Source organism: Silene latifolia, chromosome Y, assembly GCF_048544455.1.
Source record: "Silene latifolia isolate original U9 population chromosome Y, ASM4854445v1, whole genome shotgun sequence".
Classification (NCBI taxonomy): Eukaryota; Viridiplantae; Streptophyta; class Magnoliopsida; order Caryophyllales; family Caryophyllaceae; genus Silene; species Silene latifolia.
The window spans coordinates 239125854-239270032 of record NC_133538.1 but is presented as its reverse complement, the minus strand read 5'-3'; the positions used below and the strand labels follow the sequence as shown (position 1 = coordinate 239270032).

Sequence of the window (144179 nt, the reverse complement as noted above, 5' to 3'; positions counted from 1 at the left end):
CCATAGCCAATTGTGCCTTAGTCCATGTATCTTTCATTGGAACAAAGTGAGCTGACTTGGTCAAACGATCCACTATCACCCAAATCATATTGTTACCTTGTTGACTCCTCGGCAAACCCACAATGAAATCCATGGAAATGGATTCCCACTTCCACTCAGACACTTCCAAAGACTGAATCTTACCTTGTGGTCTTCTCTGTTCCCCTTTAACTCTCTGGCATGTCAAACAACGGGACACAAACTCAGCTGTCTCTTTCTTCATCCCAGGCCACCAAAACGTGTTCTTCAAGTCCTTATATAGCTTGTCTCCACCTGGATGAACTGAATATGGTGTGCAATGAGCCTCTGTCATGATTGTCTTTTTCAACTCCTCATCATTAGGCACACACCACCTACCATCAAACCTCAAACTACCATCTGTATGAATGGAAAACCGGGACACTGTCCCTTTCTCTACTCCAGCTCTCCACTCAACTATCTTAGGATCCAAAGCCTGCTTATCCCGAATGTCATCATAAAACTCCATATGTACCGTCATATCACCCATAGCATCTCCTTTCTGCATCATATGAATTCCAAAACTCGCTACCTCCTCCCTCAGCCTCATCAAAGATAGAGCTGTACATAAGGAATGCACACTCTTTCTACTCAAAGCATCAGCAACAACATTGGCCTTCCCTTCATGGTAGATGATTTCCATGTCATAATCTCCAATCAACTCCATCCACCTCCTCTGTCTCATGTTCAACTCCTTCTGCGTGAAGATGTACTTGAGACTCTTGTGATCCGAAAATACCTTAAAGATTGCTCCATAAAGGTAATGCCTCCAAATCTTGAGAGCAAACACCACAAAGACCCAACTCCGGTCATGAGTAGGGTAATTCTCCTCATAAGGCTTCAATCGCCTAGAAGCATAGGCAATTACTTTACCATTCTGCATTAACACACATCCTAGCCCATTCTTCGAAGCGTCTGTATAAACCTCGAAATTCTCGCTCCCTTCAGGTAATGCTAGGACAGGAGCTGTGGTCAAACGCTCCTTTAAGGTTTGGAACGCCTTTTTACAACTCTCATCCCAACGAAACCTGTTCTCTTTCCTCATCAACGCCGTCATCGGTCTAGCTATCTTGGAGAAGTCTTTCACGAACCGTCTGTAATATCCACTAAACCCAAGAAACTCCTCACCTCGGCGACATTCTTCGGTGCTTCCCACTTTGTCACACTTCAATCTTTGCCGGATCCACTACTCCATCTTTAGAGATTACATGCCCCGGAAAAGCAACTTCCTCTAACCGAACTCGCACTTGGACAAATTTTAGCATACAACTCATGATCTCTCAAGGTCTGCAACACGATCCTCAGATGCTCCTCATGCTCCTCCTTAGTCTTGGAATAGACTAAGATATCATCGATAAACACCACTACGAATCGGTCCAAGAACTGTCTGAAGATTCGGTTCATCAAATCCATAAATACTGCCGGTGCATTAGATAACCCAAACGGCATCACCACATACTCATAGTGGCCATACCTCGACGTGAAAGCCGTCTTCGGTATATCCACATCTCTAATCTTCACCGATGGTACCCCGACCTCAAATCAATCTTAGAAAAGATCACACACCACTCAACCGATCAAACAGGTCATCTATTCTTGGCAAAGGATACTTGTTCTTTATCGTCACACGTTCAGCTCCACCGTAATCTATGCACACCTCAAGCTCCCATCTTTCTTCTTCACGAACAGAATGGTGCTCCCAAGGCGATACACTTGGTCTAATGTATCCCTTCTCTATCAAATCATCCAACTGCTTCCTAAGTTCCTCCATCTCCTTAGGACCCATACGGTACGGTGCCTTAGAGATTGGCCCCGTCCCCGGCTTCAACTCTACGGTGAAATCTATCTCCCTCTTCGGTGGCAACCCCGGAATCTCCTCCGGAAAAACATCCGCAAACTCTCCCACCACAGTATCTCATCAACTGGACTCACTATCCGATCATCTCTCACATGGCACAGATCAAAGGACATCCCTTCCTCGATAAGACTTCAAGGTAACAACAGAATCAACTTAACCTTGGGTTTGACTAAAAACCCACGGTAAGACACACTAACACCCTTAGGACCTCTTAGGGACACTTTCTTTTGATGACAGTCTATCTTAGCCTTATACTTTCCTAACCAATCCATCCCAACTATCATTTCAAAGCCATTAAAAGGAAACTCTAACAAGTCTACAGGGAAATCGACTTGCCCCACTATCAAAGACACATCTCTAAATAACTTCCCACATGGTACGACTCACCCGAAGGTATGAAAACTCGCTCACTAATGTACTCATATACTCTCAAACCTAATCGTTTTACATGACTCAAGACACAAACGATCGAGAAGCCCCCGAATCAAATAAAATGAACGTAGGAATACCATTAACAAGGAATGTACCGGTGATAACATGCGCATCCTCCTCACCGCCGTCTTGTCCATCATGAACAACTTGCCACATCGGTCTTCCGCCCACCTCCCGGACAAGATTAGGCCGATGCGGTCGGCTTAGCACCCGACCCTTGATTGTTGTTGTTCGTCGGTGTCTTCGATAAGAATTACCGCCGTTGCGTTGCCTCCACTCGATAGCTCGGCCTCCTCGGTTTGGCCATGATCCACCGTCCGGTCATTGCTCGCGAAGCTCGTGCGTGTCTGCGAAAGATCCGGGTGCACTCGTGCACTCATGCCTCTTGTGGCCTACGCCACCACATCCAAAGCAGGTCACTCCCCAACTATTACTCACACTCCCTCGGCCACGCCCAAAGGAAGTTCCAAAGACTAAATCCGGATCCGGAAGAAAATCCCTTAGATTGATTATGGTTGCCTTTCTTGAAATTAGATTGGCCACCACCCTCACTCTCGACTTCCTCTTCTCTCCTCCCGACCTCTCCCGAGCCATCTCCACTAGCCTCTCGGCTCTCCCGGCCTCTCATATGCTTCCTTTACGTCGGTAAGGACTCCCACGGTAACTTATCCATAATTTTCGCAGCTTAGCCCTCGCTCAAACCTCAAAGCCGATTCTCTTCACTCAAACCCATATCCTCAATATATCTAGATTTCTCATTGAACCGCCTGTAGTACTCGGCCACGACATCTCAAATGACATCTTAAACTTATCAAACTCTTCCCTCAACTTACTCCTCACATGCTCCGATCACGAACTCCTTCCTCACCGCTCTACGAAACTCTCCCAAGGTATTGCGGTGTAAGCCTTGGTTGATGTATATATCCTTAGCGCTCACCTTCACCAATCCCACCACTTGCCTCGCCGCCTCTCTCGGATAAAATGCAGCTGCTCCACTCTCATCTCATCGGACAACGCACCAAATCCAAAGATGTTCTCCATCTCCCTCAACCAACTATCAAGAAAGTTAGGTTCCTCAATCCCCTTGTATTCTTTCGGGTTAAACCTCGCAATGTAGAGACTGATCTTAGAAGGATCAACCTCCCTCTCCTTACTCTTATCTTTTTCCTCATTCACTCTCTTCAAGGTCTCAGTAAGAGCATCCTGGTGCTCTAGCATCTTAACGATATCATCTGGGGTCATAACCTCAGCTCGTGCATACAAGGCATTTCTCTTGGGCGGCATCTTGAAACTATACATATATAAGAAAGGGTAGATATGAACACACGTACTAAACTTCAAAACACGAAAACACGATGCCTAGAACCCACTCGATCGAGTACCCAAACCCACTCGATCGAGTGACGGGTTACTCGATCGAGTGCCCCTATGTACTCGATCGAGTACCCAAACTCCAGAACCAAACAGACCTTCTGATCTCTAACCCACTCGATCGAGTATCTTGGCTACTCGATCGAGTGGCTCTACTCGATCGAGTACCCCGATTACTCGATCGAGTGCCCCAAAACTCGATTCCGCCTCGAAATTGCCAAAAACCTACCCGATCGAGTCAGTCTCACTCGATCAAGTATCACTAATACGTAAAAGCTACCCGCATATTACGTCATATACTAACATGATAACTTTATAAAATCACATTACATCATAACATTCATGCTATTAATTGCCACGTTATAAAACATTCCATCATGCTATCAACAATGTTTATATATATATCATCACCTTCCTTTCATCTCATCAACTTTCAATTTAAACATCCATCCATCATCACATTCCATCACATTGTTACACAAGTTACTAAGCACACACATGACCCAACACATATTTACCCCACGTGACCGGTTCAAAGCTGCAGGCGACCCTCGCGACTTTAGGACGTCTCCCAAGCCTTTGCACTAGCTCCTACAACTTTTACCCCGGGTTCATTTTAATTGACTCCCTATGTTCATTAAGTTCATTGGTTACGGGTTTCAGGATCGTCGCTCTCCGATACCATTTGTAACACCCCCATACTCAAGTGCCTTACCAGACCACTCGGTATGGAGACATCACCATCTCGGTTGCCCGAGGCATGATAATCAAATAGACAAAATAGAAACAACATTTATTATAAGTGCTTTAATGAAAAGTTACAATCCTCAAACCAATCGAAAGTACAATACATTATTCCAACTAATCGTTCTCAAATGAAATGTAAATCAAGACTAAACTACGGCGAAGACTCTATCGTCATGTCGTGGCCATTCCCGACTATCCAAGACCATCTCTATACCTGCTCAATATCTGCTCACCATCCCCGAATGGATCACCGCAGTTTTACAAAACAACACCGGGTCGGACTAATCACACAATCAAAATAGATGATAACAATAAGGCAAACAGACAGGTCACACATACACACAACACCAACTCCCATCATCATCTCAACACCGACGTCCACCGGACCACCGCGCCATGGGGGACCGCAGCCTGTTCCCACCTAAGCCCCGCTCATCGTATTTGAGCGATAACCCCCGTATCATTAATGTGCACATCCCCTTCCGTGGCGGGTTCCACGAAGGGCGGAACTAGGGCGTGAGATCACTCCCGCAAGTGACCCCACTCAGCCGAGAACGCATCTCGAGAACCATCACAACCAATCACAATCACAATCACAATCACAATCACACTCACAATCACAATCAAACAAATAACTACAAAGACATCACCAATATCCCATTATGGGACTAATACGAGTAGGAAATCCTACCGGAAAGCAAACACGCAGACGATCTAAACATTTTGCCTCAAAACGGCTCCTCTACGAATTCTCCTCCTATCACACATAACACATAAAGGCTACCAATTACTTACTTACTCATAAAACCCCCAAACCCTAAATTAGGGTTTGACCAAAACTAGCAAAACATTATAAAAATTATGCTAGAAGCTTACCCTCGACGCAAGGAATCCAACAACACGAAAAACAACGAGAATCGACCGTCCAACTCCGGAATCGTTAAGGATGCGATTAGGAAGAAGAACTGCACGCTCTCTCTTAAACAGTTTTAGGTTTTGGTAAAAGTGTTTTAAAACAAAGACGAATTGGTTTAAATACCCTAATCGCATAATTAACAAAACCCGCGAAAACTCCCCGTAAAACCGGCGACTCGATCGAGTACCCAAGGTACTCGATCGAGTACTCCCTACTCGATCGAGTGCCCGAGCTACTCGATCGAGTGCCCAACAGTCGAAACTATTTTGCTGCGACACTTACCCTTACTCGACAGAGTAAGGGCTACTCTATAGAGTACCCCTAAGACTATAAATACGGAGTATTACATCAATATTGTCTCTACCACCCATTTGGATGTAACAGAGTATAAAAGGAGTTTTTAGATTTTAAACTCGAACGACAAATGTGATTATGACATATGAATAGTCAATACCTGATTACTACTTCATAATTTTATAATCCATTTTCATCTTATATGTAGTTGTTCATCTCAATGGAATTGAAATAACATATGACATGACTCATCATGTTAAGCCTATGAGAAGGCTTTGGTTAGTAGGTTTTATCAACTTCTTGTACCTTACTCAACCTTACTACATACTCGTTTTCCTTTGTAATTTATACATTTGCATTACAAAACTTTCGGAGTACGTGTCTAGATCCAATCTAGACTTAAGCTCTCTAGCCTTAGAATAGCTCCCACTGTTTTCACAGTGTGTGGGATCCATCATCTTGCTCATCTCATGATTGCAAGTGTACTCAATTTCCGTTGTAAGTATCTCTCATTGTTCTTTATTGCCTAGAACAATTCTAGCAAATCTATTACTTAAATAACATAGCCATAATGGTTCCTTAACCATCTTTACGTGTTTTGAATATGGATTTGTCTGAAACCTTTCGCAATCTCAATTGTCATTCGTGTAACACCCTTACACAAATTAGTTAATTGCGTCAAAAACACTTAACTTTCCATCCTTAATGCTTCCTCAACCACTTAAGAATAATTTATATAGCTACTTGGTAACTATTACTTAAATTCGATTTTGAAACAATTCATCATACTCAAAGTATATGAAGTGTTGTACATCATTACTCATTTAATTGATCCGGCAGCGAAAACAAATGGAATCAATCAAATATGTTCAACTCGATTGAACTAATCATGAATCTTATCAACATAAGACTTCTTATTTGATGCCAACATCATGTAGATTTATCTCCATAAATCCGGATATTAAAGATGTATTATAATACTCCATAAGTGTCAAATCATTCCCAATGATCAATATGTCATCCACATATAAGACTAATTAAAAAATTCCGTAACTCCCACTAAACTCCATGTATAAACACAACTTCTCGACTTATCGAGAAAAGTTTTATAACATGATCAAAACATTGATTCCAACTCATTGATGTCCTACTTAAGACACTCTCTTAAGTTCCACATTATCTTAGGATTGCAAGAATCTACAAAACTCAAGACATGTATTGAATACATTCCTTCCATTTGAAGAAGTGGGTTTTAGATTCACTTGCTATATATATATCATCATAATGAAACACAATCCCTAAGAAGATCCAAATAGACTTAAGCATTTCAACTAGTGCAAATCCCTTTGCCACCAATCAAGCTTTGATATCTCTCTTTGATATCCAACAATTCCACTTGGAATTTATTTCGGATTTTCATGGCTCTAAGCCTTGTATTGAGTTGTGACTTAAACACTCTTATTTAAGTCATATGATCATTACTTTCAAGAAGTAACTTGAATCAAACAATTTCTTTGTAAGTTGCAAGCTATTTACTTTCTAAAAGTAACACTAATTCATCATCTTCAACAACTGATGACTTTAACCTCCTAGGTTTTTGAAAAAACAACGTCTTACACAAAATGTCTCATGTAGCCAAGAAAGACCAGTTTCTTGCGACATAACATTCTTTGTGGCTCTTAAATAATTTCTCCCACTCTGTCTTCTAGAAATAAACTTGTATTCTAGAAAGACAGCTTCACGAGCCACAAACCCGTTGTACTCGTGATTATAGTAAGGAAAAATGAGCATTTGTTTCTTTTGAAAACTTACAAACATGGTACCCTACCATTTCATATCTCATTTGATTAGTTTTAGATTTAGTGGAAAACATAATTTAGACAAAATGATAAAATCCCCAAAAGGATCAAGTAACTCAAAGTAACTTGATTAAAGTTCAAACCATATCGAATAGCGTTTGATTTCTTATCCAACCACACATTATCCCATAATGCATGCTAAGAGAGATTAACTTGTGATACTATATCTCATTTCCTTTGGCTTATATCAAAGTCTTCACTTTGATAGTCCCATCACGACTAAATCGTGATTCCTAGAACTCTTTGAACTTCTTCAAACATTTCTCTATTTACCTGATTAAGTGAACACATTAGTGTCAACTTAAATCGTTGGTAAAAGAAAATGATCAACCTATTTTGGATCAATGATTTACAACCTCGATCTCCTTTTCAACCAAAAGCACGAGACATCTTGCTTTGAATACAAGATACGCATATACCATAATATTAACAATCTAATGGTTCCAAGAGTACTCGATAACTCTTTGCGTTCATCATTCCAGAATTTAAGGTTTAATCTTGGGTTACCAATTTGAGTCTTGCATCATCTACATGATATGTCATTCTAGTTTGGTTTAGAATATAATCACCTTGATAATGGGCTAGCCATACATCAAATCATGGTGTATAGGATCACAAAAGTGAAACTTCTTTTGTATCTTAACAAGTTTATATTCTTATTTAGAGTTTATGCGCTTAATAGTCACAATTAAGTACAACTTTAAACCCAAAAACTAGATTGAGTACACAATGACTCTATCTCTCAACATCATTGTTGCTAGTCGTCATATTCTAATCATCCTATGTATCAAATACAATGATGAAAACCAACATCGGTTTCTAATATTGACGAAGTAGTATTAGCAAAATTTATGTCAATCAAATAAACATTTAAAGAAGAAGGTCTCATTAAATGTCCCACAACTAACTTGTTGATTCTTCAATAATTTGGGGTAGTTTCCTTTCTAGCGTCCAACAATTAAGACAATGGAAACTTTATCGGTCGGGAATGATAGGTTTAGTATAGTTATTCTCAATAACGTTACTTTTAACATTACCTTGTATCAATTCCATTCTAATTTTACTTCTTTGAACCTCACCCTTTTATTAACGGTTTAAGAGAATGCTTCCACTCATTTCAATGAGTCTTTGCTAAGAGAAGCAAAATTGAAATTCATGAAGACTACTCTTCATTCTTTTGTTTAGTCTTAAAACTTTCATTGAAGTGGTTGCGGTATTTTGGTCAATTTTGATTTCCAACAAATCTAGTTACCAAAATGATGTAACATTTCAAAGTACTTAACTCAATTAAGCATATGAGAAACAATTCATTGTAAGTAGATATGTTAGTCAAGAATCAAAAACCCTTTTGATCACAAAAAACTTTTATTTATACTCTTCATAAGAGATCCTTACAATGGATAATACGAGGTTTTTAGAAGAAAATTTAAATTTTGTCTTTAGTTACGATGTTTAAATGGAGATTTGAACTAAAATCGAAATGATATCGTATATAAAATTGAGGTAAAGAAATAGAACAATATGATAACGGAATAATGAAAACAAAACATTTATCGTTTTATTAATACTTGTAAATAACAAGTAAAGCATTTACATAGTGACCTCTACCCAACTATGATAAATGATTCTAAGATCCAAATTCATATTAACTTGGGCATCGGTAAAGCCGAATACAACCCTCATCAATATAACTCGGTGGATTAACTCTTTAATCGATTCTACTTTTAGAACTCTTGGTCGATAAAATTACATTAATATTTATCTTTAGCCCGAAACACATCTCGCAACCGTTAAAAAATACTTTCGTTGAGTTCAACCCAAATTTCGAATAAATGTGTCCATGATCCAAATTTACATCAACTTGGGCATCGGTAAAGCCGAATACAACCCTTATCTTTATAAATTCGGTGGGTAGATATTTATCACCCACTTCCCCTACGTAGCAAGGTTTGTACCCCGGTAAGGCCGAGTGCACTCCCTCACGAAATAGGTTTTCATGGTTTCTAATTTTTGGTAAGGCTAAGTCTCAATTGTTTATTTAAGCGAGAGGTCATGTGAATTTATTATCTATCACGTTTTAAGTGAACTAAAGCGGTGAACTACGATAATTATAATTGACACGGTCGATTTACTCGATTTAAAATGTATGTTTAGTTATGGCGATTTAGCGATGCATGCAACATATAAATAAAATGCAAAGCATAAAAATAAAATCCTAGTATGGCCTTCCTAAAATCGTAAATCTAATAAACTATTACAAATTCGGAAACCAACTCCTTTGGTCCCTTGAACTTCAGTCTTGACACGCATTTCAAGGCAATACTTTCTTTGATGGATCGCCTTCTCGAATGGCACCGTCTTCAAGGAACTCCGGAATAATAAAATTACAAAATGAATTACATAATTTCCTATTATACTTTGTAATTAAAAAATGAAAATAAATCTATTAAATTACAAACGGTGATACGGGATCACAATAATTACAACCGAATCGATATTCCCATACATTTCGGATAATATAAATTAAAACTAAGGCCATACTAAGTAAAATTACATAATTCAAAAATTACATAAAATTAAAATATGACAATCATAAATAAAATGTAGCATTATAATATGTATGAGCATGCCAAATTTTATGCTAAATTGCCTTTAAGAGCCAATATCGTATATTAATCGGTGTTTACGGATTTGCGTGATTTAACTTATTAAAATCACAATAATTACATTAATTCATATTTATGTACAAGTTAATTACCCTAACCATGTTAGGACTCAAAATTAGTCTCCAATAACATTTGACAATAATTAATCTTGATTTCTTAATATTGTTCATAAATGGACCCAAAAATACAAAATTTATGCTATAAACCTCAAATTAAATCATAAAAATTTCAAATAATTTCAAATTTTGAAATTTAAACTCATGAACATTCTGGAAAATTACCATGACACTCATAATGTTCAAAACTTAGGTTAAAAATTTTGAAAATTTATCGAGAAAAACAATGTTGCGGTTTATCGGTTTTAACAATTATGACCATAAAAATATGAGAAAAATTATATTCATCAACTTTTTACTTTTAGTTCTGAAATATATGATAAAATGCAACATTTAACGTTTTTCCTTTAGTCATGAAGTATGTTTTAGCATTATTACTAATTATAGTCACTATTAATGTGATTTTTCATCAAAAATTCATAAATCATGCATAAAGACTTCATTATAGCCAAATATTTTACACACATCTTGTACAATTTCATGTGACAACATACTAAATTCTCATGACCAGATTCGAAATATAACTCATATTAATCTATTTACCCATTTAAATGCAATTTTAACTTAAAAAATCCATATTTCGAGCAAAATAACTCATTTTATCATGAAACGTTACAGGCCATCAGTAGATAATATATTTGAAAACATATTCAAAAACCACTGAAAAAATCGAAGTTTAGCTATTTTTCGTCCAAAAATGACATTTTTATCATAAAAATCACATTTTAATGCCAATATTATATAAAATGAACAATAAAATCCATAAATAAACCAAAATGTCCTAAAAATCACTTAGGACCAGAAACTTTTAACATGCAAGGTTATTTTTAGGTTTATCTTCATAAAACCAAATTAATTAGGTATGTATGTTAATCATATAACTCGGAAAAACTATAAACCGATTTGCATGCAAACAACCTAAGGCTCTGATACCACTTGTTGGAAATATTAATCTCATTACATATTCATATATGAAATAATTTATTTAGTCATAAAATAAAAGCTAGATCTTATGAACTAACAATAAACATAATGAAATAAATAATAAAGTGCATAAAAGAGAATTAGGGCAGAAAATAAATAATGCGAAACAAGTAATTTAAGCAATCGAAATAGAGATTATTATTAAGAAGGGAGAAGAAGATTACAATCGTGCGAATCCGGCGTAAAGAACAAACAAACCCAAGCGAAACAATCCCGAAAATAAGGTTACAATGAAGAGGAAAAGTAACGCAGTCTTGTTGTGAAGAATAGATAAAAGCTAAGTAAAGAATAGGTCCTAATGACCTAGCTAAAGCTTGCTTAAATAGGAAAATAACTAATTTTATCAACTTAAAACAACTCACGGGCTAATTAAAGCCCACGCCAACAGATACCACTCGATCGAGTAGAATAAATCCACTCGATCGAGCAAAACACCAGAAAATCTACTCGATCGAGTAGAATAGTTACTCGATCGAGTAACTCTCTTTTCAGCACTTCTGGATCGAGTAATTAACTACTCGATCGATCAACTGAGGCTATAAAAACTGCTCGATCGAGTAATAAAACCACTCGATCGAGTCTTCTTCCTTCAAATCAGCCCACTCTCGTCACCGACTGCCTCGTAAACCGTGCGTTCACGCATTTCAATGCAGTATCTCACTCTGGAAAATCCCGTCTCCTCAAAATGCATGCAAAAAGGACGAAAAATGGTACGATTCTACTACTTTTGCGTTCATTTCTACAAAACGGACAAAACGAACCAAAGTAGCCAATTCGGGGCATAATACTATATAAACAGTACAAAAATGCATAGAAATACGTGCTAAAATAGGCTAAAAAGACTATACAATATGCACGTATCAAAACCCTCTTTTGATGACAATCTATCTTAGCCTTATACTTACCCAACCAGTCCATACCAACTATCATCTCAAAACCCTCCAAAGGAAACTCTAACAAGTCCACTGGTAGGTCAACCTGCCCAACTATCATAGACACAGCTCTATACAACCCCCCACAAGATACAGACTCGCCCGACGGTATAAAAACTTCCTCTTTAACAGACCCATAACCACTCAAACCCAACAGCTTAGCATGACTCGATGATACAAACAACTGTGACACTCCCAAATCAAACAAAACAAAGGTAAAGACTCCATTAACAAGAAAAGTACCCGTGATAACGTGAGCATCATCCTCAGCTGCTTTCTTCTCCATCATGATCAGCTTACCACTGGTCTTCTGCCGACCTCCCTGGACAGTACTAGCTGAGGTAGACGGCTTAGCAGCCGACCCCTGGTTGTTCATCGCCGATTTCTGATATAAATTATCGCCATTGCGGTTAGCCCCACCATTGTTGTTACTCTGACCACCCCGGTTATTCCACGACCCAGCCGACCTGTTACTAGCATAACTCTGAGATGGACCCTGAGAGAAACTCCCCTGTGACGGTCTCTGGAAACCCCCACTCACAGCACTGGTACACTCATGCCTCTTGTGGCCCACACCGCCACAATTAAAACAAGACAAACCCCAACTGCTGCTACCACCACCACGGCCACGCCCATAAGAAGCTCCACCGCTAAACCCCGACCCTAAAGAGTACGCTCTCGCCTGGTTATGGCCGCCCCTCTTATAATTAGACTGACCACCACCTTACTCTCAGCCTTCCTCTTCTCAGAAGCTCTCTCACGGCTCTCCTTGGTCATCTCAACTAACCTCTCAGCCCTCCCAGCACGCACATATACCTCCTTAACATCAGTAAGGACCCCTACCGGCAACTTCTCCATGATCTTAGGTGTCAACCCCTTCTCAAATCTCAAAGCCAAGTTCTCTTGGTTCAGCCCCATATCCTCCGCATACCTAGATTCCTCGTTGAACTTATGATAGTACTCAGCAACGATCATATCAGAAGTTATCTTGAAATCGTCAAACTCCTCTCTCAGCTTACTACGCACATGCTCCGGCACAAACTCTCGCCTTATAGCCCTCTTAAACTCATCCCATGGTATAGCAGGTAACCCCTGTTTCACATACAAGTCCAAAGCACTCACCTTAACCTTGTCCCACCACTCACCAGCTGCTTCTCTCAAGTAGAACGCGGCTTGTTCCACTCGAAGTTTCTCTGGGCAATGAACCAGATTAAGTATGTTCTCCATCTCTCTATGCCAATTATCCAGCAGAATTGGCGCCCTAGTCCCCATGTACTCTTTGGGATTGAACCTCGCTATATGTATACTTATTTTGGAGTGATCTGGCCCCGCCTCTTTATCTTTCCTAACTTTCTTTAAAGCCTCTGTAAGAGCATCTTGGTGCTCCAACATCTTAACAATCTCATCTATACTCATGTTCTCTGCCCTGGCATACAACACTGTTCTCTTTGGCGGCATCTTTGAAACTATATAAGAAAAGGTAAACATGAACATACATCCCATATCTCAAAACACGAAAACGACCTGTACAGCACCTACTCGATCGAGGGCCACAACCCACTCAATCGAGTTGAGGTCACTCGATTGAGTTGCCCACTTACTCGATCGAGTGCCTCGACTCCAGGACCTGACCATAAAGCTCCTAAAAACGTACTCGACCGAGCCAACCTTTCACTCGATCGAGTTAACCTTACTCGATCGAGTGCCCCATCCTACTCGATCGAGTGCCCAAAAACAGACTTCTGTCCAGAAACGGGAAACCACCTACTCGATCGAGTTACACCCACTCGATCGAGTCACGCACCTACTCGATCGAGTGCCCCCCACTCGATCGAGTCATGAAGACTCGTATACTACCCGCATATTCAAACTCACACTTCCAACTATCTATACTTTTATGCAAACAACAAATAAAACATATATATACATATCTCTTTGTATACTCAAACAACATTAACTTCCCTTCCATGTTTCTAATATGCCATGTTATAAATCAACTATCATGCCATTCATATATTCAACCAACAACATATATAATCATATCATCATCTTCCTGCACTACACATCTCCTATCCTCCACATACATGCATCCACCGATTCATACAACACAATACTATATAAATACACAACACAAGATAAACACATAGGGATTCCAACACACACCCCATGGTGACCGGTTCAAAGTTGCAAGGCGATTTCGCGACTTTAGGACGTCTCCCAAGTCTTTGCATTAGCTCCTACAACTCCTACCCGGGTTCATTTTAATTTGACTCCCTAAGTTCATTAGGTTCATTAGTTACAGGTTTCAGGATCGTCTCTCTGATACCACTTTGTGACACCCCCATACTCCATGTGCCTTACCAGGACCACTTAAGGTATGAGAACGCCACCATCTCGGTTACCCGAGGCAATGATAATCAAATATACAATAACAAAATGTACTTAAATGGTATTAAAGTTTCAGTGATACAACCAAACTCCAAAACTGCTAAAAGATATACAAAGGTTCTCATAACTGTCAACTACTAAACAACTAAAGATTGTTCGACACAGCGAAAGACTTCTAAAAAAAGCAACGTGGTGACTCATCCCAGCTAACCCATGTGCATCGTCTCATACCTACTCACCATCCCCGAATGGATCACCACATTTTTTAAAACAATTAACGGGGTCAGTACTGGTTATACAGAACAACAGCTGCAAAGAAACAGTATTACAATCAACTCAATCAGCACAACTCAATCAGCACAACTCCATCTTATCTTCACAATCTGACTACACACTTAAGTGTGTAGTCCTGCCAAAGTACCCATCGCACAAGTACTCCTCGCCGCCTATGGGGGACCGCAGCCGTTCCCACTTAAGCCCTGCTCATTCCATCGAGCGATAAACCTGTGTTCATTAATATGCACATCCCTTCTGTGGCGGGTTCCACAAAAGACGAATCAAGGGCGTGAAGCCACTCCCGTAAGTGACTCCACTCAGCTAGGGATGCACACCGAAGATCACAGACAGTTACACAACCAATCAACAATATACTATCAACAATCACCAAAACTAATCCAACATTATACTTAATAATCAACAATCACAAAAACAATCACCAACACACTATGTAACCAATAATGAGTAGGCAAACCGTACCTGGAATGCAAACACCACAGACGGTCTAGCAGCTAATCAGAATCTCTCCTCGACGAAACCTCCTCCTATAACACGTATACATACAATTACTACCACAATCATACAAATCACCCAAAAAACCCTAATATTACCCAATGAGGGTTTAACCAACCTTAACGAAACATTATGAAAATTATATAAAAAGTTTACCCTCGACACAACGATCACAACGGCGTAAAGAACGAGATGATCCGATACTCCTAGCCTTGGAATTTGTTAACAATGCGAAGAACACGAACTACGTAACTTCTCTTTTTCTCAAAAAGGTTTTTAGAAATATTAACTATAACACCCCCATTTATACAGGAGCCTTTAGCTAGACATTCCCAAATAAATAGGATTTTTACCATCTTGGTTTCCTGAGGCAGTGAATAACAAAGTACAACAAACCAAAGTACTTTAATTAAAACTTAGTGATTACATATCATTACAACTTATTCAATCTAGATATAATATAAAACTTGATACAACTTGCAGCGGAATAAATAAAGTGATTACTAATCTAAGTGATCTCAACAGCAACTACGGTCCAAGTCAAGCTCACGTCTCAATGCTCCCAAGTCAGCTAACTTTAGTACCTGTTAAATCTGCTCCCCATTATGGTTCATCACAGGTGTTCACGAATACAATGTCAACCACGAGGTTGAGTAGGAATAACTAACAATAGTTAATAACAACGACAATATAACTCCGCAACATATGACTTATTAGCACACTTTAGCCGAGCTCTACTCGTTACACTAATCATCCCGCCAATCCCTGGTTAGGGCAGCCTCAACCCGAAGGTGAGTAACCACACACTACATTACCATAAGGTAATGTCTGCCTCAACTCATAGTTGAGTAATATCCACCAGATGGTCTGGAGACCAATCTGGGGCCTGCCTCGAGTAAACACGATAAATATCGTCTGCCAGAATAAATCTGTTAATATTACAACAATACTCCACCACAATAAAAACCATGCTTATGTAAATGCAATGAATAAATATTAACAATCAGCCAGAGTAATCGACCATCACCAACCACCACGATATAGCAAATCAACCACCATAATATAACCAACATACTCCAGGCAACACACTCATGTGAAATACAACAATAACACAGCCAGTTGAGTAGTTATCCTACCTCATAGCAATATAACCCAATAGCAAATCCGAACAATCAATCAAAAGTATTCCACCTCAAAACCGTCACCTAAAACAAATGATGATTTATTCCATATTAACTATTTATACTTTATTTATAATTCAATATTAATTATCATTATTAATCATTATATTTTATTCATAACTTATTATTATTAATTATTACGATATATGAAAACCCGGGTCAACTCAACTTAGAACCCCACACACATGTATTAACTATTTAATTAATTAATTATCCCGACTCAACTAATTAATCAAACCCGGCTCAATTTGAAACCCGAGTCAAAAACTCAATAACACCCTTAGCTAAACATGGTTGAACCCGTGTCAACCACCACGCCAAAACCCGAGTACAACACCCTCTCACGGCCACAATTAACACCAGCCACCACCTCCACCGTAAGATAGCACCACCAGCTCCCCCACCGAACCCAGCCACCTCGCCTCAACACCTCACCCTTACCTCCACCTTCACACAAACTCCTAACAGCACTCCCCTGGCCCGACACAAAACCAACTCTGACACCACATCTACCCAACACCACACCACCTCTGGCCACCACCGTCATCACCACTGACCAACGGTGGTTCCAGGGGTGGTCCCACATACCCTTGATCCGACGACAACCACCACGACATCCACCAAACACCAGCACCCACAAAGACACTCAACCTCCCCCTGTTTTTGCGTTTTACACCTGCCACCGCCATAAACCACCACCTGCTCCTCGTGAGTTAAATTTTTTTAACCTGAACCATATTGAAAATTGCTTCCTTCGTAAAAAAACAAAATAAAAGTAACATAAAACTATCAATATCTACATTTATTATTAAAATTTTATTGAAAGAATATTATTTTTGATAATTTAAAGATGGAGCGCATATACATATTGAAAAATACATTCAAATTTCCGTCTCGAGAAAACACTAGTGTGACAGAAAAGAGAATAATGGAGGAGTACTAACAACTAATACGTCCTTCTTAATTAAGATCCTCAAATTGATGAACAACAACATTCTTCTAATATATATTATAAAAATAATAGACATCATCAATGATCTTCTCTGCAAAGACTAGAGAGATAGCAGGAATAAGCAACTATAACCATGCAAACATCAATATGTAGTTTTTAAAACCGCGGCACCCCATATATTAAACTTTAATGCACACATCATTCACAAATAATAATTGTAACAACAAATTTGCGTTAATCTACAAACAAATAAAGAAAAACACAAAAGATGCAACAAAATAATAATTTTATTTATCAAATGGATTTAGGGTACAATCTACTAATTGTTCTACTGATTCAATTTCCGCAATGAATGAACAGGAGGGTCTTGATTTGAAGACTTGATTCTCCTTGGACGAATTTGACTTGCTTCTCTTCAATTGACGGCGATGAACGCTTGATGTCGAATCAAAGAGTACTTTAGTATTCAAATCTAGAGAAGTAGAAATGAATGTATTTTTCTTTTCTCTTGTTTTCTCTTGGGAGAGATTTTGTAGAGAATGTTTTGTAGAGGGCTTTGGGGTTGTAGTGTATTTTTGTGAAAAATGTGTTAATTTTTGTAATTGTGGTGATTGTGGAGATTCTTTGTGAAATGTGTTGATTACCGAGATTAGTCTCAAATGAGACTAATCACTCTATATAAGACCTTCACCTGTTGCTTTGTTTTCGGACTTCCCCTTGCACACACTGCAACAACTTGCTATTCTTAATCCATTTATATCGTTGACTTGCTCCCTCAACTTGTGCTAACTTTCCTGATTTGTAGTACAATAAATCTCTACGGTTAGCCATGCAGTTATTGACTAAATCTTCCTTAAACACCAATCATTATCCTATATCAAACCATAATGACATAATGGTATGCTCAAGTAAATGGACCACATTTCTTATGCCCATAATGCATGGTGCTCATTTTTCCTTCGAGAAACTTTTGGGCTTATCAACCTTCGTCTTGTGGGCTTGTCAAGCTTGGTCCAATGACTTGTCATTTACGTCTCATACTTTGTCTTAGAAATATAGCACAACCCGTTTTCAAGTGGACCGATTTTATTCCTTAACAAAATGGTCTAAGTACAGACATATTTGTTCAGGTTAAAATCCACCGACCCATTTCTAAGACGATATACTTTCACATGAGTCAATATCTTGACCTTGACCTATTTTTAATACATGAGACATATTTTTATGTCTACAAATTTGCCCCCTCGGGATTGAGTCACGTACACGAATTTGAGTGTTTAAGCGTGAGTCGATCCCGACATTTTACTTGTGGAGTTGAGGTTTATAGCTCTTTCCTAGTCCACCCCCAACGGACTGATAACTGCTCTTTCCTTATTTGCCAAAAATGATGTTGCGCTCCTCTGTTAAACATGTATGTGGCGTCGTTTGATCTTAACCAAGCTAAAAGATAGAATTTGATCCCAATTAAATAAGAATCAAACTAACGGCCGAATGCACTAGTAGTGTTTATAAGTGCATATCAATATCTTTGTCTTCCATCCAATCCCAATTTAATTAAAGATAAACTTTAATATTTGATAGCTTTGGTATTTGATAAGATAAACTTGGCTATTTGAATTATAATACAACTCCATCTTCCCAACTACAATAAAAGCAAATAAACGGGACTTGAAATCATACATTCACCAACAAGCACCAATTCTTTCTGCCAAGTATAAACCGCGTCCCAGCAATCAACATCTTCGTCCGAATACCGAAACCACCGATAATTAACGAGAAGTACAAGCCTGAACCAAGCGTACTCCAGAGACCCGCGACCCAACTCGCCTTGCTCGATAACTTGAAGTTCACCTCGACACTCTCGCCGACGGACGAAACAGAATTCAGTTCTGTAGGTGAGCAGAATTAAAATTTTACTCACCTTTTTTTTTTCAGCATATTTTGACGCCGTAAAATGCACTCTCGTTATCATAGCTGCTTCATCATTGACGTGGACTCAGTGCTCATTATCATATAGGCGCGGTCCTCGGTTCTCAAAGTTCAAAATTCACCCCTCCTGTGGCGTGTGAACTGCGAAATCGGGGTGGTCGCTTAGCTTGACAATGAGATTTACATTGGGTTCTACTCATTGACTGGTCTGGTGCTGCCTTAACGACACCATGCCTCTGGAGTCTGGACTCCCCTCACTTGTGAATTACGGTCGGCCGTCCTGTGCTTCTCCGTCGTTCTCTTTATTTTACTCTTTGATGATGACAATCAAATCACCAACTGGAATGAGAGACAGCCAATTCTGATGTCCCCATTACACGAACTGACAGCCATGCTTCCTTGACGATGATCGACATGAAAGCGAGCCTCCGATATTCTTGCTTGTGACTTACGGACGCCCGCCTGATGCTTCTCAGACTAAAGGTTCACGCCGTCTTCGTCACTATCGGCATTTTATTCATTGACGATTGTAGAGACGCCAATCCATTTATGAAAGGCACAAGGCACCAGCCCCGATGCTTCCCCTTCCGACGATGACGAAACTCGGCAATTGACATAACATTTACAAGCCTGACGCCACCGGAGCATGTTGAACCTATATTCGACGACGAAGAGCCCGCCACTGACCTGATGGCCATACCTGACGGTCGAAACCCGATGGTGTATGGTCAGCGATCTTCGTGGGACCAATTGTCATCTCTGGCATGCGGCTTCGACGACACGGAGTAAGTTAAATTTGGTGCAAATTTCAAGTTAATGTGAACTTGAATTCAAAATTACCCGCGGACACATGAGCCTACTTGAGAACAATGGCTAAATTAATCTGAGATTTTTTTGTTTGATTTTCATTTCAATTTTTTTTTTTTTGAAAGTTGGCTTGTTTGCTTTGCTGGGATCACAGAGCATGCATTTAGATGACAGGGACTTTATAAAGAAAACTTTTGACTTTATGCACTTTATTTGCCTTTTTGATGTCAATGGCACGTTTCCCATTCACACTACAATTTTTTTTTTTTGTTTTTTTTTTTGAAAAATAAATGATTCGGTTTGTCATTTTGTCTTAGGTGGTTCATTTCAAGGCAAGCAAATCCCAAACTACTAGCAAAGAGTACTTGCTAACAGTCAAACGAACATGCCAACAACGGAGTCAAACACGCCATCTTACCCCTGCTGTCCCTTTGCTAAATACTGTTGATATCCACCGAACTTGTACTATTAGCAGCTAGAGGTCGAAGGCTCTTAGCTGGTGCTCCGAGAAAAACACTGTGCCACCGTTTTTCGAAGTTGTGACACTTTCCACTCTGCAGAGATGAAATTTAACAAGCGGCATCTTTCACTTGACTTGACGATGTTTTAAAGAGAGTCGCGATGACTTTAATTCTCCTTTGACGGGATGTTTTCTTCACCTTTGACTGCACGATTTCGGATGCTTGACGTTGACATTTGAGGAGAAGAACGATTTGATGGAGGAGGGTCGCTTGACTTGATCTCCGCAGATGATTTGATGGAGGGTCGTCAGACTTGCTGTCGTTTGATGGTTTGACTCCTTGGTAAAGACGACGATGACACGAGATTTAAAGTGCTTCGATGTTGATCCTTGGAGACGATGCTTTGATCTTCTTTCTTGATGGAACTTAGAAGGATTTGATTTGTAGAGAGAATGAATTATTCTTTCACTTTTGATTTGGATTATTTACACTTTGCGTCACTGTGTGTTGTAATTTCTTTTGTTTTAGAATATTTTTTTGACACTTGTGAGTGTATACTTAAGGATGCCCCCAAGATACGAACGTTGAGTTTTTTTTTTAGTGTGGCTGGACTTGAGCAAGACTCAAGTTGTCTACGTACTCGTAAAAATAAGAAATTATTTCGTGAGATCAATTCAACGTAGTTTCCGCAAAACAAACTGGATTTCGTTTGGGGGTTTGGCCGCACCTAAGCAAAGGAGTTTTACTTAACCTGCCTATGTACCTACAAAGTAATAATACTTCGCAGGATCAAGACAACGTAGTTCATCAAAGGGATTTGTGTTTAGAATTATTAATTTTTTTTTTTTTGGTTTTTTTTTTTTTGATGTGCAGTTTAGGCTCGTGCTCAGGAGCTGGCATGATGATGGATCTCCGGACTATTGCCCCCTCGGGACCTTGTCACGTGCACTTTTTTTTTTATGCGACTTAACGTGGCGGGGTCCCGATCCATTTTGCTTTGACTTTGAAGTCGATGACGAGCGCCCTAACTTTTCTCGAAGGCAGTCCCACTTGGCTTGACTTTGAAGTCGATAATGAGCACTTTAACTTATCGTAAGGATGATCCATCTTTCTTCTAACATAACCCTGTCATTATCTAACTTGGCGGGCGAATTTGTGTTTGACTTGGAAGTCAAGGCGCACCAAAACTTGTCGTAATGGTAATGGTTTTTTTTTTTTGAGGTCACCCTGTCATTATATGACTTAACGGATGACCAGTCGTGAGATTGTTTCTTGATTTTTTTTTCTTGACTTGGAAGTCGATGGCACCTCAACTTGTGCCTAGGTTGATTTCCTTCAAGTCACCAACATCACTTGACACCATCTTCGAGAGTTTTAGGAGTTTCAACAACTTCCATCTCATCATCCGAATCTTGGCACTTTGTGTCGTCACATGTATGGACGAGGCAATATCCCGAACGATTTCCTTTGACTTGACCCCTCTTGTGGATTTGGTAAGATGACGGTACGTCCTTTTATTTTTAGTGACTTACCCGTGGTTATTTCGTCTTCAAGATGACGTTTCATTCGAGAGAGAATTACACTATGAGTATCTTTGCTGATGTCGACTGCAACTTTTGCCGTCGAGGACTTCTTCTGCATTTGTCGACACCTCTTTTTCACCTTTGAGATGCCAAGGCGACTGGAGACTGGTTTCTTTACCTCATTTTTTCCAACGGGAGTGAATACTGACGCATTTGGCCTATGTTGTTGAGAACATGACGCTAATTCCACCCGGAGATCTCTTCCCTTTCTCTCAGCCTGTCGAACACAGAAGAGCGAGGAGTAGAAGCCGATTGACCAAGCCTATCAAAAATAGACCTTTGTGGCAACATTTTTGTATTATCGCCTTCACTTTCCGCGAGATATGCCGCAATATTTTGGGATGAAGCATCCTCGACAACAGCAAAAGACACGATTTTCACCGAAGCTTGGGGGAGGTAGGACTTGGGAAAATAGTCCCATAATGTCGGAATTTGATGTAACTTCGACATCACTTTCTCAGACGATGTCACATTTGGCGGAGACTTCAAGTCGGTTCTCCAATCTTTCTTGTATGACGATCTTCTTACTTTTGGACGAGTCGATGTTCGATGTTGGGAAATTGGCACTTGCCATTTTTGCTTATTTGGTCGTCGCTTAGTCACAAGTGTCCACCCTTCGTCGCCGTCTCGTTGATTTGGAGCGTCGGAACATGATGACATGGCGAATATAGACTCTTCAGGCGTAACAATGATCACCGGCTCTAGAGTTTCGAACTGAATAATTTGTGTACATTCTTTGACTTCAGAATGAAGGTATGGCCTACGGCTTTCAACATCCACTTGTGCGACGATGCAGTTGGACTCAGCAGCATCATCTAGATCCATGAGAATTTTCCCTTCTTCGGCTAACCTCATTATTTTCTCTTTGAGGGTTATGCATTTCTCCAATGGATGACTCACAACCCTATGATATCGACAATACTTGGGATCAGTTGTACGTCCGGCTTCACTTGTTCGTTTAGACTTCGGAAGCTCGATAACTTTCTTTTCCAATAGATCATCTAACATCCCTGCTAAATCGGAATCTGGAAAAGGGTATTTCTTTTGCTCAAGCTCTTTGATAGTCGACCGTGACTTTTCATACGTCGTCACCTTCTTGTCAGTTTTAGGTCGCGCCGTAATTTTCACCGGATTAGAAGCAGAAACTGTCATAACCACATTTGAAGTGCTACTAGACACCTTGTCATTCTTCTTAAACTCTTTCCTTTCCGTTTTTTGTTCGTAATGAGTGAAAAGTTGTCCTCTATGGCTAGCGATGGTAATCTCCATGTCGTGAGCTCAAGTGGATAAGTCCTGGAATGTTATTGGCTTGTTGCCTTGGAGGATGTAGACTAGCTCCAGATTCATTCCCTGGATGCACATTTCAACAGCAGAAGTTTCCGACAAACGATCTTTGCATTCGAGGCTTAACGCGCGCCACCTACTTATATAGTCAATGACGGGTTCGTCCTTCCATTGCTTCGTGTTAGTTAGTTCCAACATGCTTACAATACGCCTTGTACTGTAGAAGCGATTGAGGAACTCTTTCTCCATCTGGTCCCAACTGTCGATCGACTTGGCGCGTAGGTCCGTGTACTAATCAAAGGCGATCCCCTTCATAGATCGGATGAACTGCTTGTCAAGGAGATCTCCCTCAGAGCCTGCGGTCTTACACGTTTCAATGAAATGAGAAATATGTTGCTTGGGATTGCCCTTTCCATAAAACTGTTGAAATTTCGGTGGTTGATAACCTATAGGCATCCTCATGCAGTCAATCCTCTTGCTATAAGGCTTAATGTAACGGTGATTGTCGACGGAGTGGAAGTTTCCATCGAACTGTCTTTTGAAGGCCTCTGCGATCATCTTTTGGACATATTTAGCGGTAAACGACTTACCCTTGTCACAATCATAATCGTTGTCGCTGGCGTCATCACTATCTTCATTGTGAAACGATGAAGCGGGCCGCCTTTCCAACCTCTTCGTCAAGGCGTTGATCCCCCATGTCGCCGCCCTCAATAACCATAACGGGTGCAACCACGGAATACGACTGTTGGCTCAACACCTCCTGATTACATCTTCGCGGTGACGACGGAGACGAACCAGCGCTACTGTGGCTACCATCCTCGGTGAATAGCTGAAACGACGGGCCGTTGTGAATAGTTGTCTTCTCAAAAGCGTCGTACACCTTCTCTCGAAACGATGATGAGACAAATTGAGGCGCATAAACTTGGACGTGAAAAAATGAACCGAACACAAGATGTTCATATGGCCTAGAGCCGCCGGCACCATATGACTCACTGAACGCATTGGCGGTGACATTGGATCTGCGAGGCCTCGTAGGCACGAATGCAGAACGGAGTCTCGCTGCAGCGGAACGGAGGAGGATAAATCTGGTCCTGCGCCTTGTAGAAACACCAATAGGCGATCTGTCAAAAGAGTCACGTAGACGGGTTGAGCTTTCATCGTCAGATCTGGATGTCATCCCCTTCGACATGGCGACGATCTTTCTAGAGGCCATTGAAACAATTATCGTGAAACTTGATTATGCGAAAAAAGAGATGAGTAGTAGAGATGTCCCACCGAGCGTGCCAAATTTATAACAACAAATTTGCGTTAATGTAACACCCGCGAATTTCCCATTTTGACATTTAAAATTTATTAGACCGTTTAATCACTTTAGTAAATATTTTTGAATTATGAAGTTTAATTAATTTTATGTCAAACACGATTCTTATAAAAGTAATATATAAAAGCTCGTTTATATAAAAATACGTATTATTATTAAATTATATTTTTTAAGACATAATTTATATAAGAATATATGTATACGTATTTTTGGTCGGACAATAATAGTGACAGTAATAATGTTAGTTTCCGTCTCAACTTGAAATAAACTCGAGACGTTTTTCCGTCTAGCAATACACCGTCACATTTTCATATGTAAGGTTATTCCTAATCTCGACCAATCAAAATTCAACAACACTCATACACCTACTCACTCACACCCCACATCTATATATTATTATTATATATTATCGTTATCATTATTATATATTATTATTATTAACGTTATTATTTCTTCCTTCTTCTTCCTGCAAACCAAAGCAAGCAGCAGCAACAATAGAACCCGTACACCATTTCCGTCCCATTCAAACTCCGATCCCGCCTTCATTTCTCGACCAAACTCGATGAATTTTATACCATTAGCTTCCTCTTTCCTTCCTCATTCTTTTAAGGTAAGAAAGATACGATTTTGTACGACTTTCGTTTTTGACCAATCTTATAAAGTTTCTGTTTTGCCTCAATCTCTTTCGTTTCCTTGCTCCATGACGAAGGTTTCGAAGACCCTGCGGTAGATTGAAGATTTTGGGACCATTTATTCGAATAATAAGGAACGTTTAAGGTAACGGTGATAGGTTACTCGACAAATGTCGACATCTCGTATTGTTATGTCGTTTTATGTGCTAAGTTCGTGTGTGGAATGTTTAGTTACAGTAAAGTCTCATTCTTTATGAGGTTTGGCTTTATTTTCATCTGAAAATGGTGTCTTAACCGGGTAAGGGTTCAGCTTATTCGTATTCTATTTTTCGTCTTAAAACGACTGAGTTTGGGGCGGCCGTAGGCGTGAGGCAGAGTGCACTCAAGCTGTCTTTGGTGGTCGTGTGAGGGCTTCTCGTGGCCATTTCAGGTTGTTTTGATGTTGATTTTCAAACTGGAAAACACCGCTATTAGGCGGTTTCGTGGTATGTGAGAGGTCGTAATGGCCTAGTTCGGGTCAGCCAAACGGAGTGCTTTTGGATAGAATTTTCGTCATTGGTATATATGGTATTATCGTGTTATTTATGTCTCGTTCCGGTACATGAAATCCGTCTTAACTTGGTCTCGATGGTTTGTGTAACATGGTTTATGCGACTGCCTTTTTGGGGCTATTCACGGGCTGTTTGACAGCCGTGAAATTGGTGGTTACGTGAGCCGTCTTCGGCTGTTTTGAGCTGTGTATGGGGTTGGTGGTGAGGTCGTGTAAGGCTGTTGGTGGGGTCGGGATTTTGGCTGTCCAAATAACTCATGAGTCGTGCTCATAAAATTGTTTGGGCGCTAGTTTGGCTCATTTAAAGTATAGTTAAATAATATATCCGTCTTATTAAATATCGCCCTATCACACATTTAATTTATTGGGCTCAATATACTCTATTTGTTGGTTTGACTATTCCTCTTTTATTGGGCTTGTTATGTTTTGTCTATCGGGCTCACCTTATTTCATCTATTGGATTGGTGTGCTCCTTGTGGTTGGACCTTATTTGATTCATTTATTGGTTTATTCGAGTGGTTTAATTTCCGTCTCGTATCTTATATAACGTAACTCGTTAAATATCGCTCTCTCACATATTTAATTTATTGGGCTCATTTGATCTTTAGTTGGGCTTTCTATGTTGGACTTGATGGATTTCTTATTACTTAATTATTAGGCTCCTTACAGTTTATTTATTGGACTCATAAATGAGTCACTCGGACTTGGTCACATTTTATCCCGTATATTTCATATAACGTAAATTATGCATTATCACTCATTATATTTTATTTAACCGGTATGTTAAATTATAAAATGGAATATTCATTAATATAATACAAGCATGAGATATTTATTATAAGTACTTGTAGAGAGTCATATTCTTAATAATGTCTTGTATTGTTCGGTTGTGAGAGTCTTGGTTCTATCGGACACTAGGGGTGAGCGATAGGCCCTCTAGTTGCGATATGATCGTCGGGAGCGATGTTCTCATCCGTACTTATGGTGATATGCAAGCCATAAGTATGAGGGTGACATTAATAATGTTGTCCCATGTACTTGTTTGTTGTACCTGTTTATTCTATTTAACCGGCATGTATAATTATCAAATGAAATGTTTATTTATATGTTACAAGCATGAAAAGATTATTATAAATAATTACTTGTAAGAGTCATATTCTTGTAGAAATGTCATATTACCATCGTATGCGCTTGATATGCATTTTCGCCCTGCTTGTGCTGTTCTGGCAAGTACGGGTTTGACCTACTTGTGTTGTTCTGGCAAGTAAGGTTTTGGCGTGCTTGTGCTGTTCTGGCAAGTACGGCTTTTGGCCACTTGTGTTGTTATGGCAAGTGAGTCTTATCTTAGTCTTTTCGCCAATTTCATGCTGTTATGGCGATTGGGGTACTCGATCTCCATTAGTAGTCGAGTCTTGGGTGCGTGCTGTGCTGGCGCACGTCTAATCGCGATGTACACCCGAGAATCTGCAGATTTAGACTAGGACTGTATTATTATCGTAGTCCTACCCGGGGAAATTATAGTCTAAGAGTAATAAATGTCTTGCATTATTTGGATGGTTACTTTGGTCATACCTCCTTGAAATATGTGCTTGTGGCTAAGTGGTCGTGTCTTTTTCCGTGTCCTTCTTTTCCATTTATTTATAGTTGCTTATGCCTTACTTGTTTATCCCTTCATTTCTTTTATCCTTGTTGGTTTAAACACGTATGATCCCATGTTTAGTTATGATTCGATTCACTCATGTCTTATTTAATATTATTGTTTGTTTATGTTCTTTGTTATGTTCGTTTCGACATATTGTGGCTGGGAGAACCTTGAGTTACTCCCCACTGACTGTGGCGTTCATGTTTACATGAATGACAGGTGGTGAAGATGCTTACGTGGGGAAGACGTGTGGGCTAGCGAGAACTAAAAACTTTGGCCTTAGTTGCTAGTTTAGAAACCCCTTATATGTTTATTCGTGGGATACCTTTTCCCCGTTTTCTAGACTTGGGTTGTAATAACCTAAATTTGTCCATTGTTGTATTTGTTTCTTTTCGTTAGTGGCACCCGCGTGCTATTCTTTACCAAGTAATTTTAAAAGTTTTTAAAACATCACAAATTTCCACTTTAATTTATTAGTTATATTTTGCGCTTTATCGCGGGGTGTCACAGTTGGTATCAGAGCATATGTTGCTCCCGACGCACACACGTGTACTCCAAATTTATATGTTAACTTGACCTTGAATAATGAATGAGAGATGGGTAGACTTATGGACCTAATGTGGTAGCCTGTAGTGTGTTTTCTCTTTGTTAGGTTCTAACATGTTTGTTGATTGCCATTTTATGATTTTTGTGCCCTTGGATCAATGACTGTAACTTACCAATGTGGTGATCAAGATTTGGTGCCTATTGCTGAGGATTCAAGATTTGTTCTACTTTGAAGGACGGTTCTACTTCGTCGAAGATGTTTCTCATTCTTTGTGTATCTTGCCTTAATCATTATCTCTTGGTGCTTATCCCTCTTCTAAACTTTCTTCTATTTTTCTTAAAAGCTACTCTGGTACTCCTAACTTGTCCTTTGATCCTTGCTAATCTTTCATAACGCCTTTTTATAGTACTCCTTCTTTTGAGGAATGTTGACCTTGGTTAGGGAATTTGACTTTTGAGGAGATTGTTGTGTTTGACCCTTAAACCTGGTTTTGAGAGGATTGATGTTGGAAAGACTTAGGTAGTGTGATGAGACATACTTGATGGTTCTTATACCTAGATCCTTGATAAAGTGAGTATATTTGATTGGTGAATTTTGTGTGTCAAGTGTGAGTTGCATTGGTTACTAAGGTTATAGAACCTGGCGTTATTGTTTACGTTTGGGATACTAGTGCTTAGTACTTGACCTAAGGTGGATGAAATTGAATGGTGGATTTGAAGATATAGGATTGACTAAGTAAGTCGAGTTTTTGATTGGCTTTCGTAATCACTTTGGACATGAGAGTTTGATAATGTAATTGTTACCATGTGACAAATGCTAATTGTGGGATTATTAGTTAGTCTAAGCGAGTGGCCTTGATTACTACTTGAGGTATGGTATGAGAGTGAGACTAAGCTACATTGTTGAGTAATTTTAGCGCTTGTTTTAGTAGCTAGAAAGGATAATGGTATGGTTGACGCCAATTGTTAAGTTAAAGGACATAGTTTCAATTTACGGTGTTAGAATAAAAATATATGAGGTAGTACGGTGTTGTTACAACTAAGACTTCGTTTCTTGGGAACTCAATGGTACGTAAGTTCTAGGATATTTGATTTGAATGGATATACCTTGGGATATCGATGACCATAATGGATTAGTGTTGTGATTTGATATTAGTTGGCTCTTGAGAGTTCTTGAGTTGGAAGAAGACTTTGGGTTGGCATGTTACTACCTTGTTTTGAAATGAGAACCTTGTGGAATATATGAGGAACCTTTTCTGGGAATTTAGAGCTTGGTATTGGGATTTTTGATTGAGGATTTTACTTTTCTGAGGAACCCATGGTTGACACTAGCTGGATATGAATATAGCTTCGTTGGAAACTTTGATCTTGATCTTGTGGAAGTTGTTTGTTGATGTTTGAGGATTTGAAGTTATGAGATCACACTTCTAGTGGAGTACCTTGTTTCGGGGATTAGCTTAGGATGAAGTAGCATAAGTGATTTGAGGAAATCCTTGGGAGTGTTGTGATTATAAGTTTTGTGGTTAGGAAGCTTTCGGAACCGTTTAGGATGTTGTTTGATTTTTGAGTACCTGGCGTTTCCTTGTTGTCTAATCTCCCTTCTTCTTTAACCATAAGCGTTACCGTTCATACCTCCCTTCCTTGCTTCATCTTGCTCCTCCCTTAAGTTTGATGCTAGTGACCTATAAAAACTCTATCTTTGACATCCTTGTTGACCTTACTTTGACTTTGACCCCTGGGAAGTTCATCATAGCTCTTTTTGATTAGTTAAGTTTGAATCCTCTTAGTATACTTGTATCTATGATATCTAAGTTACTTTTCTTTTGCACAATTTCTAAATATTTCAAGCTACCACTTTCGATTCGTTGTTAAAAGTTTATGTTACTTTTGAAAAACCTTACCTATTTAAAGGATTTGAAAATGAAAATCTGATTTATTTTCATATTAGTTCCTTGAGTGTAGACTTCTTTATCATAATTTTAAGTGCTAAACCCGAAATTCCTTTAAATTTTATCCAATTTCTGTTAACTTTGATCTATTTATGATTTCTTTGTCAAAGTATAATGTCATATTTTCAGGAATTTCACTTCCTTTTTAATTTAAAAGTGAAACCTTTATCTCTATTTTGGCTTTTGCAAAAGAAAATTTGAGTGGACTATCCGTTTCTTTTGATTTTGACGTTGATTGGATGATAGAACTCGTTATTGGAGACGTTTGTTAACTTGTTCTACGCTTGTCGGCGTATGATTTTGTTTTAAATCTGTCTTTGACTTGGAAAGTTAGCGTTCTTGTGTGCACGACAAGAGCAATATCATTCCATGAATGAGACTTATACTTTTGAAAACTCTTCATTAATATTTTTGAAGGCATTTTGATTTTTGATTCATACAAATGATTTGCCTTTCGATTTGGCTCTGTCAGAAAATTTTAGTTGAAACTTTTGGAATAATTTTAATTCTTACAAGTGAGTAGCCTTTTAAATGATTGGTTACCAATTCCAAAAGGCTAAGTTTTATTTTTATAACCTTTCTTTTCTACCTTCAAGTTTCGAGGACGAAACTTTTTAAAAGGTGGGGTGATTGTAACGCCCGCGAATTTCCCATTTTGACATTTAAAATTTATTAGACCGTTTAATCACTTTATTAAATATTTTTGAATTATTCAGTTTAATAAATTTTATGTCAAACACGATTCTTATAAAAGTAATATATAAAACCTCGTTTATATAAAAATACGTATTATTATTAAATTATATTTTTTAAGACATAATTTATATAAGAATATATGTATACGTATTTTTGGTCAGACAATAATAGTGACAGCAATAATGTTAGTTTCCGTCTCAAGTTGAAATAAACTCGAGACGTTTTTCGGTCTAGCAATAGACCGTCACATTTTCATATGTAAGGTTATTCCTAATTTCGACCAATCAAAATTCAACAACACTCATACACCTACTCACTCACACCCCACACCCCACATCTATATATTATTATTATATATTATCATTATTATTATTATTATTATTATTATTATTATTATTATTATTATTATTATTATTAACATTATTATTAACATTATTATTGTTGTTGTTTTGTTTTACGCGTCCCCACCCCCGCCTCATTTCTTCCTTCTTCTTCCTGCAAACCAAAGCAAGCAGCAGCAACAATAGAACCCGTACACCATTTTCGTCCCATTCAAATTCCGATCCCGCCTTCATTTCTCGACCAAACTCGATGATTTTTACACCATTAGCTTCCTCTTTCCTTCCTCATTCTTTTAAGGTAAGAAAGTTGCGATCTTGTACGACTTTCGTTTTTGACCCATCTTATAAAGTTTCGGTTTTGCCTCAATCTCTTTCGTTTTCTTGCTCCACGACGAAGGTTTCGAAGACCCTCTGGTAGATTGAAGCTTTTGGGACCATTTATTCGAAGAATAAGAAACGTTTAAGGTAACGGTGATAGGTTACTCGACAAATATCGACATCTCGTATTGTTATGTCGTTTTATGTGCTAAGTTCGTGTGTAGAACGTTTAGTTGCAGTAAAGTCTCATTCTTTATGAGGTTTGGCTTTATTTTCATCTGAAAATGGTGTCTTAACCGGGTAAGGGTTCGGCTTATTCGTATTCTGTTTTTCGTCTTAAAACGACTCGAGTTTGGGGCGGCCTTAGGCGTGAGGCAGAGTGCACTCGTGCTGTCTTTGGGGTGGAAGTTAAGGTGGGTTGAATGGTGGTCGCGTGAGGGCTTCTTGTGGCCATTTCAGGTTGTTTTGATGTTGATTTTCAAACCGGAAAACACCGCAATTAGGCTGTTTCGAGTGGTATGTGGGAGGTCGTAATGGTCTAGTTCGGGTCAGCAAAACGGAGTGCTTTTGGATAGAATTTTGGTCATTGGTGTATATGGGATTTTCGTGTTATTTATTTCTCGTTCCGGTACATGGAATCCGTCTTAAATTGGTCTCGATGGTTTGTGTAACGTGGTTTATGTGACTGCCTTTTTGGGGCTATTCACGGGCTGTTTGACAGCCGTGAAATTGGTGGTAACGTGAGCCGTCTTCGGGTGTTTTGAGCTGTGTATGGGGTTGGTGGTGAGGCCGTGTAAGGCTGTTGGTGGGGTCGGGATTTTGGCTGTCCAAATAACTCCTGAGTCGTGCTCATAAAATTGTTTGGGCGCTAGTTTGGCTCATTTAAAGTATAGTTAACTAATATATCCGTCTCATTAAATATCGCCCTATCACACATTTAATTTATTGGGCTTAATATACTCTAGTTGTTGGGCTGACTATTCCTCTTTTATTGGGCTTGTTATGCATTGTCTACCGGGCTCACCTTATTTTATCTATTGGATTGGTGTGCTCCTTGTGGTTGGACCTTATTTGATTCATTTATTGGTTTATTCGAGTGGTTTAATTTCCGTCTCGTATTTTATATAACGTATCTCATTAAATATCACTCTCTCACATATTTAATTTATTGGGCTCATTTGATCTTGTTGTTGGGCTAACTATGTTGGACTTGATGGATTTCTTATTATTTAATTATTGGGCTCCTTACAGTTTATTTATTGGACTCATAAATGAGTCACTCGGACTTGGTCACATTTTATCCGGTATATTTCATATAACGTAAATTATGCATTATCACTCATTATATTTTATTTAACCAGCATGTTAAATTGAAATACATGCTCGTGGCTAGGTGACCGTGTCGGGTTTCCTTGTCCTTCTTTTCCATTTATTTATTGTTGCTTATGCCTTACTTGGTTATCCCTTCATTTCTTGTATCCTTGTTGGTTTAAATACGTATGATCCCATGTTTCGTTATGATTCGATTTACTCATGTCTTATCTAATATGATTGTTTGTTTATGTTCTTTGTTATGTTCGTTTCGACATATTGTGGCTGGGAGAACCTTGAGTTACTCCCCACTGACTGTGGCGTTCATATTTACATGAATGACAGGTGGTGAAGATGCTTACGTGGGGACGACGTGTGGGCTAGCGAGAACTAAACCCTTGGGCCTTAGTTGCTAATTTAGAAACCTCTTATCTGTTTATTCGTGGGATATCTTTTCCCCGTTTTCTAGACTTGGGTTGTAATAATCTAAATTTGTCCATAGTTGTATTTGTTTATTTTCATTAGTGGCACCCGCGTGCTATTCTTTAACTAGTAATTTTAAAAGTTTTTTAAAATATCACAAATTTCCGCTTTAATTTATTAGTTATATTTTCCGCTTTATCGCGGGGTGTCACAGTTAATCTGCAAACAAATAGAGAAAAACACAAAAGATGCAACAAAATAATAATTTTATTAATCAAAAAGATTTAGGGTACAATCTACTTGTTGTTCTACTAATTCAATTTCCGCATTGAATGAACAGGAGGGTCTTGATTTGAAGACTTGATTCTCCTTGGACGAATTTGACTTGCTTCTCTTCAATTGACGGCGACGAACACTTGATGTCGAATCAAAGAGTAATTTAGGCCTCGTTTGGTTGCCATACGGGAATTAATATCCCATGATTTTACAAAACACGTGAATTGGCCAATTCATGTGAATTGCCCAAAAGTCGTTTGGTTGACATCCTGGAATTAAATTGACACGGGAGTTTCCAATTACCTAGGGAGGGCTAGGTAATTAAACTCCTCCATTATGGAGGAGTTGGGAATTCATGGGAAAAAGAAAATCCCATGATTTGGGGTAACCAAACATCCCTCATTTTTCCAATTCATGGGATTTTCCAATTCACCCATTTTTGAGAGGGCAACCAAACGACACCTTAGTATTCAAATCTAGAGAAGTAGAAATGAATGTATTTTTCTTTTCTCTTGTTTTCTCTTGGGAGAGATTTTGTAGAGAATGTTTTGTAGAAGGGCTTTGAGTTTGAAGTGTATTTTTGTGAAAAATATGTTGATTTTTGTAATTGTGGTGATTGTGTTGATTCTTTGTGAAATGTGTTGATTATCGAGATTAGTCTAAAATGAGACTAATCACTCTATATAAGACCTTCACCTGTTGCTTTGTTTTCGGACTTCCCCCCGCACACACTGCAACAACTTGCGATTCTTAATCCATTTGTATCGTTGACTTGCTCCCTCAACTTCTGCTAACTTCCCTGATTTGTAGTACAATAAATCTCTACGGTTAGCCATGCAGTTATTGACTAAATCTTCCTTAAACACCAATCATTATCCTATATCAAACCATAATGACATAATGGTATGCTCAAGTAAATGGACCACGTTTCTTACGCCCAAAATGCATGGTGCTCATTTTCACTTCGAGAAACTTTTGGGCTTATCAACCTTCGTCTTGTGGGCTTGTCAAGCTTGGTCCAATGACTTGTCATTTACGTCTCATACTTTGTCTTAGAAATATAGCACAACCCGTTTTCAAGTGGACCGGTTTTATTCCTTAACAAAATGGACTAAGTACAGACATGAGTCAACATTTTGACTTTGACCTATTTTTAATACATGAGACATATTTTTATGTCTACAATAATATATATATATATATATATATATATATATATATCAGACAAATATTAACAAAAAAATCCTTTACATATTGAAAATCGAAAGTCGCAATCTTAAAAAATTTAAAAAATTCTGAGTACGTCACAAACTACACGCTAGCAATGGAGCTCTAAAATTAAAGAGCTCATCAAGGCTTACATATCACTTATCAAGTGTCATCAATAATTTGACGAATAAGTTCGCAAAGAGGTGAAGTTACACAAGTATAACTTGTGAAGACGAAATTATTGTTGATATTATGCATTACTGCTTGACTGCTTCATTCCTGTAAAGAAACATTCGTATTAATCAGTAAGGTCAATGGCCACATGTAATTAAAGAAAAAATATAATTCTAGCTATAAGCCTATAATCCATGGTACTACAAATAATAATAATCAATATAATACCCATTTAAATTAAGTACACATTAAAAATCATCAATCAAACGTCAATATTATTTGTTCAAGTAATGTATATATAGTACTCCGTATTTCACATGTCGATGCAAGGTTGTTTGAGGTATAGTATGACTCTCTTTCTCCTTCTTATTATTATATTGATGGCAGGATTAAGTTTCTATTTTTAATAGTAGTTTATTAATATTGGAGTCTGAAAGTCGTTTATAAAATTTGGACTCTCTATAATCGCTCGAAAAATAGCTTCCTTTAATAATAAGATAGATAGATAGATATTGATTGATTGTAAAATTGTAGTAGTTCATTATACTATCGTGTTTTATGCTATTGTTTGGAAACAAGCCTGGCAGGGAAGGAAAAGGAGCGGAACAATTTCTCTTATTTAGATAGCAAAATGAGTTGAAGAGGAGTTGAGGGATCCATTTTTCTCTTGTCTGGATAACAACTTTTGAATAAATTAAACTCGTTAGTTTTGAGAATTAATGATTTTTAAGACAAAAATATGTTATTTTTACAGTAGTAGTCTTATAAAGATAAGATTTCTAATCTTAGAATTTGTAATAAAATAAAATAAGTGAGGCAAATGGCTCTCCTTGATCCTTGGCAAATACTTTATTCACACTATACAATTTCAACACCATCAACCAAAGAAAATTTGAGGGTCTCTACTTCTCCGTCAAATAAACCACACTATAGTTACAGCAATTAAAAAATTACATATGTTTTCCTATAAACTAGTTGGAAAGCCCGTGCGATGCACATGGATCCCAATAGGATTATATGTTAAAATATATACTAAAGTTGATAAAAAAAGTTTAACTATGTTGAATCATTCGTGGTTGGTTTAGTTGATCACCGATGAATTATTAGTGTTTTAACATAAAAGCTTTGTCATTCAATAGTATAATATCAAGTGACATAGTTATAGTATATTGTTACTTTTTTCATTGTTACCGGCACAACTGGTTTTTAATTAAAAAAATGATATGAATGTTATGTAAAACAACAGGTGTCAAGATTATATATTATTATATATATTAAGTATGTTCAGAGAAAATGTTAAATCTCTTATAACATAATTTTTAATTTTACCTGACTATTTTTACAATTAAGAGTATTTGCTCCCTATATACCTTTCGCAAAATCAAATCCAAAATGAATTTCAACAGAATTAGTAATCTCTAAACAACAATAAAAAATATTTGTGATTCTATTAAATAGAATACAGGGGCCAGGGGGCGCTTAGTAGTATCATCTTTGGCATCATCATTTAGTTGTTTATGACATCACTAAAATCATTGGGTTACCAAGTTAGTATTTTATGGCAACGCTGAAAGCGTTGGTTTAAGTTACCATGGTCTAGTAATAGAAAATTTTTAAATTTAACAAAAAGTCAAATCGTGCTGAAAATGGAGCAAACAAAATTTCGGGGGTTGATTTAGATGAGGATCGATTAATCATCAGTTCCAATAACTAAAACGCAACGAAAACGTTGTAGCATTTGGTATTAACTATATCACTTGTATAACATTCATAGATATAGTTGAATTTTAGAGTTATCGTTCTTATTGTTTCACGCACCATCAATTTTTTACCGAAATAGTCTTTGACTATGTATATTTAAGACTACTTATCCTTTGGAGTTTCATGCAAAATATTAAATACGACACCTAATTTTGTAAATTTGTGAAAATTTCTTTGTAAACAATGTTCTTCGTGTGGCCTTAATACCATTGGTCTCTATTATCAATGAGAACCTAAATCCCTCGGATGACAATGTTTTTGATGCTTTTACGTAAAGCTGACCATTACTAAATACAGACTTCGGAACATAAACAAGAGTCCATGACTCTTGTTTATTGTCATGGTGTAGAACGGGTTCAATGTATATTGTCTCCGCTTAAGAACGAAAGGAATCTTTGCATCCGAGGAAGTCATTACTATCCTCGGGTTAAGTACATTTTGCCGACTTTGAAACCTGTAATTATCTTCCCTTCTACAACGAATTTTCCAAGGCGATTTGTAATAAGACAGATCCCCTTACATAATCCTCTTACAGAGTTAATGTTCCTCAATTCTCAACAACATAATCGGCATACCGCACTTGGTCTAAGACTCACCTTGCTTCTTAAACAAATCATTATGAGTTATATTATAAAAAATCATCATGGATACTCCCTTCCCTTCTTAAGCATCTTCCAACTTGTTTTTTAGGGGTCAAACTTTAATAACTTTGACCATTAATATGTCTAAAATCATGGTCAAACTACCCCATTGATGACTGTGTAAAAGCAATACAAACGATCATTGTAAAGAGGATGAACTACATTTAGTCAATTCCTAAAAGTAATGAATTTTACTCCCAAAATATAACCCGACTAAAATACTTTGTCAAATCTCGCAGAACAAAAAAAAAACGACTCCTAAAAGCAAGGATGTCATACGGGGGAGGGGACATGACGGATGTAGACCTTCTCATACCCGTATTTAATAGAAAAATTACATGCCCCTAGTTGTCGCGGGTAAAGTTTTCAAAACCATAACCGCTTCAACTTGTGGTAATCTTAAAATAGTTTCGTTCCATTTAAATGTTATATACTCGTTTATTATATAGTTTTCTTAAATAATATTATTTGTACCCCTGTCTAAATCCCATGGTTGGCATGATTTAAAATTCAGTTTGAACCTAAAACTTTATTTATATCCGCTTCATCCAAGATAAATGCGATATAATTGGACACTTGTTATAGATTTCCTTTTTGATCAAATTTTCTTTTTCTTATTGTAGAGCTAACCATTTTTATTCTTAGATAACATTTATTTTGAACCAATTACTTATTATTCTATTCCTCGTGATGATGGACTATATACATACTCTGCGTTACAAATTTACAATGTCTAATTGCTAATATTTATTCTGAACCAATGACTATTTATTCTATTAATCAATTTATAAATTTTTTTTAAAAAAAAAGAACTTTAGATCAATTCCTAACAATTATATATTTCTTTAATGCAATAGCCAAATGTGCTGATGTGGCATCATAATTTTTTATCTAGAGTTGATGTGGCGGATAAATAAAGCACAACTAAATAAGGAAAAAACAAAGACTAATTGAAACCTGCCTTTAATAAAAAATTATTACTAAATATTATATTCAATCCTTATGTTCAATGATCTTTAATGCGTTATAAATGTCTCATTTTATGATATATTAAAATCTATTTTGAAATACATTTTAGCTGAATGTATAAGACTTATAAATTATGACTACAATTATAATTAAAAGAGGATTTAATATACTTTAAAATCTCTCAAATTTTACCCATATATACATAGAAATCTAAGTAAATATAAAATTTAATTAAAAATATGAGTAAATAGAATTCTACCTAGTATGTAAAACCAATACTAAATTAAAACACAAAGATACATGGTTGAGTAAATACTACATAGTGCACAAGCAAGATTTGTGGTTAAACTAAAACATAATGTGCGTTCTTTTGATTTAATTAATTAATGACCATAACATATGTACAGTCTTGAGTAGGGCTGGGCACCGGTTCAAGACCGTATTGGAAAAATTCATGGACCGAGACCGGACCGGATTACAAAAATTTCGGTCCCACCGGAACTGGACCGGAAAAATTCCGGTACAAGACCGGACCGGACCGGTTGGACCGAAATTAGCCACTTTTTCAAATTCCGGTCCATTGGACCGGATCGGACCGGTTGGACCGGAGTAAAAATACAATTTTAAGAAAAAAAAATGAAAATAACAGTAATTCCGGGCATTCCGGACCAGAAAATACCGGTCCTGGATTTAATTCTGGTCCCGGTCCACTCGATTCGGGTCCAGACCGGTCCATTTTTCCGGTCCGGACCGGATTATGCCCACCCCTACTCTTGAGGCCTTTAATAATTTGTAGTATAAATTATTAACTCTTTCAAACTTAATCTTATTCGAAATCTAGGCTAATGCGTGAGTTTAGAAATGACCAGTAATTCATCATATGAATAATACTATGAGTTGCTCCATTGTTACAAAAAACCTTAAGTTGTCCAAGCTGCCAAATTCTAATTTAGTTCTTTCATTTCTCCACCTAATTATCTCTACATACTTGTAGAGAGTAAATTGATGAAACAAAAATAGTAACATATATAGATCGATGTATTGTTTTATATGCATTGATCACTTGAATGTATATGGAGATATTTACGATTTATATACACACTTCAATGATTATTTAGTGACTATGAATCGTAGTTTATACTCCGTGTAACTACGTAAGATTACATTACATCATATTAACATAACATTTAATCAAATAAATTCATTATTTATCCACCAGCTCCTTAAATTTATTTTAATGCTAGAATACCAACTTCAAATGTATGATACCATAAGTGGGGAAAAAATAAAAATGATAACTTGAACTATTACGAAGTCCATTATTTATTTGATCATTTTAATCTACTTATATTAGGATAATTTTATTAAGATATATTTGATCTACTTATATTAGGATAGTTTTAATAAAATTTGTTTTCAATATTTAGAAATCTACTTTTCTTAGAATAATTTTATTTATTAAATTATTTATTTTATTTATTAAATTTTTTTCGAAATCTACTATTGTTAGGATTTCAATTTATTGAATTTTTTATTTTATTTATCAATTTTTTTTCCGAAATCTACTCTTGTTAGGATTTCTAAAAAAGTTGGACTCTCTAATGTCACTCGAAAAGTTCCTGCTTTATATATGTACTAGTTGGAAAGCCCGTGCGATGCACGGGGCTCCTATTAGGATTAGCTGTAAAAATATATTCTTAAGTTTAAAAAAAAAGTTTAACTATGTAGAATCATTGATGAAAAAAATTCATGGTTGGTATAGTTGATTGATGAATTATTAATGCTTTTACCATAAAATTTTTGCATTCAATAGTACTTATAACATCAAGTGATTTAGTTATAATATGTACTTTGCTTTTTCACCGTCGCAAGCACAACTGGTTTTTAATTCAATAAAAAATGCTCTCTCTGTCAACATGGTGGAGCTCACCAAAATGAATCCTTAATAACGGAGACAGACCTTTATGAGTATTGTAAATTATTTTAACCTACAACAACTATGTAAAACTGAATGATGTTATATAAAACAATAATTATCATAATTATATATAGTGTGTTCAAAGAAAATGTTAAATCTCTAAAACATAATTTTACCTTGATTATATATATTTACAATTAAGAGTATTTTCTCCTTATAAACTTCTCACAACCTCAAATCCAAACTGAATTCCAATAGAATTATTAGTCTCTAAACAACAATAAAAAAATATATGTGATTCTATGGCATAAAATGCACGGGACAACATCATTTATTAGTTTTATGACATCATTTAAAACCGTTGAGTTACCAAGTTAGTATCTTATGGCAACGCTTAAACGTTGGTTTACCTTACCATGGTCTGGTAATAGAAAACTATTAAATTTAACAAAAAGTCAAAGCATGTTGAAAATGAGAGCAAATAAGGAGTTGATTTAGATGAGGAGTGATTAATCATCAGTTTCTCTCACAAAAACGCAACAAAAATGTTGGCATTTGGTATTGACAATATCAGTTGTATACCATCCACAGATATAATTGGATTGTAGAGTTATTATTCTTATAATCTCGCGCGTCATCGGTTTTTAACGGAAATAGTCTTTGACTATTTACAATGAAGACTACTTGTCCATAAAATCTTCATGCAAAATATATAATACGACACATAATTTGATAAATTTGTGAAAACATCTTTGTCAAGAATGTCCTTCGTTTGGCCTTGATACATTTGGTCTCTATCACGATAAGAACCTTAATCCCTTGGATGACGTTGTTCTTGACGCTTCTACGTAAAGGTGGTCATTACTAAAAACTCGTTTCAGCACATAAATTCCAACATGATTAAGTGATTGTCCCTGACTCTTATTTATTGTCTAGCGTAGCATAGCCTCATTGTATATTGTCTTCGCTTAAGAATGAAAGGAATCTTTATATCCGAGGAAGTCATTCCTATGCTCGGTTCATTACCTTTTGCCAACTTTGGCACCCGTAATTATCTTCCTTTCTATTTCGAATTTCCCAAGGCGATTGATAATAAGACAATGTATCTTTAGATAGTCCTCTTACGGAGTTGATGTTCCTCAACAACATAACCGACAAACCACACTTGGTAGAACATACCATTATGAGTTATGTTAAAAAATTCATCATGTATACTCCCTTCCCTTCTTAATAAACATCTTTCCATCAATTGCAAAACGTCGTTGATAACTTTGATTATTAATATGTCAAAAATCATGGTCAAACTAATGTATTGACGACTCTGCAAAAGCAATCCATAGGATTATTGCGAAGAGGATGGCGTACATTTAGTGTGAAATTACTAAAAGATAATGAATTTTGCTCCAAAGTCTAACGGGACAAAATACTCTACCAAGTCTCGAATAATATGAAAAAAAACGACTCCTAAAAGCAAGGATGTTATACGAGCGAAGGGTCAGGATGAATGTAGGCTTTCGCATACCCATATTAATTAGAAAAATTACATGCCCTTAGTTGTCACAAGTATAAATTTTCAAAACCATAGAACAACTTGTGTAGATCTTAAAATAGTTAGTTCTATATAAATGTTATATTCTCGCTTATTCTATAGTTTTCAAATATTTCTGATATTTTATTTACCCAGATCAAGCTAACACCCATTGTTGACATGATTTAAAATTCAGTTTGAGTCTGAAACTTTATTTAAATTCGCTGCATCCAAGACAAAAGAGATATAATTGGACAATTATGATAGATTTTCCTTTTGATCAAAGTTGTTTTTTTCTTATTGTAAAGTTAACAATTTTCTTATATGGAACACTATTTATTTTAAACCAATTGCTTATTTATTCTATTTCTCATGATTATGATATATACGTACTTTGTGGAACAATGTCTCATTGCTAATATTTATTCTGAACCAATAGCTATTTATTTTATTAATCAAGTTTATAAAATTAAAACTGGAACATAAGATTAACTTCTAACAATAGGTTCAAAAGTAAGTAAACAAGGGCCAAAAAAATATCAAAAAGAAATTAATTTGGTATTATGAAGGTCAAGAGATCATGAAATTAAAAATATCATATTTAGGCTCTGTTTCGAAAAAAATAAGCTTAAATTTATCTGAACAAAATTTCATTTTTCTTTTTTTGTTGTAAGTATTTTGTGGATAAATTATTTACCATAATAAGCGAAGATGTGAGAAATAAGCTACCTGTTTTTTTTGTAGTACTTCAATTTATAATATTAAATATGGAGTACTTACTATGTTCTTTTATGTCATATTATCAAAAAAAGCTATCTTTCGGTTAGTTTAAAAAGGAGTTTTTATTTAATCGGTTAACTGATCAGTTTCGAATTTTCAATTATCTTTTAAGCTCGTTTTTTAGGTTTCAGTTAATTTTTATAATGAAATCTGAGATATAGTATATGAATAAGGTGTATTTACATTAATATACCATATAATTAGTTACATAGTATATTTTGAGTATGTAGTACCTACTATTTCGTAATGGTTAGATTACTTGGATATATGCTGATGGTATATATGAAATTTTGTAGTAGATGAAATTAAGTAATACTAGTAATGCGTGAGTCTAGAACCAATCATCAATTCATCATATGAATAACACTTGAGTTGTTTCATTGTTACACAAAAGCTTTGAGTTGTTTAAATCCCCAAATTCTACTTCAGTTTTTCTCGATTTCATTCCCCCGTCTAATGATCTCCACATTCTTATAGAAAGTAAATTAGTTAAACAAAAATAGTAACATATATAGATTAGTGAAATGTTTTATGTATTGATAACTTGAATGTATATGAAGGCATTTATGTTTATGATTTCTTTACACACACTCCAATGATTATTTAGTGATTATATTTTGATGAAATCATAATTTATACTTCGTGTAATTACATAAGATTACATTACATCATCTTAGCATAACACTTTAATAAATAAATTCATCTTTTATTCGCCAACTTCTTGAATTTTAATGCGAGAATACAAACTAAAAATGTATGGGACCATAAGTGGGGAAAGTAAATGTGATAACTTGAACTATTATGAATTTCTATTATCTATTTGATAATTTTAATCCACTTATATTAGGATAATTTTATCAAAATATATTTGATCTACTTATATTAGGATAATTTATTAAAATTTGTTTTAAATACTAAAAAATCTACTTTTATTAGGATAATTTTATTTATTTAGCTTTTTTCGAAATCTACTCTTGTTAGGATTTTTAAAAAAGTTAGACACTCTAATATCGCTTGAAAAGTTTCTACTTTATATATATGTATTGATTGATTGATTTTAGCACTATTGAACTGGTCTATAGATAATCTGCGTTCCCCATACACGTCATAGTTCTCTATCTAAGACCTACAAAGAACTTTTGCTGGATATTGGAAGACTTTCTCTCTCTTCCTTAGAGAGAGCTTTTTCTCTCTTTTCTTGAGAGCACTTTTATCAAAAAATTTGTCCCTTTAATCATTATCATCTATCAAATTCTATTGGATTAATCAATTAAGCTTCTCAATTAAAAAAATAACGCTGCATAATCCTTTATTCTGGGATTGGGGATTGTGGTGGCTAAAGATTTTTTGATCTTCCCTAAAAAACAATCATTTATTGAATCACCCCTGCAAATTCCCATTTCATCTAATTGGGTTCTAGAACCCGATTACGTTGCTTTTAATTACAGCTAATGGCATTATTGCCTATTCCGTGTGGTTCTGGGTTTTGATTCGTAATCATTGGATTTCCTTTAATGCTATTTGTGGGTTTTATGGTTGAAGGCTCGAGGTTGTTCCGACCAATTGGGGTGATCGCCTTTTCTCTGATTGGGTGACGGTTTAACTCCCCAATCTGGTGAGGTTTTTTAGGGTGGTGATTAATGCTATTTAAACCTGCAAAATGGGAAAGTTCAAACCATCAACTTTCATTCACTCTTCTCACTTGAATAAGTGTCCTCTACATTCAAATCGTTTACAATCAGTTTTTAACAAAAAGAAACAAATGGAATTTGAAGGGCAATTTGGTCGATATGGTCAAGGAGGGATAAGGGATGGTGATGCTGGACATCACCTTGAAGGGATGGAAAATAATGAAGATGTCCACCAAAACTTTTATCATCACCAAAACTTCCATCAACCACGACCTAATGCGGAGTTTAACCCAATGAACCCATTGCATGTGAACCTCTGGAGATATCCAAGGTCGGGGGGTTATTAATGTGGATCCGGCTGAACTGGGAGGTCTAGGGATTTCTGGGGTAACTGCTGTCTGGTTTTCTTGGTGGATTACCGGTTGTTTGAGGATGATCTAATTAATGATGTGATTAGGCGTAAATGGGATACAAATGGAGTCATCACAGTTTTTAGAATGGGTGAAATTTATGTTCTGCATTGTGAAGATGTTGATGACCTCGAGGGCCTGCTGACTAGAAGCACAGTGTCCATTGATGGCGCTTTGATGGTTTTGGCACGTTGGTATCCTGACACAGTACCAAGAACGGTTTGTTTCCCGTATGCTGAGGTATGGATTCGTATTTGTGGTCTCCCTTTTGAGTGTCTCAATTTATATGTTGCTCATGTGGCGGGTAAAATGTTAAGTCATCACTATCAAATTGAACCTTTTGGGGTTGTTCCACGAAATGACTACTTGAGGTTGAGAGTCTGTTTGAAGTTAAATGAGCCTCTAATGCCCGGATTTTTCCTGGCTATGGATGGAGGATACCTTCTTTGGGTTCAATTTAAATATGAGGAAATTTATAAATACTGCATTAAATGTGGAAAAATTGGGCATCGGGGGGCTCAGTGTACTGAGAGTCTCATGACAGTAGTTACTAGTATTAATGGCATGATGGATAGGATAGTTGAAAAGGGTTTTATGGTTTTTGAAGCCCATAGTAACCACAAGATGTTCAACATGGACCTAAGGGCACTTCCTACTACTACTCAAACTATTACCTCTAGGGTTCATCTGGGAAATCGTAGGCTGGGAAGTGATAACCAACGAAGAAATGAGAGGGAGATAGTGGTTTTCTTTGACCTGGGCATTACTGCGGGGGGAAGGGTCCTACCTGGTATGAGCTTTGCTGTGACAGCTCAACCTTTTGCTGGTCCAGTTCTCTTCCAGGTGGGACTAGAGGCAGTTCACATGGGAGAGGCAGGAGGAAGAGTTTTTAATGGGGTGGCTGGAGGTGCTGGTCTGGGCAATAATGGTATGGCAGGGAATGTTGGGTCGGGAAATAGAGGTAGGGCTCATACTGGGGATGTTGTGATGGAGGAGGCTGTAAGAAATCAGGGCAATGGCAGTGATCAGGCTGGGATGGGTGCACAGAGGATGGGTGAAGGGAGGGGAGATGGGGCAAATGCGAGAAGGCAAAATGGTGAAAGAAGAGGGGCAGGGGGCTGGATTGAGGAGAATAATGGAAATAATGAGGATGAGTATCATAGTGCAGGGGAAGATTTTGAGGAACCAGGGGGAAATGTGGGGAATTTTGCTGGATTGCAGACTGGAAATGGTATGCAGGCAGGTGCAGGTTCTGGTATGCAGACAGGGACACCACATATTGTGGTGAGAGATGTATATGCTGTTGTTGAGAATCATCAAATGCCAAGGGGGGGGGGGGGACTTGACAGGGATAGAAGGATCCAGGGTGCAATTGCAAGCAGAGTGGAAAGTGATCTAGAATGGGCAAGAGCTCAAGCTGATTTTCGTGGGCTAAACTAGACTTTTGATCCCCCACCAGGTGGGATCCCCATTAGGTACCACTATCCTGATGGGGAGCAGCAGGGTATGGGTGGAGAAATGAATCATGATTATGATGCAAGTTTGGAGGTGTTATCATGATCAGTTCTGACTCTGAAGTGGAAATGGAGAATTTTTCTGATGTTACTGCTCCAAATGCAGTTACTGAAGGAATGAACGATGAGGTTTTAAACTCTGACAATGAGGGACAAGCTAATATTGGAAATTCAATGGCTGTCAACTTGATCTCAGGCACTGATGGTTCAGAGCAGGCCAATGCTGGAATATCAAGTAATGGTGTTTCAGGGCATGTCAATACTGACCTACAACTGAATTGTGAAGAAAGTTATGTCAAGGGGAAGGAGGTGATGTGCACAAAGAGTGTTATGGTAAGGAAACGCAATATCTTATCTATTATTCCTGATGTTATTGTTAGGATGGATTCGGAATTGCAGTTAGGATCTTCATCCTTGCTGCCACTTGATGAAGTTGTGAAGAGGGACCTGGGGGTCAAAGTGAATGACAAGGATCATTAAAACAACAAAGGCAAAGGTCAGGTGATGGAGGCTAATTTCACATCAAGGAAGGGAAATTCTCAAGGCTTCTTCAGTACTCCTCGTTCTGGAATCCCATCTAGGCTCATTGCTATGATGGATGAAGGACGGGCTAATAAATGTATCCCTGATGGATTCATGGGTCTAGCTGATTGCTTTTACAACTCTACAAGTGCTGATGAATTTGCTGAGGTGTCGTCTGAGGCCAGAAAGAGGAAATGCTCCACAATGATTAGTGAAGACTTGGTTCCTGAGGAGGCTGTAAGCTCTTTTGATAGGACAAAAAGGTTATCTGCTTCACTTGGCAAAAAAGAGATGCCATGGGATTAGAAGCTGGAAGGAGAATAAGTTGAAGGCCAATGAAGGTTTTAGAATGAGTGTTAAAGATGTGGAAATGGAAGACTCCTCTGACTCATGAGATGCTGCAACTGAGGAGGGTTTTGCGGAGGTTGAGCCTGATCAATCTCCTCTTTCCCCATGATTGGTCTAATCTGGAATTGTAGGGGTCTTAATAATACGCTCGCCCCTAGAATTCTAAAACTTAGAGCGTTACTAAGTAGTAAGTACTATGAATTTGTTTTCCTTATTGAAACGAAGTGTAATGCGTGTAATCTATACCCTACTTTTAGACCTTTTGGTTTTGCAAATTTTTTGGGTGTTGATGCTGTTGGAAGCTCGGGTGGTTTATGGGTAGGGTGGCGCAAGGAGGCTAGTATGAGCCATGTCTTGTCTTGTAATAATTTGATCGTGCTTTTAGTGAAGAAATGTAATGGTCATTTATGGTATCTCATTTTTTTTATGGTGCACCGTGTGTTCAAATGAGACATGCGGTGTTAGAAGAGCTGGAATCTTGCATTGCAACATTACAACACCCATATATAATAGTGGGAGATTTCAATAAAGTAGAATATGGGATTGATAAACAAAGTAAGTGTACAAGATCTATACAAAGGGCATATGAATATAATCTATGGCGGATTAATAATGAGTTGGTCGACATCCCTTTCAAAGGACCAAGATTCACGTGGTGTAATAATAGAAAAGGGGATAAACGCGTCTATGAAAGAATTGATCGTGCAATGGGGTCCAAGGATTGGTTGAGTATTTTTCCGAATACGGGAATTATACATTATCCGATTCAAATTTCGGACCATGCCCCGATTGAACTTGATCTTCACCTTACACAAAATACAAGTAAGAAACCGTATAAGATTCATGCTTGGGTTTTAGCGGATGAGGAGTGTATGGATATTATAAAGGCTTCATGGATGACTGCCTTTGTAGGAACTCCAGCTTATAGAGTCGCCAGGAAATCGGCTCTGGTGCGTCATAAAGTGAAGAAATGGGCGTTGGATAAGCGCCAAATGTGGAACAAAAAATGGGATGATTTCAATAAGGATTTAGAGAAGGGCATGGATATGGCCATCTTAAATGGTGAGGATGAGGAGTATACACGATGTAATGAGAAAGTTAAGGAATTCTCAAAAGCTGCAGCTATTTTTTGGAGACAACGGGCTAAGTTGAGATGGATAGTAGAAGGGAATACATGCACTAAATTTTTCTTTAACTGGGTTAAAGGAAGGGCGGGAAGGAATTTTATCTTGGGAATTAAGGAGGAGGACGGTAATTGGGTCTTTGACTCAAACCGGTTAAAGCAAATTTTCCAAGCAGATTTTGTGAACCTTTTCAACCCAGTTTGCAGGAATCAAAATGCCAACCACACACTACTAAGGGAGGAACTTTTGAGGGGTTGGGACTCTACTATTAAAAGTGATGATGCTGACTGGCTGCAACGACCTTTCACAGGTATGGAGGTTAGATGTGCAGTTTTTCAGATGGGCCCCATCAAATCACCGGGTCCTGATGGAATACCAGCTTGTTTCTATCAGAAATGCTGGTCCTTTGTCAAAAGGGATGTTACGAAGGCGATCCTTTCTATCCTTAACTCTGGATCAATTCTCAAAGAATTGAACAGAACCTTCATCACCCTTATTCCTAAATGTGATAATCCAGAAGGGGTTAATGACTATAGACCGATTAGTCTTTGTAACGTTCTTATGTGAATTGTATCAAAATGTATCCATAAATAGGCTGGCAAAGGTAATGGGCTATCTTATAGGGGATTTTCAGAATGCTTTCCTCCCAGGAAAACAAATATCAGATAATATCCTACTTGCTCATGAAGCCATGAACAAAGTCAACTCACACAAAAAAGGAAAAAGTGGCCGCTTTGCCTTCAAAGCTGATATGAGGAAGGCGTATGATCGGGTTAACTGGGACTTCCTAAAGGTTGTTTTGCTCAAGGTGGGGTTGCCGCCTAGGCTGGTGGCACTTATTATGAACTGTGTAACAACAGTGTCTTATCAGGTGCTTTTCAATGGTGCTCCCCTCCCATTGTTTCAACCAAAATGTGGCCTGAGATAGGGTGACCCTCTTTCGCCGTACCTGTTTGTGCTGTGCATGGAGGTTTTGTCCAAAAATGTTTTACGGTTACAAAACAATGGCAGACTAAGAGATATTACATTAGCGCAAGCGGAAAGCCAGTTGACGCATCTTTTCTTTGCGGATGATGCGGTCTTTTTCCTACAGGATAAGGATGAGTCTGTGAAGGAATTTCACAAACTATTAGTGGATTATTGTGATGCACCAGGACAAATTATAAATGAGGAAAAATATGGGATTATATTTAGTCCTAGTACGAAGATTAGGAATGCAAGGACCTGTATGAAGATTCTCAAGATAAAAGGAAATAAAGGAATGGGTAAATACATGGGTCTACCCACTGAGGTGCAAGGTTCTAAGAAGACTTTTTTTCAAGGGCTTAATTGATCATGTGATGAAGCGCATTACATCGTGGAACGGAATTTTTCTATCTCCAGCGGGACGGCTTACCCTTATTTCTTCTGTCCTATCAAACCTCTCCAACTACTTTCTATCGGTGTTCAAGGTACCGGTAAGTGTGACTCACAGACTTAACTCTCTTTTGTCACATTTTTGGTGGGCAGGATGTAAATCTGGAAAAACCATCCACTGGTGTAGTCATAAATTCCTTAGTCTCCCGAAATGCGAAGGCGGTTTGGGAATAAGGAACATTGAATGCTTGAATCGCGCTATGCTGGCTAAACATGGATATAGGATTGCCTCAGGGCATGACTCCTATTTCAGCCGTGTATTCAGGAAATTGTTATTGGGCAAAGCCATGCTGGGTGATGAAAGATCTATTAGGAAGCATTCGGGCCTTTCCTGGGGATCAAGAAGTATCCTTCATGTTCTAATTTTAATCCAGGAGCACATGGGATGGAAACCTGGATGTGCGTCAACGTTAAATGTGTGGACTGGTAAATGGGTGGAAGGGGAGTATGGGGAGGCTGGAAATGTTAATCTTAAGGTGAGGGATCTTTTTATTGAAGGAGAGGCGGAAGATGGGGGAAGCTGGAATGAGGACATAGTGCGAGGTTTTTTCTCGGAGGAGACTGCAAGTAAAATCCTGGCAATGCCAGTTAATATGTCACGTAGGGAGGACTCCATCTTTTGGCCGCACAGTAGCACGGGAGAGTATAATGTGAAAAGTGGATATGGAATTGTTTTCACAAATTTTATGGAGTTGCATGGTTCGGAAAAGGATAAATCAAGAGTAGGGTGGGAGGAAAAGGCTTTTGCAGAAGTAAATTATGGAAATTACCGGGACCGGCGACGTGGAAATTATTGTTTTGGAGGATCATTACAGATACGCTCCCGGTGGGAATCAATTTTGAAAAAAGAGCAATCCTGGTTGAGACAGGTTGTAAATTATGTGATAATGAAGGGATGGTGACTGAGACAATGGAACACCTCTTTACAGATTGTGAGATTTCAAAGAGGCTTTGGGCCTGCAATGATTTAGGAATTCGAGTTACAGATGATAGTTTTATAGACATTAGGAAATGGATAATACATTGGGTTAATTACATGAGTAAACTTGAGGAGGCCGATGTTATGTTGGTATGATTTATGGCTACATTTTGGTGCTTATGGTGTGTAAGGAATAAAATTCTCTTCGAAAAGAAAAAATTTCACCCATCTACACTCTTAAGCACATGGGTCCTAGAGGTTCGTAAGGCGGATGAGGCATTGGTCGAAACTAATAAGGAAAGAGAGAAAAGGATTAGGAATATGTCTAAAATGGAGGATGAAAGGGGGAGGTGGCTAAGGGAGAGTAAACCTTTTTATGCAGTTGGTACAAACTACAACTGCGAGTGTATTAGAGTTATGGTTGATGCAGGATGGAAGACGCGGGAGAAGGCAAGCATAGGATGGGTAGCATACACGGAAACGGGTCAAAAAATTGTTGAGAAGTGTATGGCAATTAAGGCGGTGTCAGCCCTTCAAGCGGAAGCTCTAGGACTTCGTGCAGCAGTCCTTTGGGCTAGGGAGGTGAGACAGTGGCATGTGGAAATTTCATCTGACTGTCTATCTGTTGTTGCCTTTTTTGCAGGAATTGAGAAAGCTCATCATCTGACTAGAGGGATCCTTGATGACATCCTAGCTATTAGCAGTTCTTTCCATTGTCTTTCTTTTAGTTATGTTCCAAGTTTGGCAAATAATGTTGCGCATAACCTTGCTTGTAAGGCTATGCCTAGATAGATAGGAATTTTTATCTTTACAACTGTCAAAAAAAAAAAAAATCTAGGCTATAACTTGACTTAAGAAACCGAACTGTACGGCTGTGCCACTGTTTCAGTAACACAAATTTTGCTTTGAGGCGCTGGATAAAACAAAGAGGTTATGAAAAGGCAAAGGAAGCTAGCGAACGCTAGAGCAAGAACTTCATGATAATAGTGGTGCTTCAATGTCTTCAGGTTTGATACTGCACTCACGCTTGGAGGGTGATTCTACTCTCTATACCAAGGCAAAGATCAGCGCAACAACCTGGACATATGCTCTTAGAATCTCAGTGAAATGTAGAAGACATGATGGTAAAACATCTTAATTACCCACCCCACTACCATACCATAAGTGATGACAACATAAGACACTGTTTAAGATGACCTATCACGAAAATTGTGTTGAGAATCGTATTCAATGGTGGCTAACAAATGCAAATATTTTACGAGTCATTTTCTTTTATAACCTCGTATTTCAGTCATACTGTAACAAGTTAGTTGCTCCATTTAGAAATGGAAATAAATACTCCGTAGGAGACAACGGTAAAAAAGAGAAACGATGTGTATACCATGGATAGAGATGCACAAACAATGCTGAAACCTTTGCAGTTGAAGGGGGCATCTTCTGATAAAAACCAGGCTAAATGAAAAGGTAGCAGAGACAAATCAGTATTCATGTAAGATATTCAGGTTAAGAAAAATTGTACTCTATACAAATCTAACATGTCAATGGACTCATAACAAGTGGCGATAATAAGCTTGCTATCGATTGCACCCCTGCTACAAAACCTTGCGCTTTCCCCTGCAAAATGTTGATCACAAACAACATAGTAAGACAATGCTGCAACTAACAGAGGATGGAAAAGAAAACAACTCTACGCTTCAGATTAGCCCATACTGGAACTCGTAATTGATAATTAGTACTCCCTCCAATTTTTAATCAATGCCGTTTTAAATTTTTGAGATAAGCTATCGACATTAGATGGAATCAAAAACATTTTAAAAAGATTACACCATTATACTCATATAAATGAAATACTTTCAATGAAAGAACAGTTCATTTATTTTTCACTTAAATATTGAAAGAGATGAAGTGTCAAAGTATGTGTTTCCATATATAATAGACATATACGAAGAAACAAAAACACTATTTCTGAGAGATTTTCAGAAGATGGCCAATGCAATATGGTAAAAGAACTTCTTGTAGTAACTAGTAAGCTTTCACACACCTGATCAGTAGAGCTTGATCCTTTTGAAATAATGGCGTAAGTCTGACAAACAATTTAAAGAACAATTAAAGAAAACTACAAAAAAATTATAACTAGGCTAGTGTATAGACATCCAAGTACTTATAGAAGGTTTAACAAGAACGTATATGACTCCAAATGAAGCACTCAGGTACGGCACCTGAAATTTATCCGAAATATTGTCAAGGTGAAGAAGGTTTTTCACATCAGTAATTGAGTGTCCAATGGCTATAACAATAATAATGCAAAGACTAGTTCAAGAAGAGAAGTGTGCCTACCCAGCGAGCCCAGGCACACCCATAGAATAATGCCTAAAAGACAACCATAAAGTGAACAAAAAATTAGCTCAATGTGCATGAGCATGTATCAGCATACAAAATGAGCTGAATGAGGAACTTACGTAAGCTATTGATGCGAGCAAGCCCATACTTTAAGATCACCTTCTCTCCAACCAATGGGATAACTAGTGGGAGCAAAAATATCTGGCGGTAAACACAACAAGAAGAAAAAAAATGGCTTAACATTACCTAATATGATTGTATGAAACCATCTACTGGAGGTAAACCAGTAAAAAAAAACAAAAAAATTAGAAAGTAAAAGTTGAAGCAAGATTGGCATCATAGAACATGTCAACACACAACGAAGAAACATACAAAAACCAAGGAAAGCTTTTGAAGTGTGATTAAAGCATATATTTTGTATGTTAAAAATGTTTGTAATCCTGGTACCAAAATATAAGTTCTGGATTAGATTGTTATTACAGGAGGCCTTTTCCTACCCCTATTTCAAAGTCAATGTTCTATGTAAAAACAACATGGATTGACATACAATAAGACCAGGTCAAATACAGAGGAAACAATAAGGGAATGTAGTGACAGACTTACACCAAGCTTTTGACAACTGAAGTGAAATATGCATGAGCTTATCCCTATTTAAAGACATGGACATACCTGAGAAACAATGGAACCTGCTCCAACAACCATCAGTATCTGAGAAAACTGATTTTTATTAAAGCCAAAAGCTGCCTTCAAGTAGTACTGCAGCATCAGAATTCACAAACTTCTCAGTATGTTCACGCAGTTTAACATTATACCATCAAAGTCAGGAAATTAAAAATTTAAAAATGGCCTAATTCTGGTTTCTTATATCAAAACAATAAACATGTAAAACGACAATACGGATTATTGTTTTCTTTTCGTTCTTCATTTGCATTATCATAAAGTATCATTTTAAGGAAACATGTAAACTTTAGATAACATGAAACTGCAAGCATACTGCAATTTGAAAAGTACTCCCATCACCTACATCTATAGAGGAATAACTCTAGGCTATGAATTAGAATTAGTATTAATGAGATGTGGTAAAGTGTCCTTACAAAAGCAAGTTCAAAATTTATTATAGGGACATGGAAGATTAGTACTCTCTTATAAGTACTCTCTAGCTAATGTTCTCTCATTACGGAGTACACTTTATAATGGACACAGAATTTAGAGGGTGAATGCTATATGGTTGTGATTTTTATTGTTATTTATTACCCAAAAAAAAAGGAATCATTGTGATCCATTACAACAGCTCAAAAAGGAAAACTTAATGAATTGATGTGTGGAGCAGTAAATAGTAATGCATGTGTCTTGGATGAATGCAAGTATTTATCTTGATTATACTGTCCGGATCATATAATATGCATATACAAAATCTCTTGACTGATTAATGACAAGTAAGCCTGTATGAAATTTGAAACATATCTCAATTGATCTGTTGAACATTTATCAGTTCAAAAACTGGCACATGAAATGTTTGAGACGGAGTAACAATTTAGTACTCCCTCTACAACATCAACAACATTATCTCAGTAGCGCAAGGGCTCCCAAATCGTGGGATAAGGGAGTTGGATGTACGCAGTCTTATCCTAATGTTGTCCAACAAGGAGATGTTTTTCCCGAATGATCTATCGTGCAGATTGCATCAAATCACTATTTCACAATAAACAATAAAAAGATAGTGCAGTCACTTTAACAGTGAGTCATTTTGTTTTAGTCCACATAATCAAGAACCAACAAATATTAAGCCTTTCGCTTATGGGAAAAGATGATATATTTTAGTACTCTCTCAATTCATTTAAATTCACTACATTATCCTTGGGCAGTGGAAGACACTTACCTGCATTTGCTTTGCCATTGTCACACATATAGTAGATCGTAAAAAGACATCAATACCCTCCCAAAAATAAGTAGGTCCCACTATTCATTCATCTACTTCTAACACTCATGGTATTAAATCAAGGTCGTCACACAAAAAAGTGACCGCTTTGCTAAGATCATTGCAATAGTGGATACCGCAACTATGACCAAAACCAGGAATAGAAGTATGCTCACACTCATCCACTTGGCATACCTTCTCACTTAAATAAAAAAAAAAAAAAAAAAACAACTGCCATATATAAATGTAAAGAACCCAAAAGAATGGGTGAAGTAGCTCCGTAGCTCCTGGTATGTTATACTACTTTTGGTTAATGAATGCATTGCTTTTCATGCATAATAAAGTTGGAATGACCCTTTTTCATATTTTTCTTTCTGAGCAGATTAATATACGGAGTAACTTAATAAGACAGATAGGCAGAAATGCAGATTTAAACTAAAACATACTGAAGAGGAAAATGGTTGTAGAGACGGTGAGAAGTAACAATGGTTTCCGTTCATATTCATCAGCAAGCTGACCCAAAAGTGGAAGTACTACCATCTTAAAGATTCCAACAACCTACGTTTCATAAACAAAATTTAAATTATGTATGGAATAGGCAACTATACAAAATACAAGTCCTACACCAAAACATGATTTAGACTGGGTAACATGAATCATGTATAAAACAATGGCAAAATAAAGAGAGGCGAGAAGACCTTATAAAAAAAAATTGAGGGAGCATGAAGCAATATTTAAAGAGAAAAACATCAACAATAGCTAGTAATAGCAGCAAGTTTAAAAAGGGTAATCGTACCCCACATTCCGACCTTCCGTAGGGTAATGCAATAGCTTCATTACCTTTCTTAACATTTTTGTCCCCTTACATCTTTAATTTCTGTATGGAGAAATTAGGTCAACACCTGTCATAACCACGAGTAGTTTGCAAACTTGCGCCGCCATGAGGAATGTGTTCACTACTTAGTTTTTCTTAAAAGCTAATATTTTTTTTATATAAAAAATGACGAGCTTAATCTATTTAGTACTCCTATAATTTAACTGTGTTACTCCGTAGTTGTTAACATTATTATCAAGGCTCTATGTTTTCAGTATTGCAACAATCGGGCCCTTACTTCCTCCCCTGCTCTGGACGAACACTTGATCATGAGGATATTGCTATATATTTAAACTAAAATGTTGTTTTAGACTTTTCATTTAGTAATAGAAGTACAGTAATAAATACGATAACTTTAAAATACAATAAATTTATATCAGTTCGATGACTATATCATTACTCAATATTAGCTTAAATACATTGCCAAGTAATTATTTATTTTAAAATATGGGTCGGAGAGTGGATACTCCATTTCTCTCATATCGGTGCATCTAATACTCAATAATCAAGATCGTTATCATTAGTAGCTACCATTGTGTGGGCTATCCATTTCCCTCCTCGGTCTATATAGTCCTTCGTAATCTAGATTAGTAGCTATCTTTGCGTGAAAGCAACAAAATATTAGGAAAAATTATCCTAAGTAAAAAGAAAATACATATATTATCCTAACTAAAAGATTGAGGATCCAATGAGAACCACCTTCCCGCGAGAACTTCAAGTTCAGAACTTTGGTGCCAAAGGTACAACAATATTATACTAAAGGTTCGGAAAGCAAAACCTTACTAAAGGTTCATAAAGCAGAACCTTTGTACCAAACCTTTGTTCCTTTGGTACAAAGGGTACTCAGCCGGCAGCAGACAGCTCCACCGAGGGCCTGCTGACCATTTTAGCCTTTAATTTTATGAGATAGTTGAAATGAGTTCTCACGTTTATCATGGAAGGGTGGTTCTCATGGGATCTCACTCTATATAAACGTATCAATACTATATGTATAATCCAGAAACCAAAGGATTTCAATGCAATTAAATAAATCTATACAAATTAACTATAATATATAGTTTTAAGCGATAGCGCTCTGTGATAGACCTGACCAAGGAACTTCAATTTAAATATTATATAGTTTTGGTTGAAGTATAAAGAATATGGTGATTTTCCTTAAAATAAATATGCCCCAGTTATGGTATTAATTAGTATAAAGATATTAATTATTTAACATACACAAATATAATATAAATATGCTATATTTTGCAAACTATTAAAAGGTAAATAAATCAAGCTAGATTTCCCAAGAATATCGATCATATTCCATAATTATTTCGATTTATTTACCTTGGATTTTATTGTTGCATTGCCCAGGCCACAGAGCGGGGAAGGATTCTATTATGGTGGTTGTTGACAGGTTCGGTAAAATGGCACATTTTGTGGCAAGCAAGAAAACTGAGGATGCTGCCAATGTTGCTGAGCTCTACCTGAAGGAGATTGTGAGGCTACATGGAGTTCCAAAAACAATTGTCTCAGGGACACAAAGTTCATGAGCTACCTTTGGAAAACACTGTGGAAGCTCCTAAAAACTAAGCTCTTGTTCATCACATCTCACCACCCTCAAACAGATGGCCACACAGATGGCCAGGCTGCAAGGAGGAGAAACAAGCTGATGCCTAGAGCTGAGGGTCCATTTGCAATCATTGGGAGAATTGGTCCAAATGCCTACAAAGTTTACTTGGTGACTATGGAGTACATGGAACTTTCAATGTGGGTGATCTAAGTCCATATTATGAAGATTCTGAGGGAGAGGAGGTCAAGCCATGTTCAACCAAGGGAGGTTGTAGCAGGGGCCAAGGACCAGGCCAACCTAAGCCACGGCCAAGCCAACTCAGACCATACCCTTGCCAGCAATATTGCCAAACCAACCACTGATCAGTCAACTTTGGGGGCTCAAAACAGTCAATTGACCACCAACCACCAACTCCCACCCTGGACACAGCTGAAAGTTAGGCCAACTAAGTCCAAAAGCATCCTAGGGAACTAGGTCCAACATGAAAAGCATAAAGTAGAGTTTTCTCGTTTGGCTAAATAGGAGGGAGTGTTACCAGAGATTAATGCTTTTGGAAGTAGTCCTCATATAGTTTTGGGTTAATGATTGGTCTCACATGAAAGCTTTTGTGTTGTTTGATATTGGTAGTTGATGTCGATTTTGAGTTGTCGGTTTTCTTGTACCAGGGCTGAATGTGATGGTAATCCTGTCCGGTTCTTTGTCATAATATCAATGCAGAGGTCAGGTAGTGGATGGTTCGAGACATTGTTGAATAATCATACCAATGTTTGCTCCAATGGTGAGATATTCTTTATCATAGACTGAGGAGTTAATATATCCTCCATTATCAAGACTGTTGATAAGGTTTACAATCTGGATTGGTTCAGTAGCTCGTCAAAAAATGAATGCTCAGCAAGCTGTTGGTTTCAAATGGATGTTAAATGAGGTGAATGAGCAAAAGTAGTTTTAGATTTTGGATAGTAAAAAAAACTTGCTTTAAAAACGCAGTTTATACTAAGATTGATGAACCTATACTAGAGAAGGCAATAGGGTAATCATCTTATCACTTTGATCTATAATTTTTAGTACCTACATCTACTTTGTCATTTATCATACTGTTTCGTTACTTTGTGGAACGCAGATCAAATGGCTTTATGTGTGTTTGACTAAAAAAATCATGATAAAAAAACCTTCAAAAAGGAGTTAAGAATGCAAAACTTATTACTAAGATTGTAAAATGCGGGTGAGTAGGCTGTATAAGATATGACGATTTCTTCTGGTTTCCATACTTTTATATTGCCTTATTACGTACTCATTGCCTATTAGTTCATACATGCATGTTTTTCTTTATTATGATGATGTGATTTTTTATATAGCTCTACCATTTGAGAACAGATTATTCGGCATGTTATATCATAGTTCACAAGGGAGGCTGTTCAGGGAGAGATGCATTGCGGATATAAATGATGACAATGATGACAATGATGAGGATGACGACGATGGATACTGGCGAGTAAGTGAGTAACTTCTTATTACTTTCATACAGTCACCATCGTCAACTTTGGTCGATTTTTTAATTTCGCAAATTTGTTGCTGCAAAAATATAGCTTCTGCTTGTGAAATCGGTGTATATATTGGGCCTCCTCAGTCCTCAAACTATGAATGACCTTTTTTTTTCGACATTTCGTCGCATATAAAAACTAGAGCCGTGGCCATTTGAATTCTGTAACATATTTGCACTACTTCTACTACAGTTCGTCGACTCTACAAGAATTCTGCTACACTACGACAGTCAATAAGGTATATGCATATATTGCATGCTGAAATTCTGTTAACACGACATAAAATAATTTTGGGTATTCTCATTGGTACCCTTTCTTATTCGATTTTTTTTAGTTACGCCTCTCCCTTTTCTGAATCCCCAATAATACCCCTTAACTTTTATATTTACTCCTAACTGTAGCCCATTTAATTTTGCCGTCAATTGAATCTATAAGACTCAAGTGGAATAATTAGGATGATAGAGTAGTCACTTAGCATTTTGACCACCGTTACATTACTTTTCTCCACCTTTGTGCACATTTTCCCTCTATTGACGAACTTCGTATTTAAGTTCCCACTACGAATCAGCCCTCTTTAGTCTTTCCCCTCCAACTTTCAGCTATTGATACTTTTAGTTACTTATGACGAAGTCTTAAAAATATGTATGATGTAATGAGAAGCGTTGCTATATTAATGAGAGTTTGGCATAATGAGAACTTGATAGAGAAATTAGCTTTAAACCATATTCTCTTAATTAAAATGTTATTTTGGAGATATAGCACTTGCTCTTTGGTTGCAATTTGTCTTCACCAAAAAGAGTTGGATGCAGCAGGCGTAGCGCGCGGCTTTCCAGCTAGTTAAAAAAGAAAAATTGGTATGGAAGAGAGCTTTCTGAGTTATAGCCCCATCTCTCGGACCTATTAAGACAAGCTTGGCCCTATGCCATCTAGGAAAGCACCCAAACAAATTACTGCGGAATATAGAAAGTAGCAAGAAAGTTTGATTGATGAATATGAAAAAGCTAATAAAAATTAATAGTATCTGTACGCGATCACAAAATCTCATTTACGATAATCAGGAGCGTAACCCAACTTATTCTATGTGATATGGTCCATTTAAATTATACCCAAATGACCATAGGTATTGTAGTTTTAACATTTGAAGTTATCAAGAAGACAATTTCAGCTACCAACTATTTGGTCTAACATTCAAGGAAGGAAGAAGGAGACGTACAGTTTGTTGAAGGCCGTTAAGATAAATAGCCTGGGAGCAAGTAACTTGAGCAGGACAAAGAGCACGTGTAGTAACATCAACAAGAACAGATACCGTCATTTCCTCCGCAATCCAAAGCACACACAATGGCAGCAATAAGCACACCATCGGCCTTAATTCTCTTATACTCTTCAAACTCTCCATTCTTTTACAATCCCAATCAATTCAACAAATATAACTTTTTTAATTTATAATCCAATCTGATACAATTATATTCTTACAAACTAGTATTCCGTTTAATTTGTCGATAAACAAATATAATAGGATGACTGAAGTGGGAATTTCCGTTTCTTTTTTATTTTTTATTTTTTATAATTTTGTTTTGGAGGTTTGGATACAATGGAGATGAATTTATCGAATGATTCATGGAAGTATGAAGAAGAAGATAAAAGGGATGGGAATTGGAGAAGAAAGGATTAAATAAATTAGCATACGCAGGCGCGTGTGGAGTGGGATGGAAAGAGCATTTCTTGTGTGAGGCACGCCCCACGGCCCCAGTTTCTGTTCAAAATCGGGTACCGGCAAGCATTTAGTATAAAACATGATTTCATTTTCCAGGATTCAAAAACTGTATCTGAAACCGGTTACCCAAAAATCGATATTCTGATCACGTTTCAAAATTTTAAATGCATTTTCCAAACCCTCCTTGTCAACTTGTCACTATCAAAGTGTTCATTACCTTTCCCTTCTCCGTGTGGGTCTCCATGGCTAGGAGTGTCGAGCTCCGCACTCCCTTTACTTGGCTTAATCTCATCCATCGCGCTCAAACCCTAAATTCCGTCATGATTGAAAAATCTGTCACTGGGATAATTTTAACTAAGATGAAGTGGGAGGCAACGAAGGTCAAAGGATGGAGATCAGAGGTGTTCACATGGTGGTCGGACATGGTGATAAAGTGATGGCATTTGAGGTGATTGTGATCCGTTCAGAGGTGGACTGGTTGTTACTTGTTGGTAATAAGTTTTGAATGAGTAATTTTGTAGGTACTTGAGGCGAAAGAGATGGTATACGAAAAGCTTGGTAGTACCGAAACGGATACGAACAAGAATACGAAACGGATACGTGATACGATACCCCATAAAATGTAGGATACGGGATTATTTTTTAAATTTAATAAAAAATACGGAATATATTTTATAGTAAAACGGTCAACTTTGTTTTTGTCAATGTATTTTATTTTAAATTTTATATTAAAATTTAAATGATATACCCCTAATAGTCGCTCATTTATCCCTCTTCCATTTTGCACAATAAATACGTAAATAATTTTATACTACACAAAACACTCTGTCCCACTCTACCCCACATGCAAATTAATTTAGACCACAAAAAACTTTCCAAAAAAAGAAAAGAGAGTAGAAAATCCGACTACCGTGAAAAAAGGAAGAGGGAAAAAATAAGCGACTAGAAAGGAGTATTTTATTTTATTTTATTTTATTGGTAAAAAAAGCGGGATTAACCCAAAACAAAAATACAAACTACAAACTACAAACGAAAGTCTAAAACGCATAAAACGGAACATAACAAGGCCAAGAAACGCCTCCTACATTAAGCTGAGCTAAGCAAAATAGATGACCCGACATGTCGGATAACTCGATAACATTCAATTGTTGTGATTGCACGACCCTTGGTTAGTCGACCAATTGGCGCCCGCATTCGCCTCACGATAAATATGGTGCACCTCGACTGTCTATGGAGTATCACGATGGAAGGCCTTGCAAATTTGAATTAGGTGTGAGTGGGGTGTTAGGAGCTATTGCTCCCCTTCCAAAAAAAAAAACTCAGAATCACATTAGAATCGGCTTGGATAATGAGACGGGCAAACTTGCGCTCTGTGGCCACCAACAAACCCCGTCGAAGCGCCATAAGCTCGCCCCTTGTCACAGTAGCAATCCTCAACTTCTCCGCAGACGACAACACCATGTGTCCTGTTGAGTCGCAAAAGATACCTTCCACTCCCGACACACCCGGATTACCCTTAGAAGCTCCATCAATATTAAGAACAATCCAATTATCCAGTGGCGCAGTCCAACGAACATAAATCTCATGGTAGTTACCTTCCTTTTTCTTGATGCAAATATCTGTTACATCCTTTGTATTCATAACTCCCCAAAACCGTTGATTGAGGAATGAGTGCATATTACTCGAAATCGCATCTAACCGTCCAAACACCCTACAATTGCGCCATCTCCATATCCACCACACAATGATTGAAATCATAGACCGCCATGAACGGAGCTCCGCACAATCCTTGGTCGACAGATTCATAGCGAGTCAGTCACGCAGATCCATAATATCAAGGAAATTACGATTTTGAGCAAAGATAAAAAGAGACCAAACCTTTCTTGCAACTCGACAATCATATACATACATAAATATATGTAAATTATTTAAAAATATAATACTCATATTTAACCATATTTAATAGGGTTATTTCATATGAATAATCCATCATATAAGTGGCCTGCTTAATTTACTCCATCCTTAAGTAATTCGAATTTAATCCCCCATATCCCCCTTCCTTCCCAGAACACACTAGAGTGACCGGTAACCTAAACAACAGGTTACCTTATGTTTTTAAGAGTTAAAAAGCACCTTAATTATTTTACAAGAATAATCAAAAGTATGAGTGACCTTCTTATAACACTCCAAACCATATTTAATCTCATAATAATCCGAACTATTACTACTCCTCCTACGGTCACTCCTCTGGCACCGACTCCCTCCACTCCTATCCTTTTTTCTCTTCTTCTCTCAATTCCAGCCTTATCAATGGGCAACCCAACCCTGCAACTAAATCGTCCTAACTTGCATAACAAACTCAAGATGTAAAATCAATTCAAAACAATCAAAACGCGAATCAAAACCAAAATGTCATTATCCGCAGCAACAATGCAACAATAACAGCATCACCCTCTGCGATCACCTCTCCAAAAACTCCCCATCATTAAAGACCCCACCACATCAACCACCACAGCGCCACCACCAAATAGACCAAGACAATAACAACAACAACAACAACAACAACAACAACAACAACAACAACAACAACAACAACAACAGCAACAATCCTTTAGTCACCTTCTCCGAAGACCCAATATTCTCCCTATTCTTATTCCCAACATTCTCATCAACTCAATTCGCATCACATGCACTCTCTTCTTCCCCCGCCGCCTCACCCGCCGAACATGATGGTGATTGGTGGTAAAAAAATGCATGATGGTGATAAGAGGGATTAAAGGATGGAGTAATTTAAGCAGGTCACCCATAGGATGGATTATTCCTATGAAATATTAGTGACCACATCATTTTTTGCCTGTTATAGCATGTCAAAAAAACAAGCAAGTTTGTTCTGGGAAGGAAGGGGGGTAGGAGGAATTAAATTCGGATTACTTAAAGGATGGAGTAATTTAAGCAGGTCACCATAGGATGGATTATTCTTATGAAATAACCCTATTTAATAATAACCCATATTCAATCATATACATAAATAAGTCATGTATTCAAAACATAGCTTAACCATTGTTTAATCATGAAAGTTTTATAAATTAGATCACATGACATCGACATTATACCGAGTTAAAGTGTCCTTGAATGTCTGTCCAAATGATGCGGGAACATTATAAGACACTGAAGGAGAACGATGAGAAGTTGGCATTCACGGATAGCAACACGGTTTCATATGCGCTGCTCTTACATGGGATGCCAGTTACTTGGGCAACAAGTATTCTTAGCTGCCAAAAAATGTGTGATAGCTGGTTGTATGGAGTTGTAATTGTTCTTACTTTCATAATAAATTTAAGGTAGTTGTTGTCTTATTTCCTTAATAATTCCTAATTAGTTTAAGGTAATCTTAGACTATAAATAAGGAGCTTGTAATAAGTTTTACTCATTCAATTCCAAAGTTTATTTTAAGTTTATACGTGTGTGTTCTCATTAATTTGCGAGTTGTAAGATCTTTTATTTCTTTCCTGCGAGATTGAAATAATTTTAATTCATCCTTGCAAGGTTGAATTCCGTGTCTGTAATACCCCGTATTTTCTAGTAGTGCTCTCGTCGTAATACAACTGAGTACTCGACCGAGTGACACTCTACTCGGCCGAGTACGCCGACTGAGTGCCCTCTGAGCAATTTACCAGCTCCTGTTAGTGAGTCACTCGGCCGAGTGGCTGGTGTACTCGACCGAGTGCCACCGAGCACTCGAACGAGTGTACGGGCTCAGTCTTGTTTCCGCGTGTGGGCCTTGTGTGGTATATATGCTCTCCTTTTCATATTTTCCCTCATTTCACAACCCTAAAACATTCCACCATATCTCAAAATCCCCCAAAATCCTATATGACCTTATCCTCTCAAGATTCTCACCATACCCATGAAGATTTGAACTCAAGCTCCATTCCTTTTTCATTTGTTTACATTTGTAAGTAATTATTCTCCCTTTTTCCTTTATTTATTGTTAATAAACCCTAGTTTTTGGGATTTTAATTAGGGTTTTGGTTAATTAGTATTATTAATGTTGTAGGATGTATTTGTGATAGATATTTCATTAATTTTTGTAGGAGGAGACTTCCTAGAGGAATCATTCTAGTGTGCTTGCTTTGATGTGAAGATTTGCAATAGGTAAGGTTTCCCTACTCGGTCTTAGTAATATGGTTGTTTACATTTGTGTTATTTGTCATGAATTACATATTACATGTCACAATTGCACTATAACCTGCTTTGTTGGGAATTTAATGTTAGTTGTACACTAGTATTGTATATTCATCATGTCATGATGTTGGGTAAGTCATATTGGTTTCACCTATTTACTTGAATTGCATTATAACATGAATTTGGAGGATTGTTGGTTATTAAATGGGTTTAATTGGTGAACATGTGCATTTATGTCATATTGTGGTTCATGGTTATGTGGAAAGACATAATTGGTGTTTATTGTATGCATTGGTTACTTGTGGATGTTGGAGGAGATGGTTGGTGGAGTTTTGGTGTGTTGTGTTGGGTTGTTGAGAAGACGTAAGACGGGTCTGGAGACCTGATAAGTGCATAATTTCCATAGTTTTACCCCTTAGATTAGCTCCATTTTACATGTCATTTAGCACTTATCATAGTGTTTTGAGCTAATATTTGTTATTCTAGTTGCAATTGCTTGTTTCCACATGTTTTGTAGGAGTTTAAGCTTTTAGGAGCTAAAATCCAACAAAGATGCAATCTAGAGTGCAAAAGCTAAGCAGGAGCAAGTATTGGGCTAAGTGTATGAAGTTGCATAGGTTTTTGCATGAAGATTTAATGGATTGAAGTAAGAATTACAAATTAAGTCAAATGCAAAGTCAAGCCCAAAATGAAAGTCCAAATTAAGGTGGAAGCTTTGGATGCTAAGGAGCTTTGGATGCTAAGATTAAGAAGCATTATCGGGTGATTAAAGGAGCATTAAAACATAAACATTGGATCCCTCGAGCATTAAAACGAGAATTGAAGCCAAAATGCCCGGATAACCACGCCCCCGACCGGGGCTGGCAACCCCGATCGGGGTTGACCCTCTCTTGCAATTTTACATTATGCCCCTATTTTCTTATAAATAGGGGCCTTAATCCGTCATTAGGGATATCTTTTCTCACGTCTTTCATACTCTATAATAGCCTTAAGCAATATTCTCTCATTAGTTTTCATATTTAGTTTCAATATTGTTAAGCTTTTGTTGATGTTAAACATTTGGTTCTAAGTTAATTCAAGCATTTGGTTCTCTTTGTAATTCAAGTTCTAGTTCCTCATTTCGGTAATTCTTACTCTTGTTTATTTAGTTTACATTTCTTTTTACGTTTTCATAATTACATGGCTAGCATTTCAATTTTACCACATAGTTTAGCCTCATATTTTATGTTTTATCATTTATTTTATATCATTTCTACAATCATGTTTAGCATTTTATTTAACATAGTTTATAGTTTACATTTCGTCATGATTAGCTAAATTCCTTAGTTTTGGGGCGAGGGAAGCCATGCAAAATCAAATATGTAAAATGATAAATTAGGTTGATATAATATTGTCTAATTGTTTTTATCACATGTTTGCACCTCAACGTTTAATCTTTGTTTAAAGGTCTTATTTATTGATTAAGTTTATTAATTCGTTCTAAAAGTCAAGAGGTATGGAATCGGATTAGACTAAGCAAGTATAGTAGGACGACCTAGTCATAAACGAGAGTTTCTCTAGGACCCGGTCTATGGTTGACATTAATATCGTAAGGTGGGTGTCTCTAAGCCTAAACAATTGACAATGTTGTTATTACCGAGCTTAACATGAATGTATATTTACCTTTGCATGTGTGACTCGACTCCCCTAGACTGCTTTTATCATATTGTTTACAATTTTATAATTATTAATCATCAAACCAACCAACAAATCAAACCAAACGAAATCGGCCTTGATAAGAATCTCTCCATAGCATATCATAACGCAATTCCCGTCTCCTTGTGTTCGACCCCTATTACTACATTAATTTGTGTTTAGGGTAATTATCTTTGCATAGGTGTATGATAGCCTATCAAATTTTGGCGCCGTTGCCGGGGAGCACGGTTTTATTGCGTATTGATTTGTCGATTTTTATTTTGTTTTATTTTGTCTTGGGGAACACTTGTTCCTTGAGACCGTTACTTATCATTTTCTAAAAATTATTGTCTTATGCCCAGGTCCTCTCGTAGTGGAGATTTGCTTTCACCGGATTCCGATCCCGAGCAAAACTTTAGGAGAAGACGACGTTTTTGGAAAGAAGTGAAAGAAGCCGCTTCTCCGGTGCAAGTTGAAAGTGCTAGAAAGTCTTACTTAGACGATATAGAAGCCCTTTATGAGGAGGAGGTTTCAAGTTCATCATCTCCACCACCACCACCATCTTCAACCAAAAAGATGGTGAAACTTTCCGATCACTCAAAGCCCACTGCGGCCATGCTTCCGGCCGGTATCACAACTACTCAAATTACCGCGCCGGACCTCGAGATCAAACCGGCTTTCATTAGCCTTGTGGAGAGGAAGAAATTTGGGGGAAGTCCTTTGGAGGATCCCAGTTTGCATGTGCAAATTTTTTGCGATTATTGTCCATGATCCGTCACACGGGCGTCACTCAAGCCCCAAATAAGGGAAATACTTTTCCCTTTGTCTTTGAAGGACAAGGCCAAGCTTTGGATCAATAGCCTTGACCACACCGCTATGGAAATCACCAATTGGGAGACATTGGCTCTTGCTTTCTATCAAAAGTTTTTTCACCGGAGAAAACTCAAACTTTGAGGAGCCAAATCACCGGATTCCGTCAACAAGCTCTTGAGAGCTTATATGAGGCTTGGGAGAAGTACAAATAATTTCAAAGACAATGCCCACATCATGGGCTAGATGATTGGTTTCTAGCTATAACATTCTACAATAGATGTTGTGCCGAGTTCCGAAGGATTCTTGATTCCGTCAACAATGGGCGGTTTGATCAAATTGACACCAATATTGCTCATGCTACGATCGAATCTATGGCGGTCCATGACGCACAATATGTCAATTTCCGAAGTGTGCCACTCAAAGGTAAAGAAGAATCCTCCGACAATCTCGTCTTGTTAGCTCAAATTGCCTTACTCCTACAACAATTGGGGGAACGAGATGCTAGAGATTCCCTTCAACCACTCAATACCGTGTCTTCTACAAGTCAAATCATTGTTTGTGATGGTTGCGGAGGTGCGGGTCATTACACCACTCATTGCCAAGCTACTATTGAAGAGGTAAATGCTTTTCAAGCTCTAAGACAAAGTTCTTATCCACCGGGTACATTTTCAAATACATATAACCCGAATTCAAGATTCCACCCGAATATGTCTTATAGAAGTAATAATGCGCTTAAACCCATCCCCCCCCCCCCCCCCCACCACCACCACAACAAAATGCCTATGTCCCTCAACAACAAAAGTATAATCCTCCACCAGGTTATCAAAACCAACAAAAGCCACCACAACAAAATTACCAAAAAAATCAACCCCCACCACAAAATGTCCAACAAAACAACCAAGGAGGAGGTAAGCTTGAGGGCTTGATAGTACAAATGCAAAAGGAATTGTTGGCTCAAATCCAAAAGAATGAGCAAAATCATAATGCCACAATCAAAATGTTGGAGCAACAAAAGGCTGAACTAGCCTCATCTAGCTCTTCAAGGAAAACGGGTCAATTACCCCCTCAAGGTGAGCAACCACATGCTACCCTTAATGCTATCTCCCTAAGAAGTGGTACGAAATATGATGGACCATCCATGCCCAAGGAAGATGAGGAGGTACTTGTTGAGTTGGAGATTTCTCCAAATGGTAAAGAAAGTGAGGATGTTCGAAAGAAGGTGCACGATCCACTTGTGGTTGAGAAAATCAAAGAAGTGGAGGATGCTCCTCCAAAGATATTGAAACAAAGGTGCCGGAAAAAGTCAAAGTGCCATTCCCACATAGATTGGCAAAGCATCAAAAGAATTCTCAATTCGGTAAGTTCATGGAAGTTGTGAAGAATCTCTAGGTAATCATTCCTTTTACCGTATTAATCACTCAAATTCCATCTTATACTAAGTTCATGAAAGATATTTTAACTAAGAAGAGGACTTTTGACGAAGCTGAAATAATAGCCCTCACCGCCGAGGTGAGTGCTCTTTTGCAAAATAAGTCCCCTCCTAAGTTAAAAGATCCCGATAGCTTTTCTATTCCATGCACAATTGGCACCTATCAAATTGATAAAGTTTTATGTGATTTAGGTGCTAGTGTGAGTGTAATACCTTACTCTATTTGTGCTATGCTTAATATGGGAGTCTTAAAATGTACTAGTATCACATTGCAAATGGCGGATCGTTCTATAAAACGCTCTTTGGGAGTTTTGGAGGATGTTCCCGTGAAGGTTGGTATGTTTTTTTATCCCGGTTGATTTTATTGTTCTTGACATGGCCGAAGATGCCCAAATCCCAATCATTTTAGGAAGACCCTTTTTACATACCGCGGGTGCGATAATTGATGTCAAGAATGGTAAAATTACATTGGAAGTGGGTGACGATAAGTTCACAGATAATTTGAATAGTGCCATGAAGAGTCCCATGATAAAAAAGTCTTGTTATTCTATTGACATTTTGGATGTTGTTGAAATTGTTATAAAAGACTCTACACCTCGATCTTTATCTAAAGATCCCTTGGAGGCACTCTTGCTAATGGAATCTTTTGCAGGTGATGATGAGATTGGAAATGAGGGGATTGATGTTTTGGAGCACAAATTGGATGGAGAAGAGCTATCATTAGAGGAAAGTGTTAGAAATTTAATCTCATTAATTTACATATTCATATATGTGACATTTAATTTAGTCATAAAATTAAAAACTAGATCTTATGAATGCAAACTTAAATAAGAATAGAGAAGAAATCGTCTTTCTTACTATGGAATTTCGGATTAAAGGGCACAAGTAAGATCTCGTTCTTACTTGTTCTTGAGCTTTCCATATATATGGATGAACAAAAATTCAAGCTTAGAATCCCTCCCAAAGATGAATACCCAAGATAACCTCTTAAAAGACTAATATTATTAGAACTAGAATAATATTAATCTTACTAAAAATTGACCCAAAATATTTGTTTTGGTCTCTTGTTATTTCGGTCAAGAGAAAGAATTTTTGGACTTTTTATCACTCTAATTTTTCATAATATGTAGAGAGAATGTGTATAATTTCTTACACTAGAAATTATAATGTAAGTAGTGAATGAATAATTAGAGGGAAAAACCCTCTATTATTCCCTTTGAAAACCGGTGGGGAGGGGTGAAGGAGAGCCAATGCATGGACAAGTTTTTCTACCCAAGAAATCATAGGCATGCATGGCTATATTAGGTTGCAATCATCATGTTTTCCACTTAAAAATAATCAACACAATTTTAACCTAATACTCCCTCCATTTCGACACTTATATAAAATGGGAGGTCCATTTTATATTTGTCATTTGTCAATTGTCACATGTTACTAGTCATGTGAAATTGTCATGTATTTTTAACATATTAAAAATCAACGTATTAATAAAAATACGTCATGTACAAAAATCGACTTAGTAATTCCGAATTACTTGTACCAAAATGGTTTATCAATTATAAATCACAAAGTCTTGTATTTATAATAAATTATTCATTCAGTTTCAATTGTTTCGTAAACAATAATTTTATCTAAGTAATAAAACAATTTGATTACTTAGACCGTATCTTTATTTAATCGAATTACAATAAGACACGTCAATAATACTCACAAAATCGTCCGTCAATTTTAAACAATTTAATTAACCCGTATCGTCATACGATCAATTAAATAATCAATTAAGAGTGTTACCCTTTAGGTATGACCTAAGGGGATCAACTGATCACCACCGTCGCACGACAGTAATGTCAAACTCTAGTCAGCCAATCATTACCGATATGTGTGGACCAGTTGACTGTAAAATATTACATCCCACATGTATTCTTAAAATGAGATTTAAACATGTGATCATCATGATCGACAATTGTGATCGCATTATTGTCGGAGGACACATATTCCAACAATCTCCCACTTGTCCTCGACAAGTGTGCGTCACCAATTCTCTTGTCCTATTACTATCTCCCACTCAATGCAAGGTGTCTTTCAGGTCGTACTTGCAAGTGATCATATCGAGAGTGGTTTCCTCGATCTGGAGAATAACTGATTGACCGGAATTATCTACCATAGATACTTTCCGAGCGTGGCCACGCATTTCCAGTTCATTACTCCTCGAGTGGCCCTGAGATATTGTTATAACCCTGACAAGGGGTGGACAATTCCTATCGCACTTATTCCCTTCGACTAGCCACATCCATCATAACCCAAAATATGCCCATTTGACCCCATTTACGAAGGTCGTAGTAACATAAATCAAAGTTAATATGAAACTGTGCCACCTTAGGCGAACAGTCTTTAGTCAAAAAAATCGACTCACTAGAATACTATAGTAGCTCTCGCCACGACCAGGCTATATAAATTTGCCAGAACTCTATAAGCGGTCATAAGGCCCGATAAAGTGTTCCTAACAGTTTGCCTATGTGATCGACTAGTCATCTCATATGACTCTATGGCATTCGAACTTGCCATCAATCGCATCACACTCTAGTCACTTCGTGACGTCACCTCGTGTAAGTGACTATGGGCGAATACAATGTTAATCTGTGTTCACTTTAACGGGGTTCAATTATCTGTACAACCCGTTTGGATGTAACAAAGTATAAGGTGAGTTAATAATAACTCAAGCGACAAATGTGGACATCATATTCGGGTAGTCAATACAATATTACTACCTTGTGATGTATATAAGTGTGAAAACACTTGTTGATTGCAATAGAAGTTTAACATACCATGTGTCCATGTGTTCATACTTCTTTTATTGCACTTTCCTTTATATTCATGTTATCTCTCATAGCATGAACCTTACCAAGTACACATCTAGGTTCCCAACCTAGGTTTAGGTTCTTTATCTTGAAAGAACTTTCTAGTTGTTTATCACATAACCAACGAATTGTGGTGGATGATATAACTTGCACTGGTCAAGTGTTCTACCAACTCGCAATGCACTAGGTATACGTTTTGTAGGGTCTTGCAATAATTGTCAAGATAATTAGCCTAGCACTTCTCATAAGTCCTAGCATATTAGAAAATACTAATTTTGCGTAACCTCTTACTATAACTTAGTATCCTTCCAACTTCTTATTTCTCTTTAAGCTTAATTAGCTTAGGATCTTCATCAATCCTTACGCGTTTTCGAATTTCAATATGTGCAACTTCTTGTCACATAACAGAGTGTTCTGTCAAACACTAGAATAGCTCATTAATTCTCCTCGAGAATTCATGACGATTCTTCTATGGCTTACCAATGATTCATCATGCTCTTAAGCATATGATTCATTATTGGACATGTGCATGAATATTCTAATGGCGGAAACATTACTAATCTTTAATCATGTGATCAACCATTCTTAGGTTCATTGAATGACCATGACTTCTTATGGTAATTCCATTTTCATCAATATGAATAACCTATGTTTCTCGTTGATTTGATGTGTATATCTCAATACTTATGCAACATTCCATGATGTGGTTGGATTCATCATAGTCCATTTTCATCCAGAATTGAAAACTCAAATACTTCTTTGTGAAAGATATTACTAGCTCGTCATTCTCAATGAGTAATGAATTATAAATTTTACAAGATGATTGGTCTCACTAAATTTCATGTCTTCACATGATAATTTCAATCTCCCACTTAATTCCACATGTTTCGCAATTGACTACTCAATCGAAACATTTCAAGAATTGAAATACATTTTGCTTTGCCAAGTTATTAAGATTAAAACCATATATGTTCCCAACATATCCTTTCAAAATACCTATTTTGAAAAGGTTTCAGTCTTAAACTTTATGGAAAGAGATTTTAATCTCTAACTCATTCATTTTTATAATGATGCGTAGCAATGTCATTATTTAAATGTTAAATTCCACTTAATACACGTCCTTCTCAAAATACCCTTTTTCGGAAGAAAGTTTAAGCATTTCATTTTCATAATGAGGTTAAGTAATGACACTCGCGTGGTTAACAATTAACTTAGCTTTTGTAGATATCAGCATATCTTCCTTTGCAACTTTTAATCATAAATCTCATTTATATTCGAAGATGCAACTCTGTTTCATTTAGGCTCTTAAGTAAATATCAATTATGAAACTCTTGGTCATATGTTGTTCATAAACTAGCCAAATCTCTTGTTAAGACTTTTCTTTAGTCATTTTCTTTCAAAACTTTCTTTTGGTCTCCTCGTGTAGTTATCTTGAGAACATATTCTTTTGATTATTTCACTTGGTCTCTTTTGTCATGTAGATCTCATCTATTCGAGACCATATATCTCATCTATTTATGTATACTATCTATTTAGGTATACAAATAATTCTTTCTTTCGTAGATCTCATTTACTCAAGCATACAAATTATTCTTTGTATTCTTCGTGTCTTCATTTTTCTCCCACTCTATCTTTAGAATAAATACACTAAATATTCAAAGATAGCTTATGAGACACAAATAATGATTTTGAAGTAGAAGGAGGACAATCTCATAGATTGACTAATAGATTTTAAATTTGATGAGTGTACTTGGTAATTGACATTTCTTTAGGAGAGTTCATCAACTCAACATCATTTTATAATTGATCATACACAAACCTTAAGCTTGTGGACATATAATGAATCCCATCATTATAGTTGTATATTGGATCACTTTAAGTAGATGATCATATGTTTCTATGTGCAAGCATATAAAGACGAATTTTTAGAACAAGAAATAAGATAAAAGGGGTGACTTGTGTTGCAAGCCAAGCCACCATAATCCAAAATTCAACCATTGTTTAGAAAGGATCAACCATTTCCAAGTCGAACACGGAAATCAAAATAGTTCTAAAAATTCATAACATTAAAATAAAGACAATAAAAGCTAAGCTTCATCGGTAGCTACTCCTAGCTCCTTCATGATTTCTCAAGCTTGCTTCTCTTTTCCCTTGTATTTGCTTGGAGGAGGCCCTATTTACAATAAAAAGGGGATACATTATCACAACTTTGTATCAAAATACCATAGTTGAATTAGAAACATAAAAGAAAGGATAGTCATTTACCTACTGGAGTGATCTTTCTAGCTTTGATGTCACTAAGATACTTGGAACAATTCCTTTTCCAATGTCTAACACCATTACAATAATGGCATTTGTCAAGAGGACCCTTCTTGGTCTTGGAAGTGCTAGCTTCAAAAGTCTTAGGCTCCGTTTGGCACGACATTTCAGGTAGCTTATTTGACCAAAGTAACTTATTTGACCAAAATTTGAGCTACCTGATTTTTTTGCAAGTGTTTGGCAAGTAGTTTATTTGGTCAAATAAGGTATCTGAAATGAATTGCTACCTCAGGTACCATTTGATAAATCAGGTACCTGAAATGATTTATATTCCATTTTTTACCCCTTTATTCTATAATATTAAATAATTTTCATATACTTTCACGTCATTCTACCAAAATCAGCTACCTTTTCACCTAGTTTGCCAAACACATTTTTATATAATCAGTTACCTTATCAGCTCCTAATTTTCAACTACCTTATCAGTTACCTTTTCAGGTTTCAGATAACTTTTCAGTTTTCAGTTACCTTTTCAGGTTTCAGCTAACTTTTCAGGTAATTTTGCCAAACAGAGCCTTAGCCTTGGTGGACATGGGAGCTTGCCTCTTACCCTTTTTCCCATTCTTTTTGAACTTCCCTTTGCTTTTAGTGCTTATATTAAGCACGTCCTTAGGTGGGTTAACATTCAACCCCATGTCTCTTTCGGCTTGCACAAGTAACTTGTGCAACTCTTCAAGAGACACGTGCTTGTCTTGCATGTTAAAATTCACCCGGAATTGAACATATGCTTTAACTTTGGATAAGGAGTGTAGAATCCTATCTACAATGAGCTCTTTGCGGATTTCAACTTTTTGAATCTTCAAAGTCTCGACTAGCTCCAACAATTTGAGCACGTGAGGGCTAAACTTTTGGCTCTCCTTAAAATCGAGATCAAAGAATGCCGAGGCCGCCTCATATTGGACGATCCTTGGAGCTTGCGAAAACATTGTCACAAGTTTGGAATAGATTTCATAAGCGGTTCCCATTTTAAAGGCTCTCCTTTGGAGATCCGCCTCCATAGCAAAAATCAACACATTTTTCATAGCGGCGGACTCTTTGTGGTAAGCCTCATATGCTTCCCTAGTGGCGGCACTCGACCTAGCATTAGGTTCGGGTGGAGAGGCCTCGGTGAGGTAACGAAGCTTGTCATCACCTTGGGCGGCTAATTTGAGTTGGGCATCCCAATCGGAAAAATTTGACCCATTCTTTTCAAGTTTACAACGATCCATGAAGGATCGGAGCCATGAAACATTAGTGAGAGGTGCGGCTTTGGTGTTTGGTGCGGCCATTTGTTATGAGAAATAAAGGTGGTCTACAAAACAAAATAGAAGGAATAAAACATTTGTCGTTTTCAAAATAATAATAACACTCGTAAATTTTTTATTTAAACAAGTTTTATTGCATTTATCTAGTGACCTCTACCCAACTTTGATAAATGATTCCAAGACCCAAATTCATATTAACTTAGGCATCGGTAAAGCCGAATACAACCCTCATCAATATAACTCGGTGGATTAACTTTTTAATAGATTCTACTCTTAGAACTCTTGATCGATAAATTTACATTAATATTTATCTTTAGCCCGAAACACATCCGGCAACCGCCGAGAATACTTTCGTTGAGTTCAACCCAAATTTCGAATAAATGTGTCCATGATCCAAATTTACATCAACTTGGGCATCGGTAAAGCCGAATACAACCCTTATCTTTATAAATTCGGTGGGTAGACATTTATCACCCACTTCCCCTACGTAGCAAGGTTTGTACCGCGGTAAGGCCGAGTGCACTCCCTCACGAAATAGGTTTTCATGGTTTCTACTTTTTGGTAAGGCTAAGTCTCAATTGTTTATTTTAGCGAGAGGTCATGTCAATTTATTATCTATCACGTTTTAAGTGAACTAAAGCGGTGAACTACGATAATTGTAATTGACACGGTCGATAAAATCGATTTAAATGATAATGCATGTTTTAGTTATGGCGATTTAGCAATGCATGCAACATATAAATAAAATGCAAAGCATAAATAAAATCCTAGTATGGTCTTCCTAAAATAGTAAATCTAATAAACTATTACAAATTCGGAAACCAACTCCTTTGGTCCCTTGAACTTCGGTCTTGGCACGCATTTCAAGACAACATTTTCTTTGATGGATCGCCTTCTCGAGTGGCACCGTCTTCAAGGAACTCCGGAATAAATAAATTACATAATAAATTACATAATTTCCTATTATACATTTGTAATTAAAAATAAAAATAAATCTATTAAATTACAAAACGGTGATACGAGATCACAATAAATTACAACCGAATCGATATTTCCATACATTTCGGGTAATATCAATTAAAACTAAGGTCATACTAAGTAAAATTACATAATTCAAAAATTACATAAAATTAAAATATGACAATCATAAATAAAATATAGCATTATAATATGTATGAACATGCCCAATTTTATGCTAAATCGCCTTTAAGGAGCCAATATCGTATATTAATCGGTTTTTACGGATTTGCGTGATTTAACCTTTTAAAAATCACAATAATTACATAAATTCATATTTATGTACAAGGTAATTACCCTAACCAACTTATGACTCAAAATTAGTCTCCACTAACATTTGACAATAATTAACCTAGATTTCTTAATATTGTTCATGAATAGACCTAAAATACAAAATTATGCCATAAACTTCAAATTAAATCATAAAAATTTCAAATAATTTCAAAATTTGAAATTTAAACTCATGAACATTCTGGAAAAATACCATGACACTCATAATGTTCAAAACTTAGGTTAAAAATTTCGAAAAATTATCGAGAAAAACAATGTTGCGGTTTGTCGATTGTAACAATTATCACCATAAAAATATGAGAAAAATTATTTTTATCAACTTTTCACTTTTAGATCTGAATTATATGATAAAATGAAACATGTGACGTTTTTCCTTAAGTCATGAAGTATGTTTTAGCATTATTACTAATTTTAGTCACTATTTATGTGATTTTTTTTATCAAAAATTCATAAATCATGCATAAAGACTTTATTATAGCCAAATACTTTACATACATATTGTAAAATTGCATGTGACAACATACTAAATTTCCATGACCATATTCGAAATATAACTCATATTAACCTATTTACCCATTTAAATACGATTTTAACTTGAAAAATCCATATTTCGAGCAAAACAACTCATTTTATTATGAAAATTTTCAGGTCATCAGAAGATAATATATGTGAAAACATATCCAAAAACCACTGAAAAAATCAAAGTTTAGCTATTTTTAGTTCAAAAATGACATTTTTATCATAAAAATCACATTTTAATGCCATTATTATATAAAATGTACAATAAAATCCATAAATAAACCAAAATATCCTAAAACTCACTTAGGACCAGAAACTTTTAACATGCAAGGTTATTTTTAGGTTTATCTTCATAAAACCAAATTAATTAGTTTGTATGTTAATCATATAACTCGGAAAAACTATAAACCGATTTGCATGCAAACAACCTAAGGCTCATGATACCACTTGTTAGAAATTTAATGTCATTAGTTTACATATTCATATATGTGACATTTAATTTAGTCATAAAATTAAAAACTAGATCTTATGCATGCAAACTTAAATAAGAATAGAGAAGAAATCGTCTTTCTTACTATGGAATTTCGGATTAAAGGGCACAAGTAAGATCTCCTTCTTACTTGTTCTTGAGCTTTCCTTATATGGATGAACAAAGATTCAAACTTAGAATCCCTCCCAAAGATGAATACCCAAGATAACCTTTTAAAAGGCTAATATTATTAGAACTAGAATAATATTAATCTTACTAAAAATTGACCCAAAATATTTGTGGAGGACACAAGCTCCAACAAACTCCCACTTGTCCTCACAAGTGTATGTGCGATAACCGATTCTCATATCCTAAAATTTCTCCCACTCAATGTAAAACAATTTGCAAATCTGTATTCACAAAGGTCGTATTTTACAAGCGATCATCATCAAGAGTGGTCTCCCCGACTAGAGAGTAACTTAACTGATAAATGAATCAACATTCGAGCATGGCCATGCATTTCAGTTACAACTCCTCGAGTGGCCCTGAGAAATAACTATACCTGATAAGGGTTGGATATTTTCCTCAACTCGAATCCTGCTGATGTAAGCACAGTATGAAATGACCCAGAAAAAATCTACTTAGCCTCCGATTCACGGCACCGTGAGAAAGAAACCAAAGTCACCCAAAAACTGCCTTAATCTCAAGAGACAATCGATAATCAAAAGAATCGACTCTAGGAACACAATGGATGTCCTATCCACGACCTGGCACCGAATGTTTTTAAACATTTACGACTCCATTACGTTGTCACAAAAAGTTGTCCTACGAGGTATCATTATAATCTCGCATCTGTGATCGATCAGTCAACCGTTTGACTTATGGCTCGTTGAACCCACCATCAATCGACTGCACAATATAATAGCCGGAGTTATCAGCTCACATTGGCGATTACGGACCAAAACAAATATAATGTAATTCATTCACTTTGTGGCGTTCAATGTTGTCGATAAATCCACATGAAAAACAAAATATTATAATAAAACGATGAAGTTATAAATAGTATATGAAAAAGATAATGTATCAAATCCATAATCAAGTACTACAACTCAGGAACACGTTTAATTACCATGGAAATAACGTGCCCTACATGCTTATCATAATTCAACGGTTTAGTGAGAGGATCCGCGATGTTATCATCCGTCGTAATCTTGTCTATCACTATCTCCTCTTGCTCCACGTAATCACGGATCAGGTGAGCTTTCCGATGTACATGTCTAGATTTGTTGCTAGACTTTGGCTCCTTAGCCTGGAAGATGACACCTCTATTGTCACAATAGATGGTGATCGGGTCATTCGAACTCGGAACTATCGAAAGTCTTTGTAAGAATTGACGCATCCATATCGCTTCCTTTGCTGCCTCCGAAGTGGCATAGTACTCGGATTCAGTAGTAGAATTTGCTACAACACTCTGTTTGGAACTCTTCCAGCTGACCGCAGCATCATTAAGAGTGAAGACAAACCCGGACTGAGATTTTGAGTCATCTCGATCCGTTTGGAAGCTAGCATCTGCGTAACCGATTGCGCATAGCTTAGTATCGCCTCCATAAGTCAATACCCAATCCTTAATCCTCCGTAGGTACTTAAGGATGTTTTTAACAGCTATCCAGTGTGTTTCACCTGGAGTCTTTTGGTACCGACTCGTCATACTCAATGCATATGACGTCTGGACATGTGCATATCATGGCATACATGAGCGATCCTATTGCAGATGCATAAGGAACACGACTCATGCGCTCAATCCCTTCAGGCATCGTGGGTGACTGAGACTTGCTCAACTACATCCCAGTCGTCATTGGAAGGTTCCCCTTCTTGGAGTTGGTCATGCTGAACTTCTCAAGAATCTTATTCAAATAAGACTCCTGACTAAGTGATAACGTCCGTCGTGATCTATCTCGGTAGAAACGGATTCTCAAAATGCGTTGTGCCTCACCCATATCTTTCATCTGGAAATGGTTCTTCAACCATTCTTTAACCGAAGATAGGAGAGGAATGTCGTTCCCAATCAAGAGTATGTCATCGACATACAATATCAAGAAAACAATCTTGCTCCCACTCGACTTGATATATAAGAAAGGTTCCTCGACCGATCGAGTGAAACCATGCTCTTTTATCACCTGGTCGAAACGATGATTCCAACTCCGAGAAGCTTGCTTAAATCCATAAATAGAACGCTTAAGCTTGCATACTTTCTTAGGATGTTCAGGATCTATGAAACCTTCGGGTTGCACCATGTACAACTCTTCCTTCAAATAACCGTTTAAGAAGGCGGTTTTCACATCCATTTGCCAAATTTCATAATCATGAAACACGGCTATCGCTAAGATTATCCGAATGGAACGTAGCATGACTACAGGTGCAAAAATCTCATCATAATGCAATCCGTGCACTTGAGTGAAACCTTTTGCCACAAGTCATGCCTTATAGGTATCTGGTTGCGCGTCTACAGAACACTTTATTTTGTAAAGCCATTTGCACTGCAGAGGTTTTACCTTATTAGGTAAATCAACTAGATCCCATACGTTATTCTCGTACATGGAGTCCATCTCGGATTGCATGGCTTCGAGCCATAGCTTTGAGTCGGAACAAGTCATAGCACCTTAATAGGTAACGGGTTCATTACTCTCTAGGAGTAAAACGTCATTCTCCTCGACCATACAAATGTATCTGTCCGGAGGATGAGAGACTCTACCCGACCTCCTAGGTTCCTCAGGAATATTAACCGTATCATTAGTTGGAGGAACAACTTCCTCCATTCGTTCCTCGGTTGTTGGTTCTGGAATCTTTGACAGCTCGAAGGTTCTATTACTTGTCTTGTTCTCGAGAAATTCTTTCTCTAAGAACGTCGCACTAGCCGCAACAAAAACTCGATGTTCAGTAGGCGAATAGAAGTAATGACCAAATGTTCGTTTTGGATAACCTATAAAGTATGTCTTGACCGATCGCGGGCCGAGCTTATCCTCGTGTCTCCACTTGACATAAGCCTCGCAGCCCCAAACCCGAATAAAGGACAAGTTAGGGACCGTTCCCTTCCACATTTCATATGGAGTCTTGTCGACAGCTTTAGACGGACTTCGGTTAAGTATAAGAGCAGCTGACAAAAGAGGAAAACCCCATAACGAATCAGGCACTACGGTGTGACTCATCATGGATCAAACCATATCAAGTAAGGTTTGATTTCTCCGTTCAGACACACCATTCAATTGAGGTGTTCCAGGTGGAGTTAACTGTAAAACGATTCCACAGTCTTTCAGGTCTTGATCAAACTCATTTGAAAGATATTCACCACCCCGATCTGAACGGAGTACTTTAACCTTTCTACCCAGTTGGTTTTGTACCCTGTTCTGGTATTCCTTGAATTTCTCAAAGGACTCACTTTTATGCTTCATTAAGTAGACATATCCGTATCTACTCAAATCGTCCGTGAAAGTGATAAAATATCTATAGCCATCTCTAGCGGTAATTGACATAGGTCCACAAACATCAGTATGTATGAGTCCTAATAGGTCACTAGCATGCATTCTAACACCTTTGAAGGAAATTTGAGTCATCTTGCCAATAAGACATGATTCACACGTGCCATATGTAGAAAAATCGAATGCGGGAGTAGTCCCATTATCGACAAGTTTCTTCACGCGTTTCTCATTTTTGTGTCCCATTCGACAATGCCATAGATAGGTTTGATCTTTGTCACCAACCTTTATTTTCTTATTATTAACGTGTAATACTTCTGTGGTTTGGTCTAAGATATAAATTCCATTCATGGAAACTGCTTTGCCATAACTCATTTCATTGAAAGAGAAAATACAACTATTATCCTTTATTGAAAATGCAAAACCGTCTTTAGCAAGTACGGAAACAGAAATAATGTTCTTAGACAAACTGGGTACATAGTAACAGTTATTTAAAAATAACTCAAAACCACTAGGGAGTTGGATTACATATGTTCCCTTCGAGACAGCAGCAACTCGTGCTCCATTCCCGACACGCAGGTCCACATCACCTTTTTCGAGAGGTATGATGTTCTTTAGGCCCTGCAAATGATTACACAGATGAGAACCACAACCAGTATGTAGTACCCAAGTTCCGAAACTTGCATGGTTAATCTCAATCATATGAATATAAGATGACATACCAACAGGAGCGACGCGGCCTGCTTTGATGTCCTCACGGTAGACGGGACAGTTCCTCCTCCAATGTCCAGTCTTGTAACAATGGTGGCACTCTATGTCACCGCCCTTGCTCTTTGCCTTGCCCTGTGAGCCACTAGTCTCACCAGGCGCACTTTTACCATTTCCTGGCTTCTTAAACTTTGGCTTACCTACAGCTAGGTCACCATGAGCCTTGCCCTTTACCTTTGAACTTGTTTGAAATCATGAGAACATCCTGCTTCATGCTCCCACTCAATTTCATATCCTTCTCGGTCTGTACGAGAAGGGAGTGTATCTCATGAGGACTCTTTTTCAAGTCATTCATGTAGTAGTTCGCCCTGAAAAGGGCAAAACCATCGTGAAGAGAATGAAGCATTCGGTCAATGACAATGTTCTCACTGATTTTATAATTCAGTGCCTCCAGCTTTTCGACATTCTCAATCATGTGAAGAATGTGTGGGCTAACCGGTTGGCCCTTCTGGAGTTTCGCATCAAAGAAGCGACAGGTATGCTCATATGTAACGATTCTCGGTGCTTTTGAGAACTCGTTAGTGAGGGTGGTGAAAATCTTGTTTGCACCTTGGGCAATGAAGCGTCTCTGCAAATTGGTTTCCATTGCAAAGATGAGTACGTTCTTTATCGCACCCGCTTCCATAACGAAGTCACTATAAGCGAGTGACTCGTTGACTCCTGCATTGGGGCCTGGGTTGACCGGTATTGGCTCAGTTAAGTACTTGAGCTTACCGTCGGCAATGGCAAGATTCCGTAGTGCCGCCTCCCGATCCGCAAAAGTTGGACCCGTCATTTTTCGGCGTGTGAACCGATTCATCTCGGTCCATAAAAATTTTAAGCCAGGACGCGCGATCAAGTGTGGCACTAGGCATTGGGATTGCGTTATTTCCAGCCATTTCGTTGTAACAGTATTATGAAAATAAACGTGTTCTACACTGTGAGAAGAAGAATAAAAATAATAAGCATGTGCATTGTTTATATTTTTAAGTCTAATGAACTACTGTCATAACGCGAAGACTCAAAACATTTATACAATTGACCTCCCTCAAGAATTATATAAATGATCCCAAGACTCAATTCTCTGTAAATTGATAAGCTAACCTTTTAGCTAATTCTACCGTTAGAATTCTTGGTCGATAAATTTCTGTAAATTCTATCTTTAGTCCATCATAATCACGAGAAACTCTTCGGACTATGATGTTGAGGTCAACTAAGTCAACACAACTACTTACCCAACGTAGAAGGGGTCATATTATGCCTACCGACGAAGAAGGGATTCATAGTTGTTTGCCCTTATAAAGACTAATCTCAATTTCCGTTTTTTAGAAGAAGATCCCATCAACTTTATTTTAATTCATTTTAAGTGAACTAATATCTAGCATGCGAGAATGAATAAACTAAGGTGATGGCTTAAAGGCAGTGACATCTGCATGTCCATGAAAACTAACATACAACCTATATGAGTCAATTTTCATGCATTTTAGTAGTAGGTGGTTTGGTTTTAGGCGGAATATGATGCATAAACTAACATGTGAATGAAAAGCAATAAGAATAAAAACGTAAAGACAGTAAAAGTCCTAGTATGGCCTATCCTATCAAAATGAACAATAAATACAAGTTTGGAATCCATCCTTGGACCCGAGAAGCTTGTCTTGATGTTCCATATTGATCCATGTAGCGGGAGTGAGCTCCAATCTCCATCTTTAGTCTTCTTTTGAAAATTACAATAAATAAAATTTACATAATAAACCTATTTATTACATTCTAATTTCAAAAACCAAAAACTAAAGAAAAAATAGGAGATTCGAGATCTCATAATTACATAAAAAATCATGTTTCCTTCATTACGAAAACATAATTTGACTAAGGCCACACTAAGTATTACAAATTACAAAAAAAAATACGTAAATTAAATTCATTCAATCGATTCATTCAACAAAATTAAAAAATGCATCAACTAAAATAAATTAAACATACGTGACACAATTCCTTAATTATGTTGATTAATTTATCCAAACCACCTATTTAAATCAAATTAAATGACAATTCCTCAATTAATCACATTAATTTCAATCTTAATTCATATTAAACTTGTAATATAAATTCAATCCGTCAAAATTTTAAACTGCTTTAAAATAATTCGGTATCTCTTAATTGTGAACCGTTTCACAATAACTAATTGGCCAAAAACAAAACAAAATAAAAATAAAAAATTCTTCCTTTTGGGTCTCGGCAAAAAGAAAAACAGATTTTTTTTTTTTTTTTTTAAAACCCAGCTCACGGTTGGAATAAAAAAACAGCGCAATTTTTTTTATTATTTTTTTTAATAATTCGGCAATTAGGCTAAAAAAAACAAGAAAAAACCTTCCCTTTTTTTTTTCTTTTTCGGCATTTCAGAAAAAAAACAAAAAAAACATTTTTTTTTCTTTCTCACGGCAAACCCTAAAAAAAAATGAGCCGTCAAATTTTTCTTCTTTTGCGGCAAAAATCCCTAACACAAAAAAATTCGATGAAGAAAAATGTTTACAGTTGCTAATAGAACATGATTTAGCAAATAAATTAATAAACATGATTAATCGTATATGCTAAAAACTATATAGCAAAAACAAGTTCTTGTATCATCGACATGACGATTATATTTGCATTTTAACTTAACCTGCATTAAATCAAAATCTACCAATTCTTCATATGATAATTTTAACTGATTAAAACAATGATATGAAAAACGAAATTGGAAATAAATCATCAAACAAAAGAAAAAAAACAAAAAATAGGTCGAAATAAAAAAAAAAATTCTCTCGGCAAAAAAAATTTAGCCGAAAACCCTAATTATTTTTCGAAATTCCTATGTTGTTTACATACAATTTTATGGAAATCATCAAAATTAAAATTCGTAACCTGTCTCTGATACCACTTGTGTCAAATAATCTGTATACTTCCCTTATTATTAAGGATTATAACGAATTTTATGATGACGATCACTAGTCATAAAAAAAAAATACAGAAACAAAAAAAGAGGATTCAGAAATAACCTTCGGTCCTAGCAAATACGGCCTAAGAACAATATCGAAGTAGATATTCGCCTATCAGTTGCACCTAAGACGATATGAGATATGCCCTATTGATTATGCTAGAATCGATCTAAAATATTCTGTAACATTTAGGTTTTTGTGTTTTTTTCTGATGAGAAGAGGCAAGAGAATGAGTAGAAAAAAATTAGGTCAGAATGATAATCTCCCTCTCCCCCTATAAACCGTGTATAAGGAGTTAATTAGGGTAGATTATCTTCTTTTAATTTTCGGCCCATTTGACCGAAATAAGGAGTATATTTCCTTATTTTCGGTTAATCCAAAAATGTTTAAAATGTGTTAAATTGTCATCTAGTGAGGATTGAACCCATGAACTCTTGGTTTGTGTACCCTCACTATTACCACTATGACACATTCATCTTGTTGATATTAAATATAACCGATGACATTAATTACGAATTAATAGATTAATTCGTCCAAGCTAACATTACATACATTTAATTAAATATAACTTATTATATTCAATTTACGAATTGACAGCTAATTCGTTTCAACTAATATTATTTAATCTTCATTAAATAATTGTCTCATCAACACATTGACTAACTGTTTAGTCATATTAGGCATCAATGTGATCAAATTTCTATAACCACATCTCTCAAACACATCCTATAGGTGTGACCTTTAGGGACCAGTTGATCACCGCCATCTGTATGATAATAACGTCAAACTTTCTAGCTACCCAACCGTTATTAGGTAAACGTTAATCAACTGATTAAAATACGAAGTATACCCTTGTGAACCTGTAAGAGATTTACAAATGAATAATTAGAGGGAAAAACCCTCTATTATTCCCTTTAAAAACCGGTGGGGAGGGGTGGAGGAGAGCCAATGCATAGGCAAGTTTTTCTACCCAAGAAATCATAGGCATGCATGGCTATATTAGGTTGCAATCATCATGTTTTCCACTTAAAAATAATCAACACAATTTTAACCTAATACTCCCTCCATTTCGGCACTTATATAAAATGAGAGGTCATTTTATATTTGGCATTTGTCAATTGTCACATGTTACTAGTCATGTGAAATGTCATGTATTTTTAACATATTAAAAATCAACGTATTAATAAAAATACGTCATGTACAAAAATCAACTTAGTAATTCATAATTACTTGTACCAAAATGGTTTATCAATTATAAATCACAACGTCTTGTATTTATAATAAATTATTCATTCAGTTTCAATTGTTTCGTAAACAATAATTTTATCTAAGTAATAAAACAATTTGATTACTTATTGATTACTTATACCGTATCTTTATTTAATCGAATTACAATAAGACACGTCAATAATACTCACAAAATCGTCCGTCAATTTTAAGCAATTTAATTAACCCGTATCGTCATACGATCAATTAAATAATCAATTAAGAGTGTTACCCTTTAGGTATGATCTAAGGGTATCAACTGATCACCACCGTCGCACGACACTAATGTCAAACTCTAGTCAGCCAATCATTACCGATATGTGTGGACTAGTTGACTGTAAAATATTACATCCCACATGTATTCTTAAAATGAGATTTAAACATGTGATCATCATGATCGACAGTTGTGATCGCATTATTGTCGGAAGACACATATTCCAACAGAAAGCCCACACTTTATAGGTTTGGTTGCTACACCTCAAGATCTTGAGGTACAAAAACCCGAACTTAAGCCCCTCCCCTCCAATTTGAGGTATGCTTTTCTAGATGATGAGGAAATGTGTCCGGTAATTTTTAGTGCTAAATTGAATGAGAGTCAATTGTCTAAATTGCTTGATGTCTTAAGGTCTCACAAGAAAGCCATTGGATACAAACTTGATGATTTAAAGGGCATAAGCCCCGAATTTTGCATGCATAGAATTATTCTTGAGGGAGATCATAAACCATGTGTCCAAGATCAAAGACGACTAAATCCTAACATGCAAGAAGTGGTAAAAAAGGAAGTCCTTAAATTGTTGGATGCGGGAATTATTTATGCAACTTCCGATTATTTATGCAATTTTATTCATAACTTATTATTATTAATTATTACGATATACGAAAACCCGGGTCAACTCAATTTAGAACCCGACACACATGCATTAACTATTAAATTAATTAATTATCCCGACTCAACTAATTAATCAAACCCGACTCAATTCGAAACCCGAGTCAAAAACCCAATAACACCCTTAGCTAAACATGGTTGAACCCGTGTCAACCACCACGCCAAAACCCGAGTACAACACCCTCTCACAGCCACCATTAACACTAGCCACCACCTCCACCGTGAGCTAGCACCACCAGCTCCCCCACCGAACCCAGCCACCTCGCCTCAACACCACACCCTTACCCCCACCTTCACACGAACTCCTAACAACACTCCCTGACCCGACACAAAACCAACTCCGACACCACATCTACCCAACACCACACCACCTCTAGCCACCAACGTCATCACCACTGACCAACAGTGGTTCCAGGGGTGGTCCCACATACCCTTGACCCGACGACAACCACCACGGCATCCACCAAACACCAGCACCCACAAAGACACTCGACCTCCCCCTGTTTTCGCGTTTTACACCTGCCACCGCCATAAACCACAACCTGCTCGTCGTGGGTTAAATTTTTTTAACCTGGACCATATTGAAAATTGCTTCCTTCGTAAAAAACAAAATAAAAGTAACATAAAACTATCAATATCTACATTTATAATTAAAATTTTATTGAAAGAATATTATTTTCGATAATTTAAAGAGGAAGCGCATATACATATTGAAAAATACATTCAAATTTCCGTCTCGAGAAAACACTAGTGTGACAAAGAAGAGAATAATGGAGGGGTACTAACAACTAACACGTCCTTTTTAATTAAGATCCTCAAATTGATGAACAACAACATTCTTCTAATATATATTAGAAAAATAATAGACATCATCAATGATCTTCTTTGCAAAGACTAGAGAGATAGCAGGAATAAGCATGTATAACCATGCAAACATCAATATGTAGTTTTTAAAACAGCGGCTCCACATATATGAAACTTTAATGCACACATCATTCACAAATAATAATATATATATCAGACAAATATTAACAAAAAAATCCTTTACATATTGAAAATCGAAAGTCGCAATCTTTAAAAATTTAAAAAATTCTTGAGTACGTCACAAACTACACGCTAGCAATGGAGCTCTAAAATTAAAGAGCTCATCAAGGCTTACATATCACTTATGAAGTGCCATCAATAATTTGACGAATACTTTCACAAAGGGGTGAAGTTGCACAAGTATAACTCGTGAAGACGAAATTATTGTGGATATTATGCATTACTTCTTGACTGCTTCATTCCTATAAAGAAACATACGTATTAATCAGTAAGGTCAATGGCCACATGTAATTAAAGAAAAAATATAATTCTAAATATAAGCCTATAATCCATGGTACTACAAATAATAATAATCAATATAATACCCATTTGAATTAAGTACACATTAAAAATCATCAATCAAACGTCAATATTATTTGTTCAAGTAATGTATATATAGTACTCCGAATTTCACATGTCGATGCAAGGTTGTTTGAGGTATAGTATGACTCTCTTTCTCCTTCTTGTTATTATATTGATGGCTGGATTAAGTTTCTATTTTTAATAGTAGTTTATTAATTTTGGAGACTGAAAGTTGTTTATAAAATTTGGACTCTCTATAATCGCTCGAAAAATAGCTTCCTTTAATAATAAGATAAATAGATAGATATTGATTGATTTTAAAATTGTAGTAGTTCATTATACTATCGTGTTTTATGCTATTGTTTGGAAACAGGCCTGGCAGGGAGGGAAAAGGAGCGGAACAATTTCTCTTATTTGGATAGCAAAATGAGTTGAAGAGGAGTTGAGGGATCCATTTTTCTCTTGTCTGGATAACAACTTTTGAATAAATTAAACTCGTTAGTTTTGCGAATTAATGATTTCTAAGACAAAATTATGTTATTTTTACAGTAGTAGTCTTATAAAGATAAGATTTCTTATCTTAGAATTTGTAAAAAAATAAAATAAAATAAAATAAGTGTGGCAAATGGCTCTTCTTGATCCTTGGCAAATACTTTATTCACACTATACAATTTCAACACCATCAACCAAAGAACTTTTGCTGGATATGATTTGCCTTACACCTCTAGGCTATAACTTGGGTTAAGAAACCGAATTATACGGCTGTGCCACTGTTTCAGTAACAGAAATTTTGCTTTGAGGAGCTGGATAAAACAAAGAGGTTATGAAAAGGCAAAGTGTTGGGTTCCTTTGATTGATGATAACATGCTCATTTGATGTGTGCTTTCTTAGTTTACCTTTTCAGGATCTATGGTTAAATCAAGCTTGGATTAAGAAGTGTTGAGTTGTTGATCATCCTATTGTATTGAGTCCTAGGCGTCATCTAATGTACAAGCTAGAAAGTAAAGTATTTTAGAGAATAGAAACAGTCAAGACCACTGTTACTTTCACAAGTAACAACAGCCTGGACTGTTGCCTCAATTCGTAACACTTGAACACTTTCTTATCTTTCAAAAGTCATTTACGTGTCTTACATTTTGAAAGATAACTTTCAGATTTTTATAAGGATTTGGCCTTTTAGAAAAAAGTGGTTTGAATAATTATCATTTCAAATTATTTCCCCATTGTGCAAATTTGACCCTTTGGTCTTTCATAAAACAAGAAATGCTTTTTGCCATTTTTGTGAAAGCTTGTCATCATGTGACTTATTTTCCCTTATTTGTTTTCTGAAATTGCATGATCTCTTTTGGATAATTTCAAACACTCTTTCTCTCTTTTGCCTTTTGAATAAGAACCTTCTTTGGTGCAAGTTTGGGAAGTTGTTGAGACTCATCACATGTGATGGTCTTTGACCCTCAAAACCCTAACAAGTCCCTTGCTCATCCTCTCTATAAAAGGCGTACCTCTTCCTCTCATTTCTTCAAGACTTTTCTGAGATTTAATCTAAGTTTGCAAATTGTTTTTCAAAGCTTAAAAACCGAGTCATAACTTTGCAAAGCTTTTAAAAGTCTTCAAGTGTTACAATCATGGCTACTGTTACTTTAATATACTAGACTCTCTCACTTATGAATTGTTGATCTTGTAAAGTTGTCCACCTCAATTCTTTTTAAGAATAAGTTATTGGAAGCATGATCCTTATAACATTGTTAGTGTGTGTGTGTAGAGTTTAGGACAGAGTAGTCTTCAACTCTTTGGCAACCGGAGTAGGTTGCGAGTTGGCTTGTTCTAAGAACGGAGTAGTTCTTGAACTTGTGTCACAACCGGAGTAGGTTGTTGTCTTTTTATTGTACGGGTTTTAGTAATCGGAGTAGATCACTAAAATAATTCAATAAAAAGTAGATTGGACGTAGGCACTTGAGTTCTTGCCGAACCATTTCAAAAATCTCGTGTTTGATCTTCTTTGTTTTATTCCGCTGCTCTTTATTTTGTTTGTTTTGTTTTGCTTAACTTTCGAAGTAACAGTTCCTCATACTGTCACATTTGGTCTGCAGTCTGTACTCCATAAACTGAGACAAATAGCTACAGTCAGAACAGTTGTTACTTTCATACTTCAGCAAACACTCATTTTAATACTCGTTTAATCTTGCAATATTATTCGAAGTATACTCTCATCTCTTTCGTTCCTACAACTCACTTTAAATTGATAAAGTTGAAGTTAATTTTTTTAAATAGTACCTAATTCACCCCCTCCCCCTCTTAGGTACTTGAATCCATAAACTCAACAATTGGTATCAGAGCCTCGTGCTCTTGATCGAGGCTAATCGCCTTAGAGTTTGATTCGTGGGTAATGGATTCCGAGAAACACTCCAAGATCCCGGTCATTACCGGTTCGAATTTTGGATGGTGAAAACTCTAAATGGAACATTACATCAAAAGCATAGACTATCAATGTTGGAACATCATCCAAAATGGACCTCCTGTTATTGAGGAAACTGATATCTTAAACGGTTTCACCAAAACGAAAGAGAAAAGAAATTACAATGAAAACGACTTCAAACTTGCCGAAAAGAACTCCAAAGCAATGTTGATTCTTCAACATTGTGTTGGTGAGGGGGAAGTTAGTCGAATATCTGGATGTCCTACGGCAAAATCTATTTGGGATTCCCTTGTACTTGCCTATGAAGGGACGTCCCAAGTAAGAAAACACCGTGTTGACCTTCTCATGCAACAATATGAGATGTTTAGAATGTCAAAGGACGAGTCCGTAAATAGTTTCTCTTCACGTTTTTCTTGTATTATTAATGAGCTTAAAAGTCTAGGAAGGAATTTCGAGTCCGAGGACATCATTCGAAAAATCTTTCGTAGTCTAACCTCTAAGTGGCAACCCAAAGTCACCGCCATAGAGGAAGCTAAAGACTTGTCAACCCTATCTCTTCATGAACTAATGGGATCACTAATGGCTCACGAGTTTAATCTCGATAAGCATTCTAGTGAGTCCTCAAAGGGAAAGAGTCTCGCCCTCACATCCTCTCCAAGTGATGGAGAAGATGAGGAGGAAGACGAGTTTGCTATGTTCACAAGGAATCTAGCCGGGTTAGTCAATGGTCAAGGAAACAAAAGGTTCACTAATAATTACTCGAAAAAATGCTTTCCTAAGAAACGACCTAACTCCACCGTGGGATGCTTTAAATGTGGTGATAAAACTCACCAAGTTAAACAATGTCCCAAGTGGGATGATATCAAATCAAAGGAAAGAAGAGAAAAGGTTAAAAAGGACTATAAACATAGAGTCATGAGTGCTATTTGGGGAATGTCCGACTCCGAGGAAGATGAGGAACTAGAGGCTAAAATGTGTCTTGAAAATCATCTTAAAGAAAAAGTCTAAAAAACCTCAAAAAATGAACACTTAAGATGCCTCATGGCTAATCCCGATGATTCCGAATCCGATTCCGACAACAAGGTAAACCATCTAAAGGCCAAGGCTAGAACTTACTCCCGATGATTCCGAATCCGATTCCGACAACGAGGTAAACCAACTTTTTGATAAGTGTCGGTTTCAAAATGATAAGCTTGAGGTAATGCAAAATGAGATTGAAGAAATTGCTCAAGAGAACTTTAATCTTAAAAATGAACTAAAGGCCACAGACAGCGTCACTGTCACCTCTGAGGCTTATGATGGAGTTAAAAGAGTCAACAAGTTAAACAAACATTTGACTAAAGAACTAGAGCGTCTTAGAATGACCCACACGGACGTCTCTGACCTTGAAAATGTCAACACTACCTTGGTAATGCAAGTTTCCTCACTAACCAAGGAACGTGATGATCTTTTGAAGGACAAAGATGCTCTCGAAAATGAAGTCTATTACATCGTGGTTGAGATTGTAGACCTAAGAGAAACAGTGTCTGGGACTGTTGCTTCTGACAAACATTTAGACAAATCCAATGAGAAAATTAAATGTTTAGTCAATGAAAACAAGTGTCTAAAAGGTGAGGTAGTTAGTCTTAAGAAAGATATAGAAGTTCTTCATGAGAGGCTTACTTTTCTTCAAAAAGGTATGCCCGAATATAGCACTTCTAGATCTACTCCTCATCATAGATCCGATGAATTCGTTGATCTAAACAAACGTCTTGATTAGATGACGTCTAAATATGAAGAGTCCAAAGAAAGAATCATGTATCTCGTGTCTAAACTCAACAACCACACCCATGACTTCATAGTTGAGAAAAGGTTGTCTTTAGAAAGTGTAAACAATGATGAACTCAAGAGGGAAAAACAAAAGAATTTGCATCTCCTCTCAAGAGTCAATGACTTGACCAATGAACTTGTAAAATCCAAAGACATCACCGAGAAATGGGAAGGAAGTCAAACCATGTTAAACTTTCTCACAAGTCAAACCGAGAGATGTAACAAAGTTGCTGGTTTGGGCTTCAAATGGAACGGTCAGATTGACTGTTGCATCCAGAGGCCTAAAACTGATTTTAGAAAAAGGAAATACGTGGGTCTTCCCAAGTACATTATTTGCAACTATTGTGGAAAGAATGGTCATATTTTCAATGGTTGTAGAAAAAGATTTGAGGACATTAACAAGAACATCAAAGTAATAAAGCAAATATGAATTAGGAAAGACACCGTAAGATATGTTGATCACAAAAGGGGACCCAAGTTTGTTTGGGTTCCTAAACTTAAAATCTAATCTTGTGTAGGGCTTGGTGAGAGGCAGCCGCAATTGGTACTTGGATAGCGGATGCTCTCGTCACATGGCGGGTGATAGAAGCCAATTCTTCTCACTTAAAGAATACAATGGTGGCACGGTAAGGTTTGGTGACAACAAGAAAGGTGAAGTAATTGGTATTGGAAAAGTTGGTAAGTCACCATTACTTTGTGTCGACAACGTGCGGCTTATCAAAGGTTTGAAACATTATCTCCTTAGTATTTCTCAACTTTGTGATAAGGGTAATATTGTAGAATTTAGTGCTAATGTGTGTCGAATAATTGATGCCACTACTAATGAACTAATACTCGAAGGAAGACGTGTACTTAACTAATTTGAAAACTCTATCCGGTCATACCATGTCTTGCATGAGTGTCATGAACAATGATCCTTGGTTATGGCATAAAAGGTTTGGTCATGTTAGTACTAAAACTCTTAATACCCTTAAAAGACTCGACTTAGTTGAAGGTATTCCCAACATGAAGTTTGATTTTGATAAAGTATGTGATGAATGTGCTAAAGGCAAACATGTTAGAAGTTCCTTTAAATCCAAAAGAATTGTGAGTACATCTCAACCTTTACAACTTCTACATATCAACTTGTGTGGACCAATGAGAACTAGAAGTAGAGGTGCTAGTCGTTATGTGTGTGCCATTGTTGATGATTACTCTAGGTTTGTTTGGGCACTCTTCTTAAGCTCTAAGGATGAGGCATTTGATGAGTTTCTAATTTGGTTAAGAAAGATTCAAAACAAACTTGATTTAAAACTTGTTTCAATAAGAACCGATCATGGAACCGAATTCGAAAACTCATCATTTGGTGCTTATTGTGATGACAATGGTGTAGACCATAACTTCTCGGCTCCTAGAACCCCACAACAAAATGGTGTGGTTGAAAAGATGAATAGGACCCTTGAAGGTATGGCTAGAACAATGTTATTATGTAGTAAGTTGCCTAAGAACTTTTGGGCCGAAGCGGTAAGTACCGCTTGCTACATTCATAATCGTGTCATGATAAGGAGTATATTGAATAAAACTCCCTATGAATTGCTACGTGGAAGAAAACCCAATATTTCATATTTTAGATGTTTTGGAAGCAAATATTTTGTTCATAACAATGGTAAAAACAACTTGGGTAAGTTCGATCCACGTAGTGATGAAGGAGTATTTATTGGCTACTCCGATCATAGCAAGGCCTATAAAGTTTACAATAAACAAACCATGTTAATTGAAGAAAGCATCCATGTCATTTTTGATGAATCTAGTGTGCTTGGACAGGTACAATACGTGGAAGATGATGATGATGATGACGATGAGTTTGAGATTGGTCATGTTCGAAAGGACTTCGTGTTCGAGGATGAAGAAGCTCCCAACGCTGACTCGCAATGCAGACACGGGACTCACCTTCAAAGGAAATCAGCGAGTTAGGGGAACACGTAGCACACTGCCATCTTGTTTCTTCTCTGGATGCAACAGACCCAACGACTGTTGCCTCTACCTCCAGAACAGAATCAACCCAAAACAGTGATGATGAAGATCACTCCAAGCAAAAAGAAACAGTCACTATGACTGATGCTGTTGAGGGGGAACAAGAAACCGTTGTTCCAAAGAAGTGGAAACATCAAAGCTCTCATCCACTCTCCAATCTCACAAGCGAACTCAACTCGGGAATTCGAACAAGATCATCCCTCAACAATCTCGCTCATCTCAACGAATATTGTGCCCACAATGCCTTTCTTTCTCAAATTGAACCCTCAAATATAACAGTCACTTTGACTAATGCAGACTGGTTGCTTGCTATGCAAGAAGAACTCAATCAATTAAAAAGAAACGAGGTATGGCACTTAGTCCCTAGACCGCCTAATCGTACCGTCATTGGTACTAGGTGGGTCTTTCGCAATAAGCTTGATGACTCAGGAGAAATTGTAAGGAACAAGGCTAGGCTAGTGGTGCAAGGTTATAACCAATAAGAGGGTATTGACTACGATGAAACCTATGCACCGGTAGCTAGACTTGAGGCCATACGATTACTTATAGCTTTTGCGGCTAACAAAGGCATTAAACTCTTCCAAATGGATATTAAAACCGCTTTCTTAAATGGATATTTGGAAGAAGATGTCTTTGTAGAGCAACCACCGGGTTTTGAGAACAATGATTTGCCTAACCATGTTTTCAAATTAGACAAAGCTCTTTATGGTTTAAAACAGGCACCTAGGTGTTGGTATGATAGATTGTCTAAATTTCTTATTGAAAATGGTTTTAAAAGAGGCTCCGTTGACAAAACATTGTTCTTAAAGTCACAGTCAGACGAACTGTTGGTTGTACAAGTATATGTTGATGACATTATATTTGGTGCAACAAATGAACTCCTTTACTTATATTTTTCGGAACTAATGAAATCGGATTTTGAAATGAGCATGATGGGTGAGCTAGGATTTTTCCCTGGGCTCCAAATTAAACAATCAAAGGATGGAATCATGATTCATCAACAAAAGTACATTAAGGAAATGCTTAAGAAATTTGGGATGACAAATGGTAGGTCACACGATACACCTATGGTAGCCGGGTCCAAATTGGACAAAGATGAAATCGGTAAGAATGTTAGTGAAAAGGTGTATAGATGTAATACCCCACGGTAATTGAAGAGGTCCAGTGATAGGCTTAAATGACTAGTGCTTAAAGGGATTGGAAGTACTACTCATATCAACAAAGTGCACTTTCTTTTATTGTCATCCATGCGAAAGAACTCCAAAGTTAAGCGTGCTTGACTGGGAGTAGTCTTAGGATAGGTGACCTCCTGGGAATATTTCCGGGATGCACATGAGTGAGGACAAAATGCGCTGTAAAGGACCCGTGTTGATCTGTGGGCCATGTACACAGCCTGGTGAGCTATCATAAGTAACCGCTCCCGACCCGGTTTGGGCCGGGGTGTTACAAGTGGTATCAGAGCAATCCTGCGACCGTGTGGTGATCGGAGGCAGTTGTTATACGCTCCTGGAGGCAGTGGTTATACGCTCCATTGTGATCACACACCTAGCGGGGGAGGATTCTGGGTTAGCGGTTATGCTCCCAGGCGCAACGAGGACGTTGCGTTCTTCAAGTGGGGGTGACTGTAATACCCCACGGTAATTGAAGAGGTCCAGTGATAGGCTTAAATGACTAGTGCTTAAAGTGCACTTTCTTTTATGGTCATCCATGCGAAAGAACTCCAAAGTTAAGCGTGCTTGACGGGGAGTAGTCTTAGGATGGGTGACCTCCTGGGAAGGTTTCCGGGATGCACATGAGTGAGGACAAAATGCGCTGTAAAGGACCCGTGTTGATTTGTGGGCCATGTACACAGCTGGTTTGGGCCGGGGTGTTACAATAGAGGTATGATAGGTTCACTTCTCTACTTGACCGCAAGTCGTCCCGACATTCTCTTTAGCGTTTGTTTATGTGCTAGGTTCCAAGCAAATCCGAATGAATCCCATTTTAAAGCCTTTAAACGAATTCTTCGGTATTTGATTGGAACACAAAATCTCTACTTATGGTATCCCTTACATTGTCCTTTTGATCTCATAGGATTTTCGGATGCGGACTATGCGGGGTGCACGGTTGATAGAAAGAGCACCTCCAGAATTGCAACATTCTTGGGTCCTTGTTTGATTTCTTGGGGCTCAAATAAACAAAACACGGTAGCTATTTCAATGGCCGAAAGCGAGTATGTTAGTGCCGCACATTGTTGTTCTCAATTACTTTGGGTAAGATAACAACTCTTGGATTTTGGTATTATTTTTGACTCCGTTCCCATAATGTGTGATAATACGAGTGCAATAAATATTTCCAAAAATCCTATTCAACACTCTAAAACCAAACACATTGATATTCGTCATCATTTCATTCGTGATCATGTAGAGAAAGGACATGTTAGACTTATCTTTTGCAAAACCAAAAATCAAATTGCCGACATTTTCACTAAGCCACTTGCAAGAGAACATTTTGAGAAATTTAGACTAGAAATTGGGTTAATTAATTGCTTGTGATTTTTAGTGTGAGTTTTGCTAATTTCCTTAATTGATTAAACTAAAATGGACATATGTTATTAAGTGTTCTAAGTGCATTCTCATTTTTAAACCAAAAGTTGACACCGTATTTGTGAGTCGATAATCACTCAACCTCATATCTAAATTTACGTTTATATTATGCTATCTTGCCTTTTATTTCGAGTGATTAATTTAATTAAATTGGGCCAACTACCCTTACTTCCCTCATTTAATGTTTGGGCCATTTTCTATCCCTAACCCCCCGTCCAAACTCCCTCAACCCACAAAACCTTCACCTTCACCTTCCACTCCCTCCATCTCACCTACCCATTTAACTCTCCTTTTACCCACCATGGTCAAAACGTCCTTCAATACCACAATACCCATCAAAACCGTGAAAATGACTACCCCATCCGTCACATCTGACCCACCACCTACCTCTCAAACCATGCCATCTCAAAAATATTCCTATGCCTTTCCTCGTCAACAAAACCCATCACCTACCCCTAACCCAGAACCCGTAAACCCTCATCCAACACCTCTTGCCACTATTCCACCAACCACAGTCCCATCTGACGACGTTCCAATCTCCACCATGGTTGGCCGTCGAACCCGAGGAGGTCGCAAAAAGAGTACAGCGGACCCCAGCTCCTCCATCGAAACTGTGAATGTGGATGTTGATGAAAGTGAAGAAACTCCGGTTAGTACAACTGAGAATCCGTCTATGTCTGCCGATCCCACTCTGACTCCGTCAAAGAAAATAAATAAAAGAAAGGATAAAGCTTCTTCATCGCAATTACCCCCTATTTTCGAAAGTGTCGAAAAAAGTGACATTGAAACCCCCACAATCAATCATCCTGTTGAACCGTCTCTTGAGCCTCCTTCCAAAAAATCAAAACCGTCAAAGAAAAAATTGGTATACCTCTCTCCTTCTGATTCCGTATCCCTGATTTCCAAATGGGATATGGCTAGTGTTTGGCAACAACTCGAAAACCTGGATCTCCCTACCTCCATCTACAAAAATTGTGAAAAATTGATGAATCCCAAAGCCATTCACTCCCCTCGAGTTTATCATCAGTCTTGGTACGAATCTCCTGCTTTTCATCCCGTCCGAGATATGATTGCTGCTCAAGGTTGGGAAAACCTTCTGGAAATTCGTGAACCTGTGTTTGTAAGTGAAGTGGTTCAGTTTTTCGCGACTGTGCATGTGGAAAAGTCCGGTGATTTCCTCACGGCTAAGGTAAATGGTAAACCCCTTAAACTCCTTCAATCTGATTTTTTCAATGCTCTCAAAATTCCACCCGGAGGTTATGACAATCTCCCAGCCGAGTCTTGGGTTCCCTTACCATATGCATCTCCTTTATCAGTCGCAAAAGTCGTGTTTCCCAAAGCTGTAACTTGTGGACCCGTGAGTAACACCACCATACCCCCTTCCCTTCGCCTTATTTTCAACATTATGTGTCGCTCCATTTACCCTTCGGGTGATCAGGGCAAATTATCCATAGCTCAACAATACCTTATCTATCACATAGCCACTCACAAAAAGGTCAATTTAATTGGGCTCATGTTCAAACGCTTTGCCCTCATCTCGGCTTAACTCCGAAAACCCTCAAAAAGTGTCCTTCATCTTCCCTATGGTATGTGGTTGTCGGTGGTGCTTAAGGCACAAGGAGTCCTTATTAGCTCGAGTGTAGGATCTTTGGATATGTGTGACACAATGACTGATGGGAAAATGGGAAAAATGTTGATTAAGGTTGAAAATGATGAACTTATTTAGGTGAAAATTAAAACGGATCCGGAGGGTGGGTCTACTAGGCATGTTGGTACGGGTAGTTTGAGTGAAGTGTTTCAAGCTAATGCGGATTTGAGTGCTTGGTTGAAGCAAGATGAGCTTCAAAAAGATGCGGCTATCTTGGCTCTTGCCTCCACCGTGGACTTAATTCGTGGAGAAGTGGATATCATTTCCACTCTTGTCTCAACCAAGGAGCACGGTGACAATGGTGTAGCTGACCCGTTGGATGAAGATCCCTTGGGTGACGAGTCGGATGGTGACCAAGCCTCTTCCACATAACCAAACCCCCCTTCCCATATTATCCTTGCTTTTGTCTCACCTTGTTACGCCCTTTTCAAACTTTTTTCACTCTTAATATTTTGCTTGGTGGTGTATGTTAAACTCCTTTTAGCCGTGGTGAACTATGGTTAGACTATGTTAAACCGTATGTTTGAGTTGACCTTGTTATCTTGTCACGTTTATATGTGTCTTTTTATGTTTTCTTATGTGTGTTTAATCTTGAATGCTTTTGACATCCATGCCCTTTTTGATGATGTCAAGAGGGGGAAAAGGTAAACTCATGCTCTTAATCTCTTTGCACATTGGTTAACTCATAACTAGGCCTAACCTTCACAACTTTTACTCTTGTTTTGGGGCAATGTAAACTTGTCATGTTAAGTATGATCTATGTTCTTGCTCTATAAGGTAATATAGTCCCTTCCCTCATATGATCTTGCTTATTTAAAAATCTTTAATTAAGGTGTTTGTTTACATTGCTTACATTCGTTTTAGGGCTTGTCATCATCAAAGGGGGAATTTGTTGGGTTCCTTTGATTGATGATAACATGCCCATTTGATGTGTGCTTTCTTAGTTTACCTTTTCAGAATCTATGGTTAAATCAAGCTTGGATTAAGAAGTGTTGAGTTGTTGATCATCCTATTGTATTGAGTCCTAGGCGTCATCTAATATACAAGTTAGAAAGTAAAGTATTTTAGTGTAATAGAAACAGTCAAGACCACTGTTACTTTCACAAGTAACAACAGCCTGGACTGTTGCCTCAATTCGTAACACTTGAACACTTTCTTATCTTTCAAAAGTCATTTACGTGTCTTACATTTTGAAAGATAACTTTCAGATTTTTAATTACAAGGATTTGACCTTTTAGAAAAAAGTCAATAATTATCATTTCAAATTATTTCCCCATTGTGCAAATTTGACCCTTTGGTCTTTCATAAAACAAGAAATGCTTTTTGCCATTTTTGTGAAAGCTTGTCATCATGTGATTTATTTTCCCTTAGTTGTTTTCTGAAATTGCATGATCTCTTTTGGATAATTTCAAACACTCTTTCTCTCTTTTGCCTTTTGAATAAGAACCTTCTTTGGTGCAAGTTTGGAAAGTTGTTGAGACTCATCACATGTGATGGTCTTTGACCCTCAAAACCCTAACAACTCCCTTGCTCATCCTCTCTATAAAAGGCGTGCCTCTTCCTCTCATTTCTTCAAGACTTTTCTGAGATTTAATCTAAGTTTGCAAATTGTTTTTCAAAACTTAAAAACCGAGTCATAACTTTGCAAAGCTTTTAAAAGTCTTTAAGTGTTACAATCATGGCTACTGTTACTTTAATATACTAGACTCTCTCACTTATGAATTGTTGATCTTGTAAAGTTGTCCACCTTAATTCTTTTTAAGAATAAGTTAGTGGAAGCTTGATCCTTATAACATTCTTAGTGTGTGTGTAGAGTTTAGGACGGAGTAGTCTTCAACTCTTTGGCAACCGGAGTAGGTTGCGAGTTGGCTTGTTCTAATAACGGAGTAGTTCTTGAACTTGTGTCACAACCGGAGTAGGTTGTTGTCTTTTTATTGTACGGGTTTTAGTAATCGGAGTAGATCACTAAAATAATTCAATAAAAAGTAGATTGGACGTAGGCACTTGAGTTCTTGCCGAACCAATTCAAAAATCTCGTGTTTGATCTTCTTTGTTTTATTCCGCTGCTCTTTATTTTGTTTGTTTTGTTTTGCATAACTTTCGAAGTAACAGTTCCTCATACTGTAACATTTGGTCTGCAGTCTGTACTCCATAAACTGAGACAAATAGCTACAGTCAAAACAGTTGTTACTTTCATACTTCAGCAAACACTCATTTTAATACTCGTTTAATCTTGCAATATTATTCGAAGTATACTCTCATCTCTTTCGTTCCTACAACTCACTTTAAATTGATAAAGTTGAAGTTAAATTTTTTAAATAGTACCTAATTCACCCCCTCCCCCTCTTAGGTACTTGAATCCATAAACTCAACACAAAGGAAGCTAGCGAACGCTGGAGCAAGAACTTCAAGATAATAGTGGTGCTTCAATGTCTTCAGGTTTGGTACTACACTCACCCTTGGAGGGTGATTCTACTCTCAATACCAAGGCAAAGATCAGCGCAACAACCTGGACATATGCTCTTAGAATCTCAGTGAAATGTAGAAGACATGATGATAAAACATCTTAATTACCCACCCCACTACCATACCATAAGTGATGACAACATAAGACACTGTTTAAGATGACCTATCACGAACATTGTGTTGAGAATCGTATTCAATGGTGGCTAACAAATGCAAATATTTTACGAGTCATTTTCTTTTATAACCTCGTATTTCAGTCATACTGTAACAAGTTAGTTTCTCCATTTAGAAATGGAAATAAATACTCCGTAGGAGACAACGGTAAAGAAGAGAAACGATGTGTATACCATGGATAAAGATGCACAAACAATGCTAAAACCTTTGCAGTTGAAGGGGGCATCTTCTGATAAAAACCAGGCTAAATGAAAAGGTAGCAGAGACAAATCAGTATTCATGTAAGATATTCAGGTTAAGAAAAATTGTACTCTATACAAATCTAACATGTCAATGGACTCATAACAAGTGGCGATAATAAGTTTGCTATCGATTGCACCCTTGCTACAAAACCTTGCGCTTTCCCCTGCAAAAGGTTGATCACAAACAACATAGTAAGACAATACTGCAACTAACAGAGGATGGAAAAGAAAACAACTCTACGCTTCAGATTAGCCAATACTGGAACTCGTAATTGATAATTAGTACTCCCTCCAATTTTTAATCAATGCCGTTTTATATTTTTGAGATAAGCTATCGACATTAGATGGAATCAAAAACATTTTAAAAAGATTACATCATTATGCTCATATAAATGAAATACTTTCTATGAAAGAACAATTCATTTATTTTTCACTTAAATATTGAAAGAGATGAAGTGTGAAAGTATGTGTTTCCATATATAATAGACATATACGAAGAAACAAAAACACTATTTCTGAAAGATTTTCAGAAGATGGCCTGTGCAATATGGTAAAAGAACTTCTTGTAGTAACTAGTAAGCTTTCACACACCTGATCAGTAGAGATTGATCCTTTTGAAATAATGGCGTAAGTCTGACAAACAATTTAAAGAAAAATTAAAGAAAACTACAAAAAAATTATAACTAGGCTAGTGTATAGACATCCAAGTACTTACAGAAGGTTTAACAAGAACGTATATGACTCCAAATGAAGCACTCGGGTACGGCACCTGAAATTTAGCCGAAATATTGTCAAGGTGAAGAAGGTTTTTCACATCAGTAATTGAGTGTCCAATGGCTATAACAATAATAATGCAAAGACTAGTTCAAGAAGAGAAGTGTGCCTACCCAGCGAGCCCAGGCAAACCCATAGAATAATGCCTGAAAGACAACCATAAAGTGAACAAAAAATTAGCTCAATGTGCCCTGAGCATGTATCAGCATACATAATGAGCTGAATGAGGAACTTACGTAAGCTATTGATGCGAGCAAGCCCATACTTAAGATCACCTTCTCTCCAACCAATGGGATAACTAGCGGGAGCAAAAATATCTGGCGGTAAACAAAACAAGAAGAAGAAAAATGGCTTAACATTACCTAATATAATTGTATGAAACCATCTACTGGAGGTAAACCAGTAAAAAAAACAAAAAATTTAGAAAGTAAAAGTTGAAGCAAGATTGGCATCATAGAACATGTCAAGACACAACGAAGAAACATACAAAAACCGAGGAAAGCTTTTGAAGTGTGATTAAAGCATATATTTTGTATGTTAAAAATATTTGTAATCCTGGTACCAAAATATAAGTTCTGGATTAGATTGTTATTACAGGAGGCCTTTTCCTACCCCTATTTCAAAGTCAATGTTCTATGTAAAAACAACATGGATTAACATACAATAAGACCAGGTCAAATACAGAGGAAACAATAAGGGAATGTAGTGACAGACTTACACCAAGCTTTTGACAACTGAAGTGAAATATGCATGAGCTTATCCCTATTTAAAGACATGGACATACTTGAGAAACAATGGAACCTGCTCCAACAACCATCAGTATCTCAGAAAACTGATTTTTATTAAAGCCAAAAGCTGCCTTCAAGTAGTACTGCAGCATCAGAATTCACAAACTTCTCAGTATGTTCACGCAGTTTAACATTATACCATCAAAGTCAGGAAATTAAAAATTTAAAAATGGCCTAATTCTGGTTTCTTATATCAAAACAATAAACATGTAAAACGACAATACAGATTATTGTTTTCTTTTCGTTCTTCATTTGCATTATCATAAAGTATCATTTTAAGGAAACATGTAAACTTTAGATAACATGAAACTGCAAGCATACTGCAATTTGAAAAGTACTCCCATCACCTACATCTATAGAGGAATAACTCTAGGCTATGAATTAGAATTAGTATTAATGAGATGTGGTAAAGTGTCCTTACAAAAGCAAGTTCAAAAATTATTATAGGGACATGGAAGATTAGTACTCTCTTATTAGTACTCTCTAGCTAATGTTCTCTCATTATGGAGTACACTTTATAATGGACACAGAATTTAGAAGGTGAATGTTACATGGTTGTGATTTTTAGGGTTATTTATTACCCAAAAAAGGAATCAGTGTGATCCATTACAACAGCTCAAAAAGGAAAACTTAATGAATTGATGTGTGGAGCAGTAAATAGTAATGCATGTGTCTTGGATGAATACAAGTATTTATCTTGATTATTCCCTCTCTCCCAACCAATAGTTTACATATTTCATTTTAGTTCGTTCCACACAATAGTTTACTAAGGCATGTTTTGAGTGGTGAAGACTCTGGAGAGTGAGTGTGAGGCTCCTTGTCCCATTTCCACGGGCTTACATAAAAAATCTATCTAAAACCAAAAGTAAACTGCCGTCTAGGACTGGAGGGGTAAGATTTCGAACATAGACTCACTAGAATGACTATCAGAACATGCTGAACATAGTAGATCAACATTTTCATACCAGTAAAACACTCGTAATGCCAGACATTCCCAAATCGTAAAAGAAGGAAACCAGAGAAATTCCCAAGAGTGTTGGACTGTTGAGCAAACAGAACGCTGATAGTCATCTGAATATCCAAAGTAAGGTACAAAGATTTTTAACAGAAAATAGGGAAAAGATATCAGAAATACCAATTATTTATAAGCAAGATATCCCAATGAGAAGACAGCATAAAGCCTAGTACAAACAAAAAGAAGAAAATTGGTTTGTGTGCAAGTTATTTGACCTGCTAATGACAACAGTACCAGCATATTTCATAGAGTTGTATCTCTCAGCAATAACTCCCTGAAGCTTGGATATTGGTGATAACTGCATTTGATTCCTCTGTTTTCTCTTGACAGTCTCAGGTAGAAAGAAATGCATATAAAACCGGGCAAAAGAACAAAAGAGCAATTGACACCTGAGAATATTTTAAAAGGAGTACCTTTCGTCATGAAAATCATTAAAAAAAAAATTCTGAAGGTGGAAAGATGAAGTTAAAACACGAGAAGAGACCTGTTATCCAACTAAATGCTGTAGCCCTTCTAGAATCCTCGACAACATCGGCCTACAGAGGCAAAAAAGGTGTTTCTATATATTTATACATGCAAGAATTTTGAAAGACCAGATATTTTAGGCATGAGGCATGACTTACAGCATTGGCAACGACAATGTAGAAAATACTCCCCTGGCTTATGATGTAGGACACTGTCCGGATCATATAATATGCATATACAAAATCTCTTGACTGATTAATGACAAGTAAGCCTGTATGAAATTTGAAACATATCTCAATTGATCTGTAGAACATTTATCAGTTCAAAAACTGACACATGAAATGTTTGAGACGGAGTAACAATTTAGTACTCCCTCTACAACATCAACAACATTATCTCAGTACCGCAAGGGCTCCCAAATCGCGAGATAAGGGAGTTGGATGTACGCAGTCTTATCCCAATGTTGTCCAACATGGAGAGGTTTTTTCCGAATGATCTATCGTGCAGATTGCATCAAATCACTATTTCACAATAAACAATAAAAAGATAGTGCAGTCACTTTAACAGTGAGTCATTTTGTTTTAGTCCACATAATCAAGAACCAAAAAATATTAGGCCTTTTGCGTATGGGAAAAGATGATATATTTTAGTACTCTCTTAATTCATTTAAATTCACTACATTATCCTTGGGCAGTGGAAGACACTTACCTGCATGTGCTTTGCCATTGTCACACATATATTAGATCGTAAAAAGACATCAATACCCTCCCAAAAATAAGTAGGTCCCACTATTCATTAATCTACTTCTAACACTCATGGTATTAAATCAAGGTCGTCACACAAAAAAGTGACCGCTTTGCTAAGATCATTACAACAGTGGATACCGCAACTATGACCAAAACCAGGAATAGAAGTATGCTCACACTCATCCACTTGGCATACCTTCTCACTTTAAAAAAAAATAAAAACTGCCATATATAAATGTAAAGAACCCAAAAGAATAGGTGAAGTAGCTCCGTAGCTCCTGGTATGTTATACTGCTTTTGGTTAATGAATGCATTGCTTTTCATGCATAATAAAGTTGGAATGACCTTTTTCATATTTTTCTTTCTGAGCAGATTAATATACGGAGTAACTTAATAAGACAGATAGGCAGAAATGCAGATTTAATCTAAAACATACTGAAGGGGAAAATGGTTGAAGAGACGGTGAGAAGTAACAATGGTTTTTGTCCATATTCATCAGCAAGCTGACCCAAAAGTGGAAGTACTACCATTTTAAAGATTCCAACAACCTACGTTTCAAAAACAAAATTTAAATTATGTATGGAATAGGCAACTATACAAAATACAAGTCCTACACCAAAACATGATTTAGACTAGGTAACATGAATCGTGTATAAAAGAATGGCAAAATAAAGAGAGGCCAGAAGACCCTATAAAAAAATTGAGGGAGCATGAAGCAATATTTAAAGAGAAAAACATCAACAATAGCTAGTAATAGCAGCAAGTTTAAAAAGGGTAATCGTATCCCACCTTCCGACCTTCCGTAGGGTAATGCAATAGCTTAATTACCTTTATTAATACTTTTGTCCCCTTACAGCTTTAATTTCTGTATGGAGAAATTAGGTCAACACCTGTCATAACCACGAGTAGTTTGCAAACTTGCACCACCTTGAGGAATGTGTTCACTACTTAGTTTTTCTTAAAAGTTAATAGTTTTTTTATATAAAAAATGGCGAGCTTAATCTATTTAGTACTCCTATAATTTAACTGTGTTACTCCAGTTGTTAACATTATTATCAAGGCTCTATGTTTTCAGTATTGCAACAATCGGGCCCTTACTCCCTCCCCTGCTCTGGACGGACACTTGATCATGAGGATATTGCTATATGTTTAAACTAAAATGTTGTTTTAGAATTTTCATTTAGTAATAGAAGTACATTAATAAATACAATAACTTTAAAATATAATAAATTTATATCAGTTCGATGACTCTATCATTACTCAATATAAGCTTAAATACATTGCCAAGTAATTATTTATTTTAAAATATGGGTCGGAGAGTGGATACTTCATTTCTCTCATATCGATGCATCTAATACTCAATAATCAAGATCGTTATTATCATTAGTAGCTACCATTGTGTGGGCTATCCATTTCCCTCCTCGGTCTATATAGTCCTACGTAATCTAGATTAGTAGCTATCTTTGCGTGAAAGCAACAAAATATTAGGAAAAATTATCCTAAGTAAAAAGAAAATACATATATTATCCTAACTAAAAGATTGAGGATCCAATGAGAACCACCTTCCGCGAGAACTTCAAGTTCAGAACTTTGGTGCCAAAGGTACAACAATATTATACTAAAGGTTCGGAAAGCAAAACTTTACTAAAGGTTCAGAAAGCATAACCTTTGTACCAAACCTTTGTTCCTTTGATACAAAGGGTACTCACGTGACAGACTCCACCGAGGGCCTGCTGACCATTTTAGCCTTTAATTTTATGAGATGGTTGAAATGAGTTCTCACGTTTATCATGGAAGGGTGGTTCTCATGGGATCTCACTCTATATAAACGTATCAATACTATATGTATAATCCAGAAACCAAAGGATTTCAATGCAATTAAATAAATCTATACAAATTAACTATAATATATAGCTTTAAGCGATAGCGCTCTGTGATAGACCTGACCAAGGGACTTTAATTTAAAATGTAAAATGATAACTTAGGTTGATATAATATTGTCTATTTGTTTCTATCACATGTTTGCACCTCAACGTTTAATCTTTGTTTAAAGGCCTTATTCATTGATTAAGTTTGTTAATTCGTTCTAAAAGTCAAGAGGTATGGAATGGGATTAGACTAAACATGTGTAGTAGGACGACCTAGTCATAAACGAGAGTTTCTCTAGGACCCGGTGTATGGTTGACACTAATATCGTAAGGTGGGTGTCTCTAAGTCTAAACAATTGACAGTGTTGTTATTACCGAGCTTAACATGAGCATATATTTACCTTTGCATGTGTGACTCGACTCCCCTAGACTCCTTTTATCATATTGTTTACAATTTTGTAATTATTAATCATCAAACCAACCAACAAATCAAACCAAACGAAATCGACCTTGATAAGAATCTCTCCATAGCATATCATAACGCAATTCCCGTCTCCTTGTGTTCGACCCCTATTACTACATTAATTTGTGTTTAGGGTAATTATCTTTGCATCGGTGTATGATAGCCTATCAAATTTTGGCGCCGTTGCCAGGGAGCACGGTTTTATTGCGTATTGATTTGTCGATTTTTATTTTGTTTTATTTTGTCTTGAGGAACACTTGTTCCTTGATACCGCTACTTATCATTTTCTAGAAATTATTGTCTTATGTCCAGGTCCTTTCGTAGTGGAGATTTGCTTTCACCGGATTCCGATCCCGAGAAAACCTTTAGGAGAAGACGGCGTTTTTGGAAAGAAGTGAAAGAAGCCGCTTCTCCCGTGCAAGTTGAAAGTGCAAGAAAGTCTTACTTAGACGATCTAGAAGCCATTTAAGAGGACGAGGTTTCAAGTTCATCATCTCCACCACCACCACCATCTTCAACCAAAAAGATGGTGAAACTTTCCGATCACTCAAAGCCCACCGTGGCCATGCTTCCGGCCGGTATCACAACTACTCAAATAACCGCGCCGGACTTCGAGATCAAACCGGCTTTCATTAGCCTTGTGGAGAGGAAGCAATTTGGGGGCAGTCCTTTGGAGGATCCCAGTTTGCATGTGCAAAATTTATGCGATTATTGCTCCATGATCCGTCAAACGGGCGTCACTCAAGCCCAAATAAGGCAAATAATTTTCCCTTTTTCTTTGAAGGACCAGGCCAAGCTTTGGATCAATAGCCTTGACCGCACCGCCATGGAAATCACCAATTGGGAGACATTGGCTCTTGCTTTCTATCAAAAGTTTTTTCCACCGGAGAAAACTCAAACTTTGAGGAGCCAAATCACCTGATTCCGTCAACAAGCTCTTGAGAGCTTATATGAGGCTTGGGAGAAGTACAATGAATTTCAAAGACAATGCCCACATCATGGGCTATATGATTGGTTTCTAGCTATAACATTCTACAATAGATGTTGTGCCGAGTCCCGAAGGATTCTTGATTCCGTCAACAATGGGCGGTTTGATCAAATTGACACCGATATTGCTCATGCCACGAACGAATCTATGGCGGTCCATGACGCACAATATGTCAATTCCCGAAGTGTGCCACTAAAAGGTAAAGAAGAATCCTCCGACAATATCGTCTTGTTAGCTCAAATTGCCTTACTCCAACAACAATTGGCGGAACAAGATGCTAGAGATTCCCTTCAACAACTCAATGCCGTGTCTTCTACAAGTCAAATCATTTTTTGTGATGGTTGCGAAGGTGAGGGTCATTACACCACTCATTGCCAAGCTACTATTAAAGAGGTAAATGCTTTTCAAGCTCTAAGACAAAGTTCTTATCCACCGGGTACATTTTCAAATACATATAACCCGAATTCAAGATTCCACCCGAATATGTCTTATAGAAGTAATAATGTGCTTAAAACCCCCCCCCCCCCCTCCTCCCCTCCCCCCCACACACACACAACAAAATGCCTATGTCCCTCAACAACAAAAGTATAATCCTCCACCAGGTTATCAAAACCAACAAAGGCCACCACAACAAAATTACCAACAAAATCAACCCCCACCACAAAATGGCCAACAAAATAACCAAGGAGGAGGTAAGCTTGAGGGCTTGATAGTACAAATACAAAAGGAATTGTTGGCTCAAATCCAAAAGAATGAGCAAACTCATAATGCCACAATCAAAATGTTGGAGCAACAAATGGCTCAACTAGCCTCATCTAGCTCTTCAAGGAAAACGGGTCAATTACCCCCTCAAGGTGAGCAACCACATGCTACCCTTAATGCTATCTCCCTAATAAGTGGTACGAAATATGATGGACCATCCATGCCCAAGGAAGATGAGGAGGTACTTGTTGAGTTGGAGATTTCTCCAAATGGTAAAGAAAGTGAGGATGTTCCAAAGAAGGTGGACGATCCACTTGTGGTTGAGAAAATCAAAGATGTGGAGGATTCTCCGCCAAATAAAGATGTTGAAACAAAGGTGCCGGAAAATTTCAAAGTGCCATTCCCTCATAGATTGGCAAAGAATCAAAAGAATTCTCAATTCGGTAAGTTCATGGAAGTTGTGAAGAATCTCCAGGTAACCATTACTTTTACCGAATTAATCACTCAAATTCCATTTAATACTAAGTTCATGAAAGACATTTTAACTAAGAAGAGGACTTTTGACGAAGTTGAAACAATAGCCCTCACCGCCGAGGTGAGTGCTCTTTTGCAAAATAAGTCCCGTCCTAAGTTAAAAGATCCCGATAGCTTTTCTATTCCATGCACAATTGGCACCTATCAAATTGATAAAGCTCTATGTGGTTTAGGTGCTAGTGTGACTGTAATATTTGTGCTAAGCTTAATATGGGAGTCTTAAAATGTACTAGTGTCACATTGCAAATGACGGATCGTTCTATAAAACGCCCTTTGGGAGTTTTGGAGGATGTTCCCATGAAGGTTGGTAAGTTTTTTTATCCCGGTTGATTTTATTGTTCTTGACATGGCCGAAGATGCCCAAATCCCAATCATTTTGGGAAGACCCTTTTTACATACCACGGGTGCGGTAATTGATGTCAAGAATGGTAAAATTACATTGGAAGTGGGTGACGATAAAGTCACATATAATTTGAATAGTGCCATAAAGAGTCCCATGATAAAAGAGTCTTGTTATTCTATTAACATTTTGGATGTTGTTGACATTGTTATAGAAGACTCTACACCTCGATCTTTATCTAAAGATCCCTTGGAGGCAATCTTGCTATTGGAATCTTTTGCAGGTGATGATGAGATTGGAAATGAGGGGATTGATGTTTTGGAGCACGAATTGGATGGAGAAGAGCTATTATTAGAGGAAAGCTCACACTTTATAGGTTTGGTTGCTACACCTCAAGATCTTGAGGAACAAAAACCCGAACTTAAGCCCCTCCCCTCCAATTTGAGGTATACTTTTCTAGATGATGAGGAAATGTGTCCGGTAATTTTTAGTGCTAAATTGAATGAGAGTCAATTGTCTAAATTGCTTGATGTCTTAAGGTCTCACAAGAAAGCCATTGGATATAAACTTGATGATTTAAAGGGCATAAGCCCCGAATTTTGCATGCATAGAATTAATCTTGAAGAAGATCATAAACCATGTGTCCAAGGTCAAAGACGACTAAATCCTAACATGCAAGAAGTAGTCAAAAAGGAAGTGCTTAAATTGTTGGATGCGGGAATTATTTATGCAATTTCCGATTCTAAATGGGTGAGTCCGGTCCAAGTGGTTCCTAAGAAAGGGGGAACCACCGTAGTAAAAATTGATAAAAATGAACTAATTCCATCTAGAATTATGATGGGTTGGAGAATGTGTATTGACTATAGGAGGCTAAATTTAGCCACCAAGAAAGACCACTATCCATTGCCTTTTATTGACCAAATATTGGAGCGGTTGGCATGTCACAAGTATTTTTGCTATCTAGATGGTTATTCCGGGTTCTTTCAACTACCCATTCACCCGGATGACCATGAGAAGACCACATTTACATGTCCCTATGGTACTTTTGCTTACCGTAGAATGCCTTTCAGTCTTTGTAATGCGCCCGCCACTTTCCAACGTTGCATGATAAGCATCTTTTCTGACTTTATCGAGTCTATCATGGAGGTGTTTATGGATGATTTTAGTGTCTATAGTTCTTCTTTTGATGCATGTTTGGCTAACTTGTCTAAAGTGTTGAAGCGTTGTGAAGAGGTTGACTTGGTGTTGAATTGGGAAAAGTGCCACTTCATTGTGAATGAAGGAGTGGGGCTTGGTCATATTTTCTCGGAAAGAAGAGTGTAAGGAGTTTCTTAGGCCATGCGGGTTTCTACCGCCGTTTTATTAAAGACTTTTCTAAGATTGCAAAACCCCTTATAGGGCTTCTTTTAAAAGATGCTCCCTTTGTGTTTACTAACAATTGTCTTGAGTCTTTTAATAGGATCTAGAAGGCTTTGATTTCCTCACCTATCATCCAATCACCGGATTGTAACTTGCCATTCGAGCTCATGTGTGATGCAAGTGACTATGCGGTAGGTGCCGTGCTAGGATAAAGAAAGGAAAAGCTTCTCCATGCTATATACTATGCTAGAAAAACCTTGGATGCGGTTCAAATCAACTATGCCACCACGGAGAAAGAGCTACTTGCCATTGTCTATGCCTTAGATAAATTCCGTTCTTACTTGATCAGTTTAAAAGTCATTGTTCATACCGATCATGCCGCACTAAAGCACCTCCTAGCCAAAAAAGAAGCTAAGCCAAGGTTGATAAGATGGATCTTGATCTTGCAAGAATTTGATCTTCAGATTAAAGACAAGAAGAGGGCCGAAAATGTTGTTGCCGACCACCTATCCCGTTTGAAGGTCAATGATGGAGGTATTGAGTTACCTATCGATGATTCCTTCGTTGATGATGTTTTGATGATGTTGGAGGCCAATACTCCTTGGTATGCCCACATAGCCAACTATCTAGTTGGAAGGGAGTTGCCACCTAACCTTTCATATCAACAAAGGAAGAAGCTCTTACATGATGCCAAGTTCTTCCTATGGGACGATCCAAATTTGTTCAAACATTGCTCTGTCGGTCTATTCTGGAGATGTATCCCACATTGGGATGTGAAAGGGGTGCTAGAAGGATGCCGTTCTTCTCCTTATGGTGGTCATCATGGACCATCTAAGACCGTTGCAAAGGTGTTGCAATCCGGCTTCTATTGGCCAACTATGTTCCAAGATGCTAAAAATATCGTGATGGCTTGCGATGCTTGCCAAAGGATGGGTTCTATATCAAGGAGGCATGAGGTTCCTCTAAATGGTATCTTGGAAGTTGAGGTATTCGATGTTTGGGGGATTGATTATCAAGGACCGTTTCCTTCATCAAAAGGGAATCAGTATATTTTGGTTGTCGTTGATTATGTCTCTAAATGGGTAGAGGCAATTGCTACTCCAACAAATGATGCCCGTGCCGTGATCAACTTATTCAAGAAGATTATATTTCCAAGGTTTGGTGTTCCAAGAGCGGTCATTAGTGGGATCGTGGTACTCATTTTGGTGAGAAACAACTTGATGCCTTATTGGAGAAATATGGAGTCTATCATAGAAGAGGCTTGGCTTACCATCCACAAAGTAGTGGCCAAGTGGAGGTTTCTAACCATGAGATCAAGTCAATACTTGAGAAAGTTGTTGCCAAGTCGTAAAAGGGTTGGAGTATGAAACTCGATGATACCTTTTGGGCCTACCGTACTGCATATACGACACCTATTGGTACCTCACCATATAGGTTGGTCTATGGAAAGGCATGTCATCTTCCCGTTGAGATGGAACAAAAAGCTTATTTGGCAGTTAAAGAGCTTAATATTGATCCAAAGTTGAGTGGAGAAAAGCGGTTGTCGCAACTAAATGAGCTTGATGAATTCCGCTTACAAGCTTATGAGAGCTCCTGTCTCTACAAGGAGAAAACAAAGAGATGGCATGACAAGAAGATATTGAACAAGGAATTTCAAATCGGTGATAAGGTGTTGCTATTCAACTCCCGTTACAAGCTATTTCCGGGAAAGTTACAATCACGGTGGTCCGGTACATATACCGTCACAAATGTCAACAAGTTCGGTTCCGTTGAAGTGATGACCACCAAGGGCGAAAAATTCAAAGCAAATGGCCATCGTTTGAAGATCTACCATGAGAATGTGATCGTTGGTGTGATAGAGGAAGTGACCGTTCAACCTCTACTGAAGAAAGCTTAAACCGACTCAAGCTTTTACGTCGTGCGGGACGTTAAACCAACGCTTCTTGGGAGGCAGCCCAAGCTTTTTAATTGCTTTTATTTATTTCTTGTTTTTAATTTTCCGCAATTTACTGTTTTTTGTAGATTAGAAATAAAATACTCGACTTGACGATGTTTTTTTTTTGTGATTTATAGGTGAAAATGAAGAAAAGGAGATTTAGAGGAAAAAATAGTACGCTTCCCCATGCAAGAACCCCGTCCGGGGACGTACTTTTCGAAAAACGGGACGGAATTAATAAAATAAGGAAGCAAAGGCAAAAAGGCGATGGACTGGTCAACCCCGATCGGGGTTGCCAGCCCTGATCGGGGACGTGATTCTCTACTTGGCTGGCAGCTTTTTAGACGGGTAAAAAAAAAAGAATTTTTTTTTATCATTCTTCCCAGCATACGATTGTACCATTCCTCTCCTATCTCCCTCAATTCTTCACTATTTTTCACTAAAATCACTAGGAAACATCTATTTCTTCATCTTTTTGCAAGATTCATTCATCCATTAACATCATCAAGTAAGTTTCTCTTCCTTTTCTCTTTAATTTCAATCAATTTCATCAAGTTTATGAAACCCTAACTCAAATTGGGGGAAATTGATTTCTTATTTGTGCTAGAAATTGATTATATAATGTTCTATTCATGTTTATAGTATGAACTAGTTCACTAATTCGTTCTATTATGTCTATTTGGATTGATTTTTGTTTGCCTTAAGATGAATTTTTGTCTTAAATTTCAGAAAAATGGCACCAAGAAGACCTCCTACCCAAGGTGCTTCTAAGAGGAGAAGGAACGATGCGAAATCCTCCCGGGCTGCAGAGGATGTGCAAATGGAAGAGGTCCTGGAATGGCAAGATCCGGATTTTCCCGGAGTGATATTCAATTGTAAAAAGCAATATGACAATTGGGTCATTCTAAGGAGCAAAGGTATGAAACCGACTAAATTCATTAACCATGTTTCTTTGAACAATATTGGAATTGATAACAATTTTAAGGCATTATTTAAGAACCTTGATATGAAACATTGTTATACAATGGATTATAAGACCTTTCCCGAACTCACCCTTGAGTTCTTCAGCTCTTTTGAGTTTCATAGGTCGAAGAAACCCGGTTTTTTACTTTTTGTGACTTTCCGATTGTTTAATGAGGACCATAGAATGGACCAAGCGGACTTCGCTAATATTTTCCAATTGCCCCATAAAGACATACCTACCGAATCACCAGACTCTTATGACCCGATTTTGACATGGAATGCCATTTCTCACTTCCCTTTTCAAAGTTGGGACCATTGCCCTCACCAATACATACACTACCCCGACATTCGGGTTTGGGAAAGGTTTATGGGATGGACCTTTTTTGGGATAAATGAGCCTCACTCGGTGAGGTGGAGATTTTGGGTGCCTTCTTAAATGTTAATGGTGAAGATAATTGGGGGATCAACATTCCCTACCACTTTGCGGTCCACTTGACCAAACAATGTAACCCAAAGAATAATTGTATTGTCTTAAGAGGTTTGGTTATAAAAATTGCTCACCACTTGTGTAGATTCAACCAAGAAAACACCAACTTGAGACCATTGCTTATGTCTAGGGAAAAAGGGGTTGGGCTAGATTATGAGTATTTTCTTTCTTGCAATTGATTTAGGGATGCTCACCCTAACATGGTTTAGAAAATCGGTAGGCAAGACTCCATTAGTCTACCCGAAGAGAAGAAATAAATTAGGGCCTTAGTTTACACTAAGCCCTATCATGGGAGTGCCCCTTTTACTAGACCTACTTACCACTTGCCTCTTCGAGGTGAGACACGTACCACCATTGAGCGGCGTGAGGGAGGTCAACCCTCTCAAGCACGCCATTCCACCTCCAGTATTCATTCATTTTCTAGTCTAGAAATGATGGATATGATGCGGGACATAAGCTTAGGCTTGCATTACATCCCATATATTGATCATTTTACTAGGCAAGGAGTAATCCAACCCGCGGGGCCACACCCTTCATTTTATACTTATCCCCCGGGTGGATTTCCTCCTCCTTCTCCCCCTCCTAACAATGATGCATGTACTTTTACTACATATGCTCCTGGTCCGGATTTTTGTGGTTCAGATTATGGTGTTGAGGCATTACATGAAGGATATGGAGGGTGTGGTGGCTATAGTGGTTATAGTAGCTATGGTGATGGTCTTGGTAGTGGCCAAAACATTGTTGAGTATGTCACTCCTCTCCAAGAGGATGACTCTAGTGAAAGTGGTCAACATGGTGAAGCATCCGGAAGTGGAAGTAGTAAGAAAAAGAAAGGAAGGAAGGGTTTCAACTTTTGGCCTTTTTCTTTGATGGATGATTAAGAAGTCCCCCTTATACATACTTGCTTGGGGGCAGGTGATACGTGCATTTTATATAGTCTTTTTAGCCTACTTTTGCACGTATTTCCATGTACTTTTGTACCTTTTTATATTGCATTATGCCCCAAAATGGCTACTTTGGTTCGTTTGGTCTGTTTTATAGGAATGAACCTAAAAGTAGTGGAATCGTACCCCTTTCGTCCAGTTTTTCATGCATTTTGAGGAGACGGGAACTTTAGAGCGAGATACTGCATTAGGATGCGTGAAGGAATGGTCAATGAAGCAGTCGGCAACGAGTTGAAGCTGTTTTGAAGGAAGAACGCTCGATCGAAGGCTTTTCTTGGTCGATCGAGTGGTTTCACATGCTGCGGAGGTCGATTGAGTACTTTATTGTACTCGATCGAAATGCTGGAAATCAAGTTTACTCGATCGAGTAATATTTCTTCTCGATCGAGTGGTTTACTTGATGAAGTCCTCGATCGAGTTGTCTCAAACCACTCGATCGAGAGGTTTTGACTCTTAACGGGCTTTAATTAGTCCGTGTTGCTTATTTAGTTAATGGACTTAGTTTTTCTATTTATGCTTTCAATAATTAGGTTTTAATTACGTTTTTACACTGTTGAATACTTGGTGTTACGCCACTTCTCTTCTCTTAATCTTTCCCTAAAACTTTTCACTGTAACTTGGCTTTTGGGATTATTTTGCTCGGATCTTGTGTTCTTTACGTCGGAATTCTTGCTATTGTAATCTTTTCCTCCCTTTTAATCTTAATCTTTCATTTATTACTTTAATCTCTTGTTTTTCTTGTCATTAATTTCTGCCCTAATTTTATTTATGCGATTTTATTATTATTATTTCATCATGTTTATTATTAGTTATTTCATTATTATTAATCTTGACAACATTAATAGTATGAGTAGCTAATTTCATTCATGTTGGGATTAGGGGATCTATGGTAGAAATGTGACGATATAGCGAATAGTCTAGATGACTTATTTGTGAGAATTTGTACCCGTGGCAATTTAGTTATAATACCAACTTAGTTGAGTGCAGGCTTTTAAGTTACCCTTTAATCTGGTTAAATTGATTCCTGGATCGGAAGATTGGACTAAATAGACCTTCTATGAACACTAGACTACCCTAATGAGGACGGAAGTTAAGTTAGTGGAAATCTAGGATAGAAAGTGAACCGGAAGGACCTTTCAACATCCGTCTCACAGTAAATTATCTAGACTATTTGCAGTTGAGTCATTAGACTACCGTAGTGAACTGAAGTCCCGTCATGTTCTCTTTATTGATCACTCTTATTACATTTTCTGCCTTTTTATTGCTCTTTCTTTACTACTCTTTCCTTTAAGCCTTATTAGTTTAGAAAACCAAAATTCAAACCCCCATTTGTCACCAAATAGATAAACCTTTAACAGATATCTTGCCTCCCTGTGGAGATCGACCCGACTTACCTAACTATATTAGTTAGTGCCAGTTGGTTATTTTTGGTAGGTATACGACTAGCTTGTCAAATTTTAGCGCCGTTGCCGGGGAGGCAATAGCCCTATCTGTTCTTGTTTTCGTTTATTTTTATCCGTCTTAGGGAATTTTTATTCCTTGAGACAGTTCTCATTTATCTTTTTCAGTGTTGTGTATGCCCAGGTCGAACAGATCGGAGTTAGTTTTAGCTGATTCTGCGCCGGAGAGATTGTTTAGGCATAGACTCCGTCTACAAATAGAACTTCGAAAGGATGACTTGAGTACTTTAGAGCCCGAGATACAGCATTTTCTATTTGCATAAGATCAATCTTTAGTAGAAGATAATCTCATTTCTGCCGACCAACCAGTAAAGATGCCGAATATTGCAAGTCATTCGGAGCCTACAGCATCCTCTATTCCTAAAGGTTTTAATCTCCAGACTGAGGACGGCAACACCTTTGATATCCGTCCGTTCTACATTAATCTGGTGGAGAGAAACTTGTTTAGGGGTGTGGCGGGTGAAGACCCAAGGAAGCATATGGAGGTCTTTATTGATTACTTCTCTACTATTCCCGATACAAAGGGAGTAACTCAAGACAAGATTAAGGAGGTGCTCTTTCCTTTTTCTCTGACTGACTCATCCCGTGAGTGGTTGACCTATTTGGACCGTGCAGCTGGTGGTATCACCAACTGGGAAACTCTCGCACTTGCTTTCTATAAAAGATATTTCCCTCTACATGGCACTAATCAGCTGAGGGCAAAGATTACTAGTTTCAAGCAGGCACCTGATGAGACTTTCTATGAAGCTTGGTGTCGGTTCAAGAGGTTGGTGAGGTCTCTTCCTCACCATGGTTTTGATCCGTGGTTTCTATCCCATCAAATCTACAATAGGTTGTACGATGACCATAGAGCTATACTTGACGCCTCATCCAACGGAAGATTTCAAAAGAATACCGATGATGACAAGGGATAGGCCATTATCGAAGAGATGGCAACCCATTGTGTTGAATATGGGAACCCAAGGGATGGTATTCGAATAGTCCATTCAGTTGACAAGGTAGTTGTGGCTCAGCTGGAAGCCATGAATGCTAGGTTTGATAAATTTGAGCTGCAAAATGCTGGGGAGCCACAGACGGTTCATTTGTTGACTAGACAGGAAACTATCATTTGTGAGAGATGTGGAGAAGATGACGGCCATACTGCTATTGACTGTCTTACTGAGAAAGAACATGTCCTTGCTTTTCAACAATACAGGCAAGGAGGGGGTTCTTATTACAACAATCATGGGGCAGTCCATCCCAATTTGAGGTGGACAAGTCAAAATGTGCTAAATCCCACTCTTCCACCACAGCAGCAGCAACCATATATCTCTCTCCTCATAAGGTTCAACAAGGCTTTCAAAAGCCTCCTTCCTTTCCTCCTCCCAATCAAGGTGCATCATCTTCAGGTGGGGTAAGTGAGCTAGGTGAGCTTAAGTCGATGTTGCAGTCGTTGACAAAGCAATGGCAATTAAGTGACCAACAGAAATATGCATCCATCAAGTCACTTGAAACACAAGTCGCTCAGTTAGCCGCGAACCAGTCCACAAGGAAACAGGTCATTTACCGTCCCAAGCTAATAAGAATCCACATGAGACGGTGAATTTGATTAATTTGAGGAGCGGTCCTTCTTATGAAGGACCAAAATTATCTGATAACAGGAGTATATCAGACCCGAGGAAGGCTAACGATGCTGATGAACAATTTACTGTTGCTGAAAACGACCTGACCACGAAGAAGATACTCGATCGAGTGATTTCTGGGGGTCGATCGAGTGGAAATTTTACTGTTGTTGAAAACGACCTGCAGAAAGGACTCGATTGAGTGGAAATTTTACTCGATCGAGTGAACAGGATAAAGAAGAGGTCGATCGAGAGGTGCAAACCGCTCGATCGAGTGATAATGCTGAGGAAATTGTTCGATCAAGTGGTAATTTTGCTCGATCGAACACTGCTGATATTGGAGTCCTCGATTGAGAGCCTGCTAGTGCTAGATCGAGTGATATTTCACCTCGAAGGACTCGATCGAGAGGCAAAAAGTCTCGATCGAGTGATAAGGAGCTTGACCCAGCTGATACGTTGGAAGAGAGAAACAAAGGGCTCGAGATACCTATTACGGTGCCCTTCCCGAGGCGATTACAGAACACGAAGGCCAATCAACAGTTCGAGCTCCTAAAAAGCTTACAGGTCACTGTTCCATTCGCCGAGTTGCTGATACAGGTACCCTCTTATTTAAAATTTATGAAAGAAATGTTATCACGTAAGAGGCATATTAATGAGCATGAGATGGTAGCTTTGACCGAGGTAGGGACTGCCCTAGTTCAAAATAAGTTACCTCCTAAACAGTCAGACCCGGGTAGTTTTTCAATTCCGTGTCATTTAGGTACCCATTTAATTGATAACGTGCTATGCAATCTCGGTGCTAGCGTGAGCGTCTTGCCTCTGTCTCTTGCTAAGAGACTTGGTTTGACTAAATTTAATTGCACGAACATGACTGTACAGATAGCCGACCGTAGCATATCACGGCCGTTAGGTGTCATAGAGGACATACCTATTAAAATCGGGAGATTCTTTATTCCCGTTGACTTTGTAGTGCTTGACATACCCGAGGACACTCATACCCCTATTATTTTAGGGAGACCATTTTTATTCACTGTTCATGCCGTGATAGATGTCGCGGGTAAGACACTAACATTTCAGGTAGGAGACGAGGAATTAATTTTCCATCAGTCTAAGTCTCGTAGGGCTCCCATGCAAGCTCAACCTTGCAATGCCCTCTCCTCTACCGACCCTCATATTGATACTCCAGATGAAAATTTGGAATTTTGTGCTGCTATTCTAACCCCTCCTCCTCAGATTGAGAGCAAAAAGGAGGAGAATTATTCTATTTTCCTTGCTGCAGGTACAGATGAAAAAGATGCAGGAGCTGTTAAGGTTTGTTGTACAATTAAAATCAATCAAATTGGGGATGACAACGTCAAAGCGAGTGAGAAATAAAAAGGGACGAGAAAGATTCGTGCGTACGTGGACGTCAACTATTCTCCTCCTACTGGTTCAAACTCAAGCTCGTGGAGAATGAAGAGGACGGTTAATGATGCTGAAGGGACGTCCTCCAGTCAGAAGCCCTCCGAGGGGCTACTGAATTGTCTTGAGAAGTGAGCGGGGAATGCCCCGTGTAACAATTTGTAAAAACTAATTTTAAATTTCCGTTGAATTTCTTTATTGCATTTATATGGACTATTAGAATTTAGACATTTTTAGCGTAGTTAGTAAGACTATAGACTGTTACTTTTTGTATTTGGTATATTGGGATATGCTTGCGAGTGTTTTTATGCAGGTTTAGGGAGATATTACGCAAATTGGATGACTCACATGAGGAAAAGCACTCGATCGAGTACTTTTTGTACTCGATCGAGAGGATATTGCAGGAAAAGGGGTCGATCGAAGGCTTTGAAGTTGCTCGATCGAATTGGATAAATAAGGGAGTTCTCGATCGAGTAGACTTCTACTCGATCGAGTAAATTGAAGCTGAAACTCCTCGATCGAGTTATTTCAAATCACTCGATCGAGTGAAAAGGATTTTTACACGCAGGAAGTGTCTACTAAACTCTCTTCTTTTTCATTATTTCATTCATTTTGATACGTGCATTTTATATAGTCCTTTTAGGCCTTTTTATGGACGTATTTCTATGCTATTATCGTAGTTTTATGCTACGAAATGCACCGAATATGTTACTTCTGTTTTCTTTGCCTTATTTGCAGGAATGGATCAGAAAGTAGTGAAATCAAGCGTTTTACCGTCCGTTTTGTATGCATTTGGAGGAAGAGTGAATTTGGAGCGGAAATGTAGCTGTCTTGGGATGCGTGAAGCCACTTCGGGAGCTAAAAAGACAAGTCGAAGCTGAAACTAACGAAGTTATGAGCTGCTGAAGTCAAAGTGAATCGATCGAGTGGTTTACTGGTCGATCGAATGACTTTGGATGGATGAAGACCTCGATCGAACACTTTCCTTAGTCGATCGAATAGTTGCTTTTAGAGGTTTACTCGATCGAGTACTATTACTGGTCGATCGAGTGGTTTGAGCTCAGTTTTGCTCGATCGAGTGGTTACAAATCACCCGATCGAGTGGAATTGCTATTGGGCTCGAGCTTTTACTTTAAATAAGACGACGACAAACACATTCAGAGCACCGAAACAGTTCTTGGACTTCGTTCCTTGATACTTTTACTTTACTCTTTCTCTGTAAACATTCCTTTCTCTTTTTTCCCGGATCTACTGTAACTTTCTTTCTTTCCCTTTTCTCCTTTATTTATGTTTATGTTTATTTCTCTCTTTATTCCTGTTCTTTCCTTTATCATGTCTAGCTAATTTCTCCCTGCTAGGATTAGGGGAGTCAATGAACGAATGTTAGTTCCTAATTAGTTTGCAGATGGTCGTTGTTGTTTTTATCTATGTTGTTAATCGCTGCTTTAATTGTATCTTGCTGATTGAATCGATGCAATTAGCCTTTGTAATTTTGGTAAGCCTTGACCTAGACTGGAAGGTTGGAAGGGGTGAGACCTGCAGTGAACAATAGAATGCTTTAGTGAGGGCAGAAGCTAAGCTAATAGTAATTTAGGGCGAATTGAGACCGGAAGGAGATATTCATTGCCCCTTAGACTAACACATCGACCAATCTGTTACCTTAACTGCGATTGACTGACGTTCATTGATGACCCGACATCCTAGTTTTCTCTCTCTCTATTTACTTTCTCTTATTCCTTTTTATTCCCATTAGTTTAGTTAAAAACAATTCAAAACCCCATTAGTGACCGTAGACAGACCGAATAGACAAGTAGATAGTGACCGCCTCCCTGTGGAGATCGACCCTACTTACCGCTGACTTCTGTTAGTAGTATCTAGTTATTTATTTTTGGTACTGAAACGATGGTATCAAATTTTGGCGCCGTTGCCGGGGAGGCAACTACTTTATTTGCTTGTTTATTTTTGTCTGTCTTTAGCCTCAAGGGATTTTTCTCTTGAGGCCGTTCTCATCTTTTTCTTTAGTGCTGTTTTGATATGTTCTACAGGTCCTACCTAGACAGTTCTAGGTAAAAGATCGTCAAAGGGAAGGCTTGAGTACCTTTGACCTTCCACCTATGTTCAATCCTATGGCGCAACAGGTGGTTTACTGTGGGAGATGTGGTGCTGCTAGGCACAATGCAGCTATTTGCATGGCAGAGAACGACGAGGTCCACGCGTTCAAGCACCGTAGACAGGCTAACCATTCCGCTGTAGTTGTGCCGCCACATATACCTTATCAACGAGGCTATCAAAATCCTCCGTTCGTCTAGCCAACACGATAACAAGCTCCTCCTCCTGATAGACAGAAAGAATAGATTGCGGAGCTGAAATCTTTGATCAAGACACATGCATTCAAAAACCAAGAGTATGATAGACATACGTACGCTCAAATCGATGAGCTTGAGTCTCAAATAGCTCTGCTAGCCGCTGAGACGACCTTTAGGCACGCGGAGAGTAGTCTTTCCTAGGGAGGACCCGAGTTGCCTATCGTTGCTGATAGTTTATATGACTCGGAGTACGAAGATCTATCAGAAAATGAAGCGAGTTATGAAGATTTATGCGATGCACTGCAAAGATCACTCGATCGAGCTAGTAATAGTGCTCGATCGAGTGGATTACCAGAGAAAACGTTCGATCAAACAGTTGATTCCACTCGATCGAACAGTTGTGTTGAGGAAGTCCTCGATCGAGCAGTTCACTGTGTTCGATCGAGTGAAAATCAGGAAGAAAGCTCTCGATCGAGTTCTATTTTTGCTCGATCAACTAGTTTGGCCAAAGAGAGCATTGAATTGTCACATGGGTTCGTTTTGGGTGACGATTTTTATGAAGACAATGGATACGGTGAATCTCCCATTTTCAAAGCTGAGCTGGATGCGCTTGAGGCTGCGATTTATGGGACGGAATCCACCGAGGAGGGTGACGAGAAGACAGCTGAGTCGGTAATTGCTTCGAGCACAGAAGAGGTAATATCTTCCTTTGTCAATGATTCCATCATTGAGAGCGACCAAACCGAGGTAGTAGACGATAGTTATATTATTATTTGTATAAACAGTACATTACCTCATTTGACTTATGCTTCGTATTTCAATGCAATGCCCCCTCCCAGTTGGTTAGATAATTTGATAATGATTCACCATCCTTGCCATCCGAAATTTGTTAATCTAAAACGTTGCCCTAGATTATTATTAATTGCTATCGAGCTCCTTTATTTTGTTGATAAATTTAGGAGCTTTCATAGGAAATTTGTTAGGCTTAAACGATTGTATATTTTATTTTCCTATGTCATTATTCTACTGTGGTGCCACTTACAGTTTTGTGTAGCACATGCGCAGCTGTTTGATCGGTTACTGCGCACTTTGAGCTGTTTTGACCAGGCTAATTAGAGAGGCTCGAAGATAAAGAAGGTCGAGCTGGGACCTGTCTGAAACTAGCGCTACCCGGGAGGCAACCCGGAGAGATTTTATTTTTAGTTGTTTTTCAAACATTTCATTTAGTCGTGTGTTTAATAATTGGTTTTCATACCATAGACTATATCAGTTATGCTTGTTTTGTTAGTTTTGCGGGCAGTTTTGTTGCGTCTTTGCAGGAACATATTAAGGATGGCTCGATCGAGTACTTTTTCACTCGATCGAACTCTTTCGCTGCTAGTTTCACTCGATCGAGTATCCATTCTTCTCGATCGAGTACCTGCCAAAGAAAAGCCTTCAATCGAGTGCCCTATCTTCTCGATTGAGCAGTTTTAGATGCCCAAGTCACTCGATCGAGTAATCTACTCTCTTGATCGAGTGCTTTTTGCTTGGATTAGCTTCCTGTGACGATGCTCTAGGCTGTTTGCGACCTCCCATATTGCTGGCTGGTTTGGGGAGGTCCCTTATTCGCGTATTCTTGTAAGTTTTTCCGCGCTTCACTCTCTTCTTTTTTTTGGTTTGCATTTCCTTTACCTATTTTTCGATACAATGGGGCATTGTACGGTTTGGTTTGGGGAGGTTATGCATCCATATCTGTGTCTGCAAAATGCATCCATATTTGTGTCTGCATATTGTTTTTATTGCATTTCTGTTGTCACGTTTAATTTCTGTATGCATTTTCAAAATTCAAAAATCCCATAAAAATTAAAAAATTTCAGATAATTCAAAAATTTCACGTTTCCTTTTAGCATATAGGTTGAGTCGGAACGGCAGATTTCAATGATGATAATGCACTGCATTTGCCTTTTCACTTAAGCCTTGCATAGATTAATATCTTCAGCTTTGTCTTCTGCATATCTACGAGTTAATGTTTAAATTTAGCTGAACGAATAGACTTGCCCTGATAATTTTAGCAAACTACTTATAATTTCTAAGGATTTAGAGCCGTATAAACTGGTGTCATTTATGACCGGTTTCATGTAGGATTGTGAGTAGTATACTCCTTGCATATAATGTATCATCAATTTGCACATATATGAAATTCAATTGCTTTTTGCCTACATACATTCAGGTTAGTGGTTGGTGTCACATGCAGGGAGGTGCTTACATTTCCTTTTTCTCTCATTTTAACCTATAAACTCCACATTAGCCAAATTTGCCTGTTGACCCTTAGCTACATTCCAAATTTAGCCTGCCTTGTCAAGCTAGTTAGTGTATGTTTTTACGGTATGTATTTTATTATGCCAAGTTTGGCTTGTATCCATTGATTTGGAGTTGGTGATTTATGGGAGAAGGAGGATAAAAAAAAAACACAAAAAGAAAAAGAAAAAAAACGTGAAAAAGAAAAAGAAAAAAAGATTTCGAACAAAAAAAAGAAACCGAGAAGAAAGAAGTAAAAGAAAAGAGATGTTGTTTGATGAGACGGTTTCACTCATATGCTTTATTTACATTTATTGAGGAGTATTTTCAGTTCGGTTTGGTGAGTTTTTGTGCCAAATGAAGGGCATTGTGCTTAATTCTATAATTGAGTTGGAAATGGATGTTGTCATATGGTTCTGTTTAGGTACAAGCTTGGCTGCCTATACCTCCACATTCCCACAAATGTTTTGCCTTTTCTAACCCATTCCCTCACTTTACCATATTTTTGTAAGCCCTCGGCTGTGATAGGACCTCGTTTGGTTGGAATGTGTGTTTGGTAGTTAGAATTGTCTATCATATCAGCTGCATGCATGTTTATGTGGGTCGTAGTTTAGGTGAGCGACTATTTTCTTTCTCTCTCACATTTAATTGCTTACCCTCTGCTTCGTGAGAGAAGAGTGACCCGTGACTGTCCATCATTAAAGGTCTTCCAAGGTCGACGGTTCAGCTTTATTATAGACATCCTACAACTCCTTTGCACTTGACTGCTTTGCTATAAGTGTTAGTTTGCTGCATTAAATCGGTTTAAGTGGGCATTTGTAGCTAGCTCTGAGTTTTCATATCCGTTCCATTAGTTTTCATTTAGTTTATTCGAGGACGAGTAAAGGTTTGGTTTGGGGAAATTTGATACGTGCATTTTATATAGTCCTTTTAGGCCTTTTTATGCACGTATTTCTATGCTATTATCGTAGTTTTATGCTACGAAATACCCCGAATATGCTACTTTGGTTTTCTTTGCCTTATTTGCAGGAATGGACAAGAAAGTAGTGAAATCAAGCCTTTTACCGTCCGTTTTGTTTGCATTTGGAGGAAGAGTGAATTTGGAGCGGAAATGTAGCTGTCTTGGGATGCGTGAAGCCACTCCGGGAGCTAAAAAGACAAGTCGAAGCTGAAACTAACGAAGTTATGAGCTGCTGAAGTCAAAGTGAATCGATCGAGTGGTTTACTGGTCGATCGAATGACTTTGGATGGATGAAGACCTCGATCGAACACTTTCCTTAGTCGATCGAATAGTTGCTTTTAGAGGTTTACTCGATCGAGTACTATTACTGGTCGATCGAGTGGTTTGAGCTCAGTTTTGCTCGATCGAGTGGTTACAAATCACCCGATCGAGTGGAATTGCTATTGGGCTCGAGCTTTTACTTTAAATAGGACGACGACAAACACATTCAGAGGACCGAAACAGTTCTTGGACTTCGTTCCTTGATACTTTTACTTTACTCTTTCTCTGTAAACATTCCTTTCTCTCTTTTCCCGGATCTACTGTAACTTTCTTTCTTTCCCTTTTCTCCTTTATTTATGTTTATGTTTATTTCTCTCTTTATTCCTGTTCTTTCCTTTATCATGTCTAGCTAATTTCTCCCTGCTAGGATTAGGGGAGTCAATGAACGAATGTTAGTTCCTAATTAGTTTGCAGATTGTCGTTGTTGTTTTTATCTATGTTGTTAATCACTGCTTTAATTGTATCTTGCTGATTGAATCGATGCAATTAGCCTTTCTAATTTTGGTAAGCCTTGACCTAGACCGGAAGGTTGGAAGGGGTGAGACCTGCAGTGAACAATAGAATGCTTTAGTGAGGGCAGAAGCTAAGCTAATAGTAATTTAGGGCGAATTGAGACCGGAAGGAGATATTCATTGCCCCTTAGACTAACACATCGACCAATCTGTTACCTTAACTGCGATTGACTGACGTTCATTGATGACCCGACATCCTAGTTTTCTCTCTCTCTATTTACTTTCTCTTATTCCTTTTTATTCCCATTAGTTTAGTTAAAAACAATTCAAAACCCCATTAGTGACCGTAGACAGACCGAATAGACAAGTAGATAGTGACCGCCTCCCTGTGGAGATCGACCCTACTTACCGCTGACTTCTGTTAGTAGTATCTAGTTATTTATTTTTGGTACTGAAACGATGGTATCAAATTTTGGCGCCGTTGCCGGGGAGGCAACTACTTTATTTGCTTGTTTATTTTTGTCTGTCTTTAGCCTCAAGGGATTTTTCTCTTGAGGCCGTTCTCATCTTTTTCTTTAGTGCTGTTTTGATAGGTTCTACAGGTCCTACCTAGACAGTTCTAGGTAAAAGATCGTCAAAGGGAAGGCTTGAGTACCTTTGACCTTCCACCTATGTTCAATCCTATGGTGCAACAGGTGGTTTACTGTGGGAGATGTGGTGCTGCTAGGCACAATGCAGCTATTTGCATTGCAGAGAACGACGAGGTCCACGCGTTCAAGCACCGTAGACAGGCTAACCATTCCGCTGTAGTTGTGCCGCCACATATACCTTATCAACGAGGCTATCAAAATCCTCCGTTCGTCTAGCCAACACGATAACAAGCTCCTCCTCCTGATAGACAGAAAGAATAGATTGCGGAGCTGAAATCTTTGATCAAGACACATGCATTCAAAAACCAAGAGTATGATAGACATACGTACACTCAAATCGATGAGCTTGAGTCTCAAATAGCTCTGCTAGCCGCTGAGACGACCTTTAGGCACGCGGAGAGTAGTCTTTCCTAGGGAGGACCCGAGTTGCCTATCGTTGCTGATAGTTTATATGACTCGGAGTACGAAGATCTATCAGAAAATGAAGCGAGTTATGAAGATTTATGCGATGCACTGCAAAGATCACTCGATCGAGCTAGTAATAGTGCTCGATCGAGTGGATTACCAGAGAAAACGTTCGATCAAACAGTTGATTCCACTCGATCGAACAGTTGTGTTGAGGAAGTCCTCGATCGAGCAGTTCACTGTGTTCGATCGAGTGAAAATCAGGAAGAAAGCTCTCGATCGAGTTCTATTTTTGCTCGATCAACTAGTTTGGCCAAAGAGAGCATTGAATTGTCACATGGGTTCGTTTTGGGTGACGATTTTTATGAAGACAATGGATACGGTGAATCTCCCCTTTTCAAAGCTGAGCTGGATGCGCTTGAGTCTGCAATTTATGGGACGGAATCCACCGAGGAGGGTGACGAAAAGACAGCTGAGTCGGTAATTGCTCCAAGCATGGAAGAAGTAATATCTTCCTTTGTCAATGATTCCATCATTGAGAGCGACCAAACCGAGGTAGTAGACGATAGTTATATTATTATTTGTATAAACAGTACATTACCTCATTTGACTTATGCTTCGTATTTCAATGCAATGCCCCCTCCCAGTTGGTTAGATAATTTGATAATGATTCACCATCCTTGCCATCCAAAATTTGTTAATCTAAAACGTTGCCCTAGATTATTATTAATTGCTATCGAGCTCCTTTATTTTGTTGATAAATTTAGGAGCTTTCATAAGAAATTTGTTAGGCTTAAACGATTGTATATTTTATTTTCCTATGTCATTATTCTACTGTGGTGCCACTTACAGTTTTGTGTAGCACATGCGCAGCTGTTTGATCGGTTACTGCGCACTTTGAGCTGTTTTGACCAGGCTAATTAGAGAGGCTCGAAGAGAAAGAAGGTCGAGCTGGGACCTGTCTGAAACTAGCGCTACCCGGGAGGCAACCCGGAGAGATTTTATTTTTAGTTGTTTTTCAAACATTTCATTTAGTCGTGTGTTTAATAATTGGTTTTCATACCATAGACTATATCAGTTATGCTTGTTTTGTTAGTTTTGCGGGCAGTTTTGTTGCGTCTTTGCAGGAACATATTAAGGATGGCTCGATCGAGTACTTTTTCACTCGATCGAACACTTTCGCTGCTAGTTTCACTCGATCGAGTATCCATTCTTCTCGATCGAGTACCTGCCAAAGAAAAGCCTTCAATCGAGTGCCCTATCTTCTCGATTGAGCAGTTTTAGATGCCTAAGTCACTCGATCGAGTAATCTACTCTCTTGATCGAGTGCTTTTTGCTTGGATTAGCTTCCTGTGACGATGCTCTAGGCTGTTTGCGACCTCCCATATTCCTGGCTGGTTTGGGGAGGTCCCTTATTGGCGTATTCTTGTAAGTTTTTCCGCGCTTCACTCTCTTCTTTTTTTTGGTTTGCATTTCGTTTACCTATTTTTCGATACAATGGGGCATTGTACGGTTTGGTTTGGGGAGGTTATGCATCCATATCTGTGTCTGCAAAATGCATCCATATTTGTGTATGCATATTGTTTTTATTGCATTTCTGTTGTCACGTTTAATTTCTGTATGCATTTTCAAAATTCAAAAATCCCATAAAAATTAAAAATTTCGATAATTCAAAAATTTCACGTTTCCTTTTAGCATATAGGTTGAGTCGGACGGGATTTCAATGATGATAATGCACTGCATTTGCCTTTTCACTTAAGCCTTGCATAGATTAATATCTTCAGCTTTGTCTTCTGCATATCTACGAGTTAATGTTTAAATTTAGCTGAACGAATAGACTTGCCCTGATAATTTTAGCAAACTACTTATAATTTCTAAGGATTTAGAGCCGTATAAACTGGTGTCATTTATGACCGGTTTCATGTAGGATTGTGAGTAGTATACTCCTTGCATATAATGTATCATCAATTTGCACATATATGAAATTCAATTGCTTTTTGCCTACATACATTCAGGTTAGTGGTTGGTGTCACATGCAGGGAGGTGCTTACATTTCCCTTTTCTCTCATTTTAACTTATAAACTCCACATTAGCCAAATTTGCCTGTTGACCCTTAGCTACATTCCAAATTTAGCCTGCCTTGTCAAGCTAGTTAGTGTATGTTTTTACGGTATGTATTTTATTGTGCCAAGTTTGGCTTGTATCCATTGATTTGGAGTTGGTGATTTATGGGAGAAGGAGGATAAAAAAAAAACACAAAAAGAAAAAGAAAAAAAAAACGTGAAAAAGAAAAAGAAAAAAAGATTTCGAACAAAAAAAAAGAAACCGAGAAGAAAGAAGTAAAAGAAAAGAGATGTTGTTTGATGAGACGGTTTCACTCATATGCTTTATTTACATTTATTGAGGAGTATTTTCAGTTCGGTTTGGTGAGTTTTTGTGCCAAATGAAGGGCATTGTGCTTAATTCTATAATTGAGTTGGAAATGGATGTTGTCATATGGTTCTGTTTAGGTACAAGCTTGGTTGCCTATACCTCCACATTCCCACAAATGTTTTGCCTTTTCTAACCCATTCCCTCACTTTACCATATTTTTGTAAGCCCTCGGCTGTGACAGGACCTCGTTTGGTTGGAATGTGTGTTTGGTAGTTAGAATTGTCTATCATATCAGCTGCATGCATGTTTATGTGGGTCGTAGTTTAGGTGAGCGACTATTTTCTTTCTCTCTCACATTTAATTGCTTACCCTCTGCTTCGTGAGAGAAGAGTGACCCGTGACAGTCCATCATTAAAGGTCTTCCAAGGTCGACGGTTCAGCTTTATTATAGACATCCTACAACTCCTTTGCACTTGACTGCTTTGCTATAAGTGTTAGTTTGCTGCATTAAATCGGTTTAAGTGGGCATTTGTAGCTAGCTCTGAGTTTTCATATCCGTTCCATTAGTTTGCATTTAGTTTATTCGAGGACGAGTAAAGGTTTGGTTTGGGGAAATTTGATACGTGCATTTTATATAGTCCTTTTAGGCCTTTTTATGCACGTATTTCTATGCTATTATCGTAGTTTTATGCTACGAAATACACTTTGGTTTTCTTTGCCTTATTTGCAGGAATGGACAAGAAAGTAGTGAAATCAAGCCTTTTACCGTCCGTTTTGTATGCATTTGGAGGAAGAGTGAATTTGGAGCGGAAATGTAGCTGTCTTGGGATGCGTGAAGCCACTTCGGGAGCTAAAAAGACAAGTCGAAGCTGAAACTAACGAAGTTATGAGCTACTGAAGTCAAAGTGAATCGATCAAGTGGTTTTCTGGTCGATCGAATGACTTTGGATGGTTTAAGACCTCGATCGAACACTTTCCTTGGTCGATCGAATAGTTGCTTTTAGAGGTTTACTCGATCGAGTACTATTACTGGTCGATCGAGTGTTTTGAGCTCAGTGTTGCTCGATCGAGTGGTTCCAAATCACTCGATCGAGTGGAATTGCTATTGGGCTCGGTCTTTTTGTTTTATTTCGCTATTAGGTTTAATAAAAATCGTCTCCTCTATAAATAGGACAACGACAAACATATTTAGAGGACCGAAATAGTTCTTGGACTTCGTTCCTTGATACTTTTACTTTACTCTTTCTTTGTAAACATTCCTTTCTCTCTTTTCCCGGATCTACTGTAACTTTCTCTCTTTCCCTTTTCTCCTTCTTTTATGGTTATGTTTATTTCTCTCTTTATTCCTGTTCTTTCCTTTATCATGTCTAGCTAATTTCTCCCTGCTAGGATTAGGGGAGTCAATGAACGAATGTTAGTTGCTAATTAGTTTGCAGATTGTCATTGTTGTTTTTGTCTATGTTGTTAATCGCTGCTTTAATTGTATCTTGTTGAATGAATCGATGCAATTAGCCTTTTTAATTTTGGTAATCCTTGACCTAGACCGGAAGGTTGGAAGGGGTGAGACCTGCAGTGAACAATAGAATGCTTTAGTGAGAGCGGAAGCTAAGCTAATAGTAATTTAGGGCGAATTGAGACCGGAAGGAGATATTCATTGCCCCTTAGACTGACACATCGACTAATCTGTTACCTTAACTGCGATTGACAGACGTTCATTGATGACCCGACATCCTAGTTTTCTCTCTCTCTATTTATTTTCTCTTATTCCCTTTTAATCTCACTAGTTAAGTTAAAACAATTCAAAACCCCATTAGTGACCGTAGACAGACCGAATAGACAAGTAGATAGTGACCGCCTCCCTATGGAGATCGACCCTACTTACCGCTGACTTCTGTTAGTAGTATCTAGGTATTTATTTTTGGTACTGAAACGACGGTATCACATTTTTCATTCTCAACCCTTATTTGCGATAAACACCCCCCAAATCCTCCATTTTTATCGCCCTTTACCAAATCAAACACGTACAATTTGTTCTTTGCTAATTACTCGACATTTCCCCCTTATTTTCCCTTTGATTATTGTTCGTTTTTGCGGTCAATTAAGGAGTTAGGGTTTGCGGTTTTTGGGTTCGAAAAATCGCCTTCTTTGCATCATTTTTGTCAATTAATTGCTCTATTGTAGGTTTCAATCATCAAGTAAGTATTCCCTTTGCCTCATTGTTGTTTAATTGCTTTTCTTTCGAATTATTGAGGTAATTTGTGATTAGGGTTTATGCCAGTCGAAAATTTCGACTGAAATTGAGGTTTTCTATTTAAATTGCTCGAATTGATGATTGTTTCCCCTTACCCTATCGTTGATTATCTGCTTGCTTCGAATTTTTGGGGTAAAAATTGGGAATTAGGGTTTGTTCGGTCGACATTTTCGACTGATTTGGGGAATTTATGCTGTTTATTGTTTAATTGATTATCGTCTCCCCTTACTTACTTGATTAGGATGGACAGTAGCTCAATGTCCTCTTCCAGTTCGTCTGTTAGTCCGTCCTTAACTGAGACGGTGGTCCCTGCTGTTACCACCGTCTCCACTTCCGTTAGTACCACAGCTGATACCGTCGTTTAGTACCAAAATTAAATTTATAATTCCAAACTAAAACTATAGCTAGTGATAGTAAGGGTCGAACCACAGAGAGACAAGGTTGATTTTGTTTGCTATTTTTCAGTCTATAAAAGTAACAATTAATTGGGGGTTTTGAAATTGGTTGACTAACTGGCTAATTGCAAAAATGAATATTCTAAACAAGATAAAAAGGGGATCGGGAACTTCGGTTCACCATGGCAAAAATCAGGTCAGTAAGATAGCAAAAGTCTTACGAAACGGTCTCAGGGAAAATGAGCTAGCCTTTCGATCAAAGCTCAAATAACCTCACGGTCTATCAATTCCCTAGAATTTATCAACGCTTTCGCTCAAGAAAAATTCCAAATCTAGCGATAATTCAAATTACCAATTTTTTCAATCTAGTAAAGAAATTTATCAAAAGATAAGTAAACCAATACGGAAGAACTCATACTACACAACAATCCTAATTTAATACCATGGCTCCCCTTGTTCCCAATCAAAGAAATTACCTACGCATAATTATAACTATTCTAACTTCAAGATTAATAATAAAGAACAAATTTGACATATTGGAATCGAACTAAAACAAAAGAGAAAGAACTTGATTGCTGAAATTAAATTGATGAAGATAAGAATCAAATTAACAAGGAAATAAAGTAAAGAAAGAATTGCAATAAAAGCTTACTAATTGAATTCAAGAACAAAGTATCGAAATCCAAGGGTTCCGTCTTCAAGCTAGATCTAAAAACTGAGTTTTTCCAGAATGAAAAGGCATAACCTAAAAGTTGCTGCGTTCTACTAATAAAAAGATACCGAAAGTTAATTACAAGTTGGGCTTTTAAAAGTCTAACACGAAGAAAAAACGTGTCAGCTCGAAAACTGGTCGATCGACAGGCCAGAGTGGTCGATCGATCAATATGCGAATAAGAGTTCCGATCGAGCTCCAGGTGGTCGATCGATCAATCGCTTTGTCGATCGATCAATATGCTTTGTGGCAGCTCTCTAGTTCCTTCCAATCAACTCTTCACTCCTTTGCACGCATCCCAAGGTGAGTGAATACGACTCTCCTTCTTCTTGGCTTCCTTAAACTTGCCTCCGGAGGACGAATTAGGCTCGATTTAGCTTACTTCCACTCGTTCCTACAATAAATCATAGAAAATGCAAAGTAAACCGTTTCGGGAGAAATAGTAGCCTTAAGCTATCAATTATGCGTGGAAATACGTGCCAAAACCGCAGATAAAGTGTATAGAATATGCACGTATCAAATCTCCCCAAACCAAACCTTGCTTGTCCCCAAGCAAGCACTATGACCCGTATAAAAACTAAATGGAAAGGAGTACATTTCAGAGCTAACTACAAGTCAATGCCAAACCGTTTAAGGCCCAAAGTCAACTACTGCAAAGCTTAAATCAAGTGAACAAATTTATGCATATCATAGAATTAAGTCGGGCGTTCGACCTTGCAAGACTCAGACAATCGGACTCTCCCGGATCACTCTTCTCTCAGCAAAGCAAATGGTAAGATTTTATGTAAAAGAGAGAGAAGAAAAATACAGTCTCTCACCTAGACTGCGACCGACAAAACATGTATGCTTGACTAGCATGAATAATGATTCTAGCTACCGTACATACGCATAACCACCGTCAAAAACTATCACATGCCGAACTATTGCAAGATTTGGGTATGTGAGGCTAAGTGGGAAAGAAGGGGCAAAACAATTATGGAGAAGTGAAGGTAAGAGCCAAGCTAGTACCTAACGAACCATTAGAAACCGAATCCCGTTCTTCCAACTCAACAACAAAAAAAATCATGCCTTTATTGACTAGGCAACACAAAAACCCAAACAAACGCCTCCAAATCATGAGGTAAGCACATGAGGCGTGTTCTTATTTCAACCAAGACCTTATTATTTCCAAGACTCTTTTTTTTTTTTTTTTTTTTCCTTTCATTTTCATTTTTTTTTTTCAAATTCTGAACTGGTGGTCGATCGACCAATTATGGTAGTCGATCGACCACCCTGCACACTCCAGAGCATTCTGCCCAGGTAAACAACCTTTTTTTTTTCATTTTCCTGAATTTTCCTTTCTTCCTGTTTCAAAAGAACACAACTCCTTCACTTCTCAAAAGTACCCGCTCCAACATTACAAGAGCGAACCAAAACAGCTTAAATCAACAAATTCCTCTACTACTTCCTAGCTTGGCACAATGGTAGGCTAAGTATGGGATGTAGTTGAGGGCAACTGGCAGTTATGGCTTATAGTGGAGTTAATGGGGTAAAATGAGAAAGGGGAAGATGCAATAGTTCTCAAAACATGCAATACCGACCACAAACCAATGCGTATAGGCAATAAGCAATCAAAACTCATACACGTGCAAAACATGAAATGAAGGGAGTAACTACTCTCAATCCTAGATTAACCGGTCATAAATGTCACCAGTTATAGGCTCTATATCTCAGAAGGTATAAGTAGTTTGCCAAAAGTAATGAGTCAAGTCTAATTGCCCGAAATGGATTCCATAACAAAATTTGAGAGATCACTTTAAATTCTTGCTAAGCAACTATGAAAAGGCAAGGAATGGCATATTTGACTAATAGAGCAAAATCATCATTAATAACTCCCATCGGACTCAACTATATGCAAAAGTAAACGTGATATTTTTAGTTTTTTTTTTTGAATGTTTGAATTTTTTCTTGTTTTTTTTTTTGAATGGATGAAAATAAAAACAAATGCAAACAAAAATGCACTAAACATGTGACTGAAATGCAATAAAACAAATGCAGATGCTAAACAAAAGGCATATGCAAATACCCTCCCCAAACCAAAACGCACAATGTCCCCATTGTGCTCATCAAAGAAATCACCAAAGAAAAATGGGAGAATAAAAGCATAATAAAAGAAAAGGAAGCTAAAAGAGAAGGGAAAATAACTTACAAAATACGACCTCCCCAAACCAGCCAAAAACGGGGAGGTCACCAGCATCTAATCGCCACCCTCGTAGTCAGAGTCACTGTCCTCTCCGGACCCCGAGTAACTCTCCTCCTCCTCCTCGGCCAGCCGGGAGAGTGGCCCTCCGAACCGGAGGCACCAGCAGAGTAGCGGGAGGGGTCTCCCGGCAGCCGAGGGTAACCGCCCGCAGGGGGGGACAAAGTAAGAAGGGTGAGCCCAGTCCCCGTGGAAGCATCCCCCCGAGCTAGCTCCTCGTAGACCGGGTATAGGGCAATGGCCGTGTCCAACCCGTGCTTTGGTTGAAACTCCCGCACAAATCACCCAAAACACGTGACATTGCCCTCCTCGGTCCATGACCGGAGGGACAACCAAGGAGTAGGTGGTAGAAAAGTGGATGTACCAAAGAAGGGGTGGTAGTGGAGGTAGGGGGTGCCTGTGAAGAGGAGGCACGAGCCCTCCTCGAAGTGCTAGCAGTAGGAGTGGCCGCCACCAGGGGAAGCCTGTAACTAGGCAGGGGCGGCCGAGCTGCCCCCTCAACAGTGGTGAGGGGCAGGACAGGAGGGTAGCCAGTGACAGGGATGCGGTCACAGATGAAAGAATTAATCTTCCACCGCATCTGTCTATCGATCCAATAGACACCCCTCGCGTAACGGAGGTCCATGAAACGCAGGTCAGGGTCGATGGGGTCCTCCTGTCGAGGGAAAAGTAAAACAAGGCGGTTGGCGATACGTGTCACCAATCCGCCACAGGCAATGGTGGTCATGGTGCCCTCACTTACAGTCTGAAAGTGAGCGGCAGTCAAGTAGGCAATGTTATAGATGCGGGCTGTCCGACGCTCAACGTTCAGATAGCCCGCTAAAATCGAAAGCTCAATATTATTCACATTATTAGACTCTTTACGGCCAAAAATGGTATTACCCATTAGCCGTAGAAAATGAACTGCACCGATCGCATAATCGCTGGCATCACACATGATCTCAAATGGGAGGTCCCAATCAGGCGGCTGAATGATTGGCGCAGAAACTAGGGCCTCCTTTAACCTGTTAAAAGCGACATGGCACTCATCAAGAAATTCAAAGACAAACATCCTTAAGGAGCAATTGTGTAAGTGGTTTAGCAATTTTTGAAAAATCCTTAATGAAACGCCGATAGAAACCAGCGTGACCAAGGAAACTCCTCACTCCTATAACATTCACGGGAGGAGGTAATTGCTCAATCACCTGCACCTTTGCTTTGTCAACATGTATACCTTTATCAGAAATCAGATGCCCTAACACAACTCCCTCATTGACCATAAACTGACACTTTTCCCAGTTTAAAACAAGATTAACATCTATACAACGCTGCATGACTTTATCAAGGTTAGCTAAACAACGATCAAAGTCACTACCATAAACTGAGAAATCATCCATGAATACTTCCATAATATTTTCTATATAATCAGAAAAAATCCCCATCATGCACCTCTGAAAGGTAGCAGGGGCGTTACACAGTCCAAAAGGCATTCTACGATATGCAAAAACACCCTGTGGACAGTAAAAGTAGTCTTACTCGATCGTCCGGATGAATAGGGATCCGAAAGAACCACGAATATCCGTCTAGAAAACAGAAAAATTTGTTAGAAGCAAGTCTTTCAGTCATTTGGTCAACAAAAGGGAAGGGGAAATGGTCTTTCTTGGTGGCGGCATTCAACTGTCTATAATCAATGCACATCCGCCACCCTGTCACTACTCGAGTTGGTATTAATTCATTTTTATCATTTTTAACCACGGTAGTCCCTCCTTTCTTCGGGACTACCTGAATCAAGGGCTAACCCACTTGGAGTTGCCAATCGTATAAATAATACCTGCATCAAGTAGTTTCATCACCTCGGCCATAACAACTTCCTCGCATCTTCGGGTTCAACTTGCGTTGACCCCGTCCTCGTAAGGCTTGTGGCCTTCTTCCAGCTCTATCCTATGCATACAAACATCAGGGCTTATGCCCTTAATGTCATCCAAAGAATAACCCAAAGCCTTCTTGTTTTTCTTAAGTACACACATCAAAGCAGATAGCTGGTCATCGTTAAGCTTAGAGCTAACAATAGCTGGGTACTGCTCCGTATCATCTAGAAAAACATACTTAAGATTTGGAGGAAGTGGCTTACGCTCTGGCACCTTTACCTCTACAAAGATAGACAGAATCAGCTTCAATGGTGTAGCAAGTGTTCACCAAGTTATCGTTGGCAGGCTCAAAAGCATCTCATCTTCTTCTTCATTGAGCTCGTAGCTCTCCATTGAGGCAACCAAAGCATCTGGCTCCTCAAAGATTCTCCATCAGATTACCCGCACACTCATCTAAATGGGTTAGATCAGCTAAGGGATCCTTGGCAAAGGATTCCCTCCAATTGCAAGTAACAACCCCAACAATATCAATGGAATAACACGTATCCTCATCAAAGAGTTCATTGCCTTGTGAGCAAGATTGAACTCAATGGTGTCATCCCCTACCTCTAAGGTGATGGTTCCGCGTTTGACATCTATCACAAACCCACTTTGTATGTAAGAACGGTCCGCCTAAAATAATAGGTATCTGATCGTCTCTCGCAATGTCCAAAACAACGAAATCGACAGAATAAAAACTTACCCACTCGAACGGCACGTCCTCTAAAACACCTATAGGTCTCCGAGTCGATCTATTTGCCATTTGAACGGTAATATCGGTTACCTTGAGTCTACCAATGTTTAACCTTTCGCAAATGAGAATATGGCATGACACTAACACCGCCCCTAAATCACAAAGGGCCTTTCCAATTACGTGGTTACCTATAGTACAAGGAATTGAAAAACTACCTGGGTCCTTTAATTTAGGTGGCACATTAACTTGTGAAAGAGCATTACATTCCTCCGCAAACGCAACATTACCATCATCACAAAAATTTCTCTTACGATTCAAAATATCTTTCATAAATTTAGCGTAAGAGGGTACCGGGTAATTAAATCGATGAAAGGAACCGTTACCTCGAGATTCGGACCATCTCCGAAACTTACCAAACTTACGCTCCAGCTTAGTAGCCTTCAGACGCTCCGGATACGGGACTGCAACACTGGCCGTAGGATCAGTAACCTTCGGCTTCCGTAGGTTTAAAACCCCCGCCAAATCATCAATGAGTGAAGAATCATGCGGACTAGTTGACGGATTTGCATCCTCGCTCTGAGTTCCAAATCGATCGATCGTATGAGTGGTCGATCGACCAAGTAAGCTGGGCGTGAACAGTTCCTGTCCAGAATTGACTTCATCAGGTGTCTCAGTCGATCGACTGAGGAAGTTGGTCGATCGACTGGATGTGATGGGTGTGAATAGTTTCTGACCAGAAACTATTTTATCTGACACTTCAGTCGATCGACTGGGAATATTGGTCGATCGACTAGAAGTACTGGCATTCAGACTCGTTTTTCCACCAGAATTTAAACGAGCTTCTTCATCATTTCCCGAGTCTTCCTTTGGCTTGTCGGGACTTTCATAAGAAAGGCCACTTCTGAGATTGATGGCATTGATCGTCTCAACCGGCCCTTCACATTTGCTTGAAGAATTAGCAGCTTGCTTAGCCTCCATATTCTCCAATTGTTTCACAAAATTTCATGAGGACTCAATCCCGGCTGCTTCCATATTCGCCACTTGAACCAAAAGGAGTTGGACCATCTCTCTCAACTTCTCGATCTCATCTGAGTTTTAAACAGGAATTTCGACTTTCTCCTTGGAAGCTTCAGAAATCTCGAGCTTCTCGAGACGGGTAGAAATGGAAGTCATAAGTGTCACAACAACAGTCATTTCTTCACTTTGCTTTCGTCACTTTCCACGTGAACTTCCAAACTCGCTTTATGGACTCGCCATCTCCTCGATAGTGTTCCAACCTTTACTTTGACCGGTATTGTTTTGAAACCTGCCATTAGCTGCTGCATCCAAGATAACCTTGTAATCATCATATAAAGCATTGTAAAGTAGGTTGCAAAGATACCATTGCTGGAAACCATGATGAGGGACAGCTCGGACCAAACTTTTGAAACGTCCCCATGTTTCGCAAAAATCTTCGTCGGCTCCTTGCTGAAAACTCGTGATTTTACCCTTCAAGGCATCAGTCTTTGAAAGTGGGAAGTACTTCTTGTAGAAGGCTAATGCTAAAGATGTCCAATCCGTGACTCCAGCTGCTACCCTATCGAGGTAGCGATACCAATCTCGCGCCGAATCCTTCAAGGAGTACAAGAATATAAACCCCTTTACTTCATCTTGAGTTACCCCAAATGGTATAGGTATGGAACAAAGAATAGTCCGTGAAAGTTTCCATATGCTTCAAGGGGTCTTCATCTCGCGCACTGCTGAACTGGTTTCGCTCCACTAAATCAATATAAGAGGAACGAAACTCAAAATTACCGGTAGTAGGGGTAGGTAATCGGCGCCCTTTGGAAGGTGGTGCTCCTTTGGCTGAAAATTATCATATATTGTAGCCATAATTTCCAAAGTGAGAGTACTCAAGTCTTCCTCTCAAAAACATGTCTTCTAACTGTGCAAAAGCAAAACTAGAAGCAAAGGTAAGCAACGGCCTCAAGGAACCAAAGTTCCCTGAGACAAGAAAAATAAACTAAAATAAGGCAAACAAAATTACACCGTCTCCCCGAACGGCGCGCAAAATTTTATACCGTCGTTTAGTACCAAAATTAAATTTATAATTCCAAACTAAAACTATAGCTAGTGATAGTAAGGGTCGAACCACAGAGAGACAAGGTTGATTTTGTTTGCTATTTTTCAGTCTATAAAAGTAACAATTAATTGGGGGTTTTGAAATTGGTTGACTAACTGGCTAATTGCAAAAATGAATATTCTAAACAAGATAAAAAGGGGATCGGGAACTTCGGTTCACCATGGCAAAAATCAGGTCAGTAAGATAGCAAAAGTCTTACGAAACGGTCTCAGGGAAAATGAGCTAGCCTTTCGATCAAAGCTCAAATAACCTCACGGTCTATCAATTCCCTAGAATTTATCAACGCTTTCGCTCAAGAAAAATTCCAAATCTAGCGATAATTCAAATTACCAATTTTTTCAATCTAGTAAAGAAATTTATCAAAAGATAACTAAACCAATACGGAAGAACTCATACTACACAACAATCCTAATTTAATACCATGGCTCCCCTTGTTCCCAATCAAAGAAATTACCTACGCATAATTATAACTATTCTAACTTCAAGATTAATAATAAAGAACAAATTTGACATATTGGAATCGAACTAAAACAAAAGAGAAAGAACTTGATTGCTGAAATTAAATTGATGAAGATAAGAATCAAATTAACAAGGAAATAAGGTAAAGAAAGAATTGCAATAAAAGTTTACTAATTGAATTCAAGAACAAAGTATCGAAATCCAAGGGTTCCGTCTTCAAGCTAGATCCTAAAACTGAGTTTTTCCAGAATGAAAAGGCATAACCTAAAAGTTGCTGCGTTTCTACGATAAAAAGATACCGAAAGTTAATTACAAGTTGGGCTTTTAAAAGTCTAACACGAAGAAAAACGTGTCACTGAAAATGGTCGATCGACAGCGAGTGGTCGATCGATCAATATGCGAACAAGAGCGTCGATCGAGCTCCGGTGGTCGATCGATCAATGCTTTGTCGATCGACTGAATATGCTGTGCAGTAGCTCTCTAGTTCCTTCCAATCAACTCTTCACTCCTTTGCACACATCCCAAGGTGAGTGAATACGACTCTCCTTCTTCTTGGCTTCCTTAAACTTGCCTCCGGAGGACGAATTAGGCTCGATTTAGCTTACTTCCACTCGTTCCTACAATAAATCATAGAAAATGCAAAGTAAACCGTTTCGGGAGAAATAGGAGCCTTAAGCTATCAATTATGCGTGGAAATACGTGCCAAAACCGCAGATAAAGTGTATAGAATATGCACGTATCAACAGCCATTGCTCCTGTGTTCCTTGTTACGTCGGCTGGTACTGTCGTTACTGCTGCTAGCTCCGTCTCAGCTTCCACCTCCGTCACAGCCTCTGTTTTTTCTAGCACTACTGCTATCCCGTCTTCCTCTGTGTCGGTCTCTGCTGCTTCTTCTGTTGCAGCTACAACTAGTACTTCAGGTAAGGTAACCACCCCTGCTGCGTGGTCACCCGCAGTCACAGCTGCTTACCGGGCGGCTCTAGTTCCTCGTCTCGTCGGAGGACGGCCTTCTACTTCGGGTTCTGGAGGTCGGGGTCGTGCACGAGCTACACGTGCCGCTGGCTGTTCTGCTGGCGGTGTTACCATCCGAGGGGACGACTCCCTCGACTCGCACCCCGACTACCCCCAGGTAATTTTTGTTAACGGTATTCATCTCACTAGATTTTATGCTTTAGTAGACTGTGACTTTCTCCCGACTCGCTTTTTGTGCCGTTCGTCACTTGAGAGGCTTGGTATCTACGAGCCGGTGTGTGAGATTTTGAGGGGTACGGGGATGGCTGGACTTGTGACCATGAGTGCCTACACCTTCAGGGAGCTGACCCTTGAGTTTTTCAGCTCCTTTACCTTCTCCTCCGGGGGACACGAGGCTAACCCTACTTGTGCTTCTGTGTCTTTTCGGTTGTACAACCGGACTTTTTCTTTGACTTTGGAGGAGTTTGGTACTAGACTTGGCCTTTCCTTTACGGGCGGCACTGCCGCCCCCAGGAAGGTCCTCCGTCAGCTTTGGCGGACTTTGGCACAGAGCCAAACAACGTGACTAACACCGAGCTTTCTATTCTGGGCGGGTACTTGAACATTGACAGCGAGGGCCCCTTTGCCCTCAACATTGCTTACTTGACCGCCCAGTACTTCCAGTCTCAGGGGGAGAAGACCACGGGCACCATTGTCTGTGGTGGCATAGCCACCTTCCTTGCTCGTTCTCTCCTCCCTGCATTACCTCGTGACTTACCGTACATCCCGGGAGATAGGTTCTTCGACCGAGCATCTATGTTGTCCATGACTTGGCTGACTTCTGACTACCGGACTTGGAAGATTAGTGGTTCCTTGTCCGTCGACCTTCTTTGCACCACCCTCCCTCGTCTCTTCCCCTTGCCCACTGTCGCACGGGGCATTTTACCACCACCGTTACCCATGTACCACCTACCGCTCCGACCACCTACTACCTTGCCCGCTTCTAGGAAGCGGCGTCGACCTGAGACCGGAGAGGGATCCACACCTCCTATGGGTGGTCAGACTTCCATGGCCACTCCTACCCCGATCCCTACTCCTACGCCTACTCATGCGCCCGACCAGGCACAACCGGTTCTTCCGGCTAATTTTGTTTCTCCTCCACCCTTTGAGGCGTCTGCGGTAATGGACCAAGGACGCCGTGACAGTTTGTTGCTTGAGATGGCAGAGAGACAGGCTCGTATGGAGAGGGACATAGCTCTTACTTTGTTCCCTCTGTACGAGTTGTGGGTATACATCCGTATACTACCCTTTAATTGCAGGACTATAACGTAAATTTAAACATGCAATTTATAGTCATAAAACGAAAAACATAATGAAATGATTAATGTATAGAAATCAACCTCGGGTCCTTTGATGCACGGCGTAAAGAACAGAAATCAAACCAGATTCCCTCCTAATTGTTGCACCCAAGACCTTGTCCGAGATATGCCCTTGTGCTAGATGGTGTTCTCCGATTGCCTTGCAATATTGGGAGAACTTGTTGTGAGGTTTTCGAGATGTGAGATCTGAGTTTCAGAGAGAAAGTATCTCCAAAACCCTAATTATTTTCACTAATGATGATTAGGTCAGAAGGGAGGAGAAGCTCTCCCTTTTGATCTCCTAATCTCGGCCAAACCGAGTCCATGGGGAGGAAATGGGCTTTTCCATTTCCTCTTCATTTTAACTCGTAGTCCGTGCCCAAAAGACTAAATGTATATGACGCGTTTATTATAAATCATTATCGGTTATCGGAAATTAAGGCATCGCTAATAATACGGGTTAGTCAATTATTAATACGTGTCCGACAAAACAAAGATTGTATAATTATATTCAATATACATTTAATTAAATATAAAACGCTTATATTTAATTTTACGAATTAACTGGTTAATTCGCTTTAGCCCATGATATTTAATCCGTATTAAATATAATATCTCAACATCACATATTTGACTAATTACTAGTCAAATAACTCGACTAACCGGTTAGTCAAAATTGGCATCTACATGACAGTATTTTCATACTGTCACGTCTCTCAAACGTATCCTATAGGTGTGACTTTTAGGGACCAGTTGATCACCGCCATCTGTATGACAATAACGTCAAACTTATCTAGCAAGCCAACCGTTATTGATAAACGTGGATCAACTGATAATAATACCAAAGTATGCCCTTTGATCCTTTTAGAGGTTTATAAGTCCTTGCACTAACTGTTAAGGACACCAACCCCAACAAGCTCCCACTTGTCCGTACAAGTGTATGTGCAATGACGTTATCCGCACTAACTGGAGGACACAAGCTCCAACAAACTCCCACTTGTCCGTACAAGTGTATGTGCGATAACCGATTCTCATATTCATTTAAAATTTCTCCCACTCAATGTAAAACAATTTGCGGATCCGGATCCACAAAGGTCGTATTTTACAATCGATCCGTATCAAGAGTGGTTTCCCCGACTAGAGAGTAACTTAACCGATAAAACGAATCCGTATCCGAGCATGGCCATGCATTTCGATTCTGACTCCTCG

At 38.1% G+C, this 144179-nt stretch overlaps 2 protein-coding genes, 3 non-coding genes and 1 pseudogene across 6 annotated transcripts; 1 reads left to right on the top strand and 5 right to left on the bottom strand.

Moving 5' to 3' along the window:
- Positions 1–48747: 48747 nt before the first annotated feature.
- On the top strand, positions 48748–50458 carry LOC141630321 (uncharacterized). Its single transcript, XM_074443158.1, has 3 exons — positions 48748–49011; positions 49234–49438; positions 49650–50458. Exons 1-3 carry the CDS (start codon positions 48748–48750, stop codon positions 50456–50458), a joined length of 1278 nt encoding a protein of 425 aa, XP_074299259.1.
- Positions 50459–51213: 755 nt separating this feature from the next.
- Positions 51214–105654, bottom strand: LOC141634344 (uncharacterized; annotated as a pseudogene).
- Positions 53260–60437, bottom strand: LOC141634345 (uncharacterized). 2 transcript variants are annotated; one of them, XM_074446557.1, is made up of 3 exons: positions 59917–60437; positions 55180–55291; positions 53260–53571 (listed from the first exon to the last, which is right to left on the bottom strand). In XM_074446557.1, the coding sequence occupies exons 1-3, from the start codon at positions 60097–60099 to the stop codon at positions 53543–53545; spliced, it is 324 nt and encodes a 107-aa protein (XP_074302658.1). In that variant the 5' UTR covers positions 60100–60437; the 3' UTR covers positions 53260–53542. The 2 variants fall into 2 exon arrangements, with proteins under 2 accessions (XP_074302658.1, XP_074302656.1); XM_074446555.1 differs by lacking the exon at positions 53260–53571 and adding an exon at positions 53578–54257.
- On the bottom strand, positions 67224–67330 carry LOC141635238 (small nucleolar RNA R71). Its single transcript, XR_012539937.1, has one exon. It is a non-coding gene; the product is annotated as a small nucleolar RNA R71 (small nucleolar RNA).
- Positions 105655–108338: 2684 nt separating the features above from the next.
- LOC141635122 (small nucleolar RNA R71) lies at positions 108339–108445 on the bottom strand. Its single transcript, XR_012539827.1, has one exon. It is a non-coding gene; the product is annotated as a small nucleolar RNA R71 (small nucleolar RNA).
- Positions 108446–117843: 9398 nt separating this feature from the next.
- On the bottom strand, positions 117844–117949 carry LOC141635841 (small nucleolar RNA R71). Its single transcript, XR_012540499.1, has one exon. It is a non-coding gene; the product is annotated as a small nucleolar RNA R71 (small nucleolar RNA).
- Positions 117950–144179: the final 26230 nt, after the last annotated feature.

What these genes read in the sequence shown, in the direction of transcription:
- LOC141630321 (XM_074443158.1), top strand. Translation starts at nt 48,748, where the DNA reads ATGGGCTATCTTATAGGGGATTTTCAGAATGCTTTCCTCCCAGGAAAA. An exon ending in TAACAACAGTGTCTTATCAG is followed by an intron (nt 49,012 to 49,233) that starts GTGCTTTTCAAT and finishes TTTTTCCTACAG; the next exon opens with GATAAGGATGAGTCTGTGAA. An exon ending in TCTACCCACTGAGGTGCAAG is followed by an intron (nt 49,439 to 49,649) that starts GTTCTAAGAAGA and finishes TTTGGTGGGCAG; the next exon opens with GATGTAAATCTGGAAAAACC.
- LOC141634345 (XM_074446555.1), bottom strand. Translation starts at nt 60,099, where the DNA reads ATGGAGAGTTTGAAGAGTATAAGAGAATTAAGGCCGATGGTGTGCTTA. An exon ending in TTAACGGCCTTCAACAAACT is followed by an intron (nt 55,292 to 59,916) that starts GTACGTCTCCTT and finishes TATGAAACGTAG; the next exon opens with GTTGTTGGAATCTTTAAGAT. An exon ending in TACAACCATTTTCCTCTTCA is followed by an intron (nt 54,258 to 55,179) that starts GTATGTTTTAGT and finishes AATTTCATACAG; the next exon opens with GCTTACTTGTCATTAATCAG.